This window comes from Dendrobates tinctorius, unplaced genomic scaffold (genome assembly GCF_039654945.1).
Source record: "Dendrobates tinctorius isolate UK_male_01 unplaced genomic scaffold, ASM3965494v1 ptg000089l, whole genome shotgun sequence".
NCBI classification, from domain to species: Eukaryota; Metazoa; Chordata; class Amphibia; order Anura; family Dendrobatidae; genus Dendrobates; species Dendrobates tinctorius.
The window spans coordinates 11074452-11218630 of record NW_027361757.1 but is presented as its reverse complement, the minus strand read 5'-3'; the positions used below and the strand labels follow the sequence as shown (position 1 = coordinate 11218630).

The 144179-nt window shown below is 44.4% G+C and overlaps 2 protein-coding genes across 2 annotated transcripts in view; both read left to right on the top strand.

Moving 5' to 3' along the window:
• MICU1 (mitochondrial calcium uptake 1) overlaps positions 1 to 13648 on the top strand; it is a 402009-nt gene extending 388361 nt beyond the window's left edge. Inside the window, exon 12 of the mRNA XM_073585810.1 lies at positions 13150 to 13648. Coding sequence (XP_073441911.1) covers positions 13150 to 13256 — 107 coding nt within the window. The 3' untranslated portion in view covers positions 13257 to 13648. The remainder of the gene's footprint in view (positions 1 to 13149) is intronic.
• A 38801-nt stretch (positions 13649 to 52449) lies between these two features.
• On the top strand, positions 52450 to 123538 carry DNAJB12 (DnaJ heat shock protein family (Hsp40) member B12). Its single transcript, XM_073585807.1, has 10 exons — positions 52450 to 52531; positions 58780 to 59009; positions 92478 to 92640; positions 94391 to 94536; positions 112891 to 113070; positions 113174 to 113256; positions 114754 to 114863; positions 118595 to 118767; positions 121667 to 121818; positions 122918 to 123538. Exons 2-9 carry the CDS (start codon positions 58877 to 58879, stop codon positions 121786 to 121788), a joined length of 1110 nt encoding a protein of 369 aa, XP_073441908.1. The 5' UTR covers positions 52450 to 52531; positions 58780 to 58876; the 3' UTR covers positions 121789 to 121818; positions 122918 to 123538.
• The last annotated feature ends 20641 nt before the right edge of the window (positions 123539 to 144179 follow it).

Genomic DNA, 144179 nt, shown 5'->3' with positions numbered 1-144179 from the left:
CTTTGTTCATTTTTCCATACTTATTTGTGTTAAACAAATGGGGGTAAACTGTCCTCACTGCATCGCTTACCCTGCCCTAATGTCACACAGAGTGCTGCGTATTCTCATGCAGTGTGTCAGGGACTTTGGAGGGGTCTCAGAAGCAGAGCCGACCCCACTATGGGCAGATGTCGGCTATATTATATAGATGGCATCTGCCTCTATCAGCAGTGATTAGCGTGCCCAACGTTTGCTGCTGCTAACCTATTTAATGCCGCTTTCAGCATGACGTGATCCCAGGAGCCGGTGGGCTATTATGACACCTGGGAGCCAGCTAAACTCCCCTGTGTCTGCCATGTCATCTCTCCTGTGACGTTCTGCCTGTGGTTGGACGCCATAGAAGACAGAGATTTTGCTGAGATCAGACGATTGCAGATTCCAGTCCACTAAGGGGACTAACAAATAGAGAAAAAAGTGAAGAGGAAAAGTTTTTAAAAAACTAAAAAAATTCAAATCCCCCCCCTTTTCTCGAGTTAACATTATAGAAAGGAAAAACAAAAAAATTTGTATATTTGGTATCAATGTGTTCAGAAAAGTCCGATATATGAAAATATAAAATTAATTGACTCAATCTGCAAATATAGGTATTTAAAAATGCTGAAGCTAAGTTTTGTTTTTTACAATTTTTTTTCGCCACTTAAATAGAAAAATGCAAGTTTGGTATCATCATCGTTCTGAGCTGATTAGTCTGGGCATTTGGCTGAGCATAAAGAAAGGTCATCAGACAACAGAAACTCATTATTATACATGTATAGAGAAAGCATTACAGTCACTATTCTGCGCTACATGACTTTCTTATTTCGGACTTACATGAATCGCTCTCTGGTTTTTGTTCTCCATTTTTCAAATAGAAATGAATGCAATATCCTGAATTGGACAAAGAGAAGATTCCATATAAATAGTCTGATCTTAACCCCTTCCTGACATCAGACGTACTATCCCGTCCATGGGACCTGGGCCCCTATGCCCATGGACGGGATAGTACGTCTACCGCAATCAGCGGCGCCCACGTGGTGAGCGCCGCTAATCGCGGCCGGGTGTCAGCTGATTATCACAGCTGACACCCGGCACAATGTGTCAGGGGCGGTCACGGACTGCCCCCGACACGTTAACCCCTTGCACACCGCGGTCAAACATGATCACGGTGTACCGGGGGTTAAAGGGAAGCATCGGCAGGGAGGGGGCTCCCTCCGTGCTTCCCTGAGCCCCCCACGGCAGCGCAATGTGCAGCGCTGCTGCGGGGGGCTCCTTTCCTGCAGGCCCCCAAATCCAAGATGGCAACGGGTACCTTCGGGGGCCTGCAGGAAGCTGGCTTCCTCAGTGCCTGCAAAGCGCAGGCATGAGGAAGCCTTGTGCACTGCCTGTGACAGATCGCTGATCTGTCACAGTGATCTGTGATGTGACAGATCAGCGATCTGTCACAGGACAGTGATGTCCCACCTGGGACTATTTAATAAAGTTAAAAAAAAAAAATAAAAAAAAGTGTTAAAATAATTTTAAAAAAATCGCCAAATAAATTAGAAAAAAAAAAAAATATTCCCCCAAATAAATCCATTTTTTGGAAATAAAAATAAAAAACAATAAAAGTACACATATTAGGTATCGCCGCGTCCGTAACGACCCGCCCTATAAAACTGTCCCATTAGTTAACCCCTTTAGCGAACCCCTTAAAAAATAAAAATAAAAAACGAAGCAAAAAATGATTTATTTTCATACCGCCAAACAAAAAGTGTAATAACGCGCGATCAAAAAGACGCATGTAAATATCCATGGTACCGCTGAAAACGACATCTTGTCCCGCAAAAAACGAGCCACGACACAGCATCATCAGCGAAAAAATAAAAAAGTTATAGCTCGCAGAATAAAGCAATGCAAAAATAATTATTTTTTTATATAGAATAGTTTTCATTGCATAAAACCGACAAAACATAAAAAAATGACCTAAATGAGGTATCGCTGTAACCGTACTGACCCGAAGAATAAAACCGCTTTATCAATTTTACCGCACGCAGAACAGTGTAAACGCACCCCCCCAAAAGAAATTCATGAAACGCTGGTTTTTGTTCATTCTGCGTCCCAAAAATCGGAATAAAAAGCGATCAAAAAATGTCACGTGCCCAAAAATGGTACCAATAAAAACGTCAACTCGTCCCGCAAAAAAGAAGACCTCACATGACTCGGTGGGTCAAAATATGGAAAAATTATAGCTCTCAATATGTGGTGATGCAAAAACTATTTTTACAATAAAAAGCGTCTTTTAGCGTGCGACAGCTGCCAAATATAAAAACCGCCATAAATAGTAAATCAAACCCCCTGTTATCATCCCCTTAGTTAGGGAAAAATAATAAAATAAAAAAATGTATATATGTCCATTTTTCCATTAGGGTTAGGGTTAGGGCTGAGATTAGGGTTAGGGGTGTGTTGGGGTTCGGGTTGGAGTTAGAATAGGGGGTTTCCACTGTTTGGGCACATCAGGGGCTCTCCAAATGCAACATGGCGTCTGATCTCAATTCCAGCCAATCCTGAGTTGAAAAAGTCAAATGGTGCTCCTTCCCTTCCAAGCTCTGCTGTTGTGAGTTCATTTTCCCCTTCATTACTGAGGCCCAAGGAACTCCCTCTTCTGGTAAAGAAAGGTAGTGAGCCTGATTGTCAAACACCTGAGGCTGATGATTGTGACTGGCTGAGTGGAGTTACGGACTGGATATAATGCTGCCGACGCCCTTCTGCCCTGCGGGTTATTTCTCTGTGGGATCCTTGGAGACCAGTCTGAATTCCTGCTCCTCCAAAGCTAAGTTTGCTTCTCGGCCTTTTGCTTTTGTGCTTTGACTTTGTTTTTGCTTTGTTTTTCTGGATTTCTGCCATTCCCTGCTGGGGTGTGCTGAATTCATTTAGCTCTGTCTTCTGAAAATACCTGAGTGCTGATTCAGTTTTTGTAGCCTAGCTGCTTCAGGGCCTTTTTCATATCAGCTGGTTGGCTTATGTCTTTGATAGGGTTTTGGCAGATTGCAGACAGCAGCCTTCCTGTCCTTTCCTATCTAGGTAGTTTTGGGGCCCCGTCTTTGCTCAGTCTATCTTTCTGTCTGTGTTAGTATTTTCATCTTGCTTCACCGTCATTATATGTGGGGGGCTGCCTATTGCTTTGGGGTCTGCTCTGGGGCAGTTTAGATTTCCCCTTTCTTTCTTTAGGCCTATGTATTTCTCCGGCTGTGATCGAGGGGTCTAGGGCATCGTAGGAACCCCCCACGGCTACTGTTAGTTGTGTTGATAGGTTCAGGGGTCTACAATCTGATAGTTGCCAACTTCTCTGGTTTTCTGGACTTAGCTTGTATTTCTGCTTTTGCCTCCTACGGTTACTCATTCATAACAGAATAACCCGCCATACCGCAGATTCTAGGGTACTCAATAGCAGGAAAGAATTGTAAAAAAAAAAAAAAAAAAGTGTGTAGATTTTTTCCTCTATATCTCTGAGGCCGTAGGGGGAATTTTTTTTTCTCTCAATGGAGATAAAGCAATTGTCTGATCGTGTGGAGCAGCTCGCTGCGGAAGTGCGGGGAATTTTCGCCTACCTTGCTCATTCACATGCTGCTGAACCAAAGATTCCTACACCTGATGTATTTTTTGGGGATCGGTCTAAATTTTTGAATTTCAAAAATAATTATAAATTATTTTTTGCCTTGAAGCCTAACTCGTCAGGGAGCTCCGCACAGCAGGTTAAAATTGTCATCTCTTTGCTGCGTGGCGATCGCCAGGATTGGGTGTTTTCTTTGAAACCAGATGATCCTATTCTGACTAATGTGAACGCATTCTTTCAAGCTTTGGGGTTGTTGTATGACGAACCTAATGCCATTGATCAGGCTGAAAAGACCCTGCTGGCATTGAGCCAGGGTCGTGATTCTGCAGAATTGTACTGTCAAAAATTCCGAAAGTGGGCAGTACTTACTACCTGGAATGATAATGCCTTGGCTGCTCTCTTTCGGAAGGGGTTGTCAGAAGCCGTAAAAGATACTATGGTGGGATTTCCTGTTCCCTCTGGTCTTGACGATTCTATGTCATTAGCCATTCAGGTTGATCGGCGTTTGCGCGAACGCAAAGCTGCACGAGAGGTGTTGCCACCTGTTGAACAAATGTCTGAACCTATGCAATGTGATAGAGTTTTTTCCAGAGAGCAGCGTCAGGAGTTCAGAAGGCGTAATAAGTTGTGTTTTTTCTGTGGAGATGCCTCGCATATTATTTCTGTCTGTCCCAAACGAGAGAAACGCTTTGCACACACGTTTTCTGTTGGGGGTGTTCAACCTAAGTTTCTTCTGGCTATTACTCTAATCTGCTCCCTGTCCACATTTTCCGCCAAGGCGTTTGTGGATTCGGGAGCAGCCATAAACTTAATGGACTTGGATTTTGCTAAACGTTGTGGATTTCCGATGACACCTCTGCAGACGCCTATCCCTTTGAGGGGAATTGATGCTACTCCTTTGGCTAAAAATAAACCCCAGTTTTGGACCCAGGTGGTAATGCGGGTCGCCCCAGACCATCAAGAAAATTGCAGATTTCTGGTGTTGCATAATCTGCATGATACTGTTGTTCTGGGGTTTCCCTGGTTACAGATTCATAATCCAGTTTTGGATTGGAAATCTGTGTCTGTGGTGAGTTGAGGTTGTCGGTGTGCCTTTAGTGAGGCTCCGGTGTTTTCCACCTCTCCTCAGTCGCATGATGTTCCTGATTATTTGGCGGACTTTTATGATGTATTTAGTGAGAATGAGTCTGCGTCTCTGCCTCCTCATAGGAGTTATGACTGTGCAATTGAACTGAGCCCGGGGTGTAAATTTCCCAAGGGTCGGCTCTTCAATTTATCTGTACCCGAGCACGAGGCTATGCGATCCTATATTAAGGAGGCGTTGGAGAAGGGTCATATTAGACCATCCTCGTCACCCTTGGGTGCCGGTTTTTTTTTGTAGCCAAAAAGGATGGATCATTAAGACCTTGTATTGATTATCGTGCCCTCAACAAAATTACTGTTAAATATCAGTATCCGTTACCCCTGATTTCAGATCTATTCTCCAGAGTTAAAGGTGCTTGCTGGTTTACCAAGCTTGACCTCAGGGGGCGTATAATCTTACTCGCATTAAGCATGGGGATGAATGGAAGACGGCGTTTAGTACTCCGGAGGGATATTTTGAGTACCTGGTGATGCCTTTTGGGCTCACTAATGCCCCTTCTGTCTTCCAGTGCTTCATGAACGATATTTTCCGAGATTTTGTCGATAAATTTTTGATTATCTATCTGGATGATATTTTGATCTTCTCCAAGGATTGGGATTCTCATGTGGAACATATTCGGACTGTGTTCCGGATCTTGAGGGAGAATTCCCTGTATGTCAAGGGATCTAAATGCCTTTTTGGAGTACAGAGGATTTCTTTTTTGGGATTTATTTTGTCCCCGTCAACTATTGAAATGGACCCGGCCAAGGTACAGGCCATTCACGATTGGGTTCAGCCCACTTCTTTGAAGGCCCTCCAGAAGTTTTTGGGTTTTGCTAATTTTTATCGGAAATTTATAGCAAAATTTTCTAGTATTGCCAAGCCATTGACTGATTTGACTAAAAAGGGTGCTGATGTGTTAAATTGGTCTCCGGAGGCTGTTTCTTCCTTTCAGGAGTTGAAGCGAAGATTCACCTCTGCCCCGGTTTTGTGGCAACCTGATGTCTCACTTCCATTCCAGGTAGAGGTGGATGCTTCTGAGATTGGTGCAGGAGCTGTTTTGTCCCAAAAGGATCCTGTAACATCTAAAATGAATCCCTGTGCTTTCTTTTCCTGAAAGTTCTCTCCATCTGAACGTATCTATGATGTGGGGAATAGGGAACTGTTGGCCATGAAATGGGCATTTGAGGAGTGGAGACATTGGTTGGAGGGAGCTAAGCATCAAGTCGTGGTCCTCACTGACCACAAGAATTTGATTTACCTAGAGTCGGCTAAGCGCTTGAACCCTAGACAGGTTAGGTGGGCCTTGTTTTTTTACACGTTTTGATTTTGTGGTTTCTTTTCTTCCTGGAACAAAGAATGTCAAGGCAGACCCCCTCTCTCGGAGCTTCCTTGCTGATTCTCCTGTGGTGACCAAGCCTGCTACTATCTTAGGCGAAGGGGTAGTTCTTTCTGCCATCTCGCCCGATTTGAGACGTGCTCTGGAAGAGTTCCAGGAGGACAAACCTGAGCGTTGTCCCAGTGGAAAGTTGTATGTTCCTGACCAGTGGAAGAAGAGAGTGATGTCTGAAGTTCATTGCTCTGCTTTGGCTGGTCATCCAGGTATTTTTGGTACTAGAGATCTGGTGAGTCGGTTTTTTTGGTGGCCCTCCTTGTCTCGTGATGTCAGGAATTTTGTGCAGTCCTGTGGGACGTGCTCCCGGTCCAAATCGTGTTCTCGCTCTAGTGGGTTGTTGATGCCTTTGCCTGTCCCCAAAAGGCCATGGACCCATATTTCAATGGATTTCATCTCTGATATGCCTGTCTCTCAGAGGATGACTGTTATTTCGGTGATTTGTGATAGGTTCTCTAAGATGGTTCATCTTGTACCACTCCCTAAGTTGCCGTCTTCCTCTGAGTTGGTGCCCCTGTTTTTACAACAGGTGGTTCGTTTGCACGGGATTCCTGAGAACATTGTATCTGACAGAGGAGTGCAGTTTGTGTCTAGATTTTGGAGAACTTTCTGTTCCAGGCTGGGAATTCAGTTGTCCTTCTCCTCTGCTTTTCACCCTCAGACCAATGGGCAGACAGAGAGAACAAACCAGACCTTGGAGTCATATTTGAGATGTTTTATTTCTGCTGATCAGGATGATGGGGTTTCATTTTTGCCCTTGGCCGAATTTGCTTTGAATAATAGAGCTAGTTCTGCCACTTTGATGTCACCTTTTTTTTGTAACTTTGGGTTTCATCCTCGATTTTCTTCAGGGCAGGTGGAGCCCTCTGCCTGCCCAGGTGTTGACACTGTGGTGGAGAGAATGCACCAGATCTGGGACCAAGTGGTGGATAAGTTATCTCTCTCCCAGGAGAAGGCCCAGCGGTTTTCCAACCGACATAGGACCATTGGTCCCCAGTTTAAGGTTGGTGATATGGTGTGGTTATCATCAAAAAATATTGCTATGAAGGTGGCTTCTCCTAAGTTTAAGCCTAGATTTATTGGACCTTACAAGATTGTGGAGATTATTAATCCGGTCTCTTTTCGTTTGGCTCTTCCTGTCACATTTAAAATCCATAATGTGTTCCATAAATCTTTGTTGAAGAGGTTTGTTGAACCTGTTGTTCCGGGGGTGGCACCTCCAGACCCTGTATTGGTTGAAGGTAACATGGAGTATGAGGTAGAGAAAGTACTGGATTCCCGTCTGGCTAGACGGAGACTCCAGTATTTGGTTAAGTGGAAGGGTTATGGTCAGGAGGATAATTCCTGGGTCTCCGCCTCTGATATTCATGCCAAACGATTGGTGCGTGCCTTTCATCGGGCTCACCTTGATCGCCCTGGTGGCATAGTTGAGGGTTCGGTGACCCCTCCTCAAGGGGGAGGTACTGTTGTGAGTTCATTTTCCCCTTCATTACTGAGGCCCGAGGAACTCCCTCTTCTGGTAAAGAAAGGTAGTGAGCCTGATTGTCAAACACCTGAGGCTGATGATTGTGACTGGCTGAGTGGAGTTACGGACTGGATATAATGCTGCTGACGCCCTTCTGCCCTGCGGGTTATTTCTCTGTGGGATCCTTGGAGACCAGTCTGAATTCCTGCTCCTCCAAAGCTAAGTTTGCTTCTTGGCCTTTTGCTTTTGTGCTTTGACTTTGTTTTTGCTTTGTTTTTCTGGATTTCTGCCATTCCCTGCTGGGGTGTGTTGAATTCATTTAGCTCTGTCTTCTGAAAATACCTGAGTGCTGATTCAGTTTTTGTAGCCTAGCTGCTTCAGGGCCTTTTTCATATCAGCTGGTTGGCTTATGTCTTTGATAGGGTTTTGGCAGATTGCAGACAGCAGCCTTCCTGTCCTTTCCTATCTAGGTAGTTTTGGGGCCCCGTCTTTGCTCAGTCTATCTTTCTGTCTGTGTTAGTATTTTCATCTTGCTTCACCGTCATTATATGTGGGGGGCTGCCTATTGCTTTCGGGTCTGCTCTGGGGCAGTTTAGATTTCCCCTTTCTTTCTTTAGGCCTATGTATTTCTCCGGCTGTGATCGAGGGATCTAGGGCATCGTAGGAACCCCCCACGGCTACTGTTAGTTGTGTTGATAGGTTCAGGGGTCTGCAATCTGATAGTTGCCAACTTCTCTGGTTTTCTGGACTTAGATTGTATTTCTGCTTTTGCCTCCTACGGTTACTCATTCATAACACTCTGCCATGCGCCCAAACAGTGTTTTACCCCCACATGTAGGGTATCAGCCTACTCAGGACAAATTGCAAAACAATTTTAGCTGTCCAGTTTCTTCTGTTACCCTTAGGAAAATAAAAAATTGGGGGCAAAAATATCATTTTTGTGGAAAAAAATGATTTTTTTATTTTCACGTCCGAGCGTTATAAACTTCTGTGAAGCACTTGGGGGTTCAAAGTGCTCACCACACATCTAGATAAGTTCCTTGGGGGGTCTAGTTTACAAAATGGGGACACTTGTGGGGAGTTTCAATAGTTTAGGTACATCAGGGGCTCTCCAAACGCACTTGACACCAGCAGACCATTCCATCAAAGTCTGCATTCCAAAACGTCACTACTTCCCTTCCGAGCCCCGACATGTGTCCATACAGTAGTTTCCTCCCACATATGGGGTGTCAGCATACTCAGGACAAATTGGACAACAACTTTTGGTGTTCAATTTCTCCTGTTACCCTTGGGAAAATAAAAAAAATTGGGGACTAATTGATCATGTTTGAGGAAAAAATACGATTTTTTTTATTTTCATGCCTGGGCATTATAAACTTCTGTGAAGCCCTTGGGGGTTCAAAGTGCTCACCACACATCTAGATAAGTTCCTTAGGGGGTCTCATTTCCAAAATGGGGTCATATGAGGGGGGTTTCCACTGTTTAGGTACATTAGGGGCTCTCCAAAGGCAACATGACACCCGCAGAACATTCCCTCAAAGTCTGCATTCCAAAACGTCACTACTTCCCTTCCGAGCCCCGACGTGTGTCCATACAGTAGTTTTCTCCCACATATGGGGTATCAGCATACTCAGGACAAATTGGACAACAACTTTTGGGGTCCAATTTCTCCTGGTACCCTTGGGAAAATAAAAAAAATGGTGACTAAAAGATCATGTTTGTGGAAAAAATACGAATTTTTTATTTTCACGCCCGGGCGTTATAAACTTCTGTGAAGCACTGGGGGGTTCAAAGTGCTCACCACACATCTAGATAAGTTCCTTGGGGGGTCTAGTTTACAAAATGGTGTCATTTGTGGGGGGTTTCCACTGTGTAGGTACATCAGGGGTTTTCCAGTCGCGACATGGTGTCCGATCTCAATTCCAGCCAAAAACGTTAAATGGCGCTGCTTCCCTTCCGAGCTCTGCCATGCGCCCAAATAGTGGTTTACCCCCACATGTGGGGTATCAGCGTACTCAGGACAAATTGCACAATAATTTTTAGGGTCCTGTTACCCTTGGAAAAATAAGAGTTGAGGGTGAAAAGATCATTTTTGTGGAAAAAATATGATTTTTTAATTGTACCGCTGTACGTTATAAACTTTTGTAAATCCCTTGTGGGTTCAAAGTTCTCACCACATATCTAGATAAGTTCCTTGGGGGGTCTAGTTTCCAAAATGGGGTCACTTGTAGGGGGTTTCCACTGTTTAGGTACATCAGACTCTCCAAACGTGACATGGCGTCCGATCTGAATTCCAGCCAATTTTGCATTGAAAAAGTCAAACGGCGCTCCTTCCATTCTGAGCTCTGCCATGCGCCGAAACAGTCGTTCCCCCCCACATATCAGGTATCAGCGTACTCAGGACAAATTGCACAATAACTTTTGCAGTCCAATTTCTCCTGTTACCCTTGGTAAAATAAAAAAAATTGAACCTGAAGTATTTTTTTGTAAAAAAAAGTTAGATATTCATTTTTTTTTAAATATTCAAAAAAGTTCCTGTGACGCACCTAAAGGGATAATAAACTTCTTGAATGTGGTTTTGAGTACCTTAAGGGGTGCAGTTTTTAGAATGCTGTCACTTTTGTGTATTTTCTATCATATAGACCCCTCATAGTGGCTTCAAATGTGATGTGGTCCTAAAAATAAAATGGTGTTGTAAAAATGAGAAATCGCTGGTCAACTTTTAACCCTTATAACTTCTTAACAAAAAAAAATTTTGGTTCCAAAATTGTGCTGATGTAAAGTAAACATGTGGGAAATGTTAGTTATCAAGTTTTTTGTGCGCCGTATCTCTGTGATTTAAGGGCATAAAAATTCAGAGTTGGAAAATTGCGAAATTTTCAAAATTTTCGCCAAATTTCCGTTTTTCTCACAAATAAACGCAAGTTATTTGAATGAAATTTTACCTCTAACATGAAGTACAATATGTCACGAGAAAACAGTGTCAGAATCACCGGGATCCATGGAAGCGTTCTAGAGTTATGACCTCATAAAGGTACAGTGGTCAGAATTGTAAATATTGGCCCGGTCATGAACGTGCAAACCACCCTTGGGGGTGGAGGGGTTAAATACCAATTTTATCATGAGGCCTTGCACACAGTCAAGGCACCCAATGCCAGAAACAGAAAAAACAACCCCAAAACATCTTTGAACTGTTGCCACACTGTTTTACCCTCACCCTGTATTGTCTGAATAGCACTGAATGCCCATGTTAAAAGGAGAGCAGGCATTCGGCTGAACGATCCCTGGTCCACGCTGTTTCGGCTAGTGGACCTGGGCGGCCCCTCCCCCGTGTCGCCACGATGTGGTTTATCAAAAAGCTCTATCTTCATCTCATCTATTCACAAAATGTGTTCCCCAAAGGATTTTGGCTTGCTCACGTACATTTTGGCAAACTACATTCTAGCTTTTATATGTCTCTGCGTCAGCAGTGGGGTCCTCCAGTGTCTCCTGCCATAGGACTTTTTCCTTTCAGTGCAAGGTCCATTTGGCACACCATTCTTATATTGCTTTGTAATTTTTACATATTTGATATTAAATGTGAAAATGTTTTAGACGTCCTGAGTAACTATGCCAAGGGAACAACAGCTACTGGATATGCCTGCTTCTCCACCAACTTATATGAAAATCTGTATTTCAAGAAAAACATCTGTCTTCACAGGTGATTAGAATAAAAAGAACATTTATTCAAAATAAAAGTTACAACTTAAAAAGACAGATAAAGATAAGATACGAGGTGTATATGGTACCCTGTTGTGAATTCTCTTTCTCGGAGCTCTGTGCCGAAGCTCCCTCTGGTGGTGGCTGACAGTAGTGGAGCTGGTCAGGTGGATGGAGGTTCCCCACCTGACGACGATAATTGGAGACCTGGGATTATTGGCTGGGAGCATATAGTTGAGCTAGCTGCTCTTGGAGGTTGCTGGTGATTTCCTCAGTGTGCATTTGGAGCTCTTTTGTCCCCTGCCTGATCTGCATGGATCAGCTAAGTGATTCTTTTGCTAATCCTTCGCATCTAATCTGGTTGTGTCTTTTTGCTTTCTGTTTTGCTGCCAGGGTTCAGTATGCTCCCTGCTGGGGGCAGCACTGGGCCCTGCTTCATATGTTGCAGCTTGTTCAGTCCCCTGTTATGTTAGTATCTTTTTGCTTGCTGCTAGTTTATACCAGAGTGCTGATCTAGCGGGGGTGAGATCGTGTGATCTCAGGGTTTTTTGTATATCAGTAGTGTTGGAGTTTTTCAGGGTTTTGTGCATGATTGCAGACAGTATCTTTTCTATCCTGTCCTGTCTATAGACAGCTTGGGCCCCACCATTTGCTCAGTCTGTTCTCTGCCTGTGTTTGTGTCTCATCTTGTCTCACCGACAATATATGTTTGGGGGCTATCTATTCCTTCGGGGATCTGCTCCGGGGCAGTTTAGATTTCATCTTTCTGTCTTTAGGCTGTTAGTCCTCCGGCTGTGACGAGGCGTCTAGGGCTTCATAGGAACGCTCCACGGCTACTGCTAGTTGTGTGGATAGGATCAGGGGTCTGCAATCCGCTAAGTTACCAACCTCTGGTCTTCTGGTGGCTTAGCCTGTTCCTGCCATCCTCCTTGGTGACCCATTCATAACAGTATCCCTTATGTATATGTGAGAGGGATATACCCTGTTGCAAAAGGGTGCAGGATTTCAATCGATATTCTGGCTCACACCCATGGAGTTTCTACGCCCGACCAGTCCGAATAATTCAACACTACATGTATAACATAACAATTATTAATACTCAAGGATATTTCTGGTGCCTTGTTTCTGTAAGAATATAAACTATAGAGCAACATCTCACAGAACAATCTAGTTATATCTGCCCAATATCTTGGGTTCTTTTAGCTGAAACAGATCTTTATTTTACAAAGCTGGTATATAGCTGACATGTAACAGGCAATATCACATAACGGAAAGTTATGGATTATAACAGCTGTACCGATCATTTTCTTTATAAATGATGTATATATATATATTCCCCAGATTATTGTTATAGGGTTTAGTTCTGATTTACAATAGTATCAAAACCTGAAGCACAAGACACTTGTGACAAGTGTAAATCCCAAAATGAGGAAATGGTTGCACTCAATAGCATTAAGGCATGCCAATGTGAAATACATGAAGTGTGAATAGCGTAATGGCTTTTGAAATGTAGGAAAAACACATGAGAAACTTAGCACAAAATTTGGCCAAAAAATGTGAGCGCATTCACCAACGTCAAGGTGATCTCATCGAATGGGTCCCTGACCTAAGTGTAAATCCAGCAGCCACAACCCCATGATTGCTGATCTGTAGATCTGACTTGTTATAAGGCTGGAGGTAACCAGTCATTCATTTCCAGGTCACTATAGGCCAATATTACTAGTTATTCTCAATTTTTGCTAATAGAAAGGGGTTCTGAGCAGGGTATCCTCTCCATGTTGTCTTAATTGGTCTTACAGAAGGGTGTTCTTCCATTTTGAATTGTTGTTACTTATAATTTATTTTCTTCTACCTAACAGGCAGGAAGAATCTTCTCCCTCTGAAAATGATGGAGACAATCAGTGATTCACTGCTAAAAACTGCAAGTCATCCTCGTCCTCATTGTCCGGTATACGGGGGTCTATAGGCCATCCACCTATGAAGTGTCGTCTGCTCTGCCAGGATTTATAAATGTGGATGCTACACACACAGTGTATGACACAAACATTGTATGCTACACACACATATGTATATAAATGCAGCACATCCACACATGTATATACCAAGCACATACATGCATACACAGAACACATACATACAGATACATGCATACATACACATGGCACGTACATACAGAACCATGCATGCACGTACATACAGAGAAATGCATGTACATACATACGAAGAGATTCATGCATGCAGCATATATATACGGAGACATGCATGCACGTACATACAGAGAAATGCATGTACATACATACGAAGAGATTCATGCATGCAGCATATATATACAGAGACATGCATGCACATGCATAGAGACATACATGAACAGGCACATACATACAGACATCACCATGCACAGGCATATACACAGACACATGCATGAACAGAGATATATATATATATACAGTATATATACATACAGCTTCCAAATGTTCAGTTTGTCTGATTTTTTTTCTTTATAGGTATATGTTTGGGTAAAATCTATATTGTTCTTTTAACCTACAAACTTCTGACAACATGTCTCCGAATTTCCAAGCAATAAATTTGATTTTTTTTTTCTGAAAAGGAGAAATGGTCAAAATTACCCCCCCCCAGTGCTTTCAGACCTCAAATAATGCAAAGAAAACAAGTTCATAATCATTTAGAAACAACAATACTAATGTTTAAACTCAGGAAGAGTTCAGAAATCAATATTTTGTGGAATAACCATGATTTTTACAGCTTTCATGCATCTTGGCATGCTTTCCACCAGTCTTTCACACTGCTTCTGGCGCAAAAATGTAAGCTGTCCATCTTTGATGGCTTATGACTATCCATCATCCTCTTGATTACATTCCAGCCCATATAAAAATAGAAAAAAAGTTTTATTCCAGCATGACATGCCGGAATAAAAGTTTTTTTCTATTTTTTTTATGTTGGTATGCCAAATCCATTCCTCTTGTTTTTTGGCTATATACATGCATACACAGAGCACATACATACAGATGCAAGCTTACTTACAGTACATACAGATGCGGCATACACAAGGCACATACATGATGCATACATGCAGTATGCTTGATACAGATGCACATACATCAATAAGATAGGCTTGAAATTCACCTGTGATATTGAACCCCATACAATTAATTTTCTGAATATAAAAATTGGGAAGGATGGCGTAGGAAATTTACTAACTGAAACCTATTGCAAAGCCATGAGTACCAATGACCTGCTATGATGGGACAATGACCATCCCTCTGCAATTATAAGGGGCAAATCCAAAGGACAGTACCTCCGCATTAGTAGGAACTGTTCCTCACTTTCCAAGTATTATAATCAGGCTTGCGATCTCCAGAAAAGATTTAGGGATAAGGGATACCAAATGAGGGCACTGAATGAATTGTTCCAGTTTGCTGCATCATGTGAATGATCTGAGTTTCTGGGACCCAAAAGAGAGAGGAGGAAGACTGTCTTGCGTATTAAAGACACTTTTGACGATAGGGCCACAAAGATCAGAGAGGTTTTGAGTCACCATTGGGCCATCCTGAGGGCAGATCCCGATCTAGTTGCTCTAATACCCGCTTCTCCATCCATTACTTACTGTAGGGTGAGATTGATCAGGGATCAACAGGTCCACAGTTGCTACATCTCCCCCCAAAAAATCACACACGTGGCTGGAGAACAGGTCTTCAGGTTCACTTGGGTGCGGGAGGTGCAATTTTTGTAAATACATTGAATTAACCAACTTGTTCAGAAGTGAAGAAACAAAACAAACATACCTTAGCAGGCAGTTTATTAAGTGCCGCACCTCTGGCGTGATATACAGTTGAAACCAGAAGTTTCCATACACTATATACAAAGACACATCTGCATGTTTTTCTCAATACCTGACATGAAATCAGAATAAACCTTTACAGTTTTAGGTCAATTAGGATTATCATAATTATTAATATTTGCCAAATGCCAGAATAATGAGAGAGAGAATGTTTTAAGGTATTTTTATTACTTACTGTAAAGTCAAACGTTTACGTGCATTTCATTTGTATTTGGTACCATTGCCCTTAAACTGAATGACTTGGGTCAAATGTTTGGGATATCCTTCCACAAGCTTCTCACAATAGTTAATTGGAATTTGGGCCCATTCCTCTGGACTAATCTGGTGTGGCTGATCCAGGTTTGTAGGTCGCCTTGATTTGAGGTGTGGTGCTTGCATTTGGAAGGTTTTGCTGTGAAGGAAACATGTGGTCAAAGGAGCTCTCCATGCAGGTGAAACTAGCCTTCCTTAAGCTGCAAAAACAGAAAAAACCCATCCGAGAAATTGCTACAACATTAGGAGTGGCAAAATCTACAGTATGGTACATCCTGAGAAAGAAAGAAAGCACTGGTGAAATCATCAATGCAAAAAGACCTGTGCTCCTACGGAAGCCAACAGTGGTGGATGATCGCAGAATAGTCTCCATGGTGAAGAGAAATCCCTTCACAACAGTCAACCAGGAGAACAACACTCTCCAGGAGGTAGGCGTATCAATATCCAAATCTACCATAAAGAGAAGACTGCATGAAAGTAAATACAGAGGGTTCACTGCACGGTGCAAGCCACTCATAAGCATCAAGAATCAAAAGGCTAGACTGGACCTTGCTAAAAAGGTTTATTCTGATTTCATGTCAGGTTTTGAGAAAAACATGCAGATGTGTCTTTTTATATAGAGTATGTAAACTTCTGGTTTCAACTGTACCTGTTCAAATGTTCCTGTTCCCTGGACTACGTGGGGAAAACAAAGTGTGAATTTAGGAGGAGGGTGTGAGAACATATTGGAGACACTATGAACGCGCGAGACATCCCAATTTCGAGACACATAAGGGAACAACATTGGGGGGACGTTGATTGCTATAAATTCAATATGATTGAGGTGATTACACCCTCCTAGAGAGGGAGACTGGGAGCGTTGGATCCTCAAAAAGGAGGCCCAGTGGATTTACAGGCTCAATAGTATCAAACTTCTTGGCCTCAATGAACAGTTACAATTTGGGTGCCTTCATTAAATGTTACACTCTTTCTCTGGCCCATTTTGTTCCTGCTTTCAGAAGGAGGCTGTGTGTTAACTTTCAACTGCTACGGTATGTCCCCTACCTATATGCACAGACAGTGATTTTGAGGCCACTATGCAGGCGTGATTTTAATCTGCTTTCCTCACTTTCCTGTTGGGGAGGGGCTTTGGCGATATTACAATCCTGTCCCTGGCCGCTTCATCTCAACTAAAAGCTCACATTCTTAGATCAGGAATAGAACAGACATTTATAGGACATTTCATAGCTTTCCCAAATTCTTATGAAACAATTTACAGCACATTCTGCATTGTACTTCTGTTTCCAATTTATTATATATTTTAGGAGTCTGAGTCGATGCATTTTATACTGATTCTAACTCAACTAAAATAGACACAGACTCTGACTCCCCAACTACGACTCCACAGCCCTGGTTTCAACAACAAATTTTTGTTCTAACAGTGCATGGAAAAAAAACTTTTTCAATCACCGAATATAAACTCAATACAAAAAAATTTATTAAAATATCACTTTCATTAATATCCTTAAAATAAGAAGTAATATCAAAAAAGTATATTATAAAATCAGAAAAAATATGGCCATCCAATATACATATGCCTGACCAAAAATATCCATAGAAGAAAAAAGGGGGGCTGGAGTGACCCTAATATCAATCCATCCTGCCCCTACCTTACCACAGAGGCTGGCATCAACATAAGATTACCCTAATAGGCCCTAATAAACCCTAGAAAATAATGCCTAAGATCAGGTGTTGTCATCATAATCTACATTGTTTAGTCCTGCACTTGAAAATTTTAACTCTTGGTAGAGAGGCCTTGAGAATTGCTACCTCCTTCACTAACACCCTTTTCACCTTCCTTCACACTGTAACAACCCACATCCTATCATAGAGGCACCAGAATCTGCATCTTTGATACGTAGAGGATCTCTGATATATAGAAGCCCTCACTATGAAATTGTTCTTTGAACTGGGTACTAGGAGATAATGTCCAGGACTCTGCCAAAAACAAAGTTATTTTGGCTCATTCATTTTTTTTGTAGCATTCTAGACCGTCCCTGAAGTGGGGGTGACCGAGTACTTGAGGGGGGGTGGGTCATTCCACTATCATCTTTATACCTCTTTTTGCCTCCTTTTTTCACTCTTCTATACTTTCCTTTCATTTTTCCTCTTCCTAAAGTTTTGATTGTTTCACATTTACTGTATATGGATCATGTTTGGCTGGGCCTGCATATCCTTTGTTGGTATATGTTTGGTGCAACAATTCCATTCCTGTCTATGAGGGTTTAGGTGCTAGATTTGTATGCTGTTCAAAAAGTTAGAACAAAAAAAACAAACTCCCAGAGGCTCACACAGGGATAGCATGTGACTGTATTTCCTGTTTTCCTGTGTCTGTGTATGAGAGAAGAAGCAGCCTGCTGTAGATGCTGCACAGATAGAGACACACACAAATGATTTATTCCTGATCTATTAAGCTTATCATATATCGTTCCTGAATAAAGAAGCTCTGTTGTCACATGCTTGAAGAGTATCCAGAATAATCCGCTGCCAACATCCTCCTTTATTACCTAACTGTCTAAGGCTTGTCAAATTCACAAATATAATATGGTGCATTTCCGTGCCTCTATTTTGTCATCAAATTTTAAATCTGTGGTTTTCAGTGCTGGGGTCCTGGATTCAAATTTACCAAGGACAATATCAGCCAGGAGTTTGTATGTTCTCCTAATGTTTGCGTGGGTTTCCTCCAGGTTGTCCAGTTTCCTCCCACATTCCATAGACATACTGATAAGGAATTTAGATAATGAGCTTCAGTGTGAACAGCAACTATGATGTCTGTAAAGCGCTGTGGAATTTGATGGTGCTACACTATATAAGGATGCAAAAAAATAAGTAATGACATGTCGTCAATGAGAAGGGCTGTATGAAAACAAAAAGGGTTAATTTTGTGACCATAGTCCTAAAGATTAGTATGTGCCACAGTTACATGCTTGACTCCACCTTACTTGTTTGAAATTTTAGCTCAAGCATTTGCTTCAAAACTGAGAATGCTCCAGAGACATCTGGTGATAAAGCTTGTGCACTTCAGACACATGAAATAGTGAAGTAAATGAATTACCTGGATTTCCCTTGAAAAAGTTTGTAATCACATATGCATTAAAGTCATTCATGTCTTACTAAGATAAAAAATGGGAAAACTGTCACACATGAAGCCAGTCTTCTCCTCAGATCATCACAGTTTCAAAAACAAATGGAAAACAAACCTGGGAATCAGTTCATATCTTGAAAAGTAATGGTCAAAAACAGCTTTGGATTCACCTGCGGACAAAAAATAGTAATTTATTTATATATTGTGGTAGATCGGCTGACTCGACTGCTTAACCACAGGAATGCTTCTCGTTTACATTTTCAACTGGTTTATTAAAACAGGCATCATAAACCAGTGCAAACAAAATAAATAGACGTTTTCAGTCTTCCTGACATAATCCAAACTACAGTCCATATAACTAACGGGATCTGCCCGCACAGGAAGCAAGATTCAGCTCTGTTTACTAAGAGCGCAGCTCTGGAGGTCAGCACCCCTCCAGCGTACACAGAACAAATATTCAGTCCAAAAGGCTTCACTTTGACCCAATGGACATCTCACTAGGGTGGAAATATGGTGAACAGCTTCCCTCCCAACTCTTCAGCTGATCATAATAGACCTGGCCCTGTCATGGCCGATTAACCCCTCTCAGCACATAACATGCTGGAGCAAAAGTTTCAGGTTTACATCACTGAAGCTAACAACCTCAGTGAAAAATATCGCTCCTCCAGCACATTACCAGTGACCCTCTTACAATACATACTGTAATATTAATGATTCACATAAAAAAAAGGTGCCACAATCAGGGATAAACAAAGTCAAGGTGCAGGTTACATCAGCGGCAGACATACTATTGGTGCAACCACATAGAGGCCCATGGGGATTGAGGCCCACTTCTACCTCCAAAGAATGTGGAATTGTGCATTAGGATGAGCTATTGGACTGTGATAGGCCCATATTTCTTTCTTGCTCGGGGGCCCATCTTCTGGCTAATATTACCTATTGAGTTACTATAGATAAAGGTCACAAAGCCTGTGAATTTCCATAAACCTGAATCATCTGGTACCTTATAATTTAAAAATTACTGCCCCTCGACAAATAAATACGTAATGCCTAAGATGGTTGACCCAGCTTAGGGGCAGGAATTTTTTTCCCTATGGAGAAAATTGGCTTCTACTCTGTGGGTTTTCTGCCTTCCCCAGGATCAACAATGCAGAACAGCTGCACTAAAAATAGGCTGAACTAGATGGACATAAGGTCTTCCTTCAGCCTTCAAAACTATGTTAATTGTTAAATTCAATTTTCTCTTGAAAATGATAAGATGACTTTTCTTTACATTGTGATGTATGTAAATGTCGTTGAAAATATTAAAATATAAATACGTTTTTGGAACCTTTCCAATTACATTTTTTTCCATTTGGAATTCCTTCAAGAGTTTTATAATGCCCTGTATTTCAAGTGTTTTAATGCAAATTTTAAAAAGCAATTTTTGTAGCGTTTTTTTTATCTTGTTAAATTTTGCACCCCAAACCTTCCAAAAGCTATGTATAGTATATAGACATTATAATATTCTGCTTTGTGATGTTTTATATAATTGTCCAGAGTAATTAAGCAGAAAACTGTGAAATTGTCAATAAATACACCCCCCCCAAAAAAAAAAAAAAAACCGAAATGCAGCAAATTTTTGGCATAAAAATTTATGCAAAGAGATCTTTTACACATCAGTTTTTTTTTTCTTTAGTGCTATTTGTAATTATTGAGTATAGACTACGAACCCATTATAATCATCATGCCTTTTAAAGGGAATCTGTCACCCCTTTTTTCGCATATGAGCTGCCGGCACCGCCATCAGGGGCTTATCTACAGCATTCTGTAATGCTGTAGATAAGCCCCCGATGTAAACTGAAAGAGAAGAAAAACGATTTAGGGTCCCGTTACACTAAATGACGCACCACGATCCCGACAACGATACGACCTGGTCAGGATCGCTGGTGCGTCGCTACATGATCGCTGGTGAGCTGTCAAACAGGCAGATTTCACCAGCGATCAGGACAAGTGAGGACACTGGTATCCAAGGTAAACAGCGGGTAACTAATCGCGCGTGTCGCTTAGTTACCCGCTGTGTACCCTGGATACCAGCGTGCTACGCTGGGAGCTGGTATGCAGGGTAAACAGCGTGTAACTAAGTGTGCGCGGCGCTTAGTTACCCGCTGTTTACCTTGGATACCAGCTCCCAGCACGAGCACGCTGTTATCCAGGGTACACAGCGGGTAACTAAGCGTGTGCGGCGCTTAATTACCCGCTGTTTGCCTTGGATACCAGCTCCCAGCGCAGCACGCTGGTTTCTAGGGTACACAGCGGGTAACTAAGCGACACGCGCGATTAGTTACCCGCTGTTTACCTTGGATACCAGCTCCCAGTGTCTGCTTACAGTGCTGGGAGCTCGCTGATCGTTGGTCTCCCGCTGCCAAGCGATGCGTGCTGGCCAGCGGGAGACCAACGATCAAAAAATTGCCCAGGACATTCCTGCACGATCATCGATACCCGGCGGGGGGGCCGGTTGCTGATGCGTGTCACACATAGCGAGATCGCTGTTGCGTCGTAAAATCGGTGACGCATCAGCGATCTCGCTCGCGATCTCACTTAGTGTGAAGTACCCCTTAGATTATACTCACCCAGGGGCGGTCCGGGTCCGGTTTTGGTCCGATGGGTGTCAAGGTCCGGTCCGGCGCCTCCCATCCTCTAACCCAGACCGCCCCTGGTTGAGTATAATCTAACTCGTTTTTCTTTCAGGTTACATCGAGGGCTTATCTACAGCATTACAGAATGCTGTAGATAAGCCCCTGATGGCGGTGCCGACAGCTCATGGTCGAAAAAATAGGTGACAGATTCCCTTTAACATGTCGTTTTATTTTGCAGCCAAAACAAATTAAAAAAAAAGTAGGCATGGCCTACTGTAGTCAAGATCATATGAATTTTTTTTTCTTCATACCAGAAAAAAATGCACCAAATATAGCAAAAACTGATAAATGGACAAAGAAATGGTTCCAGCTCACTGAAGAAACAGCCCATTTTTCACATACAGAAAAGAAGACGCTTGAACCAGTGTTTCAGGGTCCAGTATGAGCTGCTGTATTATTGATTGGTACAACATAAATTCATACCACATTGGATTCACATTGTCATTGCGGTTTTTAACAACTTTAAACAGAAATAGCTTCTAAACTGTAAGGCTATGTGCACACGTAGCGATTTTTAAGCGTTTTTGCCGCGATTTTCGGCGCGAAAACGCTTAAAAATCGTGTACAGAACACCCCCCATGAATTCCTATGGCATTCCGCACATGCTGTGCTAATGCTGCACTTTTTTCCGTGGCAGAATCGCATCGCGGAAAAAATCGCAGCATGCTCATTCTTTTGTGCGGAATCGCAAAGAATTGCCGCGATTACGCACCCATAGGAATGCATGAGAATCGCTTACTTCCCGCATGTGGCTATGCCCACCATGCGCGAAGTTAAGCGTCTCATGTGCGGTTGGTACCCACGGTGTGGAGGAGAGGAGACTGTCCTCCAGGCCCTGGGTACCATACCCCTGTAAAAAAAAGAATAAAAAATAAAAAATCGGGGTATATTTACCTTCCGGTGTCCCGCGCTGCATTCCCGGCCTAGCGTTCCCAGTAATGCCTTGCGGCAAGGTCCTGTAATGACGTAGTCTCGCGTGACTCTAGCGGTCTTGCGATATCGCTATAGCAACGCGAGACCAACGTCATCACAGGTCTCGCAAGGCATTACTGGGAACGCTGAGGCCCGGGAATGCAGCGCGGGACACCGGAAGGTAAATATACCCCAATTTTTTTTTTTTTTAGCATTTTAACATTCTATCTTTTACTATTGAGGCCGCATAGGCGGCCTCAATAGTAAAAACCTGGTCACACTTGTCAAACACTATGTTTGACGAGTGTGACCAACCTGTCAATCACTTTCCAAGCGATGCTTCAAATCGCTTGGAAAGTGCTTGAATAACGCACGCGAAAATCGTGGCAAAATCGCGATCATAATCGCGGTGAAATCGCGCGGAAAAAACCGCGCGATTTCTGGGAAGGAGTCTGGTTTTTAGTGAGCGTTTTAAAACGCTGCGTGTGCACATAGCCTAAATGGTAAGCCTGCCCAATAATATCCAGCAGACTGCTTTACAATGGGGGGGAAGAATGTCGCCTTGAAGTAAGACAACACTGACCTCTAGTGGTAAATATTGAGAATACATTTTCTTGTCTTCCTCATTTTTCCCTTCACCCTTATGACCATGACTGCTGAGTCCAGTGACTGACTGCAGGGCATTCACCGGAAATTTCAGGGCCCCCCTGAAAGGTATATTTTTATTTATTTTTCTTTAAGGGAATGTGTCACGTATATTTTTTAAATTAACCAATAATACCACATACAAGGGACAAATACTGGCACACCATGGCAAGACCACATATTACCACCACATAGTGACTGAATAATACCACCTTCAAGGGACAAATACTATCACACCATGGCAGGACCATATATTACCATTATCACCACATAGTGACTGAATAATACCATATAAAAGGGAAAAATACTGACACACCATGACAAGACCACATATTACCAACACATAGTAAATGAAAAATGGCACATACAAGGAACAAATACCACCACACCATGACCAGACCACATATTACCATCACATAGTGACCTACAATACCACATACAAGGGACAAATGCCGCCACACCATGATCAGACCACATATTACCACCATATAGTGACCAAATGATACTTACAAGGGACAAATACCACCACACCTTGACTAGACCACATATTACCACCACATAGTGACCTATACTACCAACTTAAAAGGAGCAAATACTACCATACTGTGACCAGACCACATAATACTACCACATAGTGACTGAATAATACATACAAGGAACAAACAGCAAGACCAGACCATATATTAAAGAGTTATAACACACAAAATAGTTAATAAATAACATTTCCCACATGTTAACTTTACACCAGCACAATTTTTTAAACATTTTTTTTTGTTAGGAAGTTAAGGGTTAAAAGTTGACGATTGATTTCTCATTTTTCCAATACAATTTACAAAAACATTTGTTTTTAGGGACCACTGTTGTGAATTCTCTTAATCTGACTTCTGAGTCGGGGCTCCCTCTGGTGGCTACTGTGGGTAGTGGAGCTTGCCAGGTTGATGAAAGTTTGCCACCTGACGATGATGATTGGAGGTCAGGGGTTACTGACTGGCAGGATATAGGTGAGCAGGCTTCCCTCAATTGCTGCTGGTGATTGTTTCTCTCTGTGCATTTTGAGGTCGGCTGTCTCCTGCCTGATCCTGCATTTGTCAGTTAAGTTATTCTTTTGCTAATCCTTTGCATCTGGTCTGGTTTTGCCTTTTTCTGCTTTCTGCTTTGCTGTGCTCCCTGCTGGGGCTGCGCTGGACCCGCTCCATATGTTACAGTTTGTGTCAGTTTGTTCAGTCCCCTGTTATATTAGTCTCTTTTGCTTTGCTGCCAGTTTACACCAGAATGCTGATATATAGTGGGGGGAGAGGTCGTGAGACCTCATGTTTTTTTGTACATGAGACGTGTTGGATTTTTTAGGGTTTTTGCGTGATTGCAGACAGTGTCTTTCCTGTCCTTTCCTGTCTAGACAGTTTGGGCCCCATCATTTGCTCAGTCTATTTTCTGCCTGTGTTTGTGTCTCATCTTGTCTCACCAACAATATATGTTTGGGGGATATCTATTCCTTTGGGGTTCTACTCCGGGGCAGTTTAGATTTCACCTTTCTTACTTTAGGCTTAGTTAGCTCTCCGGCTGTGATGAGGCGTCTAGGGCATCGTAGGTACGCTCCACGGCTACTGCTAGTTGTGTTGTTAGGATTAGGGGTTTGCAATCCACTCAGTTACCAATCTTTCTGGTTTCCTGGTGGCCTAGCCTATTCCTGCCATCCTCCTCGGTGACCAGTTCATAACAGACCACATTACATTTGAAGTGACTTTGAGGGGTTTATATGACAGAAAATACCCAAAAGTTACACCATTCTGCTCCCTTCAAAATGCTGAAAAAACACATTCATTGAGTTTATTAACCCTTCATTTGCTTCACAGGAATTTTTAGAATGTGGAAGGAAAATATGAACATTTAACTTTTTATCACAAAAATTTTACTTTAGACCCAATTTTTTAATCTTTGCAGGATAACAGAAAAAAATGGACCCCAAAATTTGTTGTTCAATTTCTAATGAAGCATGCCGATGCCCCATATGTGGGGGTAAACCACTGTTTGGGCGCACATCAGGGCTCGGAAGGGAAGGAGCGTCATTTGACTTTATGAATGTAAAATATGCTGAAATAACTAGCAGAAGCCATGTCGCAATTGGAGAGCCCCTGAAGTGTCAAAACAGTGGAAACCGCCCACAAGTGACACCATTTTGGAACCTAGACTCCTCAGGGAGCTAATATAAATGTGTGGTGAACACATGGAAACCCCAAGTGCTTCCTAGAAGTTTATAATGTTGAGCCATGAAAGTAAAAAAAATTACATTTTTCCCACAAAATTGTTTTTTAGCCCCACATTTTTCATTTTCACAATGGTAGCAGGAGAAATTGCACAATGCAATTTGTGGTGCAATTTTTCCTGAGTACACCGATATCCCATATGTGGAGGAAAACTACTGTTTGGGCACACAGCAGGGCATGGAAGGGAAGGAGCGCAATTTGACTTTTTGAAAAATTTGCTGGCATAATTAACGTACGCCATGTCACAACTGGAGAGCTCCCAATGTTCTTAATCAGTGGAAAAATGATACCATTTTGTAAAGTAGACCTCTCATGGAACTTATCTTGATGTGTGGTGAGCACCTTGAACCCCCAGGTGCTTCACAGGAGTTTGATATTGAGTTGTGAAAAAAAAAATCACATTTTTCCACAAAAATGTTATATTAGTCCTACAGTCTTTAATTTCACAATGATAGCAGGAGAAAATAGACCCTAAAATTTGTTGTGCAATTTCTCCTGGGTACGCCGATATCCCAAATGTGGATGAAAACTACTTTTGAGGCAAAGCTGAGAAGGGAAGAAGTGCTATATTGGCGTTAAAATTTTATGGACTGGTTTAAGGGTGTCATGTTACATTGGCAGAGCTCCTGAGATGCCAGAACAGCAGAACCCCCATAATAAATATTCATGTATGAGTCCAGTGATCATATCGACATCACAGATAGGTCAAAGAATTTTATACTGTTAGGCAATGAAGAAAAAAATAATTATATTTTAACCACAAAAAAAATTTGTTTTTGGCCCAGATTTAACATTTTCACACTGGGAAATGGATAAAAAATGGCACCAAAATGTGTCCCACAATTTCTACTGAATGTACATATACCCCATATGTGGCTGTACAGCACTGCTTAACCATACAGCAAGACTATGGAGGGACGGCGCTCTATTGGTAAATAGCTCTCCATCCCTCCTGAGACTCGCTGTATGGCTAAGCAGTGCTGTTACACTGGAGACATCCTGGAGCGCAGAATTTTCTGTAATAGTTTGCAGACTCCATATACAGAGCTCCTAAGTGCTAGAAGAGCAGAATCCCTCCTCAAGTGACCCTGTTTTGAAAACTATACCCCTTTGGGAATTTTTCTACAGGTATAGTGATAATTTTGACCCTATGGGTGTTTAGCAAAAACAAGCAGTGTGGATGTTGCTGAGTGAAAAATGCACACTGTCTTAGTGACCAGTACGTTGTAGTTTCCAGTACAGTGTTGTGCCCGTACACTGTACCCAGCACATGCACCCTTAAATTAGGCGGGCTCTCTGCTACAAAAATGCCAAACGTGGACACTAACTGTGGTTTAGGCACACGGGTTCAGAAGGGATGGGGGCATTTAGATTTGGGAGCACAGAATTTGCTGAATGTGTTTTGGGGGTCAAGGGTCAATTTGGGTTTCCATAGCTTTTGTGCTACTAGTGATATTGAAGGATTAATGGTTTGCCTTTAATTGCCTTTCACCTCTCATTGCTAGAATTTATTCTCATGACACAGCAGTCTAACAGTCTCCTCTTCAAGGAAACTATGCTTCTTATCATATATGTTCTCCATAGTCGGCCACAACGTGTTCTGGGTACATGGTAAACAAGGTATGACCCTGGGTAAATGGTGGGGGCTACATGAGCTACATAGTTACATTTGTTGTAAATGGTATAAAATATTGCCTTGTGTTTCATTAAGTCAGATAAAGTGACTTGCTCACAACCTGTGTGCAGTTTCCTGCATAAGCACGAAAAAAACTGGATTAAAAACACACATGTGACATGCACAAAGGATGTGCATGTCACGTGTATTTTTAATCCAGTTTTTTCGTGCTTATGCATGATTTGTGAGACCCCACCCCTCTCGTGTGACATGCACATAAGGAGCTGTCTTGTACCACGTGCCCATACTAGAAAGCGCCTGTCTTAATCCTGCTCATTTAGACACTGTTCATATGTTCAGGTTTTAAATACATTAGATAGGGACTGCTTCGATATGGGTTACCTTGACAAGGTGGAGCAGCTTGGCATACATTTTTTTGCAAAAAAACGTATCGACTAAATACCCTGTATTTGTTATTACCTTTTATCAGCACTTGCTGACTACTGTCATATGTGTTACTGCAAGGTATTTTTGCACATTTGTCATTCTGTGCTCTTTGTTTGTGTTACAGTCAGGGTGGTGTGAACATTGTCCAACAGACTTGTTCACATTTGTGCATGTCACATGTGTGTTTTTAATCCTGAATGGAGACATGTAGATCCAAAAGACCTCCTTAAGGTAGCTAAAGGAGTTGAACAAACAAGGACGATAAGACAACCTGTCATGTATGCTGGAGCACAAGGAAAACAGTGGAGACGTAGTAAGGGACCTAGAAACAGTGAGGTGCTGGAATTGTGGAGGAAATGGACATTACACCCGCCACTGCAAGAACCCTACTAAGGAGACTTAAGGTACTGTCACACTTAGCGATGTACCAGCGATCCCGACCAACGATATGATGCGGTCAGGATCGCTGGTACATCGCTAAGCGGTCGCTAGTGAGCTGCCACACAGGCAGATCTCACCAGCGACATCGCTGGGGACGGGGGTCGCTACTTACCTGTCACACTAGGCGATCCTGCGTCCTCCCGCCCGGCTCGTCGCTCGTCTCTCCACAGGAAGCTGACGACGAGAAGCGGTCCTGGACGTTCTCGCGCGATCAGCGATAACCAGCCAGAGGGGGAGCGGGTTGTAGGTAAGTATCAGACACAGCGATATCGCTAGCAATATCGCTATAACATCACAAGTTATAGCGATATTGCTAGCGATATCGCTTAGTGTGACAGTACCTTAAGAAGACAGATCTTTCACCTTCAGACTAGGAAACTGGCAATCCAGTGACAAATGTGTACCCTTTTCTTGTCACCTCAGAACCTGGTCCTGCCTTGATGACCACCATAACAATGCCAGGGGGGAAGAGGCAGAAGTTTTGATTGACACTGTGGTACACAAAGACTTGATAATGCCAGACATGATTACTAACGAGATTGTGGAATGTGTGGGGGTAGAGGGACAAGCGACAGAAACCTTAACGACTAAACAAGACTAAAATTACAAGATAGCCAAGAGGTGCTTACAAAACTTATTGTTAGTGACAATAGCCCTATGAATTTACTGGGAGCAGATGTGTTGAGTGCTATCCATGCCACCATACAGTACTCTCCTGAGGGTATTACAGTCACGAGTCCCCTCTGAGATAAACATTTGTGTAAGGGCCCCGTCACACATAGCGACTAACCAGCGATTCCGACAATGATATCAACGTGTCAGGATCGCTGGTATGTCGCTTACATGATCGCTGGTGAGCTGCCAAACAGGCAGCCTCACCAGCGATCAGCACAGCGACGACGAGCGCTTTTCGCTGTGTACCCTTAGTTACCAGCGCGCTGATGCAGGGAGCTGGTAACCAAGGTACACATCGGGTTTCTAAGGGGCACGCGGCACTTAGAAACCTGATGTGTACCTTGATTACTAGCTCCCTGCATCAGCGCGCTGGTAACTAAGGTACACATTGGGTTTGTAAGTGCTGCGCGCCCCTTAGAAACCCGATGAGTACCTTGGTTACCAGCTTCTGGTCGCTGGTCTCCCGCCTGTCACACGCAGCGATGCGTGCTGGCCAGCGGGAGACCAGCGAACCCAAAAATATCCAGAGGTTTCCACAGCGATCAGCGATACCCGGCAGGGGGGCCGGTCGCTGATCGCTGTCACACACCACGATCTCACTGGTGAGATCGCTGTGGTGTGACAAAACTTGTGAGATCGCTATGTGTGACGGGGGCTTAAGATTGCAGCAATGGTGTATATGACAAAAGCAGTGAAACTAACACCTGACACCAAAAAGCCTGAGGATGGGGAAATGGGACAGGTGCCAGACACTGGGCAAGGGGAAAAACAGATGTGGATCGGCCTGCCCATTCCCCCTGTCATGATTAAATTGAAAGACGGAACCCACTCCTCCTTGTTTAAAGCAATACCCCTTGAGCCTAGCCAAATCAATTGCCCTGAACAGGGATATTAAAGAGTATGTTAAGGCAGGGGTTCTGGTGCAAAGATATTCTCCCTGCAACACCCCTTTGTATCCCATTATGGAAAAAAAGGACCCAAGGGTTCCCCTAACACTCACAGCAAGGTTCATGACTTAAGGGCTATTAACCCCTTTCTGACATCAGACGTACTATCCCGTCCATGGGACCCGGGCCCCTATGCCCATGGACGGGATAGTACGTCTAGCGCGATCAGCGGCGCCCACGTGGTGTGCGCCGCTGATCGCGGCCGGATGATTATGTCACAGCTGACACCCGGCACAATGTGTCAGGGGCGGTCACGGACTGCCCCCGACACGTTAACCCCTTGCACACCACGATCAAACATGGAGGGGCTCCCTCCGTTCTTCCCTGAGCCCCCCACGGCAGCGCAATGTGCAGCGCTGCTGCGGGGGGCTCCTTCCCTGCAGGCCCCCGAATCCAAGATGGCGACGGGGGCCTGCAGGGAGCTGACTTCCTAAGTGCCTGCAAAGCGCAGGCATGAGGAACTCTGCAGCAGTGCCTGTGACAGATCGCTGATCTGTCACAGTGATCTGTGATGTGACAGATCAGCGATCTGTCACAGGACAGTGATGTCCCACCTGGGACTATGTAATAAAGTTAAAGAAAAAAAAGTGTTAAAATAATTTTTAAAAAATCGCCAAATAAATTAGAAAAAAAAAAAAAATTCCCCCAATCCATTTTTTGGAAATAATAAAAAAAAAACAATAAAAGTACACATATTAGGTATCGCCGCGTCCGTAATGACCTGCCTTATAAAACTGTCCCATTAGTTAACCCCTTTAGCGAACCCCTTAAAAAATAAAAATAAAAAACGAAGCAAAAAATGATTTATTATCATACCGCCAAACAAAAAGTGCAATAACGCGCGATCAAAAAGACGCATATAAATATCCATAGTACCGCTGAAAACGTCATCTTGTCCCGCAAAAAACGAGCCACCATACAGCATCATCAGCGAAAAAATAAAAAAGTTATAGCTCGCAGAATAAAGCAATGCAAAAATAATTTTTTATATAAAATAGTTTTCATTGCATAAAACCGACAGAACATTAAAAAACGACCTAAATGAGGTATCACTGTAACCGTACTGACCCGAAGAATAAAACCGCTTTATCAATTTTACCGCACGCGGAACGGTGTAAACACAGCCCCCCAAAAGAAATTCATGAAACGCTGGTTTTTGTTCATTCTGCGTCCCAAAAATCGGAATAAAAAGGCCGGTCTCACATTCGCGCTTTTGAGCGCAGCGACGGCCTGCGCACGGCCGCCGCTAAGCCCCGCCCCCTGCCCCGCCTCCACCGGTATCTCCGCCTCCGGGCGCATGACGTTGCATGCGTCGTGCGTCCCCTATCTTCATCACAGAGGGCGCAGGCCGTGCGCAGTCTGCGCACAGTCTGCGTTTGGCGGCGCATGCGTCCTTTTGACAGTGCGCCGAGCAGCGCCAAACGCAACCTGTTGCATTTTGGTTGTGCTCGGCGCACCGTCAAAAGGACGCATGCGCCGCCAAACGCAGACTGTGCGCAGACTGCGCACGGCCTGCGCCCTCTGTGATGAAGATGGGGGACGCACGACGCATGCAACGTCATGCACCCGGAGGCGGAGATACCGGTGGAGGCGGGGCAGGGGGCGGGGCTTAGCGGCGGCCGTGCGCAGGCCGTCGCTGCGCTCAAAAGCGCGAATGTGAAACCGGCCAAAGCGATCAAAAAAATGTCATGTGCCCGAGTCATGGTACCAATAAAAACGTGAACTCGTCCCGCAAAAAATAAGACCTCACATGACTCGGTGGGTCAAAATACGGAAAAATTATAGCTCTCAATATATGGTTTTGCAAAAACTATTTTTACAATAAAAAGCGTCTTTTAGCGTATGACAGCTGCCAAACATAAAAACCCGCTATAAATAGTAAATCAAACCCCCCGTTATCACCACCTTAGTTAGTGAAAAATAATAAAATTAAAAAAATGTATTTATTTCCATTTTCCCATTAGGGTTAGGGCTGAGATTAGGGTTAGGGGTGTGTTGGGGTTAGGGTTGGAGTTAGAATTGGGGGGTTTCCACTGTTTGGGCACATCAGGTGCTCTACAAATGCAACATGGCGTCTGATCTCAATTCCAGCCAATTCTGCGTTGAAAAAGTCAAATGGTGCTCCTTCCCTTCGAAGCTCTGCCATGCGCCCAAACAGTGTTTTACCCCCACATGTAGGGTATCAGCCTACTCAGGACAAATTGCAAAACAACTTTTGGGGTCCATTTTCTCCTGTTACCCTTAGGAAAATAAAAAATTGGGGGCAAAAATATCATTTTTGTGGAAAAAAATGTTTTTTTTATTTTCGCGCCCGGGCGTTATAAACTTCTGTGAAGCACTTGGGGGTTCAAAGTGCTCACCACACATTTAGATAAGTTCCTTGGGGGGTCTAGTGTCCAAAATGGGGACACTTGTGGGGAGTTTCAATAGTTTAGGTACATCAGGGGCTCTCCAAACGCACATGACACCCGCAGACCATTCCATCAAAGTCTGCATTCCAAAACGTCACTACTTCCCTTCTGAGCCCCGACGTGTGTCCATACAGTAGTTTCCTCCCACATATGGGGTGTCAGCGTACTCAGGACAAATTGGACAACAACTTTTGGGGTTCAATTTCTCCTGTTACCCTTGGGGAAAATAAAAAAATTGGGGACTAATTGATCATGTTTGTGGAAAAAATACGATTTTTTTATTTTCATGCCCAGGCATTATAAACTTCTGTGAAGCCCTTGGGGGTTCAAAGTGCTCACCACACATCTAGATAAGTTCCTTAGGGGGTCTAGTTTCCAAAATGGGGTCATTTGTGGGGTGTTTCCACTGTTTAGGTACATTAGGGGCTCTCCAAAGGCAACATGACACCGCAGACCATTCCATCAAAGTCTGCATTCCAAAATGTCACTACTTCCCTTCCAAGCCCCGACGTGTGCCCATACAGTAGTTTTCTCCCACATATCAGCGTACTCAGAACAAATTGGACAAAGTTCTCACCACACATCTAGATAAGTTCCTTAAGGGGTCTAGTTTCCAAAATGGTGTCATTTGTGGGGAGTTTCCACTGTTTTGGTACATCAGGGGTTTTCCAATCGTGACATGGTGTCCGATTTCAATTCCAGCCAAAAACGTCAAATGGCGCTGCTTCCCTTCCGAGCTCTGCCATGCGCCCAAATAGTGGTTTACCCCCACAACACATGTGGGATATCAGCGTACTCAGGACAAAATGCACAATAGCTTCTAGGGTCCTGTTACCCTTGGGAAAATAAAAATTGGGGGTGAAAAGATCATTTTTGTGGAAAAAATATGATTTTTTAATTGTACCGCTGTACGTTATAAACTTCTGTGAAGCCCTTATGGGTTCAAAGTTCTCACCACATGTCTAGATGAGTTCCTTGGGGGGTCTAGTTTCCAAAATGGGGTCACTTGTGGGGGGTTTCCACTGTTTAGGTACATCAAGGGCTCTCCAAACGTGATATGGCGTCCGATCTGAATTCCAGCCAATTTTGCATTGAAAAAGTCAAACGGCGCTCCTTCCCTTCTGAGCTCTGCCATGCGCCAAAACAGTGGTTCCCCCACATATCAGGTATCAGCGTACTCAGGACAAATTGCACAATAACTTTTGCAGTCCAATTTCTCCTGTTACCCTTGGTAAAATAAAAAAAAAAATTGAACCTGAAGTATTTTTTTTGTGAAAAAAAGTTAGATGTTCATTTTTTTTAAATATTCAAAAATTCCTGTGACGCACCTAAAGGGTTAATAAACTTCTTGAATGTGGTTTTGAGCACCTTAAGAGGTGCAGTTTTTAGAAAATACCCAAAAGTGACACCATTCTATCATATAGACCCCTCAAAGTGGCTTCAAATGTGATGTGGTCTGTAAAAATAAAATGGTGTTGCAAAAATGAGAAATCGCTGGTCAATTTTTAACCCTTATAACTTCCTAACAAAAAAAAATTTTGGTTCCAAAATTGTGCTGATGTAAAGTAAACATGTGAGAAATGTTACTTATCAAGTTTTTTGTGTGCCGTATCTCTGTGATTTAAGGGCATAAAAATTCAAAATTGGAAAATTGCGAAATTTTCGCCAAATTTCCATTTTTTTCACAAATAAACGCAAGTTATTTGAATTAAATTTTACCACTATCATGAAGTACAATATGTCACGAGAAAACAATGTCAGAATCTCTGGGATCCATGGAAGCATTCCAGAGTTATGACCTCATAAAGAGACAGTGGACAGAATTGTAAAAATTGGCCCGGTCATGAACGTGCAAACCACCCTTGGGGTGAAGGGGTTAATGATGTTACAGAGAGTGTGACCTCAATTGTCCCTAATCCACACACCTGTCACAGATCCCAGTGATGTCAAAATGTTTCAGTTATTGATTTGTCAAATGCATTTTTCTCTGTACCCCTGCACCCTGACTGTCAGTATCTTTTTGTTTTACTCATGTAGGTAAAAAATATTGTTGGACGGTCCTCCCACAAGGGCGAAATAAATCCCCTGCCATATATTCAGCAGCGATGGCAGGGATCCTTTAGTAGTGGCAACCACCTCATCCGCAGATTGTACTATTACAGTACGTGGATGACCTCTTGCTCTTCTGCCCGGACCAGTTGTCCTGCAGGGAAGCTACAGGTTTCTTTTTAGCAGGAAAGGTTTGCAAAGTCACACTTGACAAACTACAGTATTGCAAACAAAAGGTGACATTTCTAGGCCACTGTATTGCTAAAGTATAAGACACCTGACTGAAAACAGGCGGTGCTGACACAACAGCATGGAGGAAAACAGAGACCGATAGCTTACTACTTAGCGCAATTAGACCCAGTGATCAGAGGGTCTTCTACGTGTGTCTGTGCTGTAGGAGCTGATGCACTATGCTAGGCATGTGAGACCACGCTGACTTTTCCTTTGACAATTTATTCCTCACATGACATCCATTCCATACTTGTACAAGTTCAACCAAAACATCTGTCTATGGTCAGACAGCTCCGACTTGAATGTGCTCTACTAATTCCTGAGTATGTCACCCTCAAAAGATGTAATGTTCTGAATCCAGCCGTATTAGCAAGTGTGGAAGAATACTTTGACATGACGCATGAACATGACTGCATAGAACTGATGAGTCAGGAGACAGTGGGTTTTGCACACATTCATGAAATACCTGTTCCTAATGCAGATATTGAGTTTTTTGGAAATGGCTCCAGATACGACCAGGATGGGCAATTCTACATTGGATATGCAGTAGTATCCTCACATGAGGTAATCCGAGCTGAACCACTCCCTCCTTACATGTCGGCACAGGAGGCGGAGTTGAAGGCACTCACTGAGGCGTATAGAGCCACTGCAGGTAAAGTCGCTAATATTTACACAGATTCTAATTGTGCATGGGGAATATCCCATGATTATGGAGAAGCAGAGCCTTTATTACATCAGCCAGTAAGCCCATTGAAAATAAGATCTGGTGAAACAATTAATGGAGGCATTGATGTTGCCAGTCCAGGTTGGCATTGTCAAGGTATAAGCACACACGAATAGTGACTCCATGGAGGTAGAGGGCAACAGAAGGGAGGACGAGGCTGCTAAAGTAGCAGCAGGGCGGCCTAGGGAGCAGTGGACGGTGGTGGGGAGTCAGCGTATTCCAGCCACACTGAGCCAAGATGTCCTGAAATCCCTTCAGCAACAGGCTGCCCAAACAGAAGGAACACTGGAGAAGAATGGGAGCTGAGCTGAACTCAAATGGAGTATGGGAGAATAAGGATAAATTGTGTTTACCAAAATTCCTGTTCCCAATCATGACTTAAGCAACACATGGCCCCACTCACACCTCAAAAAGTCACATGTGTGCCATGGTAGATGCCTTTTGGATCGCTCCTGGTTTCAGTTACGCAGCCGCGAAACTCGTACAATCATGCCTCATCTGTGCACAGCACAACCCAGGTAAAAGTCCCTAAGAAAGCAACACCTAAGCCTCTCTACCCATTTCAGAGACTGCAGATTGACTACATACAGCTACCCAAGGTAGGAGCATATGAAAAATGTCCTAGAATGTGTAGATCTCTTCTCTGGTTGGCCGGAAGCCTATCCCGTAAAATGTGAAAATGCTAAAACGACTGCAGACCAACTGATGAAAGAACTGATCTGCAGGTATGATGTCCCAGAATCCATAGAAAGCGATAGGGGTACTCACTTCACAGGAGAAATAATGAGGGAAGTCATGCAGGCCCTGGGTTTACAGCAAGCATATCATACACCATATAGACCGCAAAGTAGTGGGAAAGTGGAAAGACTAAACGGGACACTTAAACTGAAAATTCAAAAGGCCATGGCAGACACAGGAAAGAGCTGGGTAGAGTGCTTGCCTCTTGCATTCTTTTCAGTCAGACACACTCCAAATAGAAAGACAGGCTTGTCTCCTTTTGAAGTCCTGTTTGGTAATGCACCAAAGACTGGTATGTACTTCCACAGGTGCTACAAATGCAACACGGTGCTATGACAAGCTATGTCCAGGCCTTGCAGAAAAGACTTAATGTGATGCATAAACATGTGTTCTCATCCATTCCAGATCCTAATGCCAGTGCAGACCGTGCACCAGCTGAATCCAGGTATTTGGGTGGTCATACACAGACACGTGAGAAGGAGTCTAGACCCATGATTTGACGGCCCCTTCCAAGTCCAGCTGACCACATCCACCTCAGTAAAACTTGAGGGAAAGCCCACCTGGATCCACTCCAGTCACTGCAAGAAGGTCCTTTCACCAGCAGAATGACTGTTCTCTTAATCTCCTTGCTGGCAGTGACAGGGTTACTGCACTCTACAGAGACACAGGATAAACTCTTAAATGCTGACTGGGACAACAAACTTATTTGACATCATGCTCTTCTTATAAAGGACATGGAAGGGTAGAAACCGAAAAACTGTTGGATCTGTACACACTGCCCAGTATCTGCAAGGACTATGCCATACTTCGCCTTACCTCTGGAGCCATGGAAGATATTAGCCCCACACTGCATACACAATGAGACTTGGACTCAATCTAGGTTTTGGGGAAAAGATGTGCCCCGTGATATATCTGCCTCATTGGCTATAATCGGATGGGCCGCTAATCCCTGGTTTCAGTTTAATATAACGCGGTCTAAGGTACAAATGTGGTGGCGGGAATATGATTCAGACATCAGAAATATGGTCGCCAGGAGGAGGACTGAAATCCCTCACTCAGACCCCATTCCCAGTGATGGACTGAGGTTCAGTCTTCAACACACTGGAGCAAATACCTGTGGTGAGGACAATAATTGCTTCCGTATATACACTCATGAGCAAATACAGGTTAATGAGATGGTATACCAAGATGGTGTTGAAGGCTGTAAAGCATCTACGGGTAAAATAATAAGGAAAGAAAGGGGTAAATGTACATTTGGTATAAACAGAAAACAAATGAATAATAATTGGTGTGCCCATAAACCTATGTCAGGACTTTTGAGTTTATACCAATGTATACAGACCCCTGGTCACGTTTGTGTTTGCGGACATCGTGCCTACAGGTGGGTGAGCCCAGACATAAGAGGGGTTTGCACTCTTGCCAAACTAACACCAGCCACTTTCATAGTTCCTCATAGTAAAATAAACACAGCAGCAGTTCCAATTCATACTTTGTATAGAAGGGCTGCAGACAATAAGCCCCGTCCAAATGGTAGGCCGCATCTAGTAGAAATGGGGATAACAAATTAAATATTCAGTAGTATGCTAATATACCCCTTAATAACACAAATGTGGGATAAATTAGTGGAAGCTACCGACTACCTGGATGATCAGATTTTCCAGATTCTTGAAGTTCTTAATGAAACTAATACAATACAGAGACAATCATAGTTACTAACCAACATACTATAGTACTAGATTACCTGACAGCAAAAGAAGGAGGAATGTGTCAAATAATTGGTCCCACCTGTTGTAATTATATCAACCCTGCTGGCAATCTCCACATCAGGGCCAATATAGACAAATTAGGTGAACTTAGAGACCAATGGTTAAAACAACACAGTGCAAACAGAGAATCCTGGTGGGGTAATGCATTCTCTTTTCTAAATCCAGCAAATTGGTTTAATGGCCTAGCAGGATGGATTTTTGGCATTGTACAAACTTGTATGCAAATTTTGTTGTTTTGCTTATTGTTTTATGTAGCCGTAAAAGCGCTAATATATATATATTACTTAAGCTACTGAATAATGTATGTGTGAAAAAGGAATCTAAGGCTGAACCTTCTGTAGTGTATCATAGACCCCAGATAGCCATTGCTGATGGGGAAAGTGAGTGTCCACACTGAGGGTGGATGGGCGAAGCAGGTAGAAAGTCCCCTTATGGGTACTAGACCCATGAGACAGTAGCTCCTTTGTGGACATCAGCTGACCCTGTGGCAAAGGTTATACCATTTTAAAAAGGGGGAAATTGATATAGAAGGGTTAATGGTTTGCCTTTAAATGCCTTTAATTGCCTTTCACCTCTCATTGCTAGAATTTATTCTCATGACACAGCAGTCTGACAGTCTCCTCTTCAAGGAAACTATGCTTCTTATCATATATGTTCTCAATAGTCAGCCACAACGTGTTCTGGGTACATGGTTAACAAGGTATGACCCTGGGTAAACGGTGGGGGCTACATAGTTACTTTTTATTTGTGTTTTTTGCTAAATGTAAGAAATAAACTGCAAATAATGCAAAAAGGTAATATTTATGCATTATTTGCAGTTTATTTTTTACTTTTTATTTGTGTTTTTTGCGTTTTGTTTTCTCTGGTTAATGGTCATGTGTTAATATGCACTTAAATTGTGCATACACATTAATTTATTTTCTCAGTTCAGACTTCAGTTTCTTTATCCATTTCATTGTGCATATAAGTGTGTGACCGCCCTCTTTCTGAGCTGGGAAAACCATCCAGTCTGGCCTATGCTTTTACTAGTGGGTCAGTCCCTCGATCCTTGTTCACATTCACGTCACTTGGCAAGTGAAAAGGTTTTAAATACTAGAGTAGGACTGTCCCACAAGGGTTGCCGTGACGTGGCGGGATGGCTTGTACATTATTTTGATCAAAATTATGTTTACTAAATACCCTTATTATTATTATTATTATTATTATTATTATTATTATTATTATTACATTTATGCATTATTTGCAGTTTATTTTTTACTTTTTATTTGTGTTTTTTGCTTTTTGTTTTCTCTGGTTAATGGTCATGTGTTAATATGCACTTACATTGTGCATACACATTAATTTATTTTCTCTGTTCAGACTTCAGTTTTTTTATAGAGTTACATTTGTTGTAAATGGTATAAAATATTGCCTTGTGTTTCATTATGTCAGATAAAGTGACTTGCTCACAACCTGTGTGCAGTTTCCTTTTTCTCCAAGCGCTTGTAAATTAAGGGTGTAATCTCCTAATTTGGCCTCACTGGTGATCTGGCATGCCTGACTTTGGGTCAGAATGAAAACCGCTACAACACTAGTAACGTGGAAGCCCCCTATATTTTCGTTAACAGATGATAGACCTTAGTGGGGACTTGCTTTTTTTGTGGATTGAGTTAAAGCTTTTACTGGGAACATTTTATGTAACATTTTGAATCACATTTGTCCAGTGCTCTATGCTGAGCACTCACATCAGGGTTTCCATCTAAATCTCCGAGTGACATACCGTAAATCAGATGAAACCCCAGAGGGATCCATTCACTATAATGAGGCAGCAGAGTTACTCTGGACTCCCTCTGGCCTCTGTTCAGCATTGTTCTTTTCTTCAGATGTGAGCAAAACTGTGGCCAACGACATTGCACTCCTAATAAAAAGACGGACACCGCAGTATCATAGGACAGACGGCGTCCATAGTGCCTCCATCTGCCTCATTATAGAGAATCTTCCGACGTATTTCAGAGAATTACACGGAAACCCCGGTGTAAGTGCTCAGCGTAGAGTGCAGGATAAATGTGAGCCGAGCCTAAAGGGCCTTTCTCACATAGTGAGATCGCTAAAGCGTCACTAATTTTGTGATGCAACAGCGATCTCGCTTTGTGTGACACGTACCTGCAACTACCCCCCCCCCCACTGGATATCGCTGATCATGCTCGAATGTCCTGGGCCACTTTTTCGTCGTTGGCGTCCCGCTGGCCGGCATGTATCGCTGTGTTCGGCGCCGACTAGCAACGTCGTTGGCGACGCAGTACTCATGGACGCAGGCGGAAGTCTTCAGAATCGCTGCGGTGTGACAGGTAACAGCAACCCCCGATGTATCGCTGCTGCGTCGCTGGAGAGATCTGCCTGGTTCGCAGCTCACTAGCGACCATTTAGCGATGCACTAGCAATCCTGACCAGGTCGTATCGTTGTCGGGATCGCTGGTGCATCGCTAAATGTAACGGGACCCTTAGGGCTGTGTTCACACACAGCGTTTTTTTAGCGTTTTTTTACTATAAAACAGCTGAAAATAAGCTTCCCAGTCATTTCTATGCATTTTGCACTTTTTGTGCACATTGATGCGTTTTTAACCGCGAAAAAAACGCATCGCGGTAAAAACCGCAGCATGCTCATTAATTTTGCAGATTTTTCCGCGGTTTTTGCTTCTTCCATGCGGTTTGAAACCGCTGCGGAAAAAAAGCATCAAAACCGCGCAAAAAATGCGCAAAAACCACCGCGGGAAAAATAGGTGCGGTTTCTGGGAAGGGATTCAGGTTTTTGAGCAGAAATTTTCTGCAGCGTGTGCACTTAGCCTTACTGTCATCTTTGGGAGGAAAGAATAAACAAATCAACTTCAGATAAATAATTGGTTTTATTTATTTTTTACACCATTCCTCGTGCGATATAAGTGATTAGGCGACTTTATTCTTCGGGTCGATGCAATTACAGCCATACCAGATTTATATTGGGTTTTTATGTTTGGCTGCTGCCACATGCTAACAGAGACTTTTTTTATTTTTTTCAAAGAACAGTAGTTGCATCACCATATTTCCATTCCGATTTTTGGGAGGTAGAATAAACCAAAACCAACAATTTAGAAAATGTTTTTTCTTATGCAATTCCACGTTTGGTAAAATTGATAAGGCAGCTTTATTCTTCGGGTCAGAATGATAACCGCAATACCTCATTTGAATCGTTGTATTTTACACAGCAAAAATATTTAAAATTGTTTGCATTGCTTTATTCTGAAAGCTATAACTTTTTTTTTTATTTTTCGGCTGATGGAGCTTTTATGGCGGCTTGGTTTTTTGCTGGACAAGATGATGTTTTCAGCTGAATCATGTTTATTTACAGTGGGTACGGAAAGTATTCAGACCCCTTTAAATTTTTCACTCTGTTTCTTTGCAGCCATTTGGTAAATGCAAAAAAGTTCATTTTTTTCTCATTAATGTACACTCTGCACCCCATCTTGATTGAAAAAAAAAACAGAAATGCAGAAATTTTTGCAAATGTATTAAAAAGTAAAAAAAACAAAATATCACATGGTCATAAGTATTCAGACTTCGCTCAGTATTGAGTAGAAGCACCCTTTTAAGCTAGTACAGCCAAGAGTCTTCTTGATGCCACAATTTTTCACTCCTGGATTTGGGGATCTTCTGCCATTCTTCTTCTTGTATTTTCCGCTTTGTAAGACGCACTTTTTTTCCCCCAAACTTGGGGGGGGGCATGGGGGTGCGTCTAACAAAGAGGATATACATTACCGGGTGTAGGCCGCAGGGGTGTCCGGCTGTCCGGCGCTGTGGGTGTCTCCGGGTGCACAGCTGTGTCTCCACGTGCCCAGCGGTGTCTCCGGTTCCAATCCCGGGGCTCTGGCGACATTTTGCGACAGGCCAGAGCCCCGGGGCTCCCTCTTGGTTCCCTTTGTTTTGGGCTCCGGCAATATGGCGGCCGCCGCCAAGTCTGACGTCCAGAGCACTATAGAAGAGGTTTTCCTCCAGTATACCTCTGTACTTGGCCGCATTCATGTTTCCTTCAATGGCAACCAGTCATCCTGTCCCTGCAGTTGAAAAATACCCCCATGTATCACTGTTGGGATTGTATTAGGCAGGTGATGAGCAGTGCCTGGTTTTCTCCACATATACCGCTTAGAATTATCACCAAAACGGTCTATCTTCATCTCATCAGACCGGAGAATCATATTTCTCATAGTCTGGGAGTCCTTCATGTGTTTTTTAGCAAACTCTATGCGGGCTTTTATAGGTCTTCCAGTGAGGAGTGGCTTCCGTCGGGCCACTCTGCCACAAAGGCCTGACTGGTGGAGGGCTGCAGTGATAGTTGACTTTGTGGAACTTTCTCCCATCTCCCTACTGCATCTCTGGAGCTCAGCTACAGTGATTTTGGGTTTCTTCTTTACCTCTCTCACCAAAGCTCTTCTCCCACGATTGCTCAGTCTGGCTGGACGGCCAGGTCTAGGAAGACTTCTGGTGATCCCAAACTTTTTCCATTTAAGGATTATGGAGGCCACTGTGCTCTTAGGAACCTTGAGTACTGCAGAAATTAATTAGTAACCTTGGCCAGATCTGTGCCTTGCCACAATTCTGTCTCTGAGCTCCTTGGCCAGTTCCTTTGATCTCATGATTCTCATTTGGTTTGACATGCACTGCGAGCTGTGAGGTCTTATATAGACAGGTGTGTGCCTTTACAAATCAAGTCTGATCAGTTAAATTAAATACAGCTGGGCTCCAATGAAGGAGTAAAACCATCTCATGGAGGATCACAAGGAAATGGACAGCATGTGACTTAAATATGAGTATCTGAGCAAAGGGTCCGAATACTTATGATCATGTGATATTTCGTTTTTTCTTAGTTAATACATTTGCAAAAATTTCTACATTTCTGTTTTTTTTTCAGTCAAGATGGTGTGCACAGTGTACATTAATGAGAAAAAAATGAACTTTTTTGAATTTACCAAATGGCTGCAATGAAACAGTGAAAAATTTAAAGGTGTCTGAATACTTTCCATACCCACTATATGTATGTGTGTGTATGTGTGTATATATATATATATATATATATATATATTACAATTATTTAATCTGTCCAATTACTTTTGGTCCCTTTAAAAACAGGGTGGCACATGTTAAGTAGCTGAAACTCCTAAACCCTTCATCCAATTTTAATATGGATACCCTCAAATGAAAGCTGAAAGTCTGAACTTCAACTGCATCTGAATTGTTTTGTTTAAAATTCATTGTGGTAATGTCTAGAACCAAAATTAGAAAAATGTCTCTGTCCAAATATATATGGACCTAACTGAATATATATATATGGAATAAGAGCAGCACAATAAAGAGTCTGGGTGCAGAGTTCCCATAGGCAAATACGAAACCTTAGAATAAACAAAAATAGGAAGCGCACATAGGGTGTATCGCCTATTAAGAAACTGCAATGAAATCCCCAATCAGTTAGACTCACCTGCTATAGTTGTGTGAGTCACAACAAACTGGGAATCACTCCTAGATATCCGGTCGTCGCTGGTGTCCCGCTGGCAATAAATGAAAAAATCCAAAGGAATGGAAAAAAAGCCGGGTTTCTTAAAACCGCGCTGACCAGAAACACACCTTCCGCAGCAGAGGTAGCAGAAAAAATCCTTTAATGAGCTTACGCGTTTCGTGCCTTAGACCAGCCACTTCATCAGGGCCTCAGGAATAATCACAAGTTTCAGATATATATACAGACAAAAATCATTACAAATACACCTTCCTTTGACATCATTTCCTGTGAAAACGCCCACATATCATCTAAAAACAATTGTATATATAAAAAAAAGCTGCTTATACATGCTATTATGCTCTAAAATCCAATAACATTTCATCAATGTCGTCAAACGTTAATATACCAAAAAATATATCAAAAATTAAAAAAATATGTAAAATACGTGGAATCGAACCTGCCACATCAAATGGGCTCAAATATATAATTCACATGCACAAACCCTCTAGAGTACACTGACTTCAGAAATGTTTCAGAATTATTAACCCTAAAAACCATACTCATAAATTGCTTATCAAATAAAATTCAAATAATTCCCCAAATATATCTAAAAAAGATCACTAATTTCATTTAAACCCATCGGTTGCAGTGTGTTTAATTTATAAATCCAATAAGTTTCTTTTCTCTTTAGATTTTTTATTCTATTCTGGGTATATTCAGATACATGATCAATGGGAAGCACTGTCAGGGATACAGAGTCTTGGTGGCTCACCATGCAATGACGGGACAAACCATGCTTCATAAACCCCTTGCAAATATTACATCTATGTGAGTTAATCCTCTTATGTAATGGTTGAGATGTCCTACCAACATATTGTTTCCCACACTTACATTGGATCAAATAGATGACAAAACTCGTCATACAAGTCATCCTATATTTGATCTTAAATTCCCCACTAGGATAACTAAAGGACTGAAATTTATTAGTAGCATTGATGATAGATCTACAACAAAGACAGCCTTTCCTCTTACATTGAAAGGCACCTTTTTTCTCAAACAGTATACTACTATTTAATAAAGTATCCCTAGAGGATATGACACTAGGGGATAAAAGGTTTTTAATAGTTGGGGCCCTTCTAAAAATCACCCCCGGCTTCTGATCTACCACCTTATTCAGCATGGGATCATTTAATGGAATTTTCCAATGTTTTTCCAATATATTACGAATCTGACAATTTTGCACAGAAAAAGTAGTAATAAAATTCACATTATAGTCATCCACATTTTTTTGTACCTTGCAAGAATTAATCAAATCATTCTGAGTGAGATATTTGACTGCTTTATATGCTCTTTTTATCAGTCTAGATGGATAATTTCTTTCCCGAAATCTATTTAATAGAATTTTACTCCCCTCCTCAAAGGTTGTATCAGAGGAACAATTCCTTCTAATCCTAGAATATTGGTTCAAAGGAATATTCCTAAGCCAGGGCCTATAATGGCCACTTTTATAATGAACATAGCCATTGGCATCGACCTTTTTAAAATGATTACTGGTACAAATCCTGCCAGAGTCATCTATATAAATAGTGAGATCCAAAAAAATTACACTCTCTCTATCAATCTGTGGGATTAATTCTATACCCCAACAATTATTTGTCACCCCATCTAGAAATTTTTCAACATTCCCCTCATTATTATAAATGACAATAATATCATCGATAAAACGTTTGTATAAAACCAATTTAACCCCATAATCACCACGGAGGATATGCCAGGACTCGAAGACAGCCATAAATAAATTAGCATATGTAGGTGCTGCCCTCGAGCCCATGGCAGTCCCCCGCATCTGATGATATATTGTATTACCAAATCAAAAAGAGTTTTTTGTACCAGTAATCATTTTAAAAAGGTCGATGCCAACGGTTATGTTCATTATAACAGTGGCCATTATAGGCCCTGGCTTAGGAATATTCCTTTGAACCAATATTCTAGGATTAGAAGGAATTGTTCCTCTGATACAACCTTTGAGGAGGGGAGTAAAATTCTATTAAATAGATTTCGGGAAAGAAATTACCTTATTTTTCAGACCATAAGACGCACTTTTTTCCCTCAAAATTTTGGGGGAAAGTGGGGGGTGCGTCTTATGGTCGCAATATACTAACCTGCGGTACGGTGGTGGCAGCGGGTGGGGCTCTGCGGTGCAGTGGTGGCAGCAAGCGGGGCTCTGCGGTGCGGGGGTGGCGGCGAGCTGTGCTCCGGTGCAGGGGCGGCGGCTCCGCCGGCATTTCCTCGCAGCCCGGAGGCCCCCGCACATCCCTTGCTGGCCGCCGCCATGTTGCGGTGGCCTCCGGGAACATGGACGCCGGAAAGATGGCCGCCGGTCCGGGGACGGCACATGCGCGGGTTCAGATCTCGTCCCGAGATCTCGGGGAATGAGATCTCGTTGCCGAGATTTGAATCTCGTCCCCCGAGATCTCGGGATGAGATCTGAACCCGCGCATGCACCGTCCCCGGACCGGCGGCCATCTTTCCGGCGTCCATGTTCCCGGAGGCCACCGCAACATGGTGGCGGCCAGCAAGGGATGTGCGGGGGCCTCCGGGCTGCGAGGAAATGCCGGCGGAGCCACCGCCCCTGCATTGAAGCACAGCCCGCCGCCACCCTCACCCCGCAGAGCCCACCTGCCCCAGCAAAGCTGCCCCAGCCCAGCTGCCCCTGCCCCAGCGCAGCCCACCTGCCCCAGCCCCAGCGCAGCTGCCCCAGCACAACCAACCTGCCACCGCATGAGCCTGGACCACTGAATGACCCCTGTGACTACTCCACCTGTGCCGGATCCCTTCCCAGGTAAGCTGAATTTGGACTGTAAGACGGACCCCTATTTGACACATTATTTTTTCCCTATTTTCCTTCTGAAAATCGTGGTGCGTCTTATGGTCCGGTGCGTCTTATAGTCCGAAAAATACGGTATCCATCTAGACTGATAAAAAGAGCATATAAATCAGTCAAATATCTCACTTAGAATGATTTGATTAATTCTTGCAAGGTACAAAAAAATGTGGATGACTATAATGTGAATTTTATTACTACTTTTTCTGTGCAAAATTGTCAGATTCGTCGTATATTGGAAAACATTGAAAAATTATATTAAATGATCCCATGCTGAATAAGGTGGTAGATCAGAAGCCGGGGGTGATTTTTAGAAGGGCCCCAACTATTAAAAACCTCTTAGCCCCTAGTGTCATATCCTCTAGGGATACTTTATTAAATAGTAGTATATTTTATGAGAAGAAAGGTGCCTTTCAATGTAAGAGGAAAGGCTGTCTTTGTTGTAGATCTATCATCTAGAGGGTCTAGAGTGTTTGTGCATGTGAATTATATTTTTGAGCCCGTTTGATGTGGCAGGTTCGATTCCACGTATTTTACATATTTTTTAAATTTTTGATACGTTTTTTGGTATATTAAGGTTTGACGTTATTGATGAAATGTTATTGGATTTTAGAGCATAATAGCATGTATAAGCAGCTTTTTTTATATATACAATTGTTTTTAGATGATATGTGGGCGTTTTCACAGGAAATGATGTCAAAGGGAAGGTGTATTTGTAATGATTTGTGTCTGTGTATATATCTGAAACTTGTGATTATTCCTGAGGCCCTGATGAAGTGGCTGGTTTAAGCCACGAAACGCGTAGGCTCATTAAAGGATTTTTTCTGTTACCTCTGCTGCGGAAGGTGTGTTTCTGGTCAGCGCGGTTTTAAGAAGCCCAGCTTTTTTTTCCATTCCTTTGGATTTTTTCATTTAATACCAAACCTTGCAATACACAAATCCAAATCCAAGAAACAGGACAGCACTCCATTTTTCAGGGTGAGAAAAAGCTGTTTTATTTAGCCCATAGATGCAACGTTTCGATTCAAAAAGTGAACCATTCTCAAGCAGGAAAGGTTCGCTTTTTGAACCGAAACGTTTCATCTATGGGCTAAATAAAATAGCTCTTTCTCACCCTGAAAAACGGAGTGCTGTTCCTGTTTCTTGGATATATATATATATATATATATATATATATATATATATTATTTTATGATTTTTTAAAAATTTTTATAATATTTTTCACTTTTTTTGCTTAGTCCCACTATGTGACTTTCACGTTTTGCAGTCTAATCACAGTTACAAGGTATAGCAATGCAGGAACATTGCTATGCTGTATAACCTGTCAGTGCTGCAGACACAAGTTAGATCATGCACTGCGCATGATTTTACTAACTTGCTAGTATCTGGTGACCCAGATGTCATTATGACCACATCGGGTCACGTGGTAGCCATCGGGCCCTCAGGGTGACATTGCAGGGGCACTGATCCCATGGAAGAGGTGCTTTCTTACCTCTGCCTGTTGGCTAAATGCTGTAGTCGCAGCATTTAGCCACTCTGCGTGCAAAATTGCCTGGATATATTTATACATGCAAGGTTGTTAAGTACAAGGCGACCTGGCCATATGGATACGTCTAAGGTACTAAAGGAGTTAAAGCGTCACTCAAGCGGTGAGAAAAAAATCAAAACTCTGGAGGGGTGCTTTAAAGGATATTGACAATATTCAGGCATGTTTTTTTATTTAATAACCAGCTGAAGCTCATCAATAATCTGTCAGAACTGATATCCGATTTGACAAAATAGTAAAGTCTACAGCCGGCCAGTGATCGTAGATTGACTGCAGCGTTTATATGACACAACAAAGTCACATCATTGACTGGGAACAGCAGTGATGACATCAACAGAATGATACCTTGAAAAAGTATTCATATCCTGTGAACGTTTCCACATTTTTTTAATGTAACATCCACAAACTTAAGTGTATTTTTTGGGGATTCCATGTGATATACCAACACGAAGTAGCAAGTATTTGTGAAAAGTAAAAGGAAATGTTACATGGTTTTCTAAATATTTCAAATTATTATTATTATGCTTTGCTTATACAGTATAGCACCATCCCCACCGTCAAACATGGTGGTGGCAATGTCATGCTGAATGTATGCTTTCTTCAGCAGGGACAGATAAGCTGATTAGATTTGTTAGAAAGATGGATGGAGATAAATATACAGTAGGTTAATTCTGGATGAAAACCTGTTACAGGCTGCAAAAGACTTGTGATTGGAGTGTAAGTTCTCCTTCCAGCAGGACAACGACCCTAAACATACTGCCCGAGCTACAATGGAATGGTTTGGATCAAACCATATTCATGTTTTTTTCGATTGGATTCAGGTCCAGGCTCTGGCTGGGTCATACCAAAACTCTAATCTTCTGGCAAAACAATTATTTTGTTGATATGGAGGTACACTTAGGCTTGTTGTGTTAAAAGGTTAAATTCTACTTCATCTACAGCTTTTAAGCAGAGTACTGAAGGGCAGTTGTAAAATTGGCTGATATTTGGAAATGCTCATGATTGCCTCCACCTTGACTGACTAAAGCCCCAGTTCAGGCTGCCTGTCAAGCTGCTGCTATGCAGGTAGAGGCAAGCTCCACTAGATGGCAATAGACTGGAGGACTGCACACAGCAAGAGCAGACCTGCAGCGAGGCCACCAGCAGAATAGTCAAACAAGCCGGGTCAATATTAGTCAAAGGAATAAACAAACTCAGAGTCAGAAACAAGCCAAATAGGTCAGTACTAGTCAGGAGCAGATATGCCAAAGACAAGAGACAAATAGCAGGTCAGAGTCCAAGCCAAGTCAAATACCAGTGAGTCCAAAACATGAAACGGGGAATACAGAGTCGGGAAGGAAGAGGGGAACAAACAAACATGGGCAAAGTCAGCAACAGCAGGAGGACAAATTAGGGTATAAGTCAGCTACTCATGCCGTAGGCAGAAGCTATAACTGACACCGCCTGCAGGATGCCGTGGAGAGAAAAAGCCAGCCTAAAGGCAGAACGAGGCAGAGAAAAGTTAACCCTTGACATGATCAGACCGGGAAAGAGACAGGATACAAAACCCAGCCTGGATCATGACACTGCCAAAGAACAGCCTCAAAGCATAATCCTTCACTGTGGGGATAGTGTGATTGAGGGTCTCTGTATTCTTGGCTCTGTGGAATTATTATTTATATGGTAATTATCTGGGGGTCTGAGTATCCTTAGCTTGGTGGCATGTATTAATTATGTGCAATGGGCTGGGTGGGGGAACCACTGTGCCAAAGCCCAAGGAAGACCTGGAGGGGTGTAACTAGGAGCCTCACCCAATCTGACCACAGACACGCAGCAGCTAACGACACTGCGATCCGTGGAGAGATAAGGGAGGTGGTTCAGGTGCTACTCCAGTACTGACCTTGGGTAGTTGGCAGCTGACCCCTAGGAATGGGTAGCTTGGAAAGCCCAGTGGAATGGCCAACAGATGCAGGCAGGCAGAGAAGATGTCAGGTGCAGACAGGACAGTTTGATGGAGAGACGAGCACTGGTGGGTGCAGCTCGCTCAGCTGCCATTGAGGAGAGTACTGGCGGGTGCAGCTGGCTCGGCTACCATTGAGGTGAGCACTGGCAGGTGCAGCTGGCTCAGCTGCCATTGAGGTGAGCACTGGCGGGTGCAGCTGGCTCAGCTAAGATTGAGGCGAGTACTGGCAGGTGCAGCTGGCTCGACTGCCATTGATGCGAGTACTGGCGAGTGCTGCTGGCTCAGCTGCCATTGAGGTGAGCACTGGCAGGTGCAGCTGGCTCAGCTGCCATTGAGGCGAGCGCTGGCGGGTGCAGCTGGCTCGGCTTCCATTTGAGGTGAGCACTGGCGGGTGCAGCTGACTCGGCTGCCATTGAGGTGAGCACTGGTGGGTGCAGCAGGCAAGATACTAGCGCCACGGCAAATTTTAAGCCATGCCTCCGACCACACCCATTTCACAACTAGTCACACCCATGTCCACGACCAACAACACCGATTTAGCACTGCTGATCACACTGACTGGTACTGAGGGCACAGTGGCAGGCATTATGGGCATAGTGGCTGGTACTGTTGGCACACTGACAGGTACTGAGGAAAAGAAAGAAAAGAGAGAGAAAAAAGGAAACAGAGAGAGAAAGAAAGGAGAGCGAAAGAAAGAACAGAGAGAGAAAAAAGGACAGAGAGAGAAAGATGAAAGAACAGAGATCGAAAGAAAGAACAGAGATTGAAAGAAAGAACAGAGAGAGAGAAAGAAAGGGGAAAGAAAGAACAGAGAGAAAGAAAGAACAGAGAGAGAGAAAGAAAGAGGGGAATGAAAGAACAGAGAACATAAAAAGAAAGAACAGAGAAAGAAAAAGGGGAAAGAAAAAGAACAGAGAAAGAGAAAGAAAGAGGGGGAAAAAAAGATCAGAGAAAGAAAGAACAGATAGAGAAAGAAAGAGGGGACAGAAAAAAACAACAGATGGAGAGCAAAAGAAAGAACAGAGAGAAAGAAAAAAGAGATTAGAGAGAGAAAGAAAGAACAGAGGGAAAGAAAGAACAGAGAGAGAGAAAGAAACCAAGAAAGAACAGAGAAAGAAAGAAACAGAGAGAGAAGGGAAGAACATAGGAAGAAACAGAGAAAGAAAGAAATAAAGAAAGATTCTATAAAGATACTATAGCAGCCCGACTCCCATTGTAATGCCCACCTGAGCCTCCAGGTGCAGGATTCCAAGGTGATTCCGTTGTCTGAGGAGGACACGGTGATTTATCTTAAGCATTCCGTGAAGTGCCTCCATGGTTCCGTCACAATCTCCTCATGAAATTACCTAATTTCCGGTCATCTTCCAGCACATCACTTCCGGTGGAACATCATGAACGAGTTTTAAAGGGCTCCTCAGGGCTCCGCCGTGTACTCCTGTATGCGTGGGAAAAGCCCACTTTGTATGCCTCGTGCACACTTGGCTCCACGCCGTACACACACGGCTCCACTCCAAACACCCCATACACATGCAGCTCCGCTCCGCATACCCCATACACACGCGGCTGCGCTTCATACACCAAGTGCGCACACTCTGCTCACCTCGTACACACGCGGTTCCGCTCCGTACACCTCGTACACACACGGCTCCGCTGCGTACACCTCGTACACACACGGCTCCGCTCCGTACACACACGGCTCCGCTCCGTACACCTCGTACACACACGGCTCCTCTCCGTACACCTCGTACACCTTAATGACTATAGACCTGTAGCATTGACATCACACCTGATGAAGGTACTAGAGAGATTGGTTCTCACACGTCTCCGTCCTCTAGTGAGCTCGGATATGGACTCTCTCCAGTTTGCCTACAGGCCGGGCATTGGTGTGGATGATGCCATTATCCACCTTCTAGATAGGACTCTCTCTCACCTGGAGAAACCTGGGAACACTGTGAGAATAATGTTCTTCGATTTCTCTAGTGCTTTTAATACCATACAGCCAGGTCTACTTAGAGACAAGCTGGGCCTTGTTGACGTGGACCTCCAACTCTCCACCTGGATCCTTAACTACCTCACGAACCGACCTCAGTTTGTAAAGGTTCGGGACAGTGTGTCAGACACGGTGATCTGCAATACAGGGGCACCTCAAGGTCCAGTTCTTGCCCCTTTTCTCTTCACACTGTACACTGCGGATTTTAAGTGCAACTCATTTAGCTGCTACTTGCAGAAGTATTCTGATGACTCTGCAATAGTCGGCCTCAACACAGGAGGAGATGAAAGAGAGTACAGAGATACTAACCAAGCTTTTGTGGAGTGGTGTCAGAGGAACCACCTTAGAATTAATTCCGGGAAGACCAAGGAATTGGTGGTGGACTTTCGCAAGGGAAAAAATCCACCAGTAGTGGTGAACATTCAGGGAAATGACATTGAGATAGTCGACACCTATAAGTACCTTGGTGTTATCCTCAATAATAAGCTTGACTAGGCCCATCACTTGGATGCAGTGTACAGGAAGGGCCACAGTAGGCTTTATCTGCTCAGAAGGCTGAGAGCCTTCGGAGTTAGGGGGGCACTCCTTGCATCCTTCTTCAACTCTGTTGTGGCATCAGTCATCTTCTTTGGTGTGGCGTGCTGGGGTAGTGGCATATCAAACAGGGACAGGAATAGGCTGGACAAACTGATTAGAAGGGCCAGCTCTGTCCGGGGATGCCCCCTTGATCCCGTTCAGGAAGTAGGCGACAGGAGGATACTGGCCAAGGTGAGCTACATGGTGCTGAATGATTCCCATCCCATGCATGAGACCGTGACAAAGATGTGCAGTACTGTCAGTGACCGGCTACTTCATCCTAAATGTGAGAGGGAGTGCTATCGAAAGTCCTTCCTTCCTGCTGCAGTTAGGCTCTATAACCAGCACTGTCCAAAACGTAGAACGACCCAAACAGTGAACTGATAGATCCAAAGTTGTGATAGTCCGGTTATATCTTTTTTTTTTTCGTATATGTACCTACCTACTGTCAATGTAATGCCTTTATGCATCTGTATCTGTACTTGTTCCTGCCTTGCTGCTGCAATGCTCCGAATTTCCCCATGGTGGGACGATTAAAGGATTATCTTATCTTATCTTACACACGGCTCCGCTCCGTACACCTCGTACACACACACAGCTCCACTCCATACACCTCGTACACACACGGCTCCGCTCCGTTCACCTTGTACACACACGGCTCCGCTCCGTTCACCTTGTACACACACGGCTCCGCTCCATACACCTCGTACACACACGGCTTTGCTACATCCACCCTGTAAACCCCTCCTGACCCCACACATAAACTTCACCTCATCCAGCACCATGACAACCAGCACAGTAGTGTCCTGCATACATCAAGGGCTGTGCGAAGAGGACATGTGATGAGCTCATGGGAGGGGAGGAGTCAGGGGTCACATGATCAGGGGCCTTGGACAGAGGCCCCTGATCATGTGACCCCTGACTCCCCCCCCCCCCCCGTGACCTCATCACAGGTTCTGTGTGCACAGAGTGTCCCAGCGATGTCATTGCTGGGATTCATCAGTGAGGGGCTGCGGTGGCCGGTGGGTATCTGGGAGGGCGAGGATAGGGTCGGTGCATGGGGGGGCGTGGCGGCTCAGTGCAGTGTGGGGAAAAATAGCATCCCGGGCGGGACACAGGTGGGGGGGTCAAAATGGGACTGTCCCGCGAGAATCGGGATGGTTGGGAGGTATGCTAGTACTGAGAAATGACAAGAGTGTTAGGAACAAATTCAGAACATTGCGCAGGCACATCCATGTTGGAGGAGGCACTTTAAGTAGTAAGAGACCTCCAGCTATTGGCTGTGAACATCCTAGAGGAACGCACGTGCCTCCTGTAAGAAAGAGGAAGTGCGTGAGCGCACGCTCTAAGAACAGTTAATGGAGACCTGCTAGGAGTGCATGCACCACGGGCAGCAGCAGACCCGGAAGGGGCAAGACAGGAGCCTCGGCAGTGAATACGCTGATGTCTCTGCAAAGAGAGAGGAACTGCAGGCAGAGATTATTTGGGGATTTTGTAGCCTTGGCTCTGTGGCATGTATTATGTAGTGATTATTTGGGGGTTTTTGTGTTCTTGGCTCGGTGGCATGTATTACTTGTGCGGTGCCTATTTAGGTGTCTCTGTAGCCATGGCTCGGTGACATGTAATACTTATGGGGTGATTATTTGGGGGTCTCTGTAGCCTTGGCTCAGTGGCAGGCATTACTTATGGGGTGATTATTTGGGGGTCTCTGTGGCTCTGGCTCAGTGGCATGTATTACTTATGCAGTGATTATTTGGGGGTTTCTGTAGCGCTTGCTCGGTGGCATGTATTACTTATGTGGTGATTATTTGGGGCTCTCTGTAGCTTTGGCTCGGTGGCATGTATTACTTTTGCAGTGATTATTTTGGGGTCTCTGTAGCTTTGGCTCGGTGGCATGTATTACTTATGCGGTGATTATTTGGGGGTCGCTGTAGCCTTGGCTCGGTGGCATGTTTTACTTATGCGGTGATTATTTGGGGGTCGCTGTAGCTTTGGCTCGGTGGAAGTATTACTTATGCGGTGATTATTTGGGGGTCGCTGTAGCTTTGGCTCGGTGGAAGTATTACTTATGCGGTGATTATTTGGGGGTCGCTGTAGCTTTTGCTCGGTGGCATGTATTACTTATGCGGTGATTATTTGGGGGTCGCTGTAGCTCTTGCTTGGTGGCATGTATTACTTATGGGGTGATTATTTGGGGTCTCTGTAGCTTTGGCTCGGTGGCATGTATTACTTATGCGGTCATAATTTGGGGGTCTCTGTAGCTTTGGCTCGGTGTCATGTATTACTTATGCGGTGATTATTTGGGGGTCTCTGTAGCTCTGGCTCGGTGTCATGTATTACTTATGCTGTGATTATTTGGGGGTCGCTGTAGCCTTGGCTCGGTGGCATGTATTACTTATGCGGTGATTATTTGGGGGTCTCTGTAGCTCTGGCTCGGTGTCATGTATTACTTATGCGATCATTATTTGGGGGTCTCTGTAGCTTTGGCTCGGTGGCATGTATTACTTATGCGGTGATTATTTGGGGGTCGCTGTAGCCTCGGCTCGGTGGCATGTATTACTTATGCGGTGATTATTTGGGGGTCGCTGTAGCCTTGGCTCGGTGGCATGTATTACTTATGCGGTCATTATTTGGGGGTCTCTGTAGCTTTGGCTCGGTGGCATGTATTACTTATGCGGTGATTATTTGGGGGTCTCTGTAGCTTTGGCTCGGTGGCATGTATTACTTATGCGGTGATTATTTGGGGGTCGCTGTAGCTTTGGCTCGGTGGAAGTATTACTGATGCGGTGATTATTTAGGTGTCTCTGTAGCTCTGGCTCGGTGGCATGTATTACTTATGTAGTGATTATTTGGGGGTCTCTAGCTCAGGCTCGGTGTCATGTATTACTTATGCGGTGATTATTTGGGGGTCGCTGTAGCCTTGGCTCGGTGGCATGTATTACTTATGCGGTGATTATTTGGGGGTCTCTGTAGCTCTGGCTCGGTGTCATGTATTACTTATGCGGTGATTATTTGGGGTCGCTGTAGCCTTGGCTCGGTGGCATGTATTATGCGGTGATTATTTGGGGGTCTCTGTAGCTCTGGCTCGGTGTCATGTATTACTTATGCGGTGATTATTTGGGGGTCGCTGTAGCCTTGGCTCGGTGGCATGTATTACTTATGCGGTGATTATTTGGGGGTCTCTGTAGCTTTGGCTCGGTGGCATGTATTACTTATGCGGTGATTATTTGGGGGTCGCTGTAGCTTTGGCTCGGTGGAAGTATTACTGATGCGGTGATTATTTAGGTGTCTCTGTAGCTCTGGCTCGGTGGCATGTATTACTTATGTAGTGATTATTTGGGGGTCTCTAGCTCAGGCTCGGTGTCATGTATTACTTATGCGGTGATTATTTGGGGGTCGCTGTAGCCTTGGCTCGGTGGCATGTATTACTTATGCGGTGATTATTTGGGGGTCTCTGTAGCTCTGGCTCGGTGTCATGTATTACTTATGCGGTGATTATTTGGGGTCGCTGTAGCCTTGGCTCGGTGGCATGTATTATGCGGTGATTATTTGGGGGTCTCTGTAGCTCTGGCTCTGTGTCATGTATTACTTATGCGGTGATTATTTGGGGGTCGCTGTAGCCTTGGCTCGGTGGCATGTATTACTTATGCGGTCATTATTTGGGGGTCTCTGTAGCTTTGGCTCGGTGGCATGTATTACTTATGCGGTGATTATTTGGGGGTCTCTGTAGCTCTGGCTCGGTGGCATGTATTACTTATGCGGTGATTATTTGGGGGTCGCTGTAGCCTTGGCTCGGTGGCATGTATTACTTATGCGGTGATTATTTGGGGGTCGCTGTAGCTTTGGCTCGGTGGAAGTATTACTGATGCGGTGATTATTTGGGTGTCTCTGTAGCTCTGGCTCGGTGGCATGTATTACTTATGCGGTGATTATTTGGGGGTCGCTGTAGCCTTGGCTCGGTGGCATGTATTACTTATGTGGTGATTATTTGGGGGTCACTGTAGCTTTGGCTTGGTGGCATGTATTACTTATGTGGTGATTATTTGGGGGTCGCTGTAGCTTTGGCTCGGTGGCATGTATTACTTATGCGGTGATTATTTGGGGGTCGCTGTAGCTTTGGCTCGGTGGCATGTATTACTTATGCGGTGATTATTTGGGGGTCGCTGTAGCCTTGGCTCGGTGGCATGTATTACTTATGCGGTGATTATTTGGGGGTCTCTGTAGCTCTGGCTCGGTGTCATGTATTACTTATGCGGTGATTATTTGGGGGTCGCTGTAGCCTTGGCTCGGTGTCATGTATTACTTATGCGGTGATTATTTGGGGGTCTCTGTAGCTCTAGCTCGGTGTCATGTATTACTTATGCGGTGATTATTTGGGGGTCTCTGTAGCTTTGGCTCGGTGTCATGTATTACTTATGCGGTGATTATTTGGGGGTCTCTGTAGCTTTGGCTCTGTGTCATGTATTACTTATGCGGTGATTATTTGGGGGTCTCTGTAGCTCTGGCTCGGTGTCATGTATTACTTATGCGGTGATTATTTGGGGGTCGCTGTAGCCTTGGCTCGGTGGCATGTATTACTTATGCGGTGATTATTTGGGGGTCTCTGTAGCTCTGGCTCGGTGGCATTACTTATGCGGTGATTAGCTGGGGGTCTCTCGCTCCCTTGGTGGCATGTATTACTTATGTGGTGATTATTTGGGGGTCGCTGTAGCTTTGGCTCGGTGGCATGTATTACTTATGCGGTGATTATTTGGGGGTCGCTGTAGCTTTGGCTCGGTGGCATGTATTACTTATGCGGTGATTATTTGGGGGTCGCTGTAGCTTTGGCTCGGTGGCATGTATTACTTATGCGGTGATTATTTGGGGGTCGCTGTAGCCTTGGCTCGGTGGCATGTATTACTTATGCGGTGATTATTTGGGGGTCTCTGTAGCTCTGGCTCGGTGTCATGTATTACTTATGCGGTGATTATTTGGGGGTCGCTGTAGCCTTGGCTCGGTGTCATGTATTACTTATGCGGTGATTATTTGGGGGTCTCTGTAGCTCTAGCTCGGTGTCATGTATTACTTATGCGGTGATTATTTGGGGGTCTCTGTAGCTTTGGCTCGGTGTCATGTATTACTTATGCGGTGATTATTTGGGGGTCTCTGTAGCTTTGGCTCGGTGTCATGTATTACTTATGCGGTGATTATTTGGGGGTCTCTGTAGCTCTGGCTCGGTGTCATGTATTACTTATGCGGTGATTATTTGGGGGTCGCTGTAGCCTTGGCTCGGTGGCATGTATTACTTATGCGGTGATTATTTGGGGGTCGCTGTAGCCTTGGCTCGGTGGCATGTATTACTTATGCGGTGATTATTTGGGGGTCTCTGTAGCTCTGGCTCTGTGTCATGTATTACTTATGCGGTGATTATTTGGGGGTCGCTGTAGCCTTGGCTCGGTGGCATGTATTACTTATGCGGTCATTATTTGGGGGTCTCTGTAGCTTTGGCTCGGTGGCATGTATTACTTATGCGGTGATTATTTGGGGGTCTCTGTAGCTCTGGCTCGGTGGCATGTATTACTTATGCGATGATTATTTGGGGGTCGCTGTAGCCTTGGCTCGGTGGCATGTATTACTTATGCGGTGATTATTTGGGGGTCGCTGTAGCTTTGGCTCGGTGGAAGTATTACTGATGCGGTGATTATTTGGGTGTCTCTGTAGCTCTGGCTCGGTGGCATGTATTACTTATGCGGTGATTATTTGGGGGTCGCTGTAGCCTTGGCTCGGTGGCATGTATTACTTATGTGGTGATTATTTGGGGGTCACTGTAGCTTTGGCTTGGTGGCATGTATTACTTATGTGGTGATTATTTGGGGGTCGCTGTAGCCTTGGCTCGGTGGCATGTATTACTTATGCGGTGATTATTTGGGGGTCTCTGTAGCTCTGGCTCGGTGTCATGTATTACTTATGCGGTGATTATTTGGGGGTCGCTGTAGCCTTGGCTCGGTGTCATGTATTACTTATGCGGTGATTATTTGGGGGTCTCTGTAGCTCTAGCTCGGTGTCATGTATTACTTATGCGGTGATTATTTGGGGGTCTCTGTAGCTTTGGCTCGGTGTCATGTATTACTTATGCGGTGATTATTTGGGGGTCTCTGTAGCTTTGGCTCTGTGTCATGTATTACTTATGCGGTGATTATTTGGGGGTCTCTGTAGCTCTGGCTCGGTGTCATGTATTACTTATGCGGTGATTATTTGGGGGTCGCTGTAGCCTTGGCTCGGTGGCATGTATTACTTATGCGGTGATTATTTGGGGGTCTCTGTAGCTCTGGCTCGGTGGCATTACTTATGCGGTGATTAGCTGGGGGTCTCTCGCTCCCTTGGTGGCATGTATTACTTATGTGGTGATTATTTGGGGGTCGCTGTAGCTTTGGCTCGGTGGCATGTATTACTTATGCGGTGATTATTTGGGGGTCGCTGTAGCTTTGGCTCGGTGGCATGTATTACTTATGCGGTGATTATTTGGGGGTCGCTGTAGCTTTGGCTCGGTGGCATGTATTACTTATGCGGTGATTATTTGGGGGTCGCTGTAGCCTTGGCTCGGTGGCATGTATTACTTATGCGGTGATTATTTGGGGGTCTCTGTAGCTCTGGCTCGGTGTCATGTATTACTTATGCGGTGATTATTTGGGGGTCGCTGTAGCCTTGGCTCGGTGTCATGTATTACTTATGCGGTGATTATTTGGGGTCTCTGTAGCTCTAGCTCGGTGTCATGTATTACTTATGCGGTGATTATTTGGGGGTCTCTGTAGCTTTGGCTCGGTGTCATGTATTACTTATGCGGTGATTATTTGGGGGTCTCTGTAGCTTTGGCTCGGTGTCATGTATTACTTATGCGGTGATTATTTGGGGGTCTCTGTAGCTCTGGCTCGGTGTCATGTATTACTTATGCGGTGATTATTTGGGGGTCGCTGTAGCCTTGGCTCGGTGGCATGTATTACTTATGCGGTGATTATTTGGGGGTCTCTGTAGCTCTGGCTCGGTGGCATTACTTATGCGGTGATTAGCTGGGGGTCTCTCGCTCCCTTGGTGGCATGTATTACTTATGTGGTGATTATTTGGGGTCTCTGTAGCTCTGGCTCGGTGGCATGTATTACTTTTGCGGTGATTATACTTATTTGCTCAGCATTCTTATTTTCTAACTGGAACATGTGTAAAAAAATTAATATCGAAACCAAAAACCAACTTTATTGATGCTCATGACTTTACTTGACTGCTCTCCTGTCCACAGACCGCAGAGAGAATGCCACGTCATCACCCCGTGCCACACTCCTGGTGACGCGCTTCAGGAGCGCAGCCCACCAGTTCCCATTAACAGTGATTCCGCAATGGAATCAAACCGGGACGAGGCGCTCCGCTGTATAAGCATCGCCGTAGACGCCATCAAACATCAGCAGAACGAAAAGGCGCTCCGGTTCCTGGAGAAGGCTCAGAAGCTGTTTCCCACCGACCGAGCACGGGGTAAGGAGCGGTAGAGGGAAACCGGAGAATCGACGGGTGGGGGAAGAGTTGGGTTTGGGAAAGTTGTTGCGTCACATCTGGGTGCGCATGCGCTTGCGACGTAGGACGCGCAAAGGCTTCTTGGAATTGTAGTTTGTTGATGACTTTTGAGTCCAGATTGTGGTAGAGATGAGAGCGCCGCTCTGTCACGGAGCGGGTTAGTGGTAAGGGCCGGTGTCAGGCAATGTAGTACTGTGGGGAGGCGGTCGTTGAAAGTGCGTGAGGTCTTGTAAACGCGTCTGTGGTAAAAAGAGCGACTACGCTGCGGAAACATGGCTGCTGTGCGCTGCATGCTGGGAGTTGCAGTTTCATGAGCGTGTATTCCTTGGAACGGAGGATACAGACAGCCGTGTCAGTTTTCTGCTGGCGGCTGCCCGTGTACGTGACGTGTCTGAGGCCCGGAGCTGCCGCTTGTCCTGCGCTCTACCTCAACGTGATAGCTGTAGTGCTGAGACATGAATACGAGAGGACTACATATCCCCCACAATCCTCCACGGCCGAGAGCTGCTGAGCAGACACTACCTCGGCATATTTCCGGGCCTGTGCGAGGACAACAGGCCGGACTGCCCTCCCTGGGCCCCCGTGTGTGGCCTTTTACATGTCCGTGCTGTTATTGAGGGGCTGTGGACCCCCAGAATAGTCACTGCTCATAGTATGTGTATTGGGACAGCTGGGGTCAGTTTTGTCCACTTTCCCCTATAACTAGCCCGAAAGGGCTGATAACAGAGAGCACTAGACCTGTATCTCATGTAAAGTATTGGAAGATAAGGGTACCGTTACACATAGCGATGCACCAGCGATCCTGACAACGATATGGATCGCTGGTGCATCGCTAAGTGGTCGCTAGTGAGCTGCCACACAGGCAGATCTCACCAGCGACATCGCAGGGGTCGGGGGTTGCTACTTACCTGTCAGATGAGGCGATCCTGACGTCTTCCCGCCCGGCTCCACGCGTCACTCATCGGCGCCACAGGAAGCCCAGCAGGAAGCGCCTGACGAGAAATGATCCAGGCCGTTCTTGCGCGACCAGCGATAATCAGCGGGGGAGCCGGTCAGAGGTAAGTATCACACATAGCGATATCGCTGCTACGTCACAAAATTGGTGACTTTACAGCGATATTGCTAGCAATATCGCAGTGTGTAACGGGGGCTTTACACCCAGGCACAGCAGTAGGCGTCTGGTCTGTGCCCCAATGGAGGAGATGTACTATGTATAACATTAAGACGGTGCAAACGTAGTCACCACGGTTAGTTTGCACTAATGTTTTTCAGACCTTTAATTTTCATGTCCATTTATGAGTGGAGAAACAAAGGGTTGAGGTTGCCGAATTCCACACTTCATGGCTTTTATTGTTGCTTGTTCCATTTACAGAATACTCGTCCAATCTCTGGGTACACCTTTTGATCCGTAGGATGGAGAGATGACGTCAGGGGTATTCTTCCTGCCCAGTGGTTCTCCAGGCTTCCACAGTGTGGGGAGAATAATCGTGTGGATCAGGCAGTCCCAGCCTCCATAGATCACTGGGTTTATGGTGAAATGATGTCTCCTCTCCATGTGTAATTAAAAATCTTTTTCACCATTAGCAAAAAAAAGACTCACAGGGGTCATTTAGCCATGTCCATATCTGCATCAGAAGTGAGCGATGCTGATGGAGTCTCGACCACTTACGCCTATTCAATGGAATAGGACACATGCACAATACCTGCCACTCACGCATGACATTCAGTAGGTGTGTGGGTTATTCTGTCATTGACACTCGCTTCAGGTGCAGAAGTGAGGGAATCAGTGGGTAATTGATTCTAACATTTTATAGAACTGTGAAGTGTAGCCCTGTACTCAAGTGTGACTCTTCAAAATGCGTGACCCCCCCCGCTGATACAAAAATGGCAATAATATAGTGAGGCAGTCTTCTACGTTTCTCCTTGGACTCTTAAAAAAAAAAAAAATGAAAATGTACCGTAACTATCAAAAAATGGCAATGTTTAATGCGCCCCAGCACTTGAATTTGCCCACCCTGCTCTGTTTTTATAGATAGTGTGGGGGCAGATGGGAAGGAATACATAAATATAGGATATATTGGACTACTCGCCAGTTTTGCAGGCAGTCTGTATACATACAATAGGATAGTTTTTTGGCCACCATTGATCCTTGGAAGGGGTGGGGTGGTTTTTAAATCTATAGAAAGAGTTAAGTTTTCTCTCTACACTGTAGGTATCATTAATGATCTTTAAATGTGATTGCATTGTGCACTCCTCCAACCAGAGATATTTGAGTTCATATATCTAAGCCACGAGTCCCTGGTATCATTGTAATGTTTCTAAAAAGATCCTTTTTGACCAATAGAAATGTTGATCAGTTGTATTGAGTTGTGGATTGTAGCTGTTTTTTTTGCATAGTTATTTAGTTAGGTTAAAGGAGTATTCCCATCTCCAAGATCATATCCCAACATGTAGTAGATGTAATAATAATATTAAGTATATCAAGATTTGTCCACATAATACAGCAACTGGCACTTCATAACATCATAACAAGCAAGATCGGGCTTATATTAGCCGAAGAAGAGATCCAGATAATGACACTAAAATCATTTTTTATTATACATACTGTTAAAAACAAACATATGAAATGAATAAAATTCAGAAAAATGCCCAGAAGGGAGGATTTAATACGCCATCAATATATAAAGGATGGAAGTATAACTGTGCAAACTAAATGGCCCTATTTCAAATAAACAGCGTTCCACATAATGTATCAAAGGTTATCAATTCAAAGGAACATCACCAAATCAATATTAAATATTCAATATATATCTAATGACGTCCATAAATGAGTGGTAAAGTCCCCAGGTATAGAAAATCATAAAATGCCAAGTGAAGACCCTGAATAGCAACAGCATGAACAATCTACTCAGCCAATCTCCTACTAGAGTGCATAACATAGTTCGACATAGTAGACAAAAGGTAAAAAATTACCTAGTCAAAGAGCACAGGAGGATGACAGGATGGCGTGACCCTCTTACCCCAACGCACGTTTCGCAATCGCTTCTTCCAACGTGCGTTGGGGTGAGGGGGTCACGCCATCCTGTCATCCTCCTGTGCTCTTTGTCTAGGTAATTTTTCACCTTTTGCCTATGTCTTAACTATGTCGAACTATGTTATGTACTCTAGTATAAGATTGGCTGAGTAGATTGTTCATGCTGTTGTTATTCAGGGTCTCCTTTATTTTTTTGAGCAGTGTAGTAGATATGTGCTGGGATGACAGATTAAGCAGAAGAGAAAAGCAATACATAACAATGTGAACGAGTCAGTCACTTGTGAATTCTCTAAAGCACCATGAGCAGCACGGTGGGTCAGTGGTTAGCTCTGTTGCTTTGCAGTGCTTGACGCAGCCGGCCCACACGGACTGACGCAGTTTGTATTGCAGTGCACAGAGACATATGAGCGATGTGTATATTCACCTAGAAGAAATGCGTCTGCGAGGGCATTACCTGTAGACATATGGAGTCTCATCAAACCTTTCACAATTTCCTTTTGTGTCAGATTTGTACTGAGAGAATAAATCGGGGGCACAAGGAGAGAGATCCTGTATCTTTATGGCAGCCCTATTAGCTCTCTGCAGGTGTAATACTGCCTTCTGCATAGGCCTTAGGAGGTAGAGGACTTGAGCATTCCTGCAGTTGAGCTGCTGTTGGAGGAAAGGTTTGCTGGGCAGGATGGTTGTCAGCTCGATCCTAATTTGTGTCTGGATACGAGCGGTGCTTTACACTTTCTAGCTCAAGCTGATGAGAAAGACCTACCGTAAATGATATTTTGATTCCTGCACATTTAGCACGCTGTGTTGATGTCTGCGCTCCCGGAGAAGTACCGTAAGTCCGTGTAAATGAGTCCCTAGGAGCGCTGAGATCCGCACAGTAGTAGGTAGATTGTAAAGAAGCTTGGGAAGTGTAGTCTCCACCGCAGCACTTTAATTAGGGAGACTGACCATTGAAATAGAAGAGAGTGGAAAGAAGCCACCCTAATGGTATTTGTAGTTCGCTGGTGCAGGCATGCCTTGATTACTTACCTGTCCTTGATACAGCAGTTTTCTGACTTTCACTCGTCCTGAGAATTCAACTTTAAGTTACTTACAGCTTTCCCCATACACTGTGCTGCTAAAATGTGGCACACGTGATTAGATGTAACATTTTTAAGTGGTGAAAATTTGATGTCATCAAAGCAAAGGTGGTTTTGACGATTTGTGTGGAATGATGGATTGTGGGGTCACACTTGCTGATGCTAGGCTTAGATTTCATTTCTGCACTTTAGTGCTAAGGGAGTCAATCAGCAGTTTTGTCCCTGCAGAATTGCTGACAGATCCTGATAGTAGGCATTATATATACCTTTCTGTAGTTCGTTAGCAGCAGCATGAACGAGAACGTGAAGTATTTACCTGGTGTGAGCCATTTCCACAAGTGCTACATCAGCATTCCCTAACCCTTCAGTCAGCGCTCCACAATCTCTCCTCCTGCTTGAGCGGCAGGCTTCTGGTTGGATGCTACATCGATTACTCAGGAGCAGAGGGGGATTGTGTAGGTGCAATGGCACTTCAGTGCTAGGGATTGCACAGGGATCACCTACCACTCACTTTCTCATTCAAGCTTAAAGAGATTGCAGACTTGTAGTTTAAGAACAGACAGTCACTTTATGTGACTGCAGACTTGTGAATCCTCACCGCACGCACTGCGAGGAGTCTCCAGTGCAGAGAACGGCTGTCATGTGACCACATGCGCGCGATTTGCAAACTCCCAGTCACATTCCAACTAGATGGGCGCAGCCTCATTTTATGCAAGTGTATTGAGCAAGGACCGAATCCGCCTAGACGGAATGTGGTCTGGGGTATGCAAATCATGTACTTGTGGTCACATGACCACTGTTCCCAGCACCAGAGACTCCGCGCAGTGCGTGCAATGTGAAGATTCACAAGTCTGCAGTCACATAACGTGACTGCAGACTTGTAGTTTAAGAATGGACAACCTCTTTAATGTCATATTTAATGGAAACCTATAACATTGTGCGTACAGTCTGATCTGTGGACAGCATGGTATAGAGGAGAAGCTGAGCAGAATTATTTATAGGTTTGTTGGAAAAGATTCAGTATAAACTGTATTTTTTTTCATTGAAATCCCTTGAGATCCAGTTTTGCGGTCCTATTAGTGATTGACTGCTCTCTCTGCAGTCTCGTGCATAGAGAAGGCTGTCAATCATTGAGTAGGCCCGCCCACTAGACTTGTGCACATACAAACACCAGGTAGTTCAATCAAAAAAAATGCACGTTTTATTGAAAATTTTCCCACTAAAATGTTATTGATTAGCTCCTTGTGCTCTCTAGCTTCCTGCCTGCCGATCGGATATCCTCTGTGCCATCACAGGTTCCCTTTAACACCACCACCTTCATTCCTGTCTAGAGCTGTCAGCAGGTTTGCAGCGTCAGAACTGCTGACAGAATCTTAGACTAACACAAAAGATGCCGGTGTTGGGAAATGGGCGCTAGTCTCACCAGAGACACTAATTTCTCCATGTGATGTGTGCACCGATCAGAAGAGCGGCCCGTCACAAGTAATCATTCAGAGAAGAGGGTTTGCTGCCTCAAAATAGTTGACGCCTCTACAAGCGCGGGTGTCCGTGAGATGGATATTAATAGAGCGCAGATATCAATAGGTTCAGGCAGCAGTGTTTTAGGCACCTTGGTTATATTCCTCTTGGGTTTTTCCCAGCACTTGTCTATTCACATATAAAAACATATGAAGACAATTCAATGTTCGGTTCCCCCAGCATAGCTACAATAATTCTATACAGCGATACCCGAAGATGACAGCTTAGCTACAATGCAAACCTCAGATCTAAAGGTGGCCGAAGATGTCGGCAGAACGCTCGTCTGGCCGTGGGCTGTTCCTCTTGACTATCCTCACATCTTGGCTAAGCTTTGTTCACTGCACTTTTCTGTGCATAAATGTCGTACCCACCTATACCAGACCTGTGGTAAAGGGGTTTCTCTGCATATACATTGGCTTTGAAAGTATCCACCCCTTTGGCTATTTACCTATTTTGTTACATTACAACCTGTTTAAATATTTTTGTAATCCAATTTGCGTGTTGGGGTTGTCATGACACCTGGGGGTCTGCAGAAGACACCAGTGCTTCTCATTGCCGATCTGCTAAGAGCGGACACCCCTTGACAGCATTCATAGCAGATGAGCTATTCTGCTACACATAGCAAATCGCCCCCATTCAAAATAAAGCAAAAAAAAAAAACAATAAAAAATAAACATATTTGGTATCGCTGCCTTCAGAAATGACAGATCTATCAAAGTATAAAAACAATCCGATTGGTAAATGGCGTAGTGAGAAAAAAAAATCAAAAACACAGAATTATGTTTTTTGGTTGCCACAACATTGCAATAACAGGTGATCAAAACATCATATCTACCCCAAAATAGTATGAAGAATAACGTCCGATCATGAAAAATGGAGACTAGACAGGTCTTTTTTCACCACTTACATAAAAAAAGAACCTAGACGTGTTTGGTGTCTACAGTTGTGGCCAAAAGTATTGACACCCCTGCAATTCTGTCAGATAATTCTCAGTTTCTTCCTGAAAATGATTGCAAACACAAATTCTTTGGTATTATTATCTTCATTTAATTTGTCTTAAATGAAAAAAACACAAAGAATTGTCCTAAAGCCAAATTGGATATAATTCCACACCAAACATAAAAAAAGAGGGTGGACAAAAGTATTGGCAATGTTTGAAAAATCATGTGATGCTTCTCTAATTTGTGTAATTAACAGCACCTGTAACTTACCTGTGGCACCTAACAGGTGTTGGCAATAACTAAATCACACTTGCAGCCAGTTGACATGGATTAAAGTTGACTCAACCTCTGTCCTGTGTCCTTGTGTGTACCACATTGAGCATGGAGAAAAGAAAGAAGACCAAAGAACTGTCGGAGGACTTGACAAACCAAATTGTGAGGAAGCATGAGCAATCTCAAGGCTACAAGTCCATCTCCAAAGACCTGAATGTTCCTGTGTCTACCGTGCGCAGTGTCATCAAGAAGTTTAAAGCCCATGGCACTGTGACTAACCTCCCTAAATGTGGACAGAAAAGAAAAATTGTCAAGAGATTTCAACACAAGATTGTGCGGATGTTGGATAAAGAACCTCGACTAACATCCAAACAAGTTCAAGCTGCCCTGCAGTCTGAGGGTACAACAGTGTCAACCCGTACTATCCGTCGGCGTCTGAATGAAAAGGGACCGTATGGTAGGAGACCCAGGAAGACGCCACTTCTTACCCCGAGACACAAAAAAGCCAGGCTGGAGTTTGCCAAAACTTACCTGAAAAAGCCTAAAACGTTTTGGAAGAATGTTCTCTGGTCAGATGAGACAAAAGTAGAGCTTTTTGGGCAAAGGCATCAACATAGAGTTTACAGGAGAAAAAGAGGCATTCAAAGAAAAGAACATGGTCCCTACAGTCAAACATAGCAGAGGTTCCCTGATGTTTTGGGGTTGCTTTACTGCCTCTGGCACTGGACTGCTTGACCGTGTGCATGGCATAATGAAGTCTGAAGACTACTAACAAATTTTGCAGCATAATGTAGGGCCCAGTGTGAGAAAGCTGGGTCTCCCTCAGAGGTCACGGGTCTTCCAGCAGGACAATGACCCAAAACACACTTCAAAAAGCACTAGAAAATGGTTTGAGAGAAAGCACTGGAGACTTCTAAGGTGGCCAGCAATGAGTCCAGACCTGAATCCCATAGAACACCTGTGGAGAGATCTAAAAATGGCAGTTTGGAGATGGCACCCTTCAAATATCAGGGACCTGGAGCAGTTTGCCAAAGAAGAATGGTCTAAAATTCCAGCAGAGCATTGTAAGAAACTCATTGATGGTTACCGGAAGCGGTTGGTCGCAGTTATTTTGGCTAAAGGTTCTGCAACCAAGTATTAGGCTGAGGGTGAAAATACTTTTGTCTGGCCCATTTTTGAAGTTTTGTGTGAAATGATCAATGTTTTGCTTTTTTGCTTCATTCTCTTTTGTATTTTTTCATTTAAGACAAATTAAATGATAATACCAAAGAATTTGTGTTTGCAATCATTTTCAGGAAGAAACTGAGTATTATCTGACAGAATTGCAGGGGTGTCAATACTTTTGGACACAACTGTATGTATTCGGAATGTCATGCAGAATCATAATGGCAGTTTTAGCATTTATTGAATATGGTTAAAAAAACCTAAACAACAATTGTGGAATTGCACTTTTTTGCAATTTCAATGCACTTGGATTTTTTTCCCGTTTTCCAGTACATTTTATGGTAAAATCAATGTTGTTCAAAAGCCCAACTCGTCCCGCAAAAAAACAAACCCTCACATAGCGATATTGACCAAAAAAAATAAGTTATGGCCCTGGGAAGAAGGGGAGCAAAAAACGAAAATGGCCCAGGGTTGAAGGGGTTAAGCAAGAAGCACCATTAACCAAACAACATCACGAAGACTGAGGAAATCTCCAAACAAGTCAGGGACAAAGTTGTCGAACAAGTACAAGTCAGGGTATGGGTTAAAAAAAATCTCAATATCCGATGATTCTCCACAGCTCACCACCCCAAGAACACCATCCCCACAGTGAAACGTGGTGGCAGCATAATGCTGTGGGGATGTTTTTTTGGTAGGAGAGACAGGGAAAATGTTCCGTATTGAGGGGAAGATGCAAAATCCAGGGCTATTCTTGATTAAAACCTGTTTCAGTCTCAGTGCTTTAAGACTGAGATGGAGATTCGCCTTCCAACAAGACAATGAACCAAGGCATACTGCTAAAGCAAAACTCGATTGGTTTAAGGGGAAACGTAAATGTTTTGGAGTGGTCTTGTCAAAGCCTAGACCTTAATCCAATTTAGAATCTGTGGTCAGATTTGAAGATTGCTGTTCACCAGAGGAAACTATCTAATTTCCGGTATCGGTGATGTCCGTGTGTCCTACGTGCTGCACACGTGTGACAACTGTATGCCGCATCAGGATCACACGACTGACCGCCGGGGAAGAAGCGGCTACTTGTAAGTGCAGTTCCCCGGCGGCTAGTGCTGAAGCCGGCTGTCATTCAAGTAGAGAACGATGAGTGGTATATTAAAGTCTGAACGACAGCAAGTGTCGGATGATGGGGGTAACAGTTCCAAAAGCCCCCACCTGCTGTCGTTTGGACTTTAATATACTGCTCATCGTTCTGCTCTACTCGAGTGACAGCCGGCTTCAGCACCAGCCGCCGGGGTATAGCACGTAGAGCAGCCGCTTCTTCCCCGGTGGCCTTCCGTGTACACGGAGGACAGTGCGAACTGTTCTCCGTGTACATGTTTTGAGGACCGTGCTGCGGGTAAAAAAATGGGGGGGGGTAAATAATTATGCAGTTTTTTTTTTACAGTTTTCAGTTATTTTGTCCTATTTGTTGTTTGCTTCGCAATAAAAAAATAAACCCAAATATTCACAGTTGTAGGCATGTTCTTTACATGAGCTGATGCAAACACTGTGAAATTCCAGGTTGCAATGTAGTAAAACACGTAACATGCCAACGGGGGTGAATACTTTTGCAAGCCATTGTACTGACATTGTATTATTGCCAGTATCTGCCCAGTATTAGATTGGGGGCGTAAGAATACGTTTTTATACGTACATAACCTATAGGTTTATACTTTGTGATTGTTTTTTCCATTTACCTATTGCACTTGGTCTTATGATAGTTATCAGAGTCATTGGACTGGCTGAAGTGTCAATCTCACTGGTAGGATCACCCCAATGACATCATGAACCAAACTTATATAAGTCATAGGGTCCTAATTAATGACCATTTGCAGCCTCATTCCCTGCAGAAGCCAGCAATGGTGAAACATGTCGGGGAGGCAGCTGGCTAACTTTTTAGAGCAGATTTTCTATATTGGTAATATTTACTAAGCAGTGGTCCATGGCCACTCTGATACTATAAGTAAAATTGTTCTTTTGCAGTTAATAATTGATCTTGGTTTCTGGGTCATGTAGAATTTTGGCCACATTGTCTGGCAGCCCAGAACTTGAATAAATAACTTGCACATTTGCCCAGTAAGGGATTATAGGCGTCATTCCTAAATCAGCTGAATAAGTGGCACTAAGCTGTGGAATGACTGCCTATGTCACCGTGCACATTTTTGCTGACCCACATGCAGCTTGTCCAGGACCCGATCTCACATCTGTATGTTTTTTTTTTTTTGTTTTTTTTTTTTATTCTTTCCAAGCCAAAGCTCATCTCTGTAATGTCTCCTGTTAACTCTGTTCTGAGAATTGCAAATGCCTTACAAATTGAACGTGTGACACAGCAGCCCACCCTCGAGGGACGAAACTATAGCGGGTGCAGGAGCTGCAGTTGGACCTGGAGCCTAGAAGACCCCCAAAAGTTCTCATTGGTTTACATGAGAAGGCTAGTACTGGGACCCATGATTTTCAATTTGGTAACAACATTAAAGGTCAGAGGGAAACATTAAAAGAATAGATCCATCATAGCTTCTGTCATAGCAGTGTGAACAGGTCCTACAAGGAGCTCTGATAGGAGGGAGCTGCTCTTCTACTTTTACTTAGAGTTAAATCCCATCATTCTGACCTGAAACCTTCCTACATAAGGGATCCCTTGAATTTGATATATTTTCCCAATCTCAAATATGCAGCATGGACTATATGTCTTTCTAAAGCCTGGTCTTCTGGGCATAGAGAGTTGAGGGACACTGTGTTCCCTGACTGTTTTTGTATTTGCAGATAGTTTTTTGTATCCTAGTGAGTGTCGAATTTGGGTCATTAGCTGTTGTACATTAGCCTGAGCCGGGTAGACTACATCAGAGCCTCTCCTTGGGGACTATCTGCCATTCCTTCTGGGATGTTTCATGTATTTCTTCATAGTGAAGTAATACGTTAACTGTTTACCAGGGCTGGCCATTTCCTGTAGGTCCCACAGTATGCTGGATGTGGCTGCCGGAGTCACAGGATTAATGTGTAAATGTGGATTGGCTCATGGCTAGAGTTGAGCGATACCGTCCGATACTTCAAAGTATCGGATCGGAATGGATTGGCCGATCTTTAAAAAAAGTATCGGTATCGCCGATTCCGATACCGGAAGTCCCATTCAAGTCTATGGGACTTCCGGTATCGGAATAAGAAAAACCCTGTTTTTGCCTTGTGCAGCCTCTCTGGGGTCTGTACGGGCCTTTCGGGGGGCTGTGCCGGCCTGCCAGGGGGTCTGTGCCGGTCTGCCGGTGGTCTGTGCCGGCCTGCCGGTGGTCTGTGCCGGCCTGCCGGTGGGCTGTGTCGGCCTGCCGGTGGGCTGTGTCGGCCCGCCGGTGGGCTGTGTCGGCCCGCCGGTGGGCTGTGTCGGCCCGCCGGTGGGCTGTGTCGGCCCGCCGGTGGGCTGTGTCGGCCCGCCGGTGGGCTGTGTCGGCCCGCCGGTGGGCTGTGTCGGCCCGCCGGTGGGCTGTGTCGGCCCGCCGGTGGGCTGTGTCGGCCCGCCGGTGGGCTGTGTCGGCCCGCCGGTGGGCTGTGCCGGCCTGCCGGTGGGCTGTGCAGGCTTCGGGGGTCTGCAGGCATCGTCCGATGGGACTACAAGTCCCATCGGGCGATGCCTGCTACCATGACAGTGATTGACACATTAGCCAATGATGGGACAGTAGTAGTCCCATCATCCGGCTAATGTGTTGAATGTAAAAAAAAAAAAAAAATTACATGCTACATACATGCATACTACATGTAACATACATACTACATGCAACATGCATACTACATACATGCTACATTCATACTACATACATGCTACATTCATACTACATATATACTACATGCAACATACATACTACATGCATGCAACATATATACTACATATATACTACATGCATGCTACATACATACTGCATGCTACATACATACTACATGCTACATACATACCACATATATACTACATACATACATGCATGCTACATACATACTACATGCATGCTACATGCTACATACATAACACATACAGTGGGGAAAAAAAGTATTTAGTCAGTCAGCAATAGTGCAAGTTCCACCACTTAAAAAGATGAGAGGCATCTGTAATTTACATCATAGGTAGACCTCAACTATGGGAGACAAACTGAGAAAAAAAAATCCAGAAAATCACATTGTCTGTTTTTTTTTTTTCATTTTATTTGCATATTATGGTGGAAAATAAGTATTTGGTCAGAAACAAGCAATCAAGATTTCTGGCTCTCACAGACCTGTAACTTCTTCTTTAAGAGTCTCCTCTTTCCTCCACTCATTACCTGCAGTAATGGCACCTGTTTAAACTTGTTATCAGTATAAAAAGACACCTGTGCACACCCTCAAACAGTCTGACTCCAAACTCCACTATGGTGAAGACCAAAGAGCTGTCAAAGGACACCAGAAACAAAATTGTAGCCCTGCACCAGGCTGGGAAGACTGAATCTGCAATAGCCAACCAGCTTGGAGTGAAGAAATCAACTGTGGGAGCAATAATTAGAAAATGGAAGACATACAAGACCACTGATAATCTCCCTCGATCTGGTGCTCCACGCAAAATCCCACCCCGTGGGGTCAGAATGATCACAAGAACGGTGAGCAAAAATCCCAGAACCACGCGGGGGGACCTAGTGAATGAACTGCAGAGAGCTGGGACCAATGTAACAAGGCCTACCATAAGTAACACACTACACCACCATGGACTCAGATCCTCCAGTGCCAGACGTGTCCCACTGCTTAAGCCTGTACATGTCCGGGCCCGTCTGAAGTTTGCTAGAGAGCATTTGGATGATCCAGAGGAGTTTTGGGAGAATGTCCTATGGTCTGATGAAACCAAACTGGAACTGTTTGGTAGAAACACAACTTGTCGTGTTTGGAGGAAAAAGAATACTGAGTTGCATCCATCAAACACCATACCTACTGTAAAGCATGGTGGTGGAAACATCATGCTTTGGGGCTGTTTCTCTGCAAAGGGGCCAGGACGACTGATCCGGGTACATGAAAGAATGAATGGGGCCATGTATCGTGAGATTTTGAGTGCAAACCTCCTTCCATCAGCAAGGGCATTGAAGATGAAACGTGGCTGGGTCTTTCAACATGACAATGATCCAAAGCACACGGCCAGGGCAACGAAGGAGTGACTTCGTAAGAAGCATTTCAAGGTCCTGGCGTGGCCTAGCCAGTCTCCAGATCTCAACCCTATAGAAAACCTTTGGAGGGAGTTGGAAGTCCGTGTTGCCAAGCGAAAAGCCAAAAACATCACTGCTCTAGAGGAGATCTGCATGGAGGAATGGGCCAACATACCAACAACAGTGTGTGGCAACCTTGTGAAGACTTATAGAAAACGTTTGACCTCTGTAATTGCCAACAAAGGATATATCACAAAGTATTGAGATGAAATTTTGTTTCTGACCAAATACTTATTTTCCACCATAATATGCAAATAAAATGAAAAAAAAACAGACAATGTGATTTTCTGGATTTTTTTTTCTCAGTTTGTCTCCCATAGTTGAGGTCTACCTATGATGTAAATTACAGACGCCTCTCATCTTTTTAAGTGGTGGAACTTGCACTATTGCTGACTGACTAAATACACTTTTTCCCCACTGTATGTGTTATGTATGTAGCATGTAGCATGCATGTAGTATGTATGTAGCATGTAGCATGCATGTAGTATGTATGTAGTATATATGTGGTATGTATGTAGCATGTAGTATGTATGTAGCATGCATGTAGTATATATGTAGTATGTATGTAGCATGTAGTATGTATGTAGTATGTATGTAGCATGTAGTATGTATGTAGTATGTATGTAGCATGTAGTATGTATGTAGCATGCATGTAGTATATATGTGGTATGTATGTATGTAGTATGTATGTAGTATTTTTTTTTTTTTTTTTTTTTTTTTAACATTTAACACATTAGCCAGATGATGGGACTACTACTGTCCCATCATTGGCTAATGTGTCAATCACTGTCATGGTAGCAGGCATCGCCAGATGGGACTTGTAGTCCCATCGGACGATGCTTGCACAGACCCCCGGACATCAGCACAGCCCCCCGGCAGGCCGGCACAGCCCCCCGGCAGGCCGGTACAGACCCCCACAGGGTGCACAGACCACCGGCAGGCCGGCACGCCGGTACAGACCCCGGGCAGTCCACACAGCCCCCCGGCAGGCTGGCACAGCCGCCCGGCAGGCCGGCAGAGACCCCCGGAAGGCCCGAAATGACGGCGCATCATGATGCGCACACACCGCGCATCATGATGACGTCATTTCGGCTGTCAATCAACTTTGAACTTCCGATTCCGATGCGACTTCCGATATTGAAAAAATATCGGAAGTCGGTATCGGAATTCCGATACAGCAAGTATCGGCCGATACCCGATACTTGCGGTATCGGAATGCTCAACACTACTCATGGCATAACATCCACCCGACTGATAAAAGAGAATATGACGAGGTACCGGATAGGGCTGTGGAGGTGGTAAGCCATATCTCTGACTCCTCAATTTCCATGACACCGACTTTGACTCCACCAAAATGGCCTCCGACTCCACAGCCCTGGTTCCGGAGGGTGCCTAATGTTCTCTACACAGGTTTGTTGTTTTAGGTGTAAAGGGCTGGAAAATTGCTCCCACACTGGTACTTGTGCACTACTGCTGTAAACTGAGACCTCTCCAGAAAACCATCTTTTTATCCAGGCCAAATTTCCTGTGGCCAATTTTGAGGTCCACCATTTATCATATCTTTTGGCCAAGCCAATTCTCAATTTTGGTTGGGTGGCCCAGAGGTTTCATTGTAGTATCTGTGGAAACACCTCAGGTAAAACCAATACCATTATATCTATTCCCCTTGCCAAGTACCACCGCATTGGGCCCTGACAAGGCATAAAACAAAACATAGATGTTTTGCTCAGAGTTGCCCCTCAGTTTTTTTTGTTTGTTTTTTTTTACACGCATGCAACTTGTTTTACTCCTGTACTTGCTTTATTACACTGTCTATTGCAATGCTGCAGAATAAGGTAACATGGTTGGCCATATTATCTTTATCTTGTGAGACGCGTTGTGGCACTTTGTATAGATATGACGGGTTCTCCTGCTCTTGTTATTGCACATGTCCTCACAGACTGCACAGCTCTCCAATGGCTGCTGGTGGAGGCAGCTGTGACCAGACCTGTCCATCAGGCTTGTCCCATTAAAAAAAACTCACAATAGAAACCTGCTTTTCTATTGGAGGAGGCTGATGGTCTTGTCACACGTTCCTCCATCAGCAGCCATTATGTGGCCTGGAGAGCTGTGCAGTCTGTGAGAACATCTGCAGTAACAAAAGCAGGAGGAGAATCTGTCGTACCTATGTAATAGTAAGTGCCACAATATCATATCCCCATCATATATATATATATATACTGTGTGTGTGTGTGTGTGTGTGTGTATATATATATCTATAAAAATCTGTAGTAGCCCGCTCTATACAAATCTTCACAGTTCTCGCCCGATTTGGGTGAAATTTGGCACGCCCCCTCTCCACCCACAGGAGCAGAATACTGCGCACATTTAAGGGAATCTGTCACCTTATTTTTCGCCTATCAGCTGCCAGCACCGCCATCAGGGGCTTATCTACAGCATTCTGTAATGCTGTAGATAAGCCCCCCGATGTAACCTGAAAGATAAGAAAAAAGAGTTAGATTATTCTCACCCCAGCGTTCGGTCCGGTGCCTCCCATCTTCTAACAGTGACGTCCTCTTCTTTGCTGCCTGTCATGGCTCCTGCGCAGGTGCACTACTCTGCCCTGTAGAGGGCAGAGCAGAGTCCTGCAGTGCGCAGGCGCCAGGAGAGGTCCGGCGCCTGCCCACTGCAGTATTCTGCTCTGCCCTCAACAGGGCAGAGCAGTGCACCTGCGCAGGAGCCACAACAGGCAGAAAAGAAGACGACGTCACCGTTAGAAGATGGGAGGCGTCGGACCGCAACACCCATCGGACCAAGACCACACCGCCCCCCCTGGTGAGTATAATCTAACTCATTTTTCTTATCTTTCAGGTTACATCAGGGGCTTATCTACAGCATTACAGAATGCTGTAGATCAGGGTTCCCCAACTCCAGTCCTCAAGGCCCACTAACAGATCATGTTTTCAGGATTTCCTTAGTGTTGCTCAGGTGATAATTGCTTCACCTGTGCAATACAAAGGAAATCCTGAAAACATGATCTGTTGGTGGGCCTTGAGGACTGGAGTTGGGGAACCCTGCTGTAGATAAGCCCCTGATGTCAGTGTTGGCAGCTGATAAGCGAAAAATAGGGTGACAGATACCCTTTAAATCTCGCTAGCGTCCCCCCGTCATGAGATTGGTTCCCCCGAAGTTAGGCCCTATACATATAAAGGAGAAATGTGAAGTTGAAAGTAAAAGTGCTGCGGGGAAAACAACAGTGGTGACAGACAGGACGGATTATAGCGATGGCGCCAAAGAGTCGATGCTAAAAGGGCCGCACCACCACACACAACACACAAACATTTCACAAACATCACACAGACAGCACACATACACCAACCCACAAGCACAACACCACACAAATGCCACAACACACCACACAAACACCAAACCACTCTAGACAAACACAACACAAACACCACCCCGTAAATACCACATGCACACCACGCACGCACAGACCACACATTCATGCAAACACACTCAGATGGATGCAGCCTACGCACACGGACGAACATTACTAAGCAGCAATATTGGTCAGGCGAAAAATGCCTCATAGTAAGATTGTCATTATTGCTTACTATGCAGGGAGCTTTCATCGCTGAAGCTGCTGAGGTGAAGTGAAATCTGAGTTCTGATTGGTTGTTATGGGCAATTAGACAAGTCTGCCTGTGAGGCGGTTTTCATTACTGAGATGTGAGCTCCTTCAGGTCATAGTAATACTGTGTGAGGGCTGCTCTGTATTTACTATTCCTCCTTTTACAGCTCTTATCAGTGTCAGGTGAATACTAAAAGGTCATAATACTAAGAACTGTTTTTTAAAATGCCACCCAAAAAACTACCATCTATTTTGCAAGTTCATCCAAAACCTAAGAAAGTAAAATTGAGTCAAAGAGCTGAGACAAGTGAACAACGTGACTCACGGATTGAAAAGAAACAGATGAGACAGGCTAAATATAAGGCAGCTGAGACATCAGAGCAATAGGAATGTAGTCTTCACAAGAATTGGATAAGGCAGGCTTAAACAAGGAATATGGAAACATCTGAACAAAGATGTAGGCAGGCTGATTTGAGTTTGGAAGCGTTTCACTACAACCCAATTCAAGATTATATGTCACATCAGAAAGTCATAATTGGCAAAATGGATATAATATGCAACACAAACAAGCAAAACATTACCATGGAATCGTCTGGTATCTGCTGCTCAATTGGCAAAATCGGTTTGCCACCTTTAGATCTATCTCCTCAACCACTTCTTTCATACATGTCAGGAACAACTCCCAAGTCCAAGCATTTCCTGCAAAATATTAGGAGATACAATTCATCTTTCCAAATGACATCCTTTGGTACAACAGCTGTAAATTTGACTTTAGCTACCATAACCAACAATTTAACATATTTTCTGCACGCAAAGCCGCGAGTATTCTACTAGTGCTTTACAAGATAAAAATAATGTGGCTAGCCAGGTTACTTTATTTTGCTGCCAGCAATAGACTGTGTAATACAGCAGCAAAAGGTGAAAAATGTTTCATGAAACTCAATTGCAAAAATGATTTTTAGCCCCAATGTCATGTATTTAAGTAAGAAAAACAAAATGTCCCCAAAGGTGGACAACCCCTTTTAAAGACCAAGTAAGGCTAGTTTAAGGCAGCAGTGGCGGAGGCCTGCGCACGGGCGCCGCTAAGCCCCGCCCCCTGTCATGCCTCCGCCAGTAGCTCCGCCTACGGGCGCATGACGCTGCATGCGTCCCCTATCTTTAGCACTGGGGACGCAGGCTGTGCGCAGGTATGCCTTTGGCGGCACATGCATCCTTTTGACGCTGCGCCGACCAGCGCCAAACGCAACAGGTTGCAATTTGGTGCGCTCGGCGCAGCATCAAAAGGACGCATGCGCCGCCAAACGCATACCTGCGCACGGCCTGCGTCCCCAGTGCTAAAGATAGGGGACGCATGCAGCGTCATGCGCCCGTAGGCGGAGCTACTGGCGGAGGCGGGGCTTAGCGGTGGCCGTGCACAGGCCGCCGCTGCTGCCTTAAACGCAAATGTGAAACTAGCCTTAGGCTGTGTGCACACGCTGCGGATTAGGTGCGGATTCATCTGCGCGGATTTTGTAAAATCCGCAGGTCAAAATACCTGCGGTTTTACCTGTGGATTGCTCTGCGGTTTTGCCCTGCGGTTTTTCATCTCCTCAATGGAGGAGATGGCAAACCGCAGGGGAATCCGCAGAAAGAATTGACATGTCAATTCTTTCTGCGGATTGAAAACCGCAGATAATCCGCGCGGAAAATTCCGCACCGTCTGCATTGCGGTTTTTGATTCCCATAGGGAATCATGCTACTGTACACCACAGCAAAAACCGCTGCGGAACCGCAGCAAAATCCGCAGCGTGTGCACACAGCCTTAGACTGCATTTACACTGGTGTATTTTCTTTCCACCTGAGCAACAGAGCACACAGACATCACAGGGACCAAATACATTGGCTGCACATAGAGGTAGACATAGGAACACTGTTTCATGAAATCTTCCTCTGGTTTATTAAAAATCCTGCATAAACCAGTGCAACGTTAGCAAAACAAACCGGGCCTAACAGGAAAAAAAACATAATATATGGCACAGTCCTTGTTGCTACAGGGATAATATACATCGTGTGTGTGTGTATAGAATGATTTTCTTTTTCAATTTAGCCAACCAGCACAGCAAATTAGGCAGAGCTATAACATCAAATAAACTAACTAGTCACGTAATTGAGTCCCAATGGGCCGCTATGTTTGTACTTTTGTATTTATTGTCCTTCTTGTTTAGTCTGGTTGCTGTGTGTTATTTTTAGGCCTTTCATGCACATATAGGAACATCTCCTGATATTACTGCAGTACTGCAACATTTTCCAAGTTCAAGATTGATCTAATTTAAACAGTATAAGGCCCCGTTCACACGAAAGACGAACATATCAATCAAACAAGTGCAATCTGATCAAATCGGACTGCACTCAGACCAATGTTACTCAGTGAGGCAGAACAGATCTGCGTATTATTTTCCCCATTGTATTCGGCATTAGAAAAAAGTTACTCGCCACACGGACCATCAGTATGGCATCCGGTTTTTACGGATCCATTGCGATTCTGTAGCATAGGAAACTGTAAATGGTCTTGTGATTAATAACTGCTGAGTAAAAAAATAAACAGATTGCATACAGACAGCACATGGATAACAAGTGCGGGAAAATCATCCTACGCTCCTGGATGAGCATAGGTTTTTATTTATTTTTTTTCTTAATTATTTATTTTTTTATATGTTAGTGCGTGCGAACCCTGATGCTGTTTTGTACTTGGTGTGGGGTCCTAAAAGGGGACGTCTAGGAGTTGCTTTTTACCTGCCTGTTGTGCCTGGCGCCATTCTTCACCGGCACAGAGAGGTCACAGACTGTTACTGAAAATTTGTTTTTCTCATATGTAAATGAACTATTAAGATCTATGGGCCGGACACTGATCTCCCTGAGAACAAAAAAAAACCCAGGTGAACGCATGGTCAAATTCTCCAAGGAACCCACTTGGAAATAGTCAGGTATACGTGCAGATTGAACACCCTGGTTTGGGCGCTATCAAAATTGAAGTTTATGACTCCATTAGTATGACCAACGTTTAGACCAGTTACAGGTCTTTATCAAGTACAGTATTTGATAAGGACCTGTAATAGGTCAAAATGTTCTTGCTTATAGCGGAATACACTTCATTTTTTGATTGAACACCCTGGACTGAACGCTGTCTATCTGCACATATACGGAACTCCCTGAGAACCTAACTCCTTAGCTTATTTTAAATGAAAGAGATGTTACCAGTGTGAGTCATGTAATGGCTGACCGTTAGTCAAACTCAGCAGAACTAAACTTTGTCTTATTGTAAACACTTGCAGCTGCACCCCCCCAGCTTCCAGAAGGCTGCCAATCAGTGTTCTGGGCCTAGTTATACACAGCTCTGCATTTAGAGGACTGCTGGGTCTGCAGCCAGGGCTGTGGAGTCGGTAAGCCAAACCTCCGACTCCTCAATTTCCATGACTCCGACTCCCTCATGCATGGCTCATGTTTAAGTTTAAGCGATAAGTTTACTGTAGTAAAATGGTGAAATCAGGCTTTTAATCATTATTATGATACAATAATCAAGCCATTTAGATATATTTTATGTTCTATTTATTGGAATACAACTTTAGAACAAAAAAACTTTTGCATATTTACAATTTGTTATAGACTATGCAGTAAGTAGAAGAAACAAAGGTACTGAATATCATTTGTGCAGTCTATGAATTTGTTTTGAGAAATAGTGTCGCCTCCATCAGATCCTCCTTCATGGATGCTCTCAAATCTGACCTAATTATTTTAAGGCTAGAGAACAACCTCTCTACAGTAACTTGGGTTGGTGGCAAAGCCGTAACCACATGGGCAACATCTCTTAGCAATTTCAGGGTATAAAGGAATTGCCTCGTGCACAGTCAGTTTTGATGAACAATTGAACTCTTCTACTTCTTTGACCATATTTCAGCAACGTTTTTCACTTGCTCTCAATCTGTTTTCTATGGGAGTGGAATCCAACTCCTCATTTGATGAGGATGAAGAAGCGGCGGCAGCAGCACTGGCAGGACCCGATTCCTCTTGCTCTTGGCCGTCCTGTAGCCCACTCATCCTAACTGGTACCTCAATCAGAGCTTATTTTCCTTTAGTAAGCTGTCATCATCCAGCAATATACGATGACTCGGGTCCACATAAACAGCAGCCAGAAGAATTTTATTTTCTAATAGCTGTGTCTCTCTCTTTCATTGAAGCAGCAATGCCATTTGCGATTTAAACCTCCTCTTTGGGACAGGCAAAATAGCAAGTTCTTCCACTCTTTTATAAAAATGCCAGGAGTTAAATCTGCAGCTTGTAACTTTTTAGTCACTGTAAATGGGTGATGAAGCAATTCCTTCAATTCAGCCACCTGTGTCCATTGACATTCATGTAGTGTTACTTGAGGGTTGGCCATATCTACAAGGAAGATATAAGCAGTCACTCAATCGTTAAATAGGTGCTGCCCCACCGAGTGGCTTGAACCACAATTGCCCCTTTTCCAGCACGTCTCTTCAAGATAGAATCAATTTTAAGGGTTCTGGCAGCAATAGCCAATTTCCTCACTTTGCTAATCAGAGTTCCAGCATGTCCCTCTTGCAGACTGTCTCTTATTGCCAGCTGCAGCGTGTGCACAACACAGCGTGTGTGATGAATATGAAAGAGGTGTGAAGCAGCTTCAACAAGTTCATCTAATTGTAAAGAATCATTTTGCTGCTCTTCTGTAGTAATATCTGTTGGTTCCTCCGTTATGGGAACAGGACTGTGGCCTTCCATCTCCAACAAACTGAATGTGAAATGTTCTTCTAGCTGCTATTCACCTTCATTATTCTCATTCATCAGTTTAATTGAAGCGTTATCAGTTAGCAAGAACCTGTTCTTTGTGAGTTCATAATCTTACAGAACTTTTTCCACTAAGGTCTGGAGAAACTGGCTGCTGTGATGAGCTTTAGTATCTTTTACTGCCAGCGTCTTAATAACAATTATTTTGGAACGTTGATAGCAAAATAATTAAAGGGCCTGTCACACTAAGCGATATCGCTAGCAATATCGCTATAACGTCACTGGTTTTTGTGACGTTATAGCGATATTGCTAGCGATATCGCTATGCCTGATACTTACCTCCGACCGCTCCCCCGCTGGTTATTGCTGATTGCGCGAGAACGTCCTGGACCGTTTCTCGTCATCAGCTTCCTGTGGCGCCGACGAACGACGCGTGGACGCGGGCGGGAGGACGTCAGGATCGCCTCGTCTTACAGGTAAGTAACGACCCCCGACCGCTGCGATGTCGCTGGTGAGATCTGCCTGTGTGACAGCTCACTAGCGACCACTTAGCGATGCACCAGCGATCCCGAAGTGTGACAGTACCTTAACTCTGTGACATGTGCAGACATCCATTTTAAGAAACACAAAGCGTCTCTTTAGAGTCTTTTTAAGATCTTCCTTTTGGTTAAGGGCTTCTTCAATCACTAATTTTCTAATATTTTCTTTTTCCAGAGAAACACCAAGTCCATTAAGAGCTGTAAAAGCTGGTTGTGCAAATAATGATAATGGTACACTGTCCTTCACAACAAGCTCGATGAGCTGTCTTTTAAGGTACTGTCACACTTAGCGATATTGCTATAACTTGTGACGTTATAGCGATATTGCTAGCGATATCGCTGTGTCTGATACTTACCTACGACCCGCTCCCCCGCTGGTTATCGCTGATCGCGCGAGAACGTCCTGGACCGTTTCTTGTCAGCTTCCTGCGGTGCTTCCAGTGGAGAGACGAGTGTGGAGCCGGGCGGGAGGACGTCAGGATCGCCTAGTGTGACAGGTAAGTAGCGACCCCTGGGATGTCGCTGGTGAGATCTGCCTGTGTGGCAGCTCACTAGCGACCACTTAGCGATGCACCAGTGATCCTGACCGCGTCATATCGCTTGTCGGGATCGCTGGTGCATCGCTAAGTGTGACAGTACCTTTAAACACATCTGCTGTCATTGTTACAATAACTTTGTCACTTATAAAATATCTTGTAACTGATGTTTGAGTCTTTCTTTCCTCCTCCTTTGCCTGGCGGGAAGTGCTGGGCTCTGGTTTCTTGGTGCTGCTGTGATCTTTTTCAGTCACAGCTTTTTAAACGTCTGGGTGGCAGCGTTGTAAATGTCTTTTTAGATTGGAAGCTCTTGTAGGAACATTTTTATCCCTGTTTGAGTATGCACTGATTTTGGCATCACAGCATTTATTTCATCTGGGTCACATATACACTGACACACGTTCTCGTGCGATCAGCCATAACCAGCGGGGGGAGCCGGTCAGAGATAAGTGTCACACATAGCGATATCACTAGCAATATTGCTGCTGCGTCACAAAATCTGTGACGCTTTAGCGATATTGCTAGCGATATCGCTATGTGTGAAGGGGGCTTTACTCTTCGTGTTTTTGGCCTACAAGTGTGTGACCTTGTTTTTCCATCCAACACTGAAAGTCACCATGTCCATGCTACTTTACAGCAGCTGAAATGAATGGTAGCCAGTTTACACTGAAATCTCAGTGTTTCACTTACCTGGATGTTTGGTAGATGGAGCCATCAATCCTTAACCCCTTCATGACCCAGCCTATTTTGACCTTAATGACCAGGCCATTTTTTGCAATTCTGTCCAGTGTCCCTTTATGAGGTAATAACTCAGGAACGCTTCAACGTATCTTAGCGATTCCGAGACTGTTTGTTTTTTCTTGACATATTGAGCTTCATGTTAGTGGTAAATTTAGGTCGATAATTTTTGCGTTTATTTATGAAAAAAAACGGAAATTTGGGGAAAATTTTGAAAATTTCGCCATTTTCAAATTTTGAATTTTTATTCTGTTAAACCAGAGAGTTATCTGACACAAAATAGTTAATAAATAACATTTCCCACATGTCTACTTTACATCAGCACAATTTCGGAAACATTTTTTTTGTTAGGAAGTTATAAGGGTTAAAAGTTGACCAGCGATTTCTCATTTTTATAACAAAATTTACAAAACCATTTTTTTTTTTTATGGACCACCTCACATTGGAAGTCACTTTGAGGGGTCTAGATGGCAGAAAATACCCAAAAGTGACACCATTCTAAAAACTGCACCCCTCAAGCTACTCAAACTACATTCAAGAAGATTATTAACCCTTCAGGTGCTTCACAGGAACTAAAGCAACGTGGAGGGAAAAAATGGACAATTTAATTTTTCCAACATAAATTTTCTTTTAGCATCATTTTTTTCATTTTCACATGGGTAATAGGATAAAATGGATCCTAAATTTTGTTGGGCAATTTCTCCTGAGTCCAACGATACCTCATATGTGATCATAAACCACTGTTTGGGCGCACGGCAGGGCTCAGAAGGGAAGGAGCGCCATTTGACTTTTTGAATGGAAAATATGCTTGAATATTTAGCGGTTGCCGTGTCGCGTTTGGAGAGCCACTGTGCGCCTAAACAATGGAGCTCCCCCACAAGTGACCCCATTTTGGAAACTAGACCCTCCAAGGAACTTATCTAGATGCATAGTGAGCACTTTGAACCCCCAGGTGCTTCATAAATTGATCCGTAAAAAAAAAAAGTACTTCTTTTCACAAATTTTATTTTTTATTTAGCCTCATTTTTTTTCATTTTCACATGGGCAACAGGATAAAATGGATCCTAAAATTTGTTGGGCAATTTCTCCTGAGCACACCAATACCTCATATGTGGTCATAAACCACTGTTTGGGCGCACGGCAGAGCCCGGAAGGGAAGGAGCGCTATTTGACTTTTTGATTGGAAAATTAGCTCCAATCGCTAGCGGACACCATGTCACATTTTTAGAGCCCCCTGTGTGCCTAAACATTGGAACTCCCCCACAAGTGACCCCATTTTGGAAACTAGACCCCCGAAGGAACTTATCTAGATGTGTGGTGAGCACTTTGAACCCCCAGGTGCTTCACAGAAGTTTATAACGCAGAGCCGTGAAAATAAAAATATATTTTTTCCCTCAAAAAATGATTTTTAGCCCACTATTTTTTATTTTCACAAGGGTTACAAGATAAATTTGGACCGCAAAAGTTGTTTTCCAGGTTGTCCTGAGTACGCTGGTACCCCATATGTGGGGGGGACCACTGTTTGGGCACACTTTGGGGCTCGGAAGGGAAGTAGTGACATTTTGAAATGCCGACTTGATGGAATGGTCTGCGAGCGTTACGTTTGCAGAGCCCCTGATGTACCTAAACAGTGGGTTCATTTTCCCCTTCACTACTGAGGCCCGAGGAACTCCCTCTTCTGGTAAAGAAAGGTAGTGAGCCTGATTATCAAACACCTGAGTCTGATGATGATGACTGGCTGAGTGGAGTTACTGACTAGATATAAGGCTGCCGACGCCCTTCTGCCCTGCCGGTGAATTCTCTGTGGGATCCTTGGAGACCAGTCTGAATTCCTGCTCTTCTAAAGCTAAGTTTTCTGCTCGGCTTTTTGCATTTGTGCTTTGACTTTGTTTTACTTTGTTTTTCTGGATTCCTGCATTTCCCTGCTGGGGTGTGCTGAATTCCTTTAGCTCTGTCTTCTGAAAATACCTGAGTGCTGACTTAGTTTTTGAAGACTAGCTGCTTCAGGGTCTTTTTCCATATCAGCTTGTTGGCTTATGTCTTTGATAGGGTTTTGGCAGATTGCAGACAGCAACCTTCCTTTCCTGTTCTGTTTAGTTAGCTTGGGCCCCATCGTTTGCTCAGCCTATCTTTCTATCTGTGTGAGTGTTTTTTCATCTTGCTTCACCGTCATTATATGTTGGGGGCTGCCTTTTGCTTTGGGGTCTGCTCTGGGGCAGTTTAGATTTCCTTTTCTGTCTTTAGGCTATTTAGCTCTCCGGCTGTGATCGAGGGGTCTAGGGCATCGTAGGAACCCCCCACGGCTACTGCTAGTTGTGTTGATAGGTTTAGGGGTCTGCAATCTGATAGTTGCCAACTTCTCTGGTTTTCTGGACGTAGCTTCTATTTTTGTGTCTGCCTCCTACGGTGACTCAATCATAACACCCCCCACAAGTGACCCCATTTTGGAAACTAGACCACTCAAGTAACTAATCTAGATGTGTGGTGAGCACTTTGAACCCCCAAGTGCTTCACAGAAGTTTATAACGCAGAGCCGTGAAAATAAAAAATATTTTTTTTTCCACAAAAATAATTTAGCCCCCAATTTTTTATTTTACCAAGGGTACCAGGAGAAATTAGACCCCCAAAGTTGTCGTGCAATTTTTCCTGAGTACGCTGATACCCCATATGTGGGGGTAAACCACTGTTTGGGCGCACGTCGGGGTTCGAATTGGAGGGAGCACTGTTTAACTTTTTGAGCGCAAAATTGGCTGGAATAAATGGTGGCGCCATGTCGCGTTTGGAGACCCCGTGATGTGCCTAAACAGTGGAAACCCCTCAATTCTAACTCCAACCCTAACCCCAACACACCCCTAACTCTAATCCCAACCGTAATTCCAACCCTAACCCTAGCCTTAACCCTAATGGAAAAATAAAAATATTTTCTTTATTTTATTATATGTCCCTACCTATGGGGGTGATAAGGGGGGCGGTGATTTACTTTTTTTATTTTGATCACTGCGAAAGTGATCAAAATAAATGAATGGATCTGCAGCGTCGCAGATTCCCAGCGGGCGCACTGCACATGCGCCCGCCATTTTCCAAGATCGGTGCCCATGATCTGGGACGGCGGCAAACCGGGACGGCCAGAGGGACTTCGGAGTCACCGTGCAGGGTGAGAGAGGGTGATCGGGGGGCGGAGGGAAGGCGGGGGGAGAAGATTTTGACAGTGGCTGCCGATCGGCGCCATCAGATGGTGGCAGCGGCCGATCGACGCTGTCAGTCAGTTGGTGGGGGGGTCGGTTCAGTGTCTCCAGCCATGCCCGAAACTTTCAGCATCGGCCATGGCTGGATTTGTAATATTTCATCAAATTTCATTGATTTCATCGCTCTGGCATTTTCACTTTTAACAGCCAATCAGAGCGATCGTAGGCACGTGGGGGCTAAGCCACGCCCCCTGTGGTTAAACTCTAAGGTGTCCTCTGTGTGCGGGTTGGGTGACCTTTTAGTGACCCCGGTCACCCGACCCGCAGGGGGGCAATCAATTCATGACGCCACATAGGCGTCATGGGTCGTTTTGGCACGACTTTTCATGACGCCTATGTGGCGTCAAAGGTCGGGAAGGGGTTAAACCAATTGTGTTGAGATGAGTGCTGATTCTGTCAGTCATACAGAAGGGCTGACAAGTAAGCGTCATCCTATGGTGACTACACTAGTAAGAGTGCGAAAACCGGCATGGCGCAAGGATTTTGATGTAGATCTTTAACCCCTTAACTCCTGGAGCTTTTTTCGTTTTTCACTCCCCTTCTTTCCAGAGCCATAACATTTTTATTTTTCCATCAATATGGCCATATGAGGGCTTATTTTTTGTGGGACGAGTTGTACTTTTGAACAACATAAATTGGTATTACCATGTCGTGTACTAAGAAAACATGGGAAAAAAAATCCCAAGTGCGGTGAAATTGCAAATAAAGTGCAATCCCACGCTTGTTTTTTGCGTGGTTTTCTTGCTAGGTTCACTAGATGCTAAAACTGACCTGCCATTATGATTCTCCAGGTCATTGCGAGTTCGTAGGCACCAGACATGTCTAGATTCTCTTTTATCTAAGTGGTGAAAAAAAATACCAAATTTTTTGCTAAAGAAAAAAACAATATATATACATATGCGCTATTTTCCAAGACCCGTAGCGTCTCCATTTTTTGGTGATCTGGGGTTGGGTGAGGGCTTATTTTTTGCGTGCCGGGCTGACGGTTTTTAATGATACTTTTGTGCAGATACAATTTTTTGATCCCCCTTTACTGCATTTTAATGCAATGTTGCGGTGACCAAACAAAGTAATTCTGGCGTTTTTTAATTTTTTTTCTCACTACGCCTTTTAGTGATCGGGTTAATGCTTTTTTTTTTTTTTATTGATCGGGCGATTCTGAACACGGCAATACCAATTATGTGTATGTGTGAATTTTTTTTATTGTTTTATTTTGATTGGGGCGAAAGGGGGGTGATTTGAACTTTTTAGGTTTTTTTTTTTTTTTAATTTCTAAACACTTTTTTTTTTTTTTTTTTACTTTTGGCATGCTTCAATAACCTCTATGATGGGAGGCTATAAGCATGCCATACTTGATCAGCTCTGCTACATATGGGCAATGAGCAGATCGCCCATATGTAGCAGATTTACTGCTGTGCTGTGAGCGCCGAACACCGGGTGGCGCTCATAGCAATGTGCCTGCAACAACCATAGAGGTCTCTGAGACCTCTGGTTGTCAAGGCAACGCGTCGCCGACCCCCGAGCACGTGACGGGGCACAGCGATGCGCTCATTTCCGACCGGGCGCCAAAAGTACTAGTTAAATGCTCGCTGTCAGCGTTTGACTGTGGGATTTAACTAGTTAATAGGCAATTCGGCTTGCGCCTATTGCGGGCACACCTTTAGAACAGCTGACATGTTGCGACTTTGAGGTGGGCTCACCGCCGGAGCCCACCTCAAAGCAGGGGATACTTAGTGATGACGCAATAGTATGTCATCGGTAAGTAAGGGGTTAAAATATAAACCAGACAGATACTTTTATGCATCAACATTTAATGATGTGTATAGGCCAGGGTAAGTGGCATCACTGCTTATTTCCTAGCACTAATTTAATGCGTTGCTCCAGCAGGATCTGCATCATGATACTTCCTCAGCCGTGGGTCATCCAAAGTAATGGACGTAAGGAGAGGAAGAGAATTGCCTCGGATTCACACTTGGGTCTCCTGATGTGAATTTGACAGCCTCAGAGCCATATGTGAGACTGTTGTGTTTGGATCAGAAGAAGCCTGAAAGTGTGAATCCAGCCATGGATTGTAGAACGGTACGATGGTCCTTTTTATATAGTCATTCAGATGACACAAACGACCCCAGAGAGAGAACCTTGTTCACTGTCCCTTTGATAAATGTGATGTGTTTCACCAGTTCTATAACGCACAGCGTGCGGCAAGTATCTACATGGTCTTGTTTGTTTTTTGATGGATAAAGAAAAAATCAAAATTGTTTGATCTTTAAAAAATAGTAAATGCACACTCTTTATAATTTGCAAAACCCTGCAAAACCCTGTCGGAAAGAACCAGTTTGTATGTGTGTATGTATGTATGTATGTATATATATATATATATATATATATATATATATGTATATATATATATATATATATATATATATATATATATATATATATATATATATATATATATATATATATATATATATATATATATATATATATATGTATGTATGTTGCCAGGCTGTGGGGACGGTAGTGAGCTGCTTAGTTGGACCCAACAACAAAGATTCTCTACCAATTATATTCTCTCCAATAAGAGATAATTGCTTGGCTTAGCCTAGCGTACATAAGTTTCCAGTCTGCTGTTTTCTGGTTGTCTTGTTAACCCCTTCACGATCTTTGACACCACATAGGCGTCATGAAAAGTCGTGCCAAAACGACCCATGACGCCTATGTAGCGTCATGACTTTAAAGCCCCCCTGCGGGTCGGGTGACCGGGGTCACTGAAAGGTCACCCAACCCGCAGATACAGGGGGCTTTGTTCTTCACCATAGGGGGCGTGGCTTCGCCCCCACGTGGCTACGATCGCTCTGATTTGCTGTTAAAAGTGAAACAGCCAATCAGAGCGATAGTAATATTTCATCAATGAAATATTACAATCCAGCCATGGCCGATGCTGCAGTAGCATCGGACATGGCTGGAGACCGTGATCTGACCCCCCCCGATACCAACTGACGTCGGCAATGTGCTGCCGCCGTCGTCATCTGCTCCCCTCCCCCTTCTCTAGGCTCCCCCCACCTTCCGAACCCCCCCCGGTACCTCCGATGTCCCTCTCCTGCTCCCGGTGTCCCCTTGGTCCTGCTTCATGGGCGCCGCCATCTTGGTAAATGGCGAGCGCATGCGCAGTGAGCCCACCGGCTGCAGATTCATTCATTCTATTTTGATCACTGTGATAGTTTATCACAGTGATCAAAATAGAATGAAAAGTAAATAAACCCCCCGTTTATCACCCCCATAGGCAGGAACAACTAATAAAATAAATTATTTTTATTTTTCCGTTAGGGTTGGAACAGTGGTTTATGACACATATGAGGTATCAGTGTACTCAGGAGAAATTGCCCAACAAATTTTAGGTTGCCCAAGTGAAAATGACAAAATTGATGCTAAAAGAAAATTTTTGTTGTAAAAATTAAAATGTCCATTTTTTCTTTCCACATTGCTTTAGTTCCTTTGTTGTAAAAATGAGAAATCGCTGGTCAACTTTTAACCCTTACAACTTCCTAACAAAAAAAATGTTTCTGAAATTGTGCTGATGTAAAGTAGACATGTTGGAAATGTTATTTAGTAACCACTTTGTGTCACATAACTCTCTGGTTTAACAGAATAAAAATTCAAAATTTGAAAATTGCAAAATTTTCTACATTTTTGCCAAATTTCTGATTTTTTTCACAAATGGACGCAAAAATTATCGACCTAAATTTACCGCTAACATGAAGCCCAATATGTCACGAAAAAACTGTCTCAGAATCGCTAGGATACGTTGAAGCGTTCCTGAGTTTTTACCTCATAAAGGGACAGTGGTCAGAATTGCAAAAAAATGGCCAGGTCATTAAGGTCAAAATAGGCTGGGTCATGAAGGGGTTAAAGAGAAAGGTTCATGAGAAAATCACTTGGGGTTTTACTGTAAATGTGTGGGTGGTTTTTTTTTTTTTGTTTTTTTTTGGGTGTTTTTTATTTTTTTTTATATATAAAAGTCACAATTTTGTTTTTCCTTTGTATCGCTAATACAAAAATAATCAGATCTAAACCTAATATTTGACTTCCACTTCCCATTCTGTACAAGTTACTTTTCAGAAGTCTCATTATCTTCACAGACTACATTCAAATGACCTCTAAAGGCCCTGTCACACATAGCGATTCCCGCTAGCGAGATCGCTGCTGAGTCACAACTTTTGTGACACAACAGCAATCTCACCAGCGAGATCGCTGTGTGTGACTGCGACCGGCCCCCCTGCCGGTATCGCTGATCGCTGCAAGAAACCTCTGGACATTTTTTTTGGTCACTGATCTCCCGCTGGCCAGCATGCATCGCTGCGTGTGACAGGCGGGAGCCCAGCAATCAGCTGTACTAGGATGTAAAAAATAATAAAAAAGAAATAAAAAATATTGTTATTCTCACCTTCCGACGTCCCGCGCAGCATTCCCGCCTTCTTCCACGCTCCGGTCCCAGTAATCTTTTGCAAGAATGACCGCGAGACTTCGCGATCCCGCAAGAACGGACGTCATCGCGGTAATTCTTGCAAAGGATTACTGGGATCGGAGCGTGGAGAGAGGCGGGAATGCTGCGCGGGACGTCGGAAGGTGAGAATAACAATATTTTATTTTAATTCTATTTTTGACATGAATATTTCATCAGCGCTAACCAACACTGCGATGCCGTGCGTGCCGTGTCTGTTTGACAGCTCACCAGCGATCACATAGCAACTTACCAGCGATCCTGACACTTTGATATCGTTGTCGGGATCGCTGGTAAGTCGCTATGTGTGACTCCAGCTTTAGGCTACTTTTACACTTGCGTTGCACAGACCTGCGTTGGTCTGCGCGCCACCGCCGCTAAGCTCCGCCCCCTGCCGCGCTTCCTCCTGTTAGCTCCGCCTATGGGCACATGACACTGCATGCGACCTGCGCACCCTATCTTTAGCATTGGGTACGCAGGCTGTGCGCAGGTACCCAGTGTGAAAGTAGCCTAACATCTATATATTACGTACATAATACAGTATCCACCATTCACAGTAGGTGATGTCACAGCTCACCTCCTCCTTTTCCCAGATCAGGACAGAAGCAGTGAGTACGTCTATACAAATGAGTAAGGTCAAAGCCAGTCTGCTGTTTGTGTCCATGTGGCAACTGAAAAATATGAGTCTAATATTCAGCCTAGTGGCCACTGCAAATATAAATATATTTTTAGATAGTCATATGGTATATTGAAAAAAAAAAATGTAACTTCACCCTGCTGCCATTTTGTTCTAGTAATCCATGTCTGGCCCCAATAGTCGTTTTAATGTTGTCCAACTGCCTCCAATCTAATTTGGAAGGATAATATTTCCCAGTTCTTTGGATAGAAAATGAAGTTGTTTTTATTTTTGCGACAAGTTTGTTCTAGATGGGGATGAGCAGCTCCCACCCACGCCTCCCTCCATTTTAATAACGTGCACCTTTGATCAAGATGAGCATGCATTTTAATGGGTAATCCAGTATAAAAGACTGATGACCACTTTCTTCACTAGTTTTCTAATTCTAATGTATTTTGCCGTTGTCTGTTTACCCATGAGTGGATTTTTATATTTTTGCTGGATTTCGTGTGTATATTATGTCCCTTTGTTTAAAGCATTTGTATGGTTCAAACAAGTTCCCACTTATCTGTAGAGTAGGTGATAATGTGCTGGTCAGTGTGGGTCTGACCGCTGGGGCCTGCACCGATCGGCAGGTCGGATTACCACCGCTCCGTTCGTTCTCTATGGGGCTGTCTGAAAACCGAGCTCAGCGATCCCATACAAAATAAATGGAACACAGTTCGAGGTTGCACGCTGCTGCTGTATTAAAGTTCCCCTTTCTCCCAGCTGTCAGACACCCACCGAACAGCAAGTTATCACTTATCCTGTTGCTGCAAAAGGTAAAAAAGAGAGACAGCACCTCCTAGGACTATAAAACCATGATAAGGTGGAGATGTAGGTAGATTATTGGGGATATGACCTCATGGGGTTGTGCAGTTACAGCCACAACCCTGGTAAAGGCTTGTAGGATTAGGTAGACCACTAGCACCGAAGGGTACACTACAATAAAGAAAAATGTAGGACTCTGGCAATGCTGATAATGACCATCCAAGTGTAGAAGATCTAGTCAAGGTTCCTTTATTGGTAAGATATTTGGGTTATGTTTTCCGATACCCAATTGGTATCATTGAGCCAAATATACCAATTAGTAGCCATAACGGGACGGCAGAATGTCTTACAATTATAGGAACCTTGACTACATTAGCTGCTCTTTGGATGCTTCTTATCCGCATCATTCAGCTCCTGCATTTTTCTATATTGTTGTGGATAGGTGATACATTATTTTAATTGGGCAACCCCTAATTTGCCTGATTGAGTGGAGAATAAAGTTACGCAGTCCTTTTTGCTTTTTTTACTTGTATCACTAGAGCCCTATTACACAGGCTGGGTTATCCCTGGTCCAGGAGCCAGCTACGCATCATAGGGCTCACATAGGAGTCTATCTGACCTCTATTGTACCACTGTATGCCTCTGATTGAGTTGGTCTGTGTAAACTCAGAAAGACACAATCATCAAGCAGCATATGTGCAGAGATAGTTTAAGGACTGGAGTTCTTGGGAGATCGGGCAAGGTTAGTCTTTGTGAACAGGTTACTTTTGCTTCACATTTTGCAATTTTTGTGTCTTCTGTAGAGCTCGTGGAAGCCCTCTCCAAAAACAGCCAGTCTAATGGCACACAGGCTCCGAATGCTCGACACCGGAAAAATGTAGCCGAACCAAGCCCATCTGCAAACGGAGAGGTCGGTGGGGAATCTGGCAAAAGTTACTCACAAGATCAGCTCGACGCCGTTAAGAGGTAAATGACAGAGCCGTAATCCTATATTTCAGCCTCCAGTAAATTTTCAGAATCTAATATGGTCCAGATTCTCAATCGCCAGAGACACGTGACTAGAAAGAGGATTACTGCCTTCCAGCTTTTTCTCACAAGTTAGAGCCCCATTGATTTAAAAGGGCAGACCCTTCATTCTGGTAATTATTGAGGGTCCCTGCTTGGCATTTTTCCAAGTCTTATGGGTATAAATAAAAAAGTCATACTTAAATTTTAAAAGCCATGAAAACCACTTTGTGTGAATCCTGCCTAGTTTTGGGCTGGGAATTCAGCAATGACACTGATAGCAGAACATTTCATAGACATTTCTCCATCTAAAGAACATATAAGCTTCAAAAAGGAAAAGTCCTAATGCCAAAAGCATACCCCCTACACCTTTTCACCAGTGAAAGCAGCAACAGGGTCTCCAGGCTTTAATTCCAAAACAAAATAATGTTAGTTACATCTTAATGGGGTTGTCCACTACTTCTGAATCCCTATGTTTCCCCCTTTGTAAAGTAATATAATTTGTACTTTGAGCCAGTGCTGGCACCATTCCAGCGGAGTCCGCACTAGTTCTCCTGGGATTACATTATGTCACACAATCCCTGCGGCCAGTCAGTGCTGACTTAATTCTCCCCACCTTTGGACATATCACATACATCTGGAGGAAGCTCTCACTTCCACTGGATGTCTTTGTCTAAAGGCGAGGAGGGTGGAGTCAGCGTTGACTGGCCGCAGGGATTGTGTGACATAATGTCGTGTGAATCCCAGGAGAACTAGTGCGGATACCACTGGAATGGCAACGGCATTGAAGGGGAGAAACATAGGGATTCAGAAGGGGTTGTCCGAGTAGAAGACAATGCCTTTAGTGTATTGGTGACCCTTTGGCGGGGGATGAGTGCAGAGTACTCCTCTATTTCCCTACTACTGGTACTAAGGTATGTACCCCATCCTCCACCAGTAGCCGGCAGGTACTTGCAGCAGATCATTTCTAGCTACCTGTGTCTGGAAATAAAGATGGAAGAGCTGCCAATATGTGACAGCCGCTGAGCTTTCTCCTGTCAGCCAAGAGGTAGATGGGAGTCGTAGGCTGCAGAATGCACATTGTGTAGGGGAGAAGACTTGCTCAGGACCATTATGTCTGGTGCATATAATCTCTACATTAGGAACCTGGAGGCACAGGAGCGGCTGCCATGGTATATATGACCACGTGCTATGGAGACTGGTGTACAGCACACTTGTGCGTGCCATGAAGTACACCTGAGTACAGAACATTGTGTAGGTGGAGGATCCGGCGGTGGGGGCTGCAGTTGTGAAGGAACATTTTGTGGTTTGAGGTTTGTCATCACGTTGTTCTTTTGTTCTTCCTCGGTACATTGTGTGGCTGGTTGTCTGCACTTATGACTGGCCTTCACTAGGTAGAATAGAAAGCGGGGAACAATAATATCCAGAGTAGACGAAATAATAGTAATGCTGCATGAAAACATCCTGCTTTATGTAATGATTCAAACAATGGGAATAAATTATATTACACAGAATGAAACTCTCCAAATAATGATAAAATAAGGAATACATTGACAAACAGAACATTGCTAGTAAGTCACAAGGCGGCGGACTTCAATCAGGATTTCATGGCAAAGCGTTAATATGAAATTAATATTAAAAATTAGAACAGCTGGATATGAGCTGGATATGAGACTATTTTGCCATTGTCTAATATATTGATTGCTTACAGGATAAAGCAATGCAAAGATTACTATGAAATTCTGGGTGTAACGAGAGAAGCATCCGAAGATGACCTGAAGAAGGCATACAGAAAGCTAGCATTAAAGTTCCATCCAGATAAAAACCACGCTCCTGGCGCAACCGAAGCATTTAAAGGTACGGTACTGGGTATTCACATACCTTGGCCATTTTGTTTCATACCATAACCTCCACCTCTATTTTCCAAGTCATTGAATCCACATTTATTACCACCATTTCTGATTCATGGTCTTTCTTTAGACCATTTCTGGTAGGCAATAGCCCTAGTGGTATGGGAATACCCCACAAGACTGGCAGTTTTAGAGATGCCCAGTGATCAGCATAATTTGGCCCTTGTCATTGCGATCCCAAAATCTGCTTCTGACTAGAGTTGAGCGATACCAGCCGATACTTGAAAATATCGGATCGGAATGGATCGGCCGATCTTAAAAAAAAGTATCGGTATCGCCGATTCCGATACCGGGAACCAATGCAAGTCAATGGGGCCAAAATATCGGAATTAAAAAAAAAACCTTTCTTTCCTTGTAGGTTAATTCTACATGAAGAAAAACAACTAAGAATAATGTAGAATGTATTGTGGGAGGTGGAGGAGACATTAAAGCCATAGAGGTTTAGCCCAATCAAATGGAATAGCAGGAATTAAACTTTTTTTTTAAAGATGTTAGGAGTTACAAAGATATTGACTGTTAGCCTCATTTATATTTTGCCAGACATGTATGTCTTCTTCTTCTTTCTTCTTCTTCTTCTTCTTCTTCTTCTACTTCCTTTTTTTACATTCTTCTTCTTCTTCTTCTACTTCCTTTTTTTACATTCTTCTTCTTCTTCTTCTACTTCCTTTTTTTACATTCTTCTTCTTCTACTTCCTTTTTTTACATTCTTCTTCTTCTTCTACTTCCTTTTTTTACATTCTTCTTCTTCTTCTTCTACTTCCTTTTTTTACATTCTTCTTCTTCTTCTTCTACTTCCTTTTTTTACATTCTTCTTCTTCTTCTTCTTCTTCTTCAACAATTATTATTCTACATATTCAGCTTCTTCATCTTCTTCCTATTCTTCTTCATCATATTCTTGTTTGTGTCAGGCATTCCTGTAGTTGTTATCTAGAAAAGTTAGAAGTTTACACCTTCCGTTCTGCCTGTCACAAAAGATTTACAACAGGATTTGTCCGCGTTCAGTTTGGCCTGCAGCAGCAGGCCTTTTCCAGGGGCACCACGAGGAGGAACGGACTCACCCCCATACACTGCTTAGTCTTCTTCTGCTTATAAATAAGATAATATCATTTGCTCAGAGTATTAGTCTTATGCTTAATGTTCTTCTGCTTTGTTTTTTTTATGCTTCTTTGTCTTCTCTCTCTTGTTGTTCTGCATCTTGGTGGTTGTCTTCCTGTTCTTTGTCCTCTTGAACCAGCTGACGGTACTGGCACCCGGAGGGGCAGCAGAAGGAACAAGAGCCAATGGCACTACCGAGGACCAGCTGACGGTGCTGGAACCCGGTTACTAAGCAGGAGGTACCTGTGCTACAAAGCACTACCAAGGACCAGCAGACGTTGCCGGAACTCGGATACCGAGATGGAGGCACCTAGGCCAAAGGCTCTGACGAGAACCAGCTGACGGTGCTGGAACCCGGAGGGGTAGCATAAGCTGCAAGAGCAAATGGAAATAGCGAGGACCAGCTGACAGTGCTGGCACCCGGAGGGGCAGCAGAAGGAATAAGAGCCAATGGCACAACTGAGGACCAGCTGACGGTGCTGGAACCCGGTTACTAAGCAGGAGGTACCTGTGCTACAAAGCACTACCAAGGACCAGCAGACGTTGCCGGAACTCGGATACCGAGATGGAGGCACCTAGGCCAAAGGCTCTGACGAGAACCAGCTGACGGTGCTGGAACCCGGAGGGGTAGCATAAGCTGCAAGAGCAAATGGAAATAGCGAGGACCAGCTGACAGTGCTGGCACCCGGAGGGGCAGCAGAAGGAATAAGAGCCAATGGCACAACCGAGGACCAGCTGACGGTGCTGGAACCCGGTTACTAAGCAGGAGGTACCTGTGCTACAAAGCACTACCAAGGACCAGCAGACGTTGCCGGAACTCGGATACCGAGATGGAGGCACCTAGGCCAAAGGCTCTGATGAGAACCAGCTGACGGTGCTGGAACCCGGAGGGGTATCAGAAGTTACCCCTGAAAAGCAAAGTTGGCATGCCGCAAGCTGGCCGCAGTTACCGAATCACACAGTCCTACAGGGGGTGCTTGTCCTACTGGCACTATGGAACAAACCTTTCTTACCAGAACCCGCAGTCCACATAGGAAGCACCTAAACTGCTGGCACCCTAGCCTCGGCTAACCCAACCGCAACACGACATGGCAACTTGGGGTGGCAAACTGACATTGACACTTCCCGGAAACAGCAGGCAGGGCTGGAACCAAGCTGGGCAGGAGGGAGTACCCGTGCCAAAGTCAGTTATGAGCAGCAACTGGCGATGTTGGAGCCCAGGACAAGCACTTAGCAGGCTGAGGCCTGATGTGCTGTCAATTGGGAGGCAGCAGGACAGATTGCCATCAAAACAGCAGGGGAACAGCTGACGTTACTGAACCCCACAAACACAGGAGCTAGTGTTTTACTCTGTGAAGACGGCACTTCCGAGCAACAACTGGCTGTGTTGAAGCCCAGGGACAAGCACGGAGCAGGCTTAGGCTGCATTGAAGAAATTTTAAGATCGGTTGTAGACTACTAATTTGAACCAAGCTCCACTTAGGCCTGTGGCTTCACTGATTTTCGTATTTCCCCTGTCCTCCAACCCCGCCAGTTACAGCTCCGAAGTGGCGTCTGCACAATCCACACTTGTTCCTGTGTTACAGGTGTTCAGTCCGGTCAGTTAATCCCCTGATGTGTGTCCGGCAATCAATTCCCATTATGGGAATGTGGACAGAGCAGGCGACATTGCCGGACACACATCAGGGGATTAACTGACCGGACTGAACACCTGTAACACAGGAACAAGTGTGGATTGTGCAGACGCCACTTCGGAGCTGTAACTGGCAGGGTTGGAGGACAGGGGAAATACGAGAGACAGTGGAGCCACAGGCCTAATTGGAGCACGGTTAAAAATCAGTAGTGGTACGACTGTGTAGGCAGCAGGAGACTTTGCCATCCACACAGCAGGGGATCAGCTGACATTACTGAACCCCACTGAGACACGGGAGCAAGTATCTCTTTCCGTGTGGACGGCACTTCCGAACTACAACTGGCTGTGTTGAAGCCCAGGAAATAGGAGGGTGTAGGCAGAGGCCTACTGTATTTTGAATGAGGTGACAGCAGGAGAGACTGCCATCCACACAGCAGGGGATCAGCTGACATTACTGAACCCCACTGAGACACGGGAGCAAGTATCTCTTTCCGTGTGGACGGCACTTCCGAACTACAACTGGCTGTGTTGAAGCCCAGGAAATAGGAGGGTGTAGGCAGAGGCCTACTGTATTTTGAATGAGTTTACAGCAGGAGAGACTGCCATCCACACAGCAGGGGATCAGCTGACGTTACTGAACCCCACTGAGACACGGGAGCAAGTATCTCTTTCCGTGTGGACGGCACTTCCGAACTACAACTGGCTGTGTTGAAGCCCAGGAAATAGGAGGGTGTAGGCAGAGGCCTACTGTATTTTGAATGAGTTTACAGCAGGAGAGACTGCCATCCACACAGCAGGGGATCAGCTGACGTTACTGAACCCCACTGAGACACGGGAGCAAGTATCTCTTTCCGTGTGGACGGCACTTCCGAACTACAACTGGCTGTGTTGAAGCCCAGGAAATAGGAGGGTGTAGGCAGAGGCCTACTGTATTTTGAATGAGTTTACAGCAGGAGAGACTGCCATCCACACAGCAGGGGATCAGCTGACATTACTGAACCCCACTGAGACACGGGAGCAAGTATCTCTTTCCGTGTGGACGGCACTTCCGAACTACAACTGGCTGTGTTGAAGCCCAGGAAATAGGAGGGTGTAGGCAGAGGCCTACTGTATTTTGAATGAGGTGACAGCAGGAGAGACTGCCATCCACACAGCAGGGGATCAGCTGACATTACTGAACCCCACTGAGACACGGGAGCAAGTATCTCTTTCCGTGTGGACGGCACTTCCGAACTACAACTGGCTGTGTTGAAGCCCAGGAAATAGGAGGGTGTAGGCAGAGGCCTACTGTATTTTGAATGAGTTTACAGCAGGAGAGACTGCCATCCACACAGCAGGGGATCAGCTGACGTTACTGAACCCCACTGAGACACGGGAGCAAGTATCTCTTTCCGTGTGGACGGCACTTCCGAACTACAACTGGCTGTGTTGAAGCCCAGGAAATAGGAGGGTGTAGGCAGAGGCCTACTGTATTTTGAATGAGTTTACAGCAGGAGAGACTGCCATCCACACAGCAGGGGATCAGCTGACATTACTGAACCCCACTGAGACACGGGAGCAAGTATCTCTTTCCGTGTGGACGGCACTTCCGAACTACAACTGGCTGTGTTGAAGCCCAGGAAATAGGAGGGTGTAGGCAGAGGCCTACTGTATTTTGAATGAGGTGACAGCAGGAGAGACTGCCATCCACACAGCAGGGGATCAGCTGACATTACTGAACCCCACTGAGACACGGGAGCAAGTATCTCTTTCCGTGTGGACGGCACTTCCGAACTACAACTGGCTGTGTTGAAGCCCAGGAAATAGGAGGGTGTAGGCAGAGGCCTACTGTATTTTGAATGAGTTTACAGCAGGAGAGACTGCCATCCACACAGCAGGGGATCAGCTGACGTTACTGAACCCCACTGAGACACGGGAGCAAGTATCTCTTTCCGTGTGGACGGCACTTCCGAACTACAACTGGCTGTGTTGAAGCCCAGGAAATAGGAGGGTGTAGGCAGAGGCCTACTGTATTTTGAATGAGGTGACAGCAGGAGAGACTGCCATCCACACAGCAGGGGATCAGCTGACATTACTGAACCCCACTGAGACACGGGAGCAAGTATCTCTTTCCGTGTGGACGGCACTTCCGAACTACAACTGGCTGTGTTGAAGCCCAGGAAATAGGAGGGTGTAGGCAGAGGCCTACTGTATTTTGAATGAGGTGACAGCAGGAGAGACTGCCATCCACACAGCAGGGGATCAGCTGACATTACTGAACCCCACTGAGACACGGGAGCAAGTATCTCTTTCCGTGTGGACGGCACTTCCGAACTACAACTGGCTGTGTTGAAGCCCAGGAAATAGGAGGGTGTAGGCAGAGGCCTACTGTATTTTGAATGAGTTTACAGCAGGAGAGACTGCCATCCACACAGCAGGGGATCAGCTGACATTACTGAACCCCACTGAGACACGGGAGCAAGTATCTCTTTCCGTGTGGACGGCACTTCCGAACTACAACTGGCTGTGTTGAAGCCCAGGAAATAGGAGGGTGTAGGCAGAGGCCTACTGTATTTTGAATGAGGTGACAGCAGGAGAGACTGCCATCCACACAGCAGGGGATCAGCTGACATTACTGAACCCCACTGAGACACGGGAGCAAGTATCTCTTTCCGTGTGGACGGCACTTCCGAACTACAACTGGCTGTGTTGAAGCCCAGGAAATAGGAGGGTGTAGGCAGAGGCCTACTGTATTTTGAATGAGGTGACAGCAGGAGAGACTGCCATCCACACAGCAGGGGATCAGCTGACATTACTGAACCCCACTGAGACACGGGAGCAAGTATCTCTTTCCGTGTGGACGGCACTTCCGAACTACAACTGGCTGTGTTGAAGCCCAGGAAATAGGAGGGTGTAGGCAGAGGCCTACTGTATTTTGAATGAGTTTACAGCAGGAGAGACTGCCATCCACACAGCAGGGGATCAGCTGACATTACTGAACCCCACTGAGACACGGGAGCAAGTATCTCTTTCCGTGTGGACGGCACTTCCGAACTACAACTGGCTGTGTTGAAGCCCAGGAAATAGGAGGGTGTAGGCAGAGGCCTACTGTATTTTGAATGAGTTTACAGCAGGAGAGACTGCCATCCACACAGCAGGGGATCAGCTGACATTACTGAACCCCACTGAGACACGGGAGCAAGTATCTCTTTCCGTGTGGACGGCACTTCCGAACTACAACTGGCTGTGTTGAAGCCCAGGAAATAGGAGGGTGTAGGCAGAGGCCTACTGTATTTTGAATGAGGTGACAGCAGGAGAGACTGCCATCCACACAGCAGGGGATCAGCTGACATTACTGAACCCCACTGAGACACGGGAGCAAGTATCTCTTTCCGTGTGGACGGCACTTCCGAACTACAACTGGCTGTGTTGAAGCCCAGGAAATAGGAGGGTGTAGGCAGAGGCCTACTGTATTTTGAATGAGTTTACAGCAGGAGAGACTGCCATCCACACAGCAGGGGATCAGCTGACGTTACTGAACCCCACTGAGACACGGGAGCAAGTATCTCTTTCCGTGTGGACGGCACTTCCGAACTACAACTGGCTGTGTTGAAGCCCAGGAAATAGGAGGGTGTAGGCAGAGGCCTACTGTATTTTGAATGAGTTTACAGCAGGAGAGACTGCCATCCACACAGCAGGGGATCAGCTGACATTACTGAACCCCACTGAGACACGGGAGCAAGTATCTCTTTCCGTGTGGACGGCACTTCCGAACTACAACTGGCTGTGTTGAAGCCCAGGAAATAGGAGGGTGTAGGCAGAGGCCTACTGTATTTTGAATGAGGTGACAGCAGGAGAGACTGCCATCCACACAGCAGGGGATCAGCTGACGTTACTGAACCCCACTGAGACACGGGAGCAAGTATCTCTTTCCGTGTGGACGGCACTTCCGAACTACAACTGGCTGTGTTGAAGCCCAGGAAATAGGAGGGTGTAGGCAGAGGCCTACTGTCTTTGTAATGCGGAGACAGCAGGAGAGACTGCCATCTCCACAGCAGGGGATCAGCTGGCAATGATGAACCCCACTAACACTTGAACGAATGTGTTTGGCTCTGTGGAGACGACACTTCTGAACACCAACTGACGCTGTTGGAGCCCAGGATTAGGCGAGGAGCAGGCTGGGGCCTACTGGATTTTGGCAGGTGAAGGCAGCAGGAGACTTGCCATCTCCACAGCAGGGGAACAGCTGGCAGTGCTGAACCCCACTAACACTCTAACGAAGGTGTTTGGCTCTGTGGAGACGACACTTCTGAACACCAACTGACGCTGTTGGAGCCCAGGATTAGGCGAGGAGCAGGCTGGGGCCTACTGGATTTTGGCAGGTGAAGGCAGCAGGAGACTTGCCATCTCCACAGCAGGGGAACAGCTGGCAGTGCTGAACCCCACTAACACTCTAACGAAGGTGTTTGGCTCTGTGGAGACGACACTTCTGAACACCAACTGACGCTGTTGGAGCCCAGGATTAGGCGAGGAGCAGGCTGGGGCCTACTGGATTTTGGCAGGTGAAGGCAGCAGGAGACTTGCCATCTCCACAGCAGGGGAACAGCTGGCAGTGCTGAACCCCACTAACACTCTAACAAAGGTGTTTGGCTCTGTGGAGACGACACTTCTGAACACCAACTGACGCTGTTGGAGCCCAGGATTAGGCGAGGAGCAGGCTGGGGCCTACTGGATTTTGGCAGGTGAAGGCAGCAGGAGACTTGCCATCTCCACAGCAGGGGAACAGCTGGCAGTGCTGAACCCCACTAACACTCTAACGAATGTGTTTGGCTCTGTGGAGACGACACTTCTGAACACCAACTGACGCTGTTGGAGCCCAGGATTAGGCGAGGAGCAGGCTGTGGCCTACTGGATTTTGGCAGGTGAAGGCAGCAGGAGACTTGCCATCTCCACAGCAGGGGAACAGCTGGCAGTGCTGAACCCCACTAACACTCTAACGAATGTGTTTGGCTCTGTGGAGACGACACTTCTGAACACCAACTGAAGCTGTTGGAGCCCAGGATTACGCATGCCGCATGCAGAGGCCAATGGGCAGCGGTTTTTATGGAGGTTGTGGACTACTACTGATTCTAACCATGCTCCACTTAGGCCTCTGGCTCCACTGTCTCTACTATTTACCCTGGCCTCCAACCCCGCCAGCTACATCTCTGAAGTGGCGTCAGCACAATCTACACTTGTTCCTGTGTTACTGGTGCTCAGTCCCGTCAGTTGATCCCCTGATGTTTGTCCGGCAAGTTCGCCAGCTCTGTCCTCATTCCCACTACTGGTTATGGGAATGTGGACAGAGCAGGAGACCTTGCCGGACACACATCAGGGGATAAACTGATGGGACTGAGCCACAGGAACACAGGAACAAGTGTAGATTGTGCTGACGCCACTTCAGAGATGTAGATGGCGGGGTTGGAGGTCAGGGGAAATAGTAGAGACAGTGGAGCCAGAGACCTAAGTTGGGCACGGTTAAAAATCAGTAGTGGTTTGAATGTTGATGGAGCTGGTGACTTTGCCGTCCACACAGCAGGGGATCAGCTGGCATTACTGAACCCCACTAACACAGGAGCTAGTGTGTTTCTCTGTGCAGACGACACATCTGAGCGACAACTGGCTGTGTTGAAGCAAAGGGATTATAGTTCAGGTGGTAGAAAAATGAACACACCAGCAGACCTGGATACAGTTGCCAACCACTAATTTAGTCTGTAAGAGGAATGGCAAAGTCTTTGGAGATCCAGGCCTTGTTCATTTTCAGAAAAGTCAGCCGGTCAACATTATCGGAAGATAGTCGCGTGCGACGGTCTGTTAGTACACCACCTGCGGCACTAAAGACACGTTCCGATAATACACTGGCAGCAGGGCAAGCCAGCACCTCCAATGCATACTTGCTAAGCTCTGGCCATGTATCCAGCTTAGAGACCCAAAACTTGAAGGGGGAAGAGCCATCTGGGAGTACAGCGACAGGGCAAGACATGTAGTCTGACACCATCTGACAGAAGCGTTGCCTCCTGCTGACTCGAGGCGTCGCTGATGGTGTAGACAATTGTGGTGGACACACAAAACTTTGCCACATTTGGGCCATAGTGGTCTTGCCTTGTGCTGCGGCGCTGCCTCTGCTCCCTCTTTGTGCAGAGTTTCCTCCACTGCCTCGACGCACAGAGCTGCTTTGTAAAGCACTAGCAACAATGCTGTCGGGTGGAATGGAAAACATTATGGACTGCACCAGTGACTCTTCGTACTCCCGCATTTTACGCTCCCGGTTCAACGTTGGTATGAGCCTTTGTACGCTGTCCCGGTAGCGAGGATCTAGGAGGGTGTACACCCAATAATCAGCCGAGACGAGAATGTGGGCGATGCGGCGGTCGTTTCTCAGGCACTGCAGCATGAAATCAACCATGTGCTGCAGACTCCCAACTGCCAAAGAACCGCTGTCCCCTGTTTGAGGCGTGACCTCGGCCTGCTCTGCATCACCCCACCCTCGCTGTACATACTGAGTAGAGGTTTGTGTACCTCCCTCCTCTGGAGAGATGTCTTCCTCCTCCATCGACTCCTCCTCATCCTCCTCACAAAGTGTCCCCTGCCTAGGCCTTTGTGAGGAAACACGTAGCGCAGACTGTCCAGAAGCAGATGGCATTTGGGACTCCTCATCCTCCACCTCTTCTGAAACCTCATCCCTTAGTGCTTGCAGTGTTTGTTGAAGCAGGCAGATAAGGGGGACAGTCATGCTGACTAGTGCATCATCTGCACTCGCCATCCGCGTGGATTCATCGAAGGCACGCAAAACGAGGCAGATGTCCTTCATAGAGGCCCACTCAATGGTGCTGAAGTGTGAACGGCGCACAGTGCGACTTGTTTGCGCCTGATGCAGCTGGTACTCCATGACTGCTGCCTGCTGCTCACACAACCGCTCCAACATATGTAACGTTGAATTCCACCGGGTGGGTAGGTCACATATGATGCGATGTTCCGGAAGGCCAAATCGTCGCTGCAGAGCAGCGAGGCGCGATCTTGCCGTGCTGGAACGTCGCAAGTGAGCGCACTCTATGCGGACCTTGTGCAACAGTGCAGCAAGATCCGGATAGTCCCTCAGAAAGCTCTGCACGACCAAGTTAAGAACATGTGCCAGACATGGGATGTGTGTGAGGTTGCCTAGGCCAAGAGCTGCCACCAGATTTCGGCCATTGTCACACACTACCAAGCCCGGCTGGAGATTCGCTGGCCCAAACCACATATCGCTCTCCAGCTTGATAGCATTCCAGAGCTCCTGCGCTGTGTGGCTTCGATTCCCCAAAGAAATTAATTTGAGTACAGCCTGTTGACGTTTGGCCACGGCTGTGCTCATATCGGTCGTAACAGGCTCCTGCTCTGCTGTTTCTGAGGAACTTGAGTAGGAGGAGGAGTCTATGTGTACAGACTGGAGTCCTGCAATCCGTGGCGTTGGAAGAACACGTACAGCTCCACTCTCCAGATCCGTACCCGGCTCCACAACATTGACCCAGTGGGCAGTGAGGGAAAGGTATCGTCCCTGTCCATGGTTACTGGTCCACGCATCGGTGGTCAGGTGGACCTTGCTACTAACGGCGTTTAGTAGCGCATGTTTTATTTTGCCCTCAACATGTTTCTGCAGGGCAGGGACGGCTCGCCTGCTGAAATAAAAGCGGCTGGGCACGTTGTATTGGGGGACTGCCAATGCCATTAAGTCCCGGAAGGTGTCAGTGTCCACCAGCCTGAATGACAGCATTTCAACTGCCAGAAGTTTGGCAATGCCAGCATTCAGAGACTGTGCTCGGGGATGGTTTGCCGAGTAAGGGCGCCTTTTATCCCATGCCTGTGCTACCGATGGCTGTGATGGATGGGAACGTGCTGCTATGGGTGTAATCTGACAGGGTCTCCGGACAACAGTGGCAGAGGTTCTTCCTTGGCGATCCTGTGAGGAAGCCGAACCAGCAGTGTGTGAGCTGGAGGAAGAGGGCCCAACACGAACTGAAGAGGTGGTAGGTGGTGCTGTACGTTGGCCTACGTCTTCAGGGTGTCTCTGCAACTCCAACTCGTGCTTGGTGCGCACATGTTTCCACATATTTGTGGTATTGAGGTTGCTGACATTTCTCCCTCTTTTGACTCTCTGATGACACAGCTTGCATTTGACAAAGCAAATGTCATCTGCAACTGTGTCAAAAAAGGACCACGCACTGCAACTCTTGTGAGCGCCCGGTTTGCCTTTGGAAGGAGGAATGCACCTAACGGGTGCCGAAGTGGAGGGTACAGGCAACCAAGTCTTCCCCCTCCCTCTGCCTCCTGTTTTGGCCGGTAGGGGAATCTCTTCCTCCGAGCTGCTCCCACCACCTTCCTGTTGCTCACGCCATGATGGGTCAAGGACCTCATCATCTTCCCTCCCCTCTTCAAACAGCTGCTTCTCCGGGGTTGTCTCGCCAGCACCGTACGCACCAGAAAGTGGCAACTGAGTCTCGTCATCATCTGATGCGTACTGAGGTGTGCTGACCATAGGCACTGGCCCACTCGCCTCTTCAGATTCAGAGGGACAAAGAAGTTGCGCATCACTGCATACTCCCTCTTCTTCACATTCAGGAATGCTGCTTGGCTGGCCCCCTCTTTCCAAGCCAACAGATTCCGAGAACAGAAGTAGAGACTGTGATGGCTCCTGTCCATGTCTCTCTGACTGCCTGGGCACTTTGGCAGGTGGTGAAGAGACAGATGGTTGCTCTTCGGTGCTCTGACCCTGAGAGGATGCGGAAGTAATTGAAGTCGATGCGTTAGCTGCCATCCATCCGACAACGGCTTCAATTTGTTCCTCCCGCAGCAGTGGGGTACGTTGAGGTCCTACAAAGCTGCGCATAAAGGACTGTTGCCTGCTAAAACTGGGGGATGCTGATCCACTGGTGCCCGCAGCAGGCCCAGAATCCCCACGTCCTCTACCTGTAGAATCCCCACGTCCTCTCCCTGCAGAATCCCCACGTCCTCTCCCTGCTGAAACCCCACGCCCACGCGCCTTACTCCCTGCCTTCTTCATCTTGCAAGACTGCTTAAGATAGGCAAAAAAGTACAAAGGGGGGCCTTAGTGTGCTTATTCCTGAACAGCTGGTTACAGGTACAAGAAACACTAATTTTATGAAGTGTGTGTGTGTGTGGACTAGACTTTAATAGGAGCTGATGTGGCCTACACAAGTTCAAAATGTAGTGTTTGGTGAACTTTTTTTGTGGTTTCTTTGTTGGAAACAAACTCAAAGTATGTGAACAAAGAATTGAAACTGATAGTATCACCAACTTTTTGGAGCTATTACAATGCAGGCAGGTAACCTACAATGCAAAAGATGAGGCTCCAAAAAAATTGGGTAATACTAATCTGGCTGCGCCGGCAGGGCACAAGCCAGAAAAAAAGGCTCCTCTATCTACTCCTATATAGTGTTTGCAACCAACCAATGTTGATGGATACGGATGGATGCACACTAATAGGAGAAGAAAAAACGAGCTGCACTCAAAGACAAATATGTGTGAGGCAGTGACGCACGTTGAGCGTCCTACAACCAGACGTAGCTGCAGGACACTCTACTCAGCGTGAGCTGCACTCACACACAGTCAGAGGCCTCTCAGACAGCCGTCAACAGTGCAGCTAAGTGGGCACTGGCACTGACAGGCTGCAGAAAGGCTCCGCTGTGTACTCCTTTATAGTGTTTGCAACCACCGTAGATGGAGACGGATGGATGCACACTAATAGAAGAAAAAATGAGCTGCACTCAAATAAAAATATGTGTGAGGCACTGACGCACGCTGAGCGTCCTACAGCCAGACGTAGCTGCAGGACACACTACTCAGCGTGAGCTGCACTCACACACAGTCAGAGACCTCTCAGACAGCCGTGAACAGTGCAGCAAAGTGGACACTAGCACTGAAAGGCTGCAGAAAGGCTCCGCTGTCTACTACTAGTGTTTGCAACCAACGTATATGGATACGGATGGAAGCACACTAGATTGAAATTATGTAAAAAATGCAGCTCAAAAAATAAAAGATGTATGAGGCAGCAGTGATCACACTGGGTGGCCTACAGCCTGACGTGGCTGCAGGACCCACTCCACAGCGTGAGCTGCACTCACACAGCCCTTGCAGACAGCTGTGAACACTGCTGCTAGGGCAAAGAAGGCTACAGTGGTGGTTTATGTAGCCTGGGTAAAGCACTAGATGTTTGGTGGAATCGCTAGTTCTAACTGTCCCTCACAGTCTTCTACAGCAGCCTGTCCCTAACTGAATTCACAGCAGAGTGACCAGAAATGGCGGCTGCGGTGGCTTTTATAGTGCATCATGACATCATTTCGGCAGCCAATCACAGCCATGCCAATAGTTAACATGCCTACATGCCTAACAGGATGTGCCCACACTTCGGAGGATTCCCATTGGCTTAATCAAAGCAAGCAGGCTCATAGCATGATGGGAACTTCCTATTCCGATTCCGGAATCCGATATGACAAAAGTATCGGAATTAAGTATCGGAATTCCGATACCGCTAATATCGGCCGATACCCGATACTTGCGGTATCGGAATGCTCAACACTACTTCTGACACATCAAATTATAAAAATTGACCCTTTAATTTGCCTTCTGAGTTGTGCCCGTTTTGTCATTGTAAAGATTTATTCCCTTCACTGTAAAGGGTTTAATGTTATGGCTGGATCGGTCTATAGCCTCAGTGAAGCATGCCACCATGTAGCCATTGTGGCGCGCAGTGTTCATCTAGATCTGTTTCAGACAGCCGATAAGCTCCTTGTAGTTATCTTCAGATAACGTCCAGTGTAAGGGTACCGTTACACTTAGCGATGCACCAGCGATCCCGACAACGATATGGATCGCTGGTGCATCGCTAAGTGGTCGCTAGTGAGCTGCCACACAGGCAGATCTCACCAGCGACATAGCAGCGGTTGGGGGGTCGCTACTTACCTGTCAGACGCAGCGATCCTGACGTCCTCCCGCCCGCGTCGCCACAGGAAGCGCCTGACGAGAAATGATCCAGGACGGTCTCGCGCGACCAGCGATGAGCAGCAGGGGAGCCGGTCGGAGGTAAGTATCACATGTAGCGATATCGCTAGCAATATCGCTGCTACGTTGCAAAATCGGTGACGTTACAGCGATATTGCTAGCGATATCGCAATGTGTAACGGGGGCTTAAATCTGATTAGTGAGCCCTGGGCTTGTAGTACAGAAGATTTCACTACTCATGCTTAGGATTGACAGGCTGAAAGAATACCTAGTGGCCAGGTTCATAAATTCTAGTGGCTGGATGCCACATCACCTGTGAATAAACCGGACCTTGTGATAAATGACTACTGATTAGCAGGGGTCCTAGAGATGAGACCCCTATTGATAAAACAGTCATTGTTTAGGCAACCAGCCTGTTAAAGCTTCTCCTTCTCCCGACTGCCCAGTGGGCCAGAGCTGCAGCTGACACTGTGCACGCTACTTAATAGCAATGAATACTCACTGCCCTCTACCCACATAGTCCCGGCGTGGAGAGCAGTGAGTATTCCGGCAGCTGTGCTCTGCACGAATACTCGCTTGTTTTTTTGTATTTTTTTGCAGACCGGGCTGGGGATGAAGGGGGCCATGCAGATCTGGCTTATACTCGAGTCAATAAGTTTTCCCAGTTTTTTTTTTTTGTTTTAAAATTAGGTGCCTTGGCTTATACTCGGGTGAGTTTATAACACACACATCTAATAACAAACATATATGGGAGTGCCTCGTTAACTATTACGGACATCTATATGAATGGTCACTCTGCACCATCATCATATTTCCAATACACCAATACAGCGGCTTTGGTAATAGAAGGTTATTGCTGGCTGTATCTTTGCCTTATCGCTAATGGCAGAGTTTTCAGAAGACCTGACCATGCACAGCTCATTATCAAGTAATGCAAAATGGGTTTTCTAAGATAGGCAAGAAAATCATGAGGAAAAGGCTGCTCACAGCGGCATTGTTCAAAAGTTTCATACAATATAAAGGTATGTGCACATGCTGCGTTTTTGTTGCAGTTTTTCCATACAGTTTTATCAGAAAAACTGAAGGGTTTCCTAGTACCAGCAAAGTGAATGGCGTCTCATGCACACTTTGCTTGTTTTTTTCGTTGCTGATTTGCCACAAATTCAGATCTGCAGCATTTTTGCAGCAGAATTCACCCATATTAATAAGTAGGAAAAAATATGCAAAAAAAAAAACGCACTTATTTTATGCAGTGTTTTTCCTGCCAACACTTCAATATTTGCAGCAGAATTTTCTGCTGCAAATCCTGAACTTCTGCACATATGTAAAAGTAACCTGTCCAAAAAATGTGAGTGTGATATACTGTGCAGTAAAAGCTCACCTTTACTGTGAATTCATGACCAAACCATCCTCCATTTTTCTTGCGTACCTTCTATTTTCACCTGACTGAACAGCCATTACCAGATGTGGAAACCCCTTAAATTGGAGCTAGAGCAAAAAAATATTAATATTGACGTGACTAAACATATGGTGAAAATGGTAAACGCAATATTGGTATTATGACCCCCTGCCAGAACAATATCCCCTCTGGAAACAACCAGCCACCTGGCGATAAATTATAGCCTAAGTGCGTCTAAGGTCCTCTTACATATTAGAGTATATTGTGCCTGACCTGGAGGGCTGTGTATGGCAGGCAGCAGCCCAAAGTTCTGTTCTCTGGGAGGTAATGGAGGAGTCGGGCAATGCCTGACAGCAGAACCATTGGTCTAATGGTAGCCAGCACGTAATGTTGTGCATTGTCTGTTTTCAAAGGGTTTAGGTGCAATAATAGTAGAGGAGGCTATCAGGCCATGTTGCCCTGCTCGGTGGTATGCATGCGTCTGAGCACAGGTGGAATTATTCCCAGAGATGGTGACGTGTTTGCGTTTCCTCTTATCTCACACTGACATAGTGAGAGGTCGTAACCCTGAGGTAAATGGCGGCTATCTGACTTGTGTGTTTACACTGAGCCACTGGTAAAATCTAGGATGTGTATGAAGATGGTTACTACAATAAATGGCTGTAAGCGTGTTGTGATGACCGTGGGGAGGAGTGGTGGCTTGTTGTGTACAGATAGAGTAATGTCACGTGGCGGGAAGAGCAGACTGACGACATCAGTTACACATAGAAGAGAGCATGCACTAATGGAGGAAGCGCCTTCACACCGGAGGACACTACTAAAGCAATAGAAATAGGGAGGGCACCACCAAAACACATACAGGGATACACCAGTAGTCAGTATAAATAAGTAATGCAATAAGGAAGAGAAAAGCTACTGACCGAAAACACTGAGATCACCACATTAATCCCAAAAATCACACCGGAGGACAGTGGCAGAACGCTCACTAAAGAGGATTTCCCATCTCGTAAGGTGATGGCATATTGCTCTGATAACACAATCACTGAATGATGAGGGGGTCTGACCTCTAGGACCCCCAACTATCATGGAAATGATGTGGCACCATACCAGTGTGGGGCTGTATCCCCTTTTATTTTTCTCACACAGCATTGCTCCATCAGCATGTGTACAGAACTGCTGCCAGCCCAGGATTGGGGAGGGTCCTAGAGGTTGGATATCATATGGATAGCACCATGACATCAGTTTATCACCATAGTCACCTGCTGCAGCTCTAGAGTTTGCTATGTGACTGCAAGATCCTGCTGCGATTTATCAATGAAGAGCAACAGAAACGTCACTGCCATAGCCAGGAACTAAGGAGTTTAGATTTACCTAGAAATTTTGTCACCACGGACTCCTCTGACATTTTTGGCATGTTCACAGGATAGCCAAATTACCAAGTACGAGAAAGTAACCATTGTGGAACTGCAGGTCTCAGAGGTGCTGCATGTGCCCATCAGACATGTGTGACACATCCTCTGGTTGTACCATGAATCTGTAGGATGATAACTCTGAAGACTGGTCTGGTTTACATAACCCATCCTTGATGCTTTGACATTCAGACTTGCCAGAGCTGGTGGGTCCTCCATTGTGACCTTCATAAATAGATGGAGAAAATAGTAGCGACAAAACGCATCAATCTGGAGGACCCAATCTTTTTTGTGGACCACATCAGGCCTAATTTCCCCCCCTGGTGGGTTCCCTTGCATGGGGTCTAAGCAGCAAGACACCCCGTAATCTGCTTATTTTCAGCAGATTCTTTGAAAAGTCTTGTTTTTATTATAACTATCCACCGATATGTTCGGGTTACATGATTAGATCCAGGTATCTCACGATATTGGATGAGACATGGTTCCTAAATGCAAGACTCGGGGTCCAAAATGCAAGCTGGTGTATGATAAAACGCTAACCTTTGTTTGCTTATGCTATGACACTATATGTTTAAAGGGAACCTGTCACCCCCCCCCCCCCCCCCCCAGACATTTTTAAGTAAAAGAGCCACCTTGTGCAGCACTACTGCTGCATCATTCTGTCAAGGTGGCTCTTTTACTTAGCGTCCCTTCCACCGCAGAAATAAGCGTTTTTAAAATTTGTCTGACATACCAGAAGTTTGTCCGCGGGGGCAGGTCTTTCCCCCTCGGACACCGACACCTCGCATCCATCATTCATTTCCTTTTTCAGTCTTTGCTCCGCCTCCTCTGCGTTCATTTCAAATGCTGGCGCCTGCCCTGTAATATATTTTCTTGGGCATGCGCAGTTAGCGCTGCCCTTCTCTGACATCACATGATGTCCTTCCTACCGCGCCTGCGCATGCCCAAGAAAATATACTAAGACCTGCCGCCCAGACAAACTTCTGGTATGTCTGACAAATTTTAAAACCGCTTATTTCTGCAGTGGAAGGGACGCTAAGTAAAAGCATTAGTGCTGCACAAGGTGGCTCTTTTACTTAAAACCGCCTGCGGGGGGTGACAGGTTCCCTTTAATTAGCTGAGGTTAGAGGTAGACCTAAATCAGTAGAGTTCAACCTAGAGCCTAACATGTTGTTTGGTTGCTCCATATTAGGGGAAAAATGATTTCTCGACTCCATCTACAGCATTTGGACTAGTTCCCTGAATTAGCGTCCCATAACTGGTATAGAAAAATCAAGTAAAGCATGTCCCTCCATGGGGCAGGATACATCCTCCAGACATGGCCGCTATGTGACTGCAGGGTCATTGAGTTCAGGGCAGGGTGTCAGGCATCATCTGACTGTCTGTAAAGTAGGAGCGTTATCTGCCATTTATTATGTGGTACAATTCAGATAAGAAGACATACTGATAATAGAGACAAACAACTCTGTGTGTAAAAGCTGATTTTACCAGTGATCAATTGGGAATCTCAGGTGGTGTTCACACTACCATTTATACCCTAAGCCGCTGCGCTCTGACGGATCTCTGGTAGCTGACAGACTTATAAACGGGGTCCTTCGATTTCCAGTTTGCTACACTCTATCCAGCACGCCTGTCCTCGGTGTCACGTTGCATGGATGGCCGATTACATTTTGCGCATGTCATCTGTGCTATATAATATTTTGTCTGCAGTCTCACTACATCACTCTCCCTTTTTTATCCCCATGTTTTTAGCCATTGGGAATGCATATGCAGTGTTAAGCAACGCAGACAAGAGGAAGCAGTACGACCAGTTTGGAGATGAGAAAGTGAGTGCTTCCCGACATGGGCACTCCGACTTCCACAGAGGCTTTGAGGCTGACATCTCCCCTGAAGACCTCTTCAACATGTTCTTTGGTGGAGGATTTCCTTCTAGTAAGTGTGTGTTTTTTAGCTGTAAAAAGGGCAAACCGATACTACCGCTATTGAGAGAATTACTTGGCTTGACATTTTTTTGTTGTTGTTTTCTTACTTTTAGGTAATGTCCATGTATACAGCAATGGCCGAATGCATTACACATATTCTCAAAGACCAGATAGACGAGAACACCACCAAGGCGATGTAAGTGCTTTCCAGTAGGGAAATTGTTCCTTCCAAAATGTCCAGGGATGATGAAAAGTCAATGGCTTAGCCACTAGAGGGAGCCCTATGACTGATTCCTGTATCTTTATAGCTAATATACACACACGCCTGTTTTTGTATGGTCTATATCGTCTCAGATGGTCAGGAAAGTCTGTAATTGCATCAGTCACTGTATTTATTTTATTCACTTATATAGCGCCATTAATTCCACAGCGCTTTATAGACATTATCTTCACTGTCCCCATTGGGGCTCACAATCATAGAATCCCTATCTGTATGTCTTTGGAATGTGGGAGGAAACCGGAGAACTCTATTATAAATTCATAAGAATGGAGAGTAAATTGCAATCACTACAACATTCCTCCGTGACTAGAAGATTTTGGTTTACAGTTTTAAATTAAATCATCAGTGGTTGCTTAAAAGAGAGACTCTTAAGTTTGAAGTTCTCCACCATTCATGGGATGGGGAAAAGCTTCCCTATTGTAGTGATCCCGAGAATCGGGGCTCAGAAGAGCCCAATGTTCATGGAGTGGAGATCAATCCTGCGCGCTTCCAATCTTTTCCCTTTTAATGAGACCACCAGAGGTCGCTGCGCTCGACTGGTCTTTGGCACTCCTGTAAGAATGAATGGAGCAGCAGTTCACATATTTGATCTGGTCAGAGCCTTGGTTCTTGAAATTAAGGGGGGGGGGTCACAGAGGTCAGACCCCTAGTGATCCTGAAGTTATCCCTTATGCTAAGGATAGGGGATAGCTTTCGGACTTGGAAATACCTCTTTCAATAAATTCATTATTGTATCACACAATTTCAGAGCAGATTCCATCGTTGAAATTCCACTACAAATGTGCAATGTGCCAACTCTGTGTTATGAGGTTGTCTCATCACATAAAAGCTAGAGTATGCAATCACTTTTTGGGGTAAAGGTCCCCCTGCAGGGACCCCTTCAGCTCTGGGATTAAAGAGTGCAGTTCCCGACACAGGTCCTCCATAAAAAATAAGAAACGGTGCTGGACCCTTTCACTCTAAGGAATGGTAAGAGTCCTCGCAGTCAGACCCTCTTAGTAATGTCATTAGTTTTTTGTGATTGAGTCCAGAAAAAAAACCTAACTTTAAAATCTAAATATTGATGGAGAGAAAAATGCACATCACACTAAATGAAACTGGCATGGGTTATGGCCGGCTGTCAGAGATTACATGCATTATCCAACTACTGTCACAGAAGTGCTCCTCCTCGGTATTGCAGGTCCACTGAGGGCCTTTACCCCCCAAACTTGTCTTCATGTGCAGTTCCCACGCGATGGCCGGTGTCTGCGAGAACTCCGACACCTGTAGATCCTGTCATGTGCTCTGCCACGGCTGACATATGCTGAGGCTATTGAGGCTTATTTTTCCCTGATGTACAATCTTTTCACCCAGTGATCAGAACATGTCCACGTTTCATGTACTAACATCATTATTTTTCTTATTTTTGTCCAGGGAAGTCTGGGTATGTTCGTTCAGTTGATGCCTATTCTGATCCTGATAATTGTGTCTGCCCTGAGTCAAATGATGGTGTCCAATCCGCCTTACAGCCTGAGCCACAGACCGTAAGTACATACAGTGGTGTAACCACCAAGGTTGTTCTCCAGGCTGAAAAAGAAAAGTCTGCGGTCACTATGTGATGGTATCCTGCCATATTGTGTTTGATAAGTATTCACTATCACAAGTTCCCCTGTACTCACAACACAAGTGGGTCGGCAATGTCACCGAATATATGATTTACTTACTAATTCTGAATGGTTTCATTTTTGATCATTGATTGTGAAGGTTTGTCTATTCCCCCAATATATTGTATAATTGTGCTGATGGACGGGGGTCTGGACTTGGGTATGACATATTTGCCTTGTGGGGGTTTATGGACGACATGTCCTGATAGGGTACAACTTATCAAATGACTTCCTGAAAGCCTTTTTAGCATATTCTTCTGGCTAACATCTCTGTTAGGCTTAGTGCCACTTTTGTTGGGAGCCAGGTGCTACACAGCAGTTCAATACAAGGGTTGTGTCCATGAATGTATGAGAAACGAGACCGAAGTATTACGAAGTCCTTTAGTTGATGCATTAAGAAACTTGTGTTCTTCATGCAAGTAAATGTGGTGACTGATGGCTTGCATTTACACACACACACACACACACACACACACACACACACACACACACACACACACACACACACACACACGACCTTACCTAATTATCACTGGAAGATCAATTGCACATTGGAAGTCATTGTAAATAACACTGCAATTAAAGGGTTTGCACCTAGATAAGGGACAACTGCTCAATAGAATAGGGGATAACTACTTATCTTGGAACAAATGCTTTACTCGTCAGACCGATTTCAGATTTTAGGACTGCAGAAATTTCCTATTTTGGGTCCTCTTGATAAGATAGCCTTAATATATTATGTTCTGTTGGCATACCAAAAAGGTAGTTAATTAGAAATGAATGGATTGCTGTGCAGGACCCCGATCCAGGTCAGTGCTGTCTGGTCGTGGACAGGAGCTGCGTAATTTTGCATATTTGCTGAGCTTCCAGGTTCCTCCAGCGTGGCGTTTCAATCACCCGTGTGGTGTACAGTCCTCTGTGTGGCGTGCCGCACACAGATGATGTTTCGCCAGCCCGGCCATTCATAAACCAAGCCTGATTGTCCCACAGGTTAACGAAATTTGTGCATCTTTTGTCCACGGCCAGAGAACACTGAACTGAATCCGGGTTGCAAGAAGCGATCTCCTCCTCTAGAATTCGAGTGCATCGCAGCCCAAGAATTCGGCAGCATACTTTTTATTTCACTACATAGGAAACGTAGTAGACTTCACTTTCCTATGCCGAGAGACACAGAAAAAATGTGTTATGGGCAGTATATAATTTTTTAATTTTTATTCTTTTGTATGTGGCTAACACATAATTCATGCTGAAAGGACGACGCCGGCATATTTTATTTTTATTGCCATAGAAAAAGTCTTTACACCCCTGTTAAAGTGCCAGGTTTTCAACATGTAAGGCTATGTTCCCACGATGAGGTTTTGGTGCGTTTTTTGACGCTGCGCTGCAGATTTTTGCTGCATCAAAAACGCAGCTTCTTGCAGTTCCAGCAAAGTGGATGGGATTTATAGAAATCTCATGTCCTCTGTGCTTTTATTTTACGGTTTCTCTTGCAGGTACGCTGATTTTTATATGTGGATTTTATCCATAGACTTCCATTAGATGTGAAGAAAACACACAGCGTTTTAGTAGGTTTCCTCCGCAGAAACATATAAATCCGCACATAAGTATATCCTTAAAGTTTTGTCAAAGCCAAGTACCACGAAGTATCAAAAGCAAAGCTGCTTAATTTTACACACCAAGAAGAGACAAAAAACGCGATAAATACACGTAAAAAAATGCACACAAATGGAATGAAATACCGCAAGTAACCCAATTTAATTAGGTGCAGAAATTCTGCAACATCAAAAGGCTCATCATGGGAACATAGCCTAAAGGAAAACCTACCAGGAAGAATTATTTCAGCACTTTCTCCACCTTTTTAATGTCACTGATTGTTTCTAAATGGATTTGTACAGACAAACTGAAATGGTTTTCAGGAAGAAAATAAAAATAACAATTTAAAATGTGATTGCATTAGTGTGAGCAGCCTTTTGCGATTGGCTGATTCTGAACACAACCATATCCCCAATTATATTTACTCTCATGTTACATAGTAGTTAGTATATAGCTGCCATCATTTGCATTCTGATTAACCCCATATAAAGATTAGTGTGATTTACCTGACGTTTTACAGCAAAAGCTACAGTCTGTATAAAGCTTATAGTAAAAGGTGGGCAAAGTTATGAAATTATATTTCTCGGTATGTTTTTTTTTTTTTTTCCCTGCATGTGAAAATCCTGGCATTTTAACGAGGGGGGTGTAGACTTTTTATATCTATTGTATCTGTACTGTATTTTTCAGATTATGCTTAAAATTACTTGCCAGTCGCTGTCTTCTGCCCTTTTCAGCGCTGCTCCTCACCTCTTCCACTTCATGTGACAGAAGTTTTGTCCAGCCGGCTTCCAACAGCATTTCTGTGTGGACCAGACATCACTTCTCATTGTAAAGTCTAAGGGCCCCGTTACACGTATCAATGTCCCAGCGATCCCACCTACGATCCGATGTGGATGGGATCGCTGGGACATAGTTGCTGATCGCCGGTGAGCTGTCACATAGACAGCCCCTCCAGCGATCACGACCTGCGAGCAAGCTGGTTTCCAAGGTAAACAGCGGGTATCTAAAAGCCGCGCGGCTCCTAGATACCCGCTGTTTACATTGGAAACCAGCTCCCCGCTGATCGTTGCTCTCCCGCTGCCACACGCAGCGATGCGCGCTGGCCAGCGAGAGACCAACGATCAAAAAACGGCCCAGGACGATCCTGCACGATCAGCGATACCCGGCAGGGGGGCCGGTCGCTGATGGATGTCACACACAGAGATATTGCTGGCAAGATCGCTGTGGCGTCACAAAATCAGCGATCTCACTGGCGACATCGCTGTGTGTGACAGGGCCTTAAGACTTTTGTAGACTTGAATTAGGAAAGGAACAAATGTTTCCCCTGTGTGTGCCAGTCACATGGTTTGGGAGAGGACTGAAGCAGCACTTTGGTGAAGGTGAAGTGATTACTGATAAAGGACTGGAAAATTGAAAAAAAAAAATATGGTGGTGTGGTACTTGAAGTATGAACAGAATCTAAGGCTATGTTCACATTGCGTTTTCTGCAGAACGTTCAGGGGATCCACCTGAAGCCTTGTTTTCATGGGGATTCAGTCAGGATCCACCAAACACAGTGTGAGCAGGGTTTAGCTCATTACTGTAAATTATGGTAAAAAAATCATAATCAGATGTTTTAATATCCCCTATAACAAATATAGGTGATGACTATTAATGATTGTGCATGATTGTGTACACTGTAATGGCAGTCACTGATTAGGACCGCCTACTGGACTCCTTGGCATAGACAATGCAGGGATTTAAATAAGTTCTAAATCAGGAGGTTTGTAAGAAGGGACAGGGTAACATACGGCTTGCTCAGTAAGAGAGGTTACCTTTAAGTCTCCATACTCGGCCTTTTACATGTTGCAATTCACAAATCAAATACTTATGAGCTATTCTAATTATTGCACTGTGTAAAAGCCTAAAATAAGTGTCACGTCTACAGAAGCGGCTGTAGATACCCGAATCATATTGCTTACTGGTGGTGTGAAAAAATTGCATTTGAAAGTGACCACTACTCGTCCTTTTCTCTGCAGGTCTGTGGGCCATATACACAGGAGAGTCACTGAGCACCTTAAGGTCCCATTTTTTGTGTCAGAAAGTTTTGATGAAGACTATTCTGGGAATAATCTAAGAAATGTAGAACGAAGTGTAGAAGAAGATTTCATAGCTAACCTAAGGAATAACTGCTGGAAGGAGAAGCAACAGAGTAAGTACAACATGTCACTACCGTGCCAGAGTATGAGAGTACGCAGCTCAGCTAGCAGCCTTAGGTGCCGCGTCCTAGAGAATATTCAGCCTTAGGTGCCGCGTCCTAAAGAATATTCAGCCTTAGGTGCCGCGTCCTAGAGAATATTCAGCCTTGGGTGCCGCGACCTAGAGAATGGGGTAGCATTAGGTGCCACGTCCTAGAGAATGTTCAGCCTTGGGTGCCGCATCCTAGAGAATATTCAGCCTTGGGTGCCGCGACCTAGAGAATGGGGCAGCATTAGGTGCCGCGTCCTAGAGAATATTCAGCCTTAGGTGCCGCGTCCTAGAGAATATTCAGCCTTGGGTGCCGCATCCTAGAGAATATTCAGCCTTGGGTGCCGCGACCTAGAGAATGGGGCAGCATTGGGTGCCGCGTCCTAGAATGGGGCAGCATTGGGTGCCGCGACCTAGAGAATGGGGCAGCATTGGGTGCCGCGTCCTAGAATGGGGCAGCATTGGGTGCCGCGTCCTAGAATGGGGCAGCCTTGGGTGCCGTGTCTTAGAGAATGGGGCTGCCTTGTGTGCCGCATACTAGAGAATGGGGCATCTTTGTATGCTGCGTCCTAGAGAATGGCGCAGCATTGGATGCTACGTCCTAGAGAATGGCGCAGCATTGGATGCTGCGTCCTAAAGAATGGCGCAGCATTGGATGCTGCGTCCTAGAGAATGGCGCAGCATTGGATGCTGCGTCCTAGAGAATGGCGCAGCATTGGATGCTGCGTCCTAGAGAATGGCGCAGCCTTGGGTGCTGTTTCCTAGAGAATGGGGCTGCTTTAAGTGCCGCAGTCTTTCATTCACTGAGTGGAAGCATGAAGGCAGACTATAGCTGTTCATGGACACCAGGAATAAGGTCTGTAGTGTTTATGACAATCTTATGTCTACATGTGCTGACCGACCTTGATGAAGTCTGCAGCCCTCAGACATAAAGATCCTCCAGTGACTAGCATCACTACATGTAATTGATATCCACTAGTCTTAACCACCTTCATAAACTTACAGGTCAAAGGAAAAGTAAAAACCTGACACTCCTCTGGCGAGCACTGATACAATCTGTATGGGCAGAGCGAATGCTTAGCTGCGTTATGTAGACACAAGCATCTGTTTCCATGCAGTCCCCCTAGGACTGCCCTTTCTGTCCTTTTGCTGCACAGAGGATTGTGCTGCCTGTGTCTGCACACAGACGGAATACATGAGTGGGTGCAGCTAGGGAAGGGGTCACTGGGGTAAATCACATGAGTGCAGCTGACATGACCTGAAGAGCCTAGGTAAGGAATTGGGGTGGGGGACAAAGATGTGCATGTGTTTAGTACCCAACAGTTTAGAGTATTTTAGATATAGGACTAGAAGGTGCCTGTGTACAGGAACATTGCAATTGAAAGAAGCCGTTCTAATTAGCTTGCTGAGAAATGGAGCAGAAAAGGTTTTTATTTTTTAACCATTGTTGTACAGTAGGTCACCAGTAGTGCTCCAGTGTGGAGCATAGTTGGTATAGCCTGACTATTACATGTAGAAATGGGACATGTTGGCTGTAGACAAGCAGGGTTTTGTGCGGTCAGTATCCCCTTCATACCAGAGCTACTGATGCTACAGAATACAGACTTTCATACACGTATCTAACAGATCACACACTGACATCATCTTCTTTTCATTCAATCTTATATTGTCATATTTTGTCATGGGATAATTGGGTACATGCAGTCTACTTAGTGTCCAGTTGAGACCTATTTATCATATTTGGGAGTGACATTATCTAGGAGACTCGCCTGTAAACGGGTTAGGGGCTCTGATACTTGGCCCCCCCGTCTGATCAATTGTCAGCAAGTCCTTGGGCAGCAGAGGCTGGATGTACACCACTTACACAGCCGCGACAATATGGATCCAACACTGTATAGTGGCTGTTCCCAAGTCCTGTAGTGGAGCTCCCCTTCACTTCAATAGGAGCTGATCTGCCCTACCTGAGAATGGTCGACCACCTCTGTACACTGTTATTTCAGCTGATAACAATTGCATGAGGATAATTGACCATTTCTAAAGATAGTCCATCAATATGAAAGTCTTGGAAACCGATTTAAGGCAGGGTTTTGACCAGTCACATCCACTGTTGATCATCTGAGCATGTAAAGCTGGAGTCACACATAGAGACTTACCAGCGATCCCGATAACGATATCAACGTGTCAGGATCGTTGTTGAGTCGCTATGTGATCGCTGGTGAACTGTCAAACAGACAGCTTCACCAGCGATCAGCACTAGCGACGCCGAGCGCGTGGTGTCGCTGTGTTCGTTAGTTACCAGCACGCTGATGCAGGGAGCTGGTAACTAACGTACACATCGGGTATCCAAGGGACGTGCGTCCCTTAGATAGCCGATGTGTACGTTAGTTACCAGCTGATCGCTGGTCTCCCGCCTGTCACACGCAGCGATGCGTGCTGGCCAGCGGGAGATCAGCGACGAAAGAAATGTCCAGAGGTTTCTTGCAGCGATCAGCGATACCGGCAGGGGGGCCGGTCGCTGATCGCTGTCACACACAGCGATCTCACTGGTGAGATCGCTGTTGTGTCACAAAACTTGTGACTCAGCAGCGATCTCGCTAGCGAGATCGCTATGTGTGACGGGGCCTTTAGATCACAGAGAGATTGGGACCTGGAGGAATCGCTGATGAATTGGAGCAAACATTGATTGCAAACACTGGGGAAAATCCTCATTCCAGTAGGGAACAGTCCATATTGTTGTAAAATGACTGGTCCCAATGCACAGAAAGCCAACGTGGTGGTGATACACCGTAACTGCTCATTTTGAATGATGATTGCTTCTCGAGGTGTAGATGAATTCACTTATCTTTTTTTATTTGTCTTTTCAGAGGAAGGATTACTATACAGAGCTCGTTACTTTGGAGATGCTGAACTGTATCAGAGAGCACAGAAGATGGGCACCCCGAGTTGTAACAGACTGACCGAGGTCCAGGCCTCCATGCATGGCTAGTGTTTGCTTAGCACAGTGGAGTAAGCACAGGTACACACACTGCAGCTTTCTAGGTTACACTTGTCTGCGGCAGAAACGTTCTGCAGTGGTTCGCTATGAGCACGCTCCTTCAGTGTTGCCGATCCGCGTCCTTCTGGTGTGGAATCTGCATAAATAATAAGAACGCTGTGGATTTATAATTCGTAGTCTGTTCATTTTCTGCCCTGATTTTCTACCCCATGGTTAGAGTTTTGCCAGATCCTGTCAGGATTATGGTGCAGGATCCACACCACCATTGTGAATCCTAATTTAGGCGACCCTAACAATCAATTTAAGACCCCAAAAGTGCCATGTAGAGCACTGTAGATAATCAATGAGATGTAGATGACTATACTGCACCCCTGATCACCCAAAAGTTCATGTGGTCTTGGGGCCAAACCCTCCCTGCTTGTCCTGATTGACGGGTGAGATGTTTCCCAAATCATGGTGCTGTAGTATCAGTAAAGACAAGATACTACGCTATCTACTACTATTATATTATTATACTGCATGGAGAAGATTAACGGGGTTGTCCAGGTAAAAGGAAGAGTTCCCCAGGAGATTGGACCTATAAAAATAAACAAAAGCCAATTTCAGACATCGGTGAAACCCAGACTGTTCTCTCATCCGAAGACCCGGGCCAACCGCCAGCTCTCCAGACCTGAACTGCATGTATGTAGTTTTAGTGATACTTACCTACTGGTCAACACTGCCTCAGAAAGAGGATGCATTTCTGATGATGCGTTGATCAGGCATCTTACCACTGCAACCAATCGCAGGTGGCAGCGGACCTGCTCATGGTGATGGAATAATGAGGTTTCTTTTTCCTGTGTCAATGCAAACCACAGAGCGGCCTGTGCTACATCCGGGTGGGTGCTAGATGGCGAGTATCGCTTAGTTTATTTATTTTACAGCTCCAAGCCCCTGGGGAACTTTTATTTTTGCCTGGACAACTTCTTTAAATTGTGCTTTTTCCCAAGTCTTATAGAAAAATCCATTTTAAAAAACCTGACTCTAAACCGTGTTGGCACAATTTTTATAAGTAAATTCTCAAACGTGTCGGCGCTGTGGACCATTTTGGACACATGCTTAGTTTGTCTGTTCTTTGCAGATATTCAAAGTAGCTGGAAATCTTTGGCAATACACCTTGTTCCAAGAGAGACGCAGCCTCGTTTCCTGCTGGGGGGCCTGCAGCGCATTGTTTCCTAGTGCGTTACGGACTCTTCAACTTCAATGTGATTACAAACGTCAATGCACAATCCTCTTGACGTTTTTCGGCACTGGTCGATATTGAAGAAGGACTGATCCTCCTCTCGGCTTCTTCCCACAGTCCTCGCTATGTTGCCCATAGACTTTACCCGATCTTCTAGGATATCCTAAGCTCTTCAGCAGTTGGGATGAAATTCAGCTTCTGTGCCCCAAGGACCGAACCCCCCCCCCCCCCCCAAAGACTGTGGCCTAATTATCACAACTAACCATCCCGGAATCTGAAGACTTTTAGAACAAAGAGATGAAACCTGAAAATCTATTTAGAATTAATTTATAGCTGTATATATGTTGTACTTTTCGAGAGAATTAATTCTGCAGATTTTGGATGAAGCCGTTTAGCCAGTTTCTGCTCCTATTTAAACCGTTGTGTGAATCTTGTGTTGGCATTGGCCAAAAGCTGAGTCTTTCATATTTAAAATAATTGCATCTGACCGAAATATATTTAATAAATTTAGAGACAATTTGAAGGTGTACTTTCTTACAAGGTTTGCTTCTGGGAAATGGCATGAAATACTTTCTGATGCACTAGAACAAATACTGTGTCAAATCCTGCATTGTGTGCGCTGCGCGTTTCATGTGGTATCTGCATATGAGCAGCTTTGTCATATCTCCTTCTGCAATGTTGTGTTCTTCTAGATCTCAGTGATGGGCCATATACCCCAGTCCAGTATGGCACTGTCTTGTCCAGAGACTACATTGGAGCTACAGGCAGAGAGGATCTGCTGATATATTCCTCTGATGAAAGGTAGCTGTGTATACCACATACAGTGGAATGCTTCCCTTATGGGCAAATTGCAAAAAAAAGTTTTGCTTTTATTATTTTTCTTTTACATGAAATAGCGGTGTACAGTACTACAGTTATCAGTATTGCAAAACAAAAGTAGGCCCAGAGGCCGAGTGGATAAGATTGTAATGTGAACATAAAGGTACCGTCACTTTTAGCGATGCACCAGTGTTCCCAACAACGATATGACGCGGTCAGGATCGCTGGTGCATCGCTAAGTGGACGCTAGTGAGCTGCCACACAGGCAGATCTCACCAGCGACATCGCAGCGGTCGGGGGTCGCTACTTACCTGTCAGACGAGGCGATGAAGACGTCCTCCCGCCCGCGTCCACGCGTCGCTCGTCGGCGCCACAGGAAGCCCAGCAGGAAGTTGATGACAAGAAACGATCCAGGATGTTCTCGCGCGATCAGCGATAACCTGCGGGGGAGCCGGTTGGAGGTATCACACATAGCGATATCGCTAGCAATATCGCTGCTGCGTCACAAAACCAGTGACGTTATAGCGATATTGCTAGCGATATCGCTATGTGTGACAGGGCCTTAACCTGAGCTGCTTCAAATACTTTACCCTGTATTAACAACTTCAATGCTTTAAGAAAACAGTTTTTTTCTATTTTTTATTTTTGCTCAGCTGTTTATATTCTTTCCATTGGGTTTGAATGGAGAACATCGACCACTTCTCCATTCTAATTCCCCTTTGCCATAATCTTGCAGCTGGGTTTCTCATTCTAGAAATTATTTGGGTCCTAGTTCTGTTAATGATTAGTCAAGGGTTAACACAAGACACAACATTGGGTTCAAATAGAATAATTTGATCCGAAATGAGCACTATGAACCCAGAGAAAGTCATAGAAGTGTATAAATCTTTAATAAATTACCACAATACATACAAGACATATAGAGTTAAGAGTGGGAAACCCAAAAAGGCACCACTACCCACATATTTACTAAGAAAAGGTTGCACATGTCTCAAAAAAACCCAAATACTCCCTCACCAGACAATACATAGCTGTATAAGGATGCCACTAAGGCACAAAAAGTAGTTGATTTAATAGCCAGGTACTAATATACAAATAATACAATAGTGCCTCGCTAAGTATTTACCTCCTGTGGGTGACGGTGCTAGCCCTACGCACGTTTCGGCGTTCAGCCTTCTTCCGGGGGTTGGTATCACACCAGCAAGTGCATATCTTTATATTAGAGACCATCCAATAAACAATCCCCTATCGGTTCCTGTGTTCCTACAAGGTTGCTGATTGGCCAAAAGGCCGATCGTAGTTAACACCCGCCCTGATCCCAGCAAGGCCAGTAACTACAACGATGGAATGATACTAATCATTGGTGGTAAGAGAAACGCCTCAGTCTTTCAGCCAATCCCAACGGGCACACCACGTGGGCCCATGATCGGGTAGGAGGGACATAACATTCACTCAGCCAATCAGGAGGGCTCTCTACATGAGGTCATCGTTATATGACCCGCCTCCCTCAATCACATAAACGCATCTAAATATATCAAGATCCGGGTGCCCTGGAGATGTCCTGCTATAGCGGCGCACCCGGCACTGACAGAAAAGCCCAGGGGGATCGCACGATGCGGCAAAGAGCCGTGGCCCAGACCGCGAGTCAAGCTACGCCCACTGGACATGTGGGCTATGCTGAGTCACATGACCGTGCCGCGCGCCGCTTAGAAACCTGATGTGTACCTTGATTACCAGCTCCCTGCACCAGCGCGCTGGTATCTAAGGTACATAGTGGGTAACTAAGCGACGTGCGTGGCTTGTTACCCGCGTGTCGCTGTCCTGATCGCTGCTGAGATCTGCCTGTTTGACAGCTCACCATCGATCATGTAGCGACACACCAGCGATCCTGACAAGTTCATATCGTTGTCAGGATCCTGGTGAGTCGCTGTGTGTGACGGGGCCCTTAGTGTTGTGTTTATTTGAGATTTGCTTGCTTGTCAGTTTGGGGTAAACGGATCTCTCCTGGAGAGTGTTCGTCCTCTGGAGTCAGTGTTTCCATTCATTGACAGTAAGCAGAGGAGGGCCTGCAGGCTGGATCTCATGTATAGATCAGCCCTACATTAGCATTTCTGTCCTGCATCTGCTGGGAGCATGTGTGTCTTTGCTCCTCTCTGCAAGGGGTATGCCTAGTGCTTAGTACTGTGGACAGGCTGGAGCCTTGGCTTGTGGAACACTCTTCATTCTTTGAGCTGACAGCAAATGTTTAACAGGTATGGTATGAACACTTCTGGCCATCCAGGGGGCTGGTCCCAGGAGAGAGAAAAACAAGCCACCTCTTTAGTGAGGAGTCGGTGCAGTGACATCAACGAGAGTGGATCTTTTGAGGTCGTGGTGCCTAGGTGAGGCTGGCCCATAGAGATTGGAGATCAGTAGCAGGCTGGAGTGGGACACACGCGCTACGGTCGTGATAGCAGTCATCTGGAGGAATATAGGCTGTGACTACAGGCTATACTGCACGCAGATACCAAAATCTAACCAACAGTTAGGAGACAGTAGTTATCACCTGGTACAGGGGCAGTGGAACTACAGATTCCCGGGTTGGGATCTTGTGGACTGGGGACATTGTATTGTGACCATCTACCTGGAATTGTTGTAAGACCATGGACGTGAAGAATAAAAATAGTTATGTCGTTAACCTGCCTAGTTGATTATAACAATCTCACATCTTCACAGTCTGAAATACTCCCTTTCATAGTGTTTTCATACTGTCTTCGCTAAGGCTGGGGTCACACTAGCGTATAACATCCGATGCAAGAGAGCGTGCGCCAGGTATCATTTTATTTTACTGTGATACGATCCTCTTGCATGTGATAAGGAGAGATTAATCTCTCCATCTTCTCCATTGTCTGTCTTTCCATATATTGGACTGCACTCAGTTTGAGGTTTTGCACACACCTATAGCCTTGAATGGTTGAGTGCGATCCGATTCTTAGATCCACTCTCGGCATGTTGCGATTGTTTTCTTATTCCGAATTGGCATCAGAAAATCACAGATCTGCACTGCTCCATAGTATAACATTGCATTCGGCCCAATCAGATTTTTAATTGGATTGCACTCATCCGATTTTTATGCTTGTGTGGGTGAGCTCTAAGGATAGGGAAAGGGTGTGCTGCTGACATTCCATCCGCTGGGTGGCCTATTGCTACACTATTATTCACAACTGTATGGCCATTGGCCCGCCATGGTTGGGCAGAACTTTGACCATGCTTTCACCCTACCATTTGGCTCCATCATAAACTATCTTTATGTAAAATGGTGTAGTTCTATTAAAGATTAATATTAACAGCCCCCATCTGTTATACCTGGATTTGAAAAAGTCAAAATTTAACAAAATATGTACATTTAACCTTGAAATGTCAGGCTTTTTTTTTTTCTTAAAGCTTGACATTGTGTTAAATAACACCACAAAGCTTTGAGGTTTTGTTATCTTCAGAACGGCACTCTGCAAACAATACATACACTGGAAATACAGGGGAATTGTTAAATATGATCACGAAATGGCAAGTGTAACTAAACTCGGATATTTGTGTAAAAACAGGCGATGTCTTCCCTTTTCAGCAGGTAAAGATTAGCCTCCTCTAGACTGCAGTAACTCGCCACCAATATACTATTTGCTTTGTTGATCCTGCTGAAGAGATTGCAGTCACCCATCATGACATAGCAAAAGTAGAAAGCGTGAAGCCTGTAAACCATCAGGTGACATTGCTTTCAGATACTGTGGCTACATGCAGAACACTCAGACAGCAAAAACACGATAGTTCTTTCTATATTTACTATCTCAACTAATGTGTATGTGTGTATGTATATATAATCTCTATATCCTTATGTGTATTTAACTTTCTTGGACACATCAGACCTAATGCGAAAACAGCAACCAAAGGAAACAACAATGTACAAATACAGATCAATACACAGTAACATAGTTATTAAGGTTGAAGGGAGATTTTAAGTCCGTCTAGTACAACCCATATCCTATCCTAACTTGCCCTAACATGTTGATCAAAGGAAGGAAAAAAAATCCCATGTGGCAAACAGTAAGCTTCACATTGGGGAAAAAAATTCCTTCCCGACTCCACATACGGCAATCAGACTAGCTCCCTGGATCAACGCAATATTAAGGAAACTAGTGTGTATATACCCTGTAATGTTATACTTTTCAAGAAAGGCATCCAGTCCCTTCTTAAATTTTAGTAGGGAATCACTCATTACAACATCATATAGCAGAGAGTTCCATAGTCTCACTGCTCTTACAGTAAAGAATCCGCGTCTGAGTAAGCTTAAACCTTCTTTCCTCCAGACGTAGAGGATGCCCCCTTGTCCCCGTCACAGGTCTAAGAGTAAAAAGATCATTAGAAAGGTCTTTGTATTGTCCCCGCATATATATATACATTGTAATAAGATCACCCCGAAGCCTTCGATTTTCCAAACTAAATAACCCCAAGTGTAATAACCTATCTTGGTATTGCAGACCCCCCAGTGCTCTAATAACCTTGGTCGCTCTTCTCTGCACCCGCTCCAGTTCAGCTATGTCTTTCTTATACACCGGAGACCAGAACTGTACACAGTATTCTAAGTGTGGTCGCACTAGTGACTTATATAGAGGTAAAATTATGTTCTCCTCATGAGCATCTATGCCTCTTTTAATGCATCCCATTATTTTATTTGCCTTTGCAGCAGCTGCCTGACACTGGCCACTAAATGTAAGTTTGTCGTCCACCCATACACCCAGGTCTTTTTCAGTGACAGTTTTGCCCAGTGTTTTACAATTAAGCATATAATTATACATCTTGTTCGTTCTATCCAAGTGCATGACCTTACATTTATCCCCATTAAAGCTCATTTGCCATTTATCAGCCCAAGCTTCTAGTTTACATAAATCCTCCTGTAATATAAAATTGTCCTCTGTATTGATTACCCTGCAGAGTTTAGTGTCATCTGCAAATATTGAAATTCTACTCTCTATGATCCCTACAAGGTCATTAATAAATATGTTAAAAAGAAGCGGGACCAAAACTGACCCCTGTGGTACCCCACTGCTAACCGTGACCCAGTCCGAGTGTGCTCCATTAATAACCACCCTTTGTTTCCTATCCCTGAGCCAGCTCTTAACCCACTTACACATATTTTCCCCTATCCCCATTGTTCTCATTTTATGTGTCAACCTTTTGTGTGGCACCGTATCAAAAGCTTTTGAAAAGTCCATGTACACCACGTCCACTGCATTCCCTTGGTCCAGTCCGGAGCTTACCTCTTTATAAAAGCTTATCAGATTAGTCTGACAGGAACGGTCCCTCGTCAACCCATGTTGATATTGGGTCATGAGGTTATTCTTCTTCAGATACTCCAGTATAGTATCTCTTAGAAAACCCTCCAGGATTTTACCCACAGTTGAGGTTAAACTTACTGGCCTATAATTTCCAAGTTCAGTTTTTGTCCCCTTTTTGAATATTGGCACCACATTTGCCATACGCCAGTCCTGTTGTACAGACCCTGTTATTATGGAATCTTTAAAGATTAAAAATAATGGTCTATCTATGACTGTGCTTAATTCCTGCAGTACTCAGGGGTGTATCCCATCCGGGCCCGGGGATTTGTCAATTTTAGTGATTTTTAGACGCCGCCATACTTCCTGCTGGGTTAAGCAGGTGACATTTAATGGAGAATTTTTATCCCTGATCATGTTATCTGTCATGGGATTTTCTTGTGTAAATACTGTTGAAAAAAAGTCATTTAGCATATTGGCTTTTTCCTCATCCTCATCCACCATTTCACCCAGACTATTTTTAAGGGGACCAACACTATCATTTTTTTAGCTTCTTACTATTTAGGTAGTTAAAGAATATTTTGGGATTATTTTTACTTTCTCTGGCAATGAGTCTCTCTGTCTCAATCTTTGCTGCCTTGATTTGCTTTTTACAGAATTTATTTAATCTTCTGTATTTAGTTAATGCCTCATCACTACCTACTTGCTTTAATTCTCTAAATGCTTTATTTTTTATCTCTTATTGTGCCCCTTACAGCTCTATTTAGCCATAGTGGTTTCCTCCTATTTCTAGCATGTTTATTCCTATACGGTATATATTGTGCACAAGTCCTATTCAGGATGCTAATAAACGTCTCCCATTTTCTTTGTGTATTTTTATGTCTCAGGATATCGTCCCAGTTAATTGCACCAAGATCATCTCTAATCCGTTGGAAATTTGCTTTCCTGAAGTTTAGTGTCCTTGTAACCCCTCTACTACACATCTTACTAAAGGATACATGAAAACTTATTATTCTGTGATCACTGTTACCCAAGTGACCCCCAACCCTTACATTTGACATGCGGTCTAGCCTGTTGGTTAATATTAGGTCTAGCAGTGCCCCCCCTCTTGTTGGGTCCTGAACCAGTTGTGTAAGGTAATTGTCTCTCATAGTAGTCAAAAACCTATTACCTTTGCTGGAACTGCAGGTTTTGGTTCCCCAATGTATCTCAGGGTAGTTGAAGTCCCCCATAATAATGACTTCTCCTTGAGTCGCAGCTTCATCTATTTGCTTTATGAGGATATTCTCTATTGCTTCCATTATTTTTGGAGACTTATAACAAACCCCTATCAGTAATTTATTATTTTTTCCTCGTCCCCTTATCTCCACCCACAGGGACTCTGCATTTTCATTAGATTCATATATATGCTAACGCAGGATGGGATTTAAGGATGATTTTACATATAAACACACTCCTCCCCCTCGCTTATTTGTTCGGTCATTTCTGAACAGACTATAGCCCTGTAAATTAACCGCCCAGTCATGGCTCTCGTCCGGCCATGTCTCAGATATCCCCACCATGTCATAATTATGTTCCAACAACATTAACTCCAATTCCTCCATCTTGTTGGCGAGGCTTCTGGCATTAGTATACATGCACTTTATGTATCTCTCTGTACCTCTATTCTTTCTTAAATTATTAACTGTTCTAACCCCACCCCCAAATTCATTATTTGTGCCCAGGTCTCTATCTGCACTGTCTTCTTCCCCCAGTCCCTAGTTTAAACACTCCTCTAACCTTCTAGCCATTTTCTCCCCAGCACAGCTGCACCCTCCCCATTGAGGTGCAGCCCATCCCTACCGTAGAACCTGTAGCCAACTGAGAAGTCGGTCCAGTTCTGCAGGAACCCAAACCCCTCCTTCCTACACCAATTCCTGAGCCACTTATTAACCTCCCTAATCTCCCGTTGCCTCTCTGGTGTGGTACAGGAAGTATTTCTGAAAATACCACCATGGAGGTCCTTGCTTTAAGCTTACAGCCTAATTCCCTGAAATCATCTTTAAGGACCTTCCACCTACCTCTAACTTTGTCATTTGTGCCAATGTGCACCATGACCGCTGGATCCTCACCAGCCCCTCCCAGTAATCTGTCAACCCGATCAGCGATGTGTCGGACTCGAGCGCCAGGTAGGCAGCACACCGTTCGACGATCCCTGTCTTTGTGACAGATTGCCTTATCTGTTCCCCTAATAATTGAGTCTCCCCCTACCAGAACCTGTCTGGCCTGCCCTGCTCTCCTATTTCCCCCTTACTGGAGCAGACACACCTCCGGCTTTCAGAGGACATGCCTTGCTGCAGCAGTGCTACTCCTGCACTAACACTCCCCTCATCTGCCAACTTAGCAAACTTATTGGGGTGTGCCAGATCAGGACTAGCCTCCCTGGTGCTCTTCCCTCTACCCCGCCTTCTAACTGTCACCCAGCTAGCTGCTTCATTGTCCTGCAGCTCCAACCTAGCATCCCCCCCCTCATCTATCCCATTGAGCGTCTGCTCAGTGAGCAGAAGACTCCTTTCCATATTGTCTATGGATCTCAGTGTTGCCAGCTGCACATTTAGATCCAGTATCTGGGCTTCCAAATGCACAACGTGCTCACATCTTGCACAGCAGTATGCACCCTCGACCGGCTGTTCAAGGATTTCATACATGCGGCAAGACGTGCACTGGATGGCATTGGCAGTAGTGGAGCACATCCTAATGGGGATTGCACCAGACAATAAGATAAGCAAAAATAAAGAATATTAATAAAATATAACAGCAATTCAGTAATTCCTCCCTTGGAAAGTCACTGAATCACAAGTCACACACTTACCACAGTTTGCACTTACACTCAGGTCACACTCCGCTCATTCACACTCGCTCAGGCAGAAGATTTAAAAGATTTTTTTTTTTCCTTTTACCAGTACACCACCCTGCTGCTCAATGCACTTCTAAAAGTATACAATAGACATTGTATACTTTATTAGTAAAAAAAAAAAAACAACTATGACACCGAGAAGAAATGGGGGGAATTCATAAATTTTAAACTAAAATATGTCTTCTGTAAAACTATAGGGCACACACATCCCTAAATGATCTTACTCGCTAGTGAGCAATCACAGAGAGTTGCTGGTAATACCAATGCATTATATATTACTAATCTTGTTATCACATTCTTTATACTAACAGCTACTATTGGCACTGCACAGGGAAAATAAACCTTCATCCCTATCCATGTAAATTTTATGAATCTCCCCCCCCCCCCCCATTTCTTCTGTGTAATAGTTGTAATTTTTTACTAATAAAGCATACAATGTTCATTGATCTGGACTTGTACATCGTTGTTTCCTTTGGTTTCTGTTTTTGCATTGTGGCTACATGGCGAGATCAATTCTCAGATAAGTTATGCAACCAGAGCCATCTGAGTAACTTTTCCGCTGCTTATATTTCAGAGCTGTGATTTGCCAAATTGTAGAAAAGTTGCACCTTGCATTGATGTCTATGGCAAGTGAGCTGTGTATGACTTGCGATAAGCAACAGAAAATACCAGCATGTGAGAACCTCTCATTCGGAACAGGTCCCCCTCGGGCAGGCCCAGCCATGCATTAGTTACATTATGTGGCTGGCCCCTATGTAATCCTAAATTTATGGCGATCAGCCAACTTTCATTTGAAAAAGAATTGGGGTAACAAAATCACATGTAGCTAAAAGTATCTGCAGCTAGGAAAAGTTACTTGACAACCGATATTCTGCATCTATTTCCATGAGGTCATCCAACCTTTTCGCGTTTCTTAATGCAAACCTGTCAGGAGCGTTGGAGTCACCAAATTAATTTTATTGCTGGTTAAGGTAGTAAAAACAAGTTCAGACGGGACGACCTGTCCTCAAGTGGCTATACCATCGCTGAGCAAATCACCTGTGTATCTAGTAGAGGATGCAAGTGGACCATTCCTGGTCAGAGCACCAATTCTTCCGTTATCTCCCTCTTAGTGTAACCACAGTGACTTAATTGTTGCCTGTTTTGTGATGACTCCTATCAAGCCACTAAATGGGAACTCAAAGGATATTTTCAGGCTTAAGATATTGTTGACAGATGCGTTCAGACTTTTTTAGATCACACAGTGTCCTGATGGAAACCGTGAACGGGGCCCGGAATACCAGAGCGCCATACACTGCAGTGGCCATTCCCAGGTACTGCAGCTTAGCTCCTATTCAGTTCAGTGGGAGTTGAGCTCCATAATTCACACTATACTGCTTCTTGAGTAATCCTATGAAAGCATATTTAAATATCTCATTATAGTTGACCTCTTTCTGGTTAGTTGACAGCTGTCCAGACTGCATGCCCTTTCATTCATCAGATCCTAAGCACATAGCCAAGATGTAAATGGCTGATCGTTATGAGGAATGCATTGTCTGGACTCATAACTTTATTCCAAAGCCCAAAAATAGAACCGGCCACATGCCATGCAGGGTTTGTCCTGAGGTCAGACAAATCACATGGGTACATACAGTAGAAGGCCTGTCTCACAGTGAGCCACCAGATCAAGCTAATCATGGTTTGTTTATCAAGGCTGCAATATTCTACCCTACATGCCAAATTATAAAATTTACTAGGTAAAGAAAAGTGTAATCAAAATCGTGAACAAGAGGAGGACTTTGCTTTGTCAATCTCAATCGGTTAACTTACGCCCACGCTCTACACCCGCTCCTACAATACAGAGGCGCACGGCTCACAACAGTGATTGGCAACAGTGGGCATGTAGGTGGTCAGGGATGGCATCTCAGGATAGACCAGCAGGAGGCATCGGACTTATCAGGTACAGTAAGTAATGCATCATTCAATATTCTCCTCTTGGTACAATGTTTGAATAAGTTGGAGAATTTCTTTACTGTTTTATCAGAAAACTAAATATTAATCTTCTTAGCTTCTGCTGATTCTGGCAAGGTAGACTGTTTTTAACCATTTAAAAAGGAATCTATCAGTAAAAAATTTCCTATTGTTTTAATTACATTTTTGTGTTATCAATTAGAAAGAAAAAATTTATCGCTATATATATATATATATATATATATATATATATATATATATATATATATATATATATGTGTGTGTGTATATAATATCTTGCATGAGTTTAGGCACAGAATCACAATGACAGGTAATACTTCTGTACCCAACTGATCACAAGATCCTCCAATCACACTAGGCAATGTCACAGCTGACCCTTCACAATCACCTTAGCACAAGCTCATTAGACACTTTAATACTAAAGCTAGGGTTGTGATCTGATCATTGTGTCTATGTACATGTGTTGTTTCCTGAAACAAAAGGATGTTAAAGTCTAAAAAAAAGCCTCAGTGACCAGTATGAAAATTGGAAGATTTCTATTTTTTATTTTTATTACAGATTGTGATATGTAAAATAAAAAAAGTCTTTTTTGACAATACATGTACCACAAAAGCCTAATTTAATCAATAGGTATTTCCTGCCTCTGAAATGTGGAGTTATCCCCGAGGGGACTGGAGTTGATGCTGTAGATTTAGTCTGACACACACATGACAAAGTTTGTGTAACGCTAATTACTGAATACACAGACATCTGCCAAGCGTTAGAGCGTCCCCAGAGCTGGTTTATGGAGGATATTCCAGCCAGGTCCTGATGCCTAAACATAGTGCAAGTCAAGTGCAAAAGACGGAGCACATAAATTACACTGTACTGAGCCCTGGGTATAAACAAACCGGGTTACTACTCTGCGGTTCACATCCAGATATTTGCAGCTTTCCTATACCAGTTTAGTGTGAGCATAAATAATGGGATCTCCTAAATACTTGTCCGTCAGGACTTCTCTGCAATAAAAGGTTTGAAGCACAGATCTCCAAATTCTCAGATAGAAAACAGTGCCCTAGACTGGGATTCTCAAGGGCAACCACTTTCCAGGCACGTTACCGTCTCATCCCTGGGCAGGAAATACAATCTCTTTTCATACTAGCTTATTAAAAAGTGGAGGCAAAACAAATATCTGGTTCACTTCATCGCTATTTTCAATCTAATATATAAAGCTCAATATGTATGATGTATGTGTGTCCGGGATTGGCATCCGCACAGTCGCAGCTACAGCCACAAAATTTGGCACAGTCACACGTCTGGACCCCGAGAGTGTCCTAGGCTATGTTGTGAGGTGAAATTTTAACCCCGCGCGTTCCAATTCACCAAACAATTTTGCCCCTATCTACATAATGGGGGAAAAGTGTTGGAGGCAAATTGACAGCTGCCAGATGTGAACAAGGGGGACTTAAAGAATGAGAGCGATGGTGCCAAAGAGTATATACCGTACAGTTGCTAAGGTGGGGCCCTGACATGGGATACTCACCACACACAGGGATATGAACACACACACAAAATGCGCCACACACTACCACGTGCTTCAACACATATACCACCCTCAGCACACATTTCACCACACATACACCAACCTCGCCACATAAAAGTCGAAACACAAAAGTCGCCACGCTGTCCCAGAGCTGTTTAAAAGATGAAAAATGAGCTGTGATTGGCTGCTATCAGCAACAGTTTTCTTTGTAGACAGTTGTGGTAACTGAGGCCTATTATTCTTATCATTTCTATGGTGTTATCGTCCTTCTGTAAAGCTGGAAATAACACAATTTATTACCGTGTCAACATAGACCACCCTCTGACACAGACTGCAAGGGGAGCCCAGTATCACACAGGATAGGATTAGATACACGGATCAGTATCACACAGGATAGGATTAGATACGCAGCTCAGCACACAGTATCACACAGAATAGTATTAGATACACGACTCAGCAGACAGTATCACACAGGATAGGATTAGATACACGGCTCAGCAGTTAGTATCACACAGGATAGGATTAGATACACAGCTCAGCAGTCAGTATCACACAGGATAGGATTAGATATGCAGCTCAGCACACAGTATCACACAGAATAGTATTAGATACACGACTCAGCAGACAGTATCACACAGGATAGGATTAGATACACGGCTCAGCAGTTAGTATCACACAGGATAGGATTAGATACACAGCTCAGCAGTCAGTATCACACAGGATAGGATTAGATATGCAGCTCAGCAGTCAGTATCACACAGGATAGGATTAGATGCACAGCTCAGCAGTCAGTATCACACAGGATAGGATTAGATGCACGGTTTTTATGTGCAATTTAATCATTATAATTTGTTATAACTAACCACAGTTGGTTACTATGCCCAGGCAGGCAATGCCGGGCTCTTCAGCTAATATATATATATGTATATACGCAGTTAGGTCCATATATATTTGGACAGACAACATTTTTCTAATTTTGGTTCTAGATATTACCACAATGAATTTTAAACAAAACAATTCAGATGCAGTTGAAGTTCAGACTTTCAGCTTTCATTTGAGGGTATCCACATTATAATTGGATGAAGGGTTTTGGAGTTTCAGCTCCTTAACATGTGCCACCCTGTTTTTAAAGGGACCAAAAGTAATTAGATTAAATAATTGTAACTAAAATGTTCATTTCTAGTACTTGGTTGAAAACGCTTTGTTGGCAATGACTGCCTGAAGTCTTGAAATCATGGACATCACCAGACGCTGTGTTTCCTCCTTTTTGATGCTCTGCCAGGCCTTCACTGCGGTGGTTTTCAGTTGCTGTTTGTTTGTGGGCCTTTCTGTCTGAAGTTTAGTCTTTAACAAGTGAAATGCATGCTCAATTGGGTTGAGATCAGGTGACTGACTTAGCCATTCAAGAATATTCCACTTTGCTTTAACCCCTTTCCTACATTGGACGTAATATTCCGTCCATGTGACCTGGGCCTTAATTCCCATGGACGGAATATTACGTCATAGCGATCAGTGGCACCCACGTGGTGAGCGCCGCTGATCGCGGCCGGGTGTCAGCTGATTATCACAGCTGACACCCGGCACAATGTGTCAGGGGCGGTCACGGACCGCCCCCGACACGTTAACCCCTTGCACACCGCGATCAAACACAATCGCGGTTTACCGGGGGTTAAAGGGAAGCATCGGCAGGGAGGGTGCTCCCTCCGTGCTTCCCTGAGCCCCCCACAGCAGCGCAATGTGCAGCGCTGCTGCGGGGGGCTCTTTCCCTGAAGGTCCCCGGATCCAAGATGGCAGGGAGATGGCTTCCTCAGTGCCTGCAAAGCGCAGGCATGAGGAAGTCTGCGTCTATGCCTGTGACAGATCGCTGATCTGTCACAGTGATGTGACAGATCAGCGATCTGTCACAGGACAGTTATGTCCCCCCTGGGATAACGTAATAAAGTTTAAAAAAAAAAAGTGTAAAAATAATTTTAAAAAAAAATCGCTAAATAAATAAAAAAAAAAATATTCCCTAATAAATTCATTTTTTGAAAAAAAAAAAGTACACATATTTGGTATCGCCGCATCCGTAACCAACCGCCCTATAAAACTGTCCCACTAGTTAACCCTTTTAGCGAACCCCTTAAAAAATAAAAAACAAAGCAAAAAATAATGATTGATTATCATACCGCCGAACAAAAAGTGAAATAACGCGCGATCAAAAAGACGCATATAAATATCCATGGTACCGCTGAAAACGTCATCTTGTCCCGCAAAAACGAGCCGCCATACAGCATCATCAGCAAAAAAGTTATAGCTCGCAGAATAAAGCGATGCAAAAATAATTATTTTTTATATAAAATTGTTTTCATTGCATAAAACTGACAAAACATAAAAAAAACCTAAATGAGGTATTGCTGTAACCGTACTGACCCGAAGAATAAAAACGCTTTATCAATTTTACCGCACGCGGAACAGTGTAAACGCAGCCCCCCAAAAGAAATTCATGAAACGCTGGTTTTTGTTCATTCTGCATCACAAAAATTGGAATAAAAAGCGATCAAAAGATGTCACGTGCCCGAAAATGATACCAATAAAAACGTCAACTCGTCCCGCAAAAAATAAGACCTCACATGACTCGGTGGGTCAAAATATGGAAAAATTATAGCTCTCAATATGTGGTGATGTAAAAACTTATTTTTACAATAAACAGCGTCTTTTAGCGTGTGACAGCTGCCAAACCTAAAAACCGCCATAAATAGTAAATCAAACCCCCCGTTATCACTCCCTTAGTTAGGGAAAAATAATAAAATTAAAAGAAAGTGTATTTATTTCCATTTTCCCGTTAGGGCTAGGGTTAGGGCTAGAGTTAGGGCTGAGATTAGGGTTAGGGGTGTGTTGGGATTAGGGTTGGAGTTAGAATTGGGGGTTTCCACTGTTTGGGCACATCAGGTGCTCTCCAAATGCAACATGGCGTCTGATCTCAATTCCAGCCAATTCTGCGTTGAAAAAGTCAAATGGTGCTCCTTCACTTCCAAACTCTGCCATGCGCCCAAACAGTGTTTTACTCCCACATATAGGGTATCAGCCTACTCAGGACAAATTGCAAAACAACTTTTGGGGTCCAATTTCTCCTGTTACCCTTAGAAAAATAAAAAATTGGGGGCAAAAATATCATTTTTGTGGAAAAAAATGATTTTTTTTATTTCACGCCCGGGTGTTATAAACTTCTGTGAAGCACTTGGGGGTTCAAAGTGCTCAGCACACATCTAGATAAGTTCCGTGGGGGGTCCAGTTTCCAAAATGGGGTCACTTGTGGGGAGTTTCAATAGTTTAGGTACATCAGGGGCTCTCCAAACGCACATGACACCCGCAGACCATTCCATCAAAGTCTGCATTCCAAAACGTCACTACTTCCCTTTGGAGCGCCCTGACATGTGCCCATACAGTAGTTTTCTCCCACATATGGGGTATCAGCGTACTCAAAACAAATTGGACAACAACTTTTGGGGTCCAATTTATCCTGGTACCCTTGGGAAAATAAAAAAATTGGTGACTAAAAGATCATGTTTATGGAAAAAATATGATTTTTTTTATTTTCACGCCCGGGCGTTATAAACTTCTGTGAAGAACTGGGGGGTTCAAAGTGCTCACCACACATCTAGATAAGTTCCTTGGGGGGTTTAGTTTCCAAAATGGTGTCATTTGTGGGGGGTTTTCACTGTTTTGGTACATCAGGGGCTTTCCAAACGCGACATGGTGTCGGATCTCAATTCCAGCCAAAAACGTCAAATGGTGCTGCTTCCCTTCTGAGCTCTGCCATGCGCCCAAATAGTGGTTTACCCCCACATGTGGGGTATCAGCGTACTCAGGACAAATTGCACAATAACTTTTAGGGTCCTGCTACCCTTGGGAAAATAAAAATTGAGGGTGAAAAGATCATTTTTGTGGAAAAAATATGATTTTTTAATTGTACGGCTGTACGTTATAAACTTCTGTGAAGCCCTTGTGGGTTCAAAGTTCTCCCCACATATCTAGATAAGTTCCTGGGGGGTCTAGTTTCCAAAATGGGGTCACTTGTGGGGGGTTTCCACTGTTTAGGTACATCAGGGGCTCTCCAAACGTGACATGGCATCCGATCTGAATTCCAGCCAATTTTGCATTGAAAAAGTCAAACTGCGCTCCTTCCCTTCTGAGCTCTGCCATGCGCCCAAACAGTGGTTCCCCTCCACATATCAGGTATCAGAGTACTCAGGACAAATTGCACAATAACTTTTCCAGTCCAATTTCTCCGGCTACCCTTGGTAAAATAAAAAAATTGAACCTGAAGTATTTTTTTTGCGAAAAAAAGTTAAATGTTCATTTTTTTTTTTTAAAATATTCAAAAAAATTCCTGTGACGCACCTGAAGGGTAAATAAACTTCTTGAATGTGGTTTTGAGCACCTTAAGGGGTGCAGTTTTTAGAATGGTGTCACTTTTGGGTATTTTCTATCATATAGACCCCTCAAAGTGGCTTCAAATGTGATGTGGTCCGTAAAAATAAAATGGTGTTGCAAAAATGAGAAATCGCTGGTCAACTTTTAACCCTTATAACTTCCTAACAAAAAATTTTTGTAAAGTAAACATGTGGGAAATGTTATTTATTAAGTTTTTTTGTGTGCCGTATCTCTGTGATTTAAGGGCATAAAAATTCAAAGTTGGAAAATGGCGAAATTTTAAAAATTTTCGCCAAATTTCCATTTTTTTCACAAATAAACGCAAGTTATTTGAATGAAATTTTACCACTAACATGGAGTACGATATGTCACGAGAAAATAATGTCAGAGTCACTGGGATCCATGGAAGCGTTTCAAAGTTATTACCTCATAAAGGGACAGTGGTCAGAATTGTAAAAGTTGGCCCGGGAGTTAACGTGCAAACCACCCTTGGTAGTGAAGGGGTTATTAAACTCCTGGGTTGCTTTGGCTTTATGTTTTGGGTCATTGTCCATCTGTAGTATGAAACGACGACCAATCAGTTTGGCTGCATTTGGCTGGATCTGAGCACACAGTATGGCTCTGAATACCTCAGAATTCATTCAGCTGCTTCTGTCCTGTGTCACATCATCAATAAACACTAGTGACCCAGTGCCACTGGCAGCCATGCATGTCCAAGCCATCACACTGGCTCCGCCGTGTTTTACAGATGATGTGGTATGCTTTGGATCATGAGCTGTACCACTCCGCCATACTTTTCTCTTTCCATCATTCTGGTAGAGGTTCATCTTGGTTTCATCTGTCCAAAGAATGTTCTTCCAGAACTGTGCTGGCTTTGTCCAGTCTAGCCTTTTCATTCTTAGAACCATAGAATCGTAGAGTTGGAAGGGACCTCCTGGGCCATCTGGTCCAACCCCCTGCTCAAAGCAGGATTCGCTAAATCATCCCAGTCAGATGTCTGTCCAGCCTCTGTTTGAAGACTTCCATTGAAGGAGAACTCACAACTTCTCGAGGCAGCCTGTTCCACTCATTGATCACTCTAACTGTCAAAAAGTTTTTTCTAATATCTAATCTGTGTCTCCTCCCATTCAGTTTCATCCCATTGCTTCTAGTCTTTCCTTGTGCAAATGAGAATAAAGTTGATCCTTCTACAATGTGACAGCCCTTTAGATATTTGTAGACAGCTATTAAGTCTCCTCTCAGTCTTCTCTTTTGCAAACTAAACATTCCCAAATCCTGCAACCTTTCCTCATAAGACAGGGTTTGCAGACCGGTCACCATTCTGGTTGCTCTTTTCTGAACTTGCTCCAGTTTGTTGATGTCTTTTTTAAAATGTGGTGCCCAAAACTGGACACAGTATTCCAGATGAGGTCTGACCAAAGAGGAGTAGAGGGAAATAATGACTTCACGTGATCTAGACTGTATGCTTCTGTTAATACATCCTAGAATTGCATTTGCCTTTTTTGCTGCTGCATCACACTGTTGACTCATATTCAGTCTGTGATCTATTAGTATACCCAAGTCTTTTTCACATGTGCTGTCACTTAGCCCTATTCCTCCCATTCTATATATGCTTTTTTCATTTTTATTGCCCAGATGTAGTACTTTGCATTTCTCCCTGTTAAAAACCATTCTGTTAGTTGCTGCCCACTTCTCCAGTTTATTTAAATCTTTTTGAATCCTCTCTCTCTCTTCTCTAGTATTAGCTATCCCTCCTAGCTTTGTGTCATCAGCAAATTTAATCAGTTTACCCTCAATTCCTTCATCTAAATCGTTGATAAAGATGTTGAACAATACAGGGCCCAGGACAGAGCCCTGTGGTACCCCACTTGAGACATTCTTCCAACTGGATGTGCAGCCATTTACGACCACTCTTTGGGTCCGATCACTAAGCCAGTTATGAATCCACCTAACAGTTGCCTTGTCCATTCCATACTTAGTCATTTTTTCAATAAGGATTGTATGAGAGACTTTGTCAAATGCTTTGCTGAACTCAAGATATACTATATCTACAGCATTTCCTTGATCCACCCAATCAGTGATACCGTCATAGAAGGAAATTAAGTTAGTCTGACATGACTTATTAGTTACAAACCCATGCTGACTCTGTTTGACCACTTCATTCTTATCCAGGTATTGACATACATGTTGTTTAATAATTTGTTCAAAGATCTTTCCTGGTATAGAAGTTAGACTCACCAGCCTATAGTTGCCTGGGTCCACCTTCTTCCCCTTTTTGAAGATAGGAACAACATTTGCTCTTCTCCAGTCTTCTGGGACTTCTCCTGTTCTCCAAGAATTTTCAAAGATTATGGAGAGGGGTTCAAAAATTTCTTCTGCTATCTCCTTCAGTACTCTGGGGTGTAATTCATCTGGACCTGGAGACTTGAATTCATTTAAGTTAGCTAAGTGTTTCCTCACTATCTTTCTGTTTATAGATATCCTGGATTCTTATATTCCCTTAATAGGACAGTGAATAACAGTTGGTGTTACATTTCCTTTCTGAGAGAAAACAGATGCAAAATAGGAATTTAAAAGTTCAGCCTTCTCAACATCCTGTCTTACCATTTCATCATTTTCATCCTGTAAAAATCCTATAGCATCTTTGACTTTTCTTTTACTTTTGACATATCCCCAAAATCCTTTATTATTGCTTTTGACATCTCTTGCAAGCCTCAATTCATTTTCAGCTTTAGCTAATCTGATTTGTGCCCTGCAGGTTCTGCAGACAGCATTATATTCTTCTTTAGATATGCCTCCCTCTTTCCATTTTATAAACATTTTTTTCTTCCTTTTTAGCATGTGCTTAAGTTCTGTGTTCACCCATCCTGGTTTCCTTAAATGCTTCCTATTCTTCCCTCTTTTCGGAATTGTTAACAACTGTGCTTTGAGAATTTCATTTTTCAAGATTTCCCATCCTTCCTGGACATTTTTGTCTTTAAGGATATCCAGCCATTAATAAATAATAATAATAAATTTTATTTTTATAGCGCCGACATATTCCACAGCACTTTACATTTCAGAGGGGATTTGTACAGACAATAGACATTACAGCATAACAATAATCACATACAGTAGATTATAACAAATACCAAGAGGAGTGAGGGCCCTGCTCGCAAGCTTACAGTCTATGAGGAAAGAGGTAGACACGAAAGGTGGGTGGTAACAGTTGCCCTGATTGTACGGACCAGCCATAATGTTAAGTGTGTAACAGTACAGACACAGAGGGCTAATGGATGCATAAAGCATGTGGGAACATGATGCTGGGAACCTGGTTATGGTAAAATTTTTGGCTCTGCCACACAGGGATAGGTTAGGTTAATGTGTTGAGGCGATAGGCCAGTCTGAATAAATGCGTTTTCAGGACACGCTTAAAATTGTGGGGACTGGGGACTAATCGTATTGACCTGGGAAGTGCATTCCAAAGAATTGGCGCGGCACGTGTAAAGTCTTGGAGACGGGAGTGGGAGGTTCTGACTATTGAGGATACTAACCTCAGGTCATCAGCAGAACGGAGGGCGCGGGTAGGGTGGTATACTGAAACAAGGGAGGAGATGTAGGGTGGTGCTGAGCCATGGAGGGCTTTGTGGGTGAGGGTAATAAGTTTATACTGAATTCTGGAGTGGATGGGTAGCCAGTGTAATGACTGGCACAAGGTAGAGGCATCGGTGTAACGATTGGTGAGGAATATGATCCTGGCTGCAGCATTCAAGACAGATTGGAGAGGGGAGAGTTTTGTAAGAGGGAGACCGATTAGAAGAGAGTTACAATAGTCGAGACGAGAATGAATAAGAGAAACAGTAAGAGTTTTTGCAGAGTCAAAAGTAAGAAAAGGTCGAATTCTAGAAATGTTTTTGAGGTGCAGATGACAAGAGCGAGCCAGTGATCGAATGTGGGGGGCAAAGGAAAGCTCGGAATCAAGTATGACCCCAAGACAGCGGGCATGTTGCTGGGGAGTAATAGTGGAACCACAGACGGAAATGGCAATGTCGGGTGTAGGTACATTAGTAGCGGGAGGAAACACAAGGAGTTCAGTCTTTGATAGGTTCAGTTTCAGATATAGTGAGGACATGATATTAGACACAGCGTTTAGACAATCGCCAGTGTTTTCTAGAAAGGCTGGCGTGATGTCAGGAGAAGAAGCGTATAATTGGGTGTCATCAGCATAGAGATGGTACTGGAAACCAAATC

Coding starts and splice junctions, on each gene's coding strand:
- DNAJB12 (XM_073585807.1), top strand. CDS start 58,877: ATGGAATCAAACCGGGACGAGGCGCTCCGCTGTATAAGCATCGCCGTA. Junction 59,010..92,477: donor TCCCACCGACCGAGCACGGG/GTAAGGAGCGGT, acceptor TGTCTTCTGTAG/AGCTCGTGGAAGCCCTCTCC. Junction 92,641..94,390: donor CAGCTCGACGCCGTTAAGAG/GTAAATGACAGA, acceptor GATTGCTTACAG/GATAAAGCAATGCAAAGATT.